The 144,179-nt window shown below is 24.4% G+C and overlaps 3 protein-coding genes across 3 annotated transcripts; 2 read left to right on the forward strand and 1 right to left on the reverse strand.

Annotated features, from left to right (window-relative positions):
* Positions 1 to 44,876: 44,876 nt before the first annotated feature.
* On the forward strand, positions 44,877 to 52,354 carry LOC145831922 (uncharacterized). Its single transcript, XM_082939275.1, has 7 exons — positions 44,877 to 44,963; positions 46,352 to 46,539; positions 47,432 to 47,522; positions 47,787 to 48,025; positions 49,697 to 49,856; positions 50,638 to 50,814; positions 52,195 to 52,354. The coding sequence occupies exons 1-7, from the start codon at positions 44,907 to 44,909 to the stop codon at positions 52,327 to 52,329; spliced, it is 1,047 nt and encodes a 348-aa protein (XP_082795401.1). The 5' UTR covers positions 44,877 to 44,906; the 3' UTR covers positions 52,330 to 52,354.
* Positions 52,355 to 57,152: 4,798 nt separating this feature from the next.
* LOC145832491 (disintegrin and metalloproteinase domain-containing protein 10-like) lies at positions 57,153 to 86,206 on the forward strand. Its single transcript, XM_082939809.1, has 20 exons — positions 57,153 to 57,286; positions 58,205 to 58,326; positions 61,313 to 61,511; positions 61,811 to 61,886; positions 62,307 to 62,410; positions 62,595 to 62,733; positions 62,979 to 63,141; positions 63,525 to 63,673; positions 66,963 to 67,134; positions 67,681 to 67,825; positions 68,635 to 68,818; positions 69,233 to 69,344; positions 69,700 to 69,807; positions 70,101 to 70,216; positions 70,473 to 70,590; positions 79,145 to 79,302; positions 79,722 to 79,797; positions 81,019 to 81,204; positions 82,032 to 82,222; positions 86,186 to 86,206. Exons 1-20 carry the CDS (start codon positions 57,153 to 57,155, stop codon positions 86,204 to 86,206), a joined length of 2,673 nt encoding a protein of 890 aa, XP_082795935.1.
* A 9,593-nt stretch (positions 86,207 to 95,799) lies between these two features.
* LOC145832492 (lipase member K-like) lies at positions 95,800 to 98,304 on the reverse strand. The gene is made up of 5 exons (XM_082939810.1): positions 98,086 to 98,304; positions 97,605 to 98,024; positions 97,133 to 97,244; positions 96,415 to 96,528; positions 95,800 to 96,035 (listed from the first exon to the last, which is right to left on the reverse strand). The coding sequence occupies exons 1-5, from the start codon at positions 98,302 to 98,304 to the stop codon at positions 95,800 to 95,802; spliced, it is 1,101 nt and encodes a 366-aa protein (XP_082795936.1).
* Between the last annotated feature and the right edge of the window lie 45,875 nt (positions 98,305 to 144,179).

Here is a 144,179-nt window from a genome sequence, read left to right on the forward strand (position 1 = left end):
AAATATATAGTTTTTCTAAATTTAGAAATATCTATTTCAGTTAGAAAAAACAAATGACTGAAATAAACACTACCTAAAATGTTTATAAATATTTAAAAAAAGTATTGTTACAAACTTTGTTTAAAGGACTTAATTTCAATAACAGAAACTTAAACATTATTATACTAAAAATACAGAAGATATGCCTCCTCTGAGTACACTCGAAATCTATAAGGTTAGTGAAAATAAAATACGAAGCAGGATTTTGATAAAAAACTAGCAAAATATTAAAAGTTAAATATTTTTTACAAGACTAGTAGTTATTTTACAAAAAATAATCAGTTTATTTATTTATTTAAACAGTTATTGCAATACTAAAATACGTAAACTGTGCTTCTAAATAACGTTAAACAAAATTTCTACGAGTGTAAGTATCTTAATTTGACAAACATATGTATACAAGTTAGTTTTTTACTAATCAAATAAATTACAAATAAAACAGTGTACTACTTATTTTTTAAACTTATTTTTCTTAGTTTGATTATTTAAAGCTATCAAATTATAATTAAATTGATTTTTTAAATGCAGAACAACAACATGACGTTGAAAAGAAATCTTGATAACCAGTGCAAAGAATGGCAGCGAAAAATTATTAGCAGGGACATCAGAACAGGAGATCTTGCAACTTCTCACACACATAAAGCAAAACTTGATAACAGAATCCAAGTACACCGAAGGTGTTTAGAGTCTGCAGTACTGAATGCAAGCGAACTAGAAAATGAAAAACAGGAGCTTAAACTGTTAATTGCAGAGCTTGAAAAGTTTAAAGTACGACTCGATGTTGAGCATGAACTTTTTCATGACAGCTATCGTATAAGAATGATTCGACAGGCTATTGACGATTCTGTTACAGATGATAAGGATCAACAAGGATTGACTCTTCAAAGGGTGCAGCAATTTCAAAAATTTCAAGCTAATGAGTCTCATGTTGGTAATCAGTGCGTGATATGTATCGGAGAAATTGAAATTGGTAGAAGTATGATGCGTCTCGACTGCGATGGTCAGCATACTTTCTGTCAACTTTGTATTGAAGGATGGTTTGCTGACCACAACACATGCCCAATATGTAGGCATAAGTTTTAGATAACTGTTTTTGTTCGACATCTCTACTATTGATCGGTTTATTAATAAAGTTAAAAAGTAAAACGTCTTCTTTATATTGAAACTGCTTTTTTTATAGTCACATAGTAAATGATAATTAGTTAATTCAAAGAGCATGTAGTACAAATACTGTAAAAGTTTGAATAACTTACATTTACTGTATTTTAAAGTACAAAAGTTTCAAAGTGCTGTCATATTTTTTCGCTAGATTAATAACTATTTTTCTTTGAAACTAAAACATAAAAATGATGTTTTTTTTACAACTCGATCCTACTTAGAAATTATAGTTCAGTATATCCGAAAGTTAATGAAAGCCGACTTATATTTAAGAGGACAAGTTAAATAAATCTCTCATTATTTAAAATTCTTATACATACTTAAATGTTTTAAGAACGTTAATAACCAATAAAAAACTATTCAGACTAAGAAAAAAATGTTTATTAGTAGAAGAATAGATTACTATGTATGCCTTTTAACTGTAAATGTTAATTGTCAATGTTAATTTAAATTAAAAACTTGCCTTTTTAATACCTTAAAGTATACTAAACAAGTAATGTAGGTATAAGGCTTATACCTACTATCTACCGGTACAACAAACATTAATCTTATGTAAATTAATATGAATAATAAAAAAATAAAATCATTTAGTTAATAATTTCTTAATTAAGTTAAAAAAGTATGTTGATTTTTACATGTGTTTGCATAAATTCAAGGTCAAGTGTTATCAAATTACAGGGTTGCAGTACATTACCATGAGCTAAACAAAATATTTTGGAAGTTTTAAATGTCTTAAGTTAAATTAAGTTAACTTTGGTCGATACCAGGTATTATGATTTATGTTTTTAGCTCTGGATGACAAATTAAGTTAAGTTTTTTTTATATAAAAAACAGACTTTTTAAAGGTTTAAAGAAATATCAGGTTTTTTTCAATATTTTAAACAAAATTTAGTTAGATAATTCCATTGATCGTTGTTTTGAAAGCAATTTCGTTGAAAAACTTGATTTTACATGTTTAAACGACTTAAGAGATAAAAATATATTAACTTTTTTTTAAAACTTTTTTAAAAATAGACTCTTAAAGTTGTTTTTCCTTGTAAAATTAAAAAAAAATTTTTCAGCTTCAGGAAATGTTGTTATTTTAATAGAAACAACTAGTAAAAACAAGAAAAAAAAACATAGAAAATACTTATGACTATAGAACTTTTTTTAAATACCAAATATAAAGTTTAAAAATAGTTAATTTTAAAATGTCGAGAAAATAATTTTTTAGTATAACAGTCTATTTGCATCACCCGTAAAAAACCTGTTGACCTTTATAATTTTGATTGCTTATATCTCAAAACTTCCTTAAACTTTTAAAAACTAAATAAAAAGCAGTTTAGTTGTTTATATAAAAGTTGACAACTTAATTTTTAAAAAGTGTTTTGACCCCTTCCTAATTATCGATATACTTTTTCTTCCCATATTTCTTCTTAAAAGCCAACACTTCCCACTTTGCGAAAACCTGTTGTAAGGTGGTCAAGTTCTGAAAATTAATAAAAAAATTCTAGTTTATACACCTAATTTAATAGTTTAAATTTAAATACTATTTTTTCAAAAGTTTAACAAATTGTGTATTTGATTACTTAAAAATTATTAGCAGGTGTATAATTTATGATCGGACGATGCCTTATTGAACGTATTTTAGATTTTTTAATGCAACGTCTTTTTAGAAGTAGCACAGGCTACATGTATCTAGTCTAAAAACGCTACTATTAAGCATGACATGTTTGTTATTATATAAAAAAAATTAAATAACTTTATAGTATGGAGACAGCTTAAAATATAAACTTCTATTTTTTAATTTGCTTATTTTTCACTGTACATAAAATAATTTGATTGCTGTTAACAGTTCAAAAAATTAAACAATTTTTAAATGATTTTAGTTTACTAAAAACTATCAGTTTAAAATAAATTGTTATATAAATGTATACTAACAGAATTACTACTAGATCTACAAACAATTTATTTTTGTCATTTAGTTCAATGTTCAGACCACAAACCTTCGTCCTGATTACGATATATCAGTCAGTCATATTTCATTTAAAAGCACGGCATATATGCAATAATATTTTAAAGCAGGAATTCAACACGGTAATGCGAATCATTTATAACAATCTAGCATTTAAAAATGAATAAACTTATGTTCAGTGATTTTATTTTAGACAGCTGTTATTTACACAACAATTTAAATACTTTATCTAAAGAGTATACGTTACATTTAGCTTTTTTAACTACGACTGATTTAATTGATTACTTACTGATAAAATACAGTTTCAAATATAAAAAAAAATTACATGTAATTTTGATAAATAAATAAAGCTAATGAATAATCAAAAATACTTAATGATGTTTAGTAATTTTATATTAGTTCTTATTATTATACGCGCTTTAAAAATACTTACAACCCTAATATTTTTGTAATGGTAACTTAATTGATACAGATTGAACACAGTACAGTTATTAAAGCTTAAGTAATATTAAAAAGAAAAAATTATTAAAACCAATACGACATTTAGTGAAATATCCAATAAAACTTAAGTTTTGAAAAAAAGTCAAACAAGCTATTAATACCCTGAAAAAATTAACCTGGCAAGCGTTGGTCTGTGACCAATTCAATTGTATCCTATATATTAAGAATTATTTTAATTTGCTTTTTGTACATTCTGTATAAGTGAATTTAGGTACAGATCATTGTTGAACTACACTTTTTAACTTAATTGACTTAATATTTGTTTTGAAATTCTACATTTGAAACCGTGAAAAAATCTATACTTCTCCACAAAAAAAATATCAGTTTTTTATCTAATACAAAGTTATCAGTACGTTTTCTTTAATTTATCTGAACAATCTTACTTATATACATAACAATTAAATCTAGAACTTATTTGAAACTCAGCACTATACCTTAATAAAAAAAAGTAGTTTTAACACCCTAAAATAGTTAAGTTGGTTTAGATCGGTACCGCCCCCTGGGGCGATCTTAGTAAATTTGCGGGGGAGGGGTAATGATTGGTAATGGGGCGAAATGGGACGCTTTTAAATTTTTTAAACATACTATAGATACTCTTGAGTTGCAGATGAAGAACAAAAAAAACTAAAACAAAAGAATCAAACTAATTAGTATACTTACAATTCTATTAGGTTTATGTTAATTTTAATTTAAAAGTGCTGTAAAAACTTAGTTATGTATTAAAAAACTTTTTGAAATTAGAGTTCTAAACTTATAACAGTTTAAAAAATTGACTGAATTAACAGTTCAGTTTACAATTAGAAATACCTTAAAAAGTTAATATTTCATATAAAACTTTGCTTATGTCATAAACTTGATTATTGTATCTTTGTTGCGAGGCTGAGCTAAGATATAGTTGTACGTTTTCAAAAATTTAATTTTTTAAACAGTTAAACTGCTTAGAAAAATTATTAACTGCAAATTTTTGAACGTTAAAAATAATAATTAATACCAAGCTATTTGTAAAACCGCTAAGATTAAACAAATCTGTTAATTTCATCACACTGGTACAAAATCGCTATTTTTTAAGATTTAAAAACTACGCTTGTTTGGTGTTTGCATTTTGAATACTTAATATCAAGTTTTGTAGTAGAGAAACATCATCAGTTTAACTTAACTTATAAAAGGAAACTTTTGTCTGAAACCAGGTAAATGAATTTGTTATATGAACTTTGTCCTAGCTAACAATATTTTTATTTTTCAATTTTTACAACTATATATTGTATAACTTTACTTACCATTGTAAAATTAATTTTCTTATTTGTAATACTGGTAGAATAAATTTTGAAAAAAATTGTTTAGTTTACACAAGATTGTACAACTTAATTTAATGATTAATAACTTATATAAAAATTTATATTTTATTGAATACTTTTACAGTTCTGCTGTACTTTCATTATTTAAAAAATTATTTTCTAAAAATATCTTCTTTAATAGCAAAAATATTTGTTTTTTTAGGTTATAACTGGAAAAAGAATAAAAAATAAAGGTAATTAAAAATAAAATAAAACCTATTTTTGATTGTGAAATGAGTTTTATATACAAGGTAGGTTGGAAACATAATTATTTTTATATAATAATTAAATTTTATTAATTTTTGTCATTTTAAGTATATTATAACATTTTACTAAAGTTTAAATTCAGTTTTAAATTTCATTTAATGTATATATATATTTATAAATCAATGTACCCAAAAAACCTAGAAACCTGGAATTTGACAATTTAGGCTTGGAATTAAAAAAAAACCTGGATTTTGAGAAATTTTGAAAAAATAAAACCTTCAACTTTAAACAAAAATAACTGTATAAAACATGGAAAACATGGAATTTGTAACAATACTTACATTTTAAGTAGTTGAATTTTTATTTGACAAATATATATATCATAAAGATAAAAAAAAATTGTCATCATCAATAATTGTTTTAATAAAAACCACATGTAAAGTAGCTTTACAATATCTTTTCAATGTTTTTATTGTATTTAACACAGTTTCTTACCATAAACTTAAATTTAAACTATAAATAGACCCAAAAATGTGTAGTTTTAAAAATGTGGAGGAAAATTTTGAAAACTTACAAACAATGTGCTAAAAAATTGGCAATCATGATATATTTTAATTTGTAACAGTGTTTAATTTAACTAATTTTTTAAGAAAAAAATTTCACTACCGTCTAGCAGGGTTGCTGCAAACCCTGGAACCCAAGTTTAGTTCAGTTGTTATAAAAAACATTTAAGTATAAATTTAAATTCTTATATTTTTAGAAAGCTTTAGTTTTAAACTAAGTTTACTAAAATTTAGAGTATATGTATATAAAAGTTTATTTGTTGCAATTAAATATAAAATCTGTATAAGAAAACTAATAAACGCATTATTTTTCTTTTTTTACAGTTTGCTTAGATGTGCTTATCAATAACCAAGTTTAAGTAATTATAGAAAAACCATATACAATTTAAACTCAGGTTTGTAAAAAAACCTGGAATGCTGGAAAAACTAGAAAAAACTTAGAATTTGACAACCCATGCTATATAAAAAGGAAAATCCTGGAAATAAAAAAAAAAAACTAGTATTTTAACCAAAACAAAATCACCTTTCAATGTCTTGGTTAAGAAGTTGAAATTAAATGTTATTGTATGTTTTCAAATATAATTAAAGCTTTTTAAAACTTTAAACAAATTCTAACACCAAAATTAAAATAGCTAAGTAAAAGACACCAGGGATTTCTCTTCAAAAAAAAGCAGAATTTCAAAAGCTATAAATTTACATTAGCTTACTTTGTACAAGTAACTTAGTTTTCTTGACTTTATTATTTAAAACAAAAATTTCTAATTACAAATTTGGTTTTTAAAATATGACCTTCATTTTTAATTAAATTTGCATTTTCAATGTCAACTTTTAGCATGTTATGGGTTTGCAACACAATCAGGTTACTTGGAAGAAATTTGGAATATTTTTTAAGTTTTGAAATTCTCAGGACTAATCAAATTAACTCATGTTTACTCAGGGTTTAATTTTTTATTTAATACAGAATAACTTAGAAATATTTAATTTTTTTTATTTAAATCTGGATTTTTTAAGGTTTTATTGGCCTCAGCTAATTTTTCTTATATCTTAAATGATATCTATAAAATTAAATTTCAATGTTTTATTGTTTTGAAACCAATTTTGTTGTAGAACTGGTAACATATTTATGCATTCTATGAAACAAAACATTTTTAAAGTCTTTTATCTCAAAGTTTTAAAATATTGACCATTATAAGTCTATCTCCTCCTTAAAGTTAAGAAAAGCTTACATTAGATGTTAAGAAAATGAAATTTTGAATATTAAAAACAGCTTAAAGAAAAACAAAATATCAACAGTTCAATAAATTGTGCTTAATTAAAAAAAAATAGTCAAATTTTTTTTTCTTATTAAATTATGGAAAAATAAATGAAATTTGTCTTTACTAGTTTCTCTAAATGCTATTTGTCTCTAAAAGTTTTTTAGAAACTAAAAAAACGAGACTTAGAAATTTTTAAACAATTGATTAAAAGCTGAATATTAAGACAGATTATTATAGTAGTATGTTTGGTCCTCACGTAAAGAACTTATTGAACTGATAATTTGTGATTGCTTATCTATCAAAATGTATTTTAGGTTATTTGAATGGTACAATAAACTGGCAAAATAGTTGTTTATGTGAAAATGTTCAAAAAAAAAAATTACTGTTCCTAAGAAATTATCAACTTAGTTTTTCCCCATACTAATTGTTTATTCCTGATAGCAAACCTTTTTAGCTTTATAAAGCCCTGTTGTAAAGTTATCTATTTCTAGAGATAAACTAAAGATTTCTTATGTCTTCATCAGATTTTATGATTTACATTTAGCAATCAGGATTTTAAAATATACTTAAATGTACAATTAAGCACTAAGTACTTATTTTCAGATGTAAAATTTCAATTGGACAATGCTTTTTTAAGTTGTTTATGTTTTATTTTATTTTTACTTCCTTTCCTGTTTAAGATTATCACAGACCTTAACAAAACAGTTGAAATACGCCTCTATTAGAAACAACAAAGTAATTTTATTAAAAAAAAAAGAAAATGCTACTATACGTTTATAATTAAAGTGTTTTATAAATAAATTTTGTTTGTAAGGTTATAATTCTTAAACTAAAAAAAACTTTGTTTTTCAATCTACTTAAGTTCTAACTAGAGAAAAAGATAAAAAATTATTTCAGTTAAAAAAAAAAAAATTTCTGAAAAAAGCTTTATAATTTTAGTAGAGTAAAAGTTTCACTATTTTTAAATATAAGTCTATATTTGTGTTGAGTTTTGTCATTGAATAAAAATACTAAAGTGTCCTTATTTTTTATAAATGTTCAAATAAATAGTTTATATGAATTTTTAAACTCCTTTAACATATTAATATTTTGTTGCTAACAGTGTTTAAACTACCAATAAACAATGTTGCCACAAAAAAAAAACCTGGAATTTTGGAAATAAAAATAAAACCTGAATAAAATCATAATTTTGAACAAAAATTACTAAAAAACCTTAATTTTTAAACAATTTGAAATTTTAACTAGCAAAATTTTGGCTTGACAAAAAAATATAATACAGATGAATTTTGTTTGTCATAATAAAAATGTTGTTCATTAAAAAACACAATTAAAACTGCTGTACAGTATCTTTTCAATGTTTTATACTCACACAGTTGTTTACTAAACTTAACTTTTAACTGAAAATAGGCCAAAAAACTAGCACTTTCAAAAACTTGGAAGAAATTCATAAAACCTGGAAGTAATTTCTCAAAAACTAGTGGCAACCCTGATAATCTAAAGTCTTAGGTTATGTACTATTAAATCAGTTGTAATTAAAATATAGAATTCGAGAAAAGCTTGGAAATAAATGCAGGTCGATCTGTGGCAACCCTGGTTAAAGGTTTTTTTTAACAAAAATTTACATTTTTTCTTCATAAAATAAAAAAATCAAAAGTTTAATCAAGTTTTTAAAGAAAAAATATAATAAAATATTATTTTTTATTCTAAAATGTTTAGTTTACTTAAGATTAAAATAGAATTTACTATAAATTATAATAATTGTTAAAATAAGCTTATTTATTGCAATTTTGTAACAATTTTCTATTTTAATAATAACTATTAGACACATTGTTAATTTCTTAAGTCTGCTTAGATGTGCTTATTAATAACTAAGTTTTAGTAATATAGAATAACCAGAGAGAGTTAGACTTAGGGTTGCCAAAAAACCTGAAATCCTAAAAAACTCGAAAAAAACTAGAAATTTTTGGCATCTTATGCTAAAATAATCTAAAAAAGCCTAGAACTTAAAAAATTGTAAATAAATTTAAATTTAAACAAAAATCATTAGAAAAATTGGAATTTTGAAAAAAATTCAAATGTGATTCAGTGAAATTCTGATTAGACACAAAAAAATTATTTAGAGAACCTTTTTTTCATCATAACTTTTTATTGTAAAACACATTTAAAGTAGCTTCAAATATATTTTCAACTTTGTTATTCTGTTTAAGACAGTTATTTTTTCTTAAGAGTTGTTTTATACTTGAAATTGACCCTAAAACTCGACGTTTAAAAACCTTTAAAAAAATTAAAAAACCCAGAAGATATTCTTTCAAACATTTAGCAATTTTAAATGAAATCAAGGGTTTAGCAACATAAAATTAATTACAAAACTTGTTTTTGAGATAAAGCACATGAAAAGTTTTTGGTTAAGTAGTATTTCATTCAAACAAAGTATTTTTTGATGTCATGGTAAAGTGGTTGAAATGAAATGTTTTTTTTTGTTACCAATCATAATTTAAGCCTTTAAAACTCTTAACCAAGTTAAACAACAAAATATATATAATAAAACAACAGATACGCAGTATTCTGCTTTAATATAAGCAGAACTTAAAAATTGTTGCTTCTTTTAAAATAAAATTTATTTATTAACACAAAATACTTAATGTGCAAATTAGTTCCTAAAAGTTCAAATTTTGTTTCAAACCATTCAAATTTTGTTTCATAAAAGTAAAGCACTGGTAGTTTATACTTTTTTCTTTTGAAAACTACTTTGAAAGCTTTTTCTGTACTAAAAAAAATTTAATGATATATAATGTTTAATATAATTATATAGCTGAAAATAAAGACTTAAATTAAACATTTTTTTTTTCATAAAGATATAAAACATTAGTCGTCAAGGTGTACACTGGTGCACACAAGAATTTCTTTTGGGGTACACAAAACTTATTTTGGTTCACATAAAATTTTCAGGTCACGTAAAAAAAAATATATAGTTTATTATTTTTATGCAATTAAATTTATTAATATGCTATTTACTACCCTGACCAGACATGGTGAAAAGCGCCACCTTTGAATAAAAGTAAAACAAATACTATTGAAATCCCCGGCAGTAGGATTTTTTAATCTAAAGGATAAATAATTTTTTACAAAATAGTTATATAGCTATTTTTTATCTTAAAACTGTTTTTTTTATTCTGAAGATATAAAATTATTTTCACAAAAATATTTTAAATTTCATTATTAAAACCTTTGATTTATATTAAAACCACAAATTTATACTTTGTAGTTATTTATTTTTAAAAATTAGGCCTACTATTTTTGTATTTTACAACTTTCATTTGTGGACAAAGCATGTACAACACAAAACTCTCTAAATAAACTTCACAAAAAATATTATAAATAAGATATTAAAGTGTTTCTCTAAGAATGTTGTTTGTTTGATTTATTAACAAGCATGTCAGAAAATTTAAGTTTTTGTATTTTAAAGAACTTATGTATTTAATTTTTTAATATAATGATGCAAAAAATTAATCAATAAAAATTAAATTTAAATAAAATATAAAGTTGCAATGAAAATTATTTTACACTGTAAAAACTGTTTTATTCTTTTTCAAAACTTTGAGCTAAAAATCACTGAAGAGGAATTTAATTTAAGTTAATAGAAGTTGTTAATAATAAAAAAATAAGATAATAGGTAAAAATAATATTGAAAACTGTTTACATTTTATAAAAAAGGGTTTAAAGTAATAGAGTACATTGTAAAATAAAACTTATTCTTATTTAACATAATAGTAAATTCATTACATCAAAAGTAATATAAATTAGTTTTTTATTAAATTTGATAAATTGTAATGTAAAAGAAAATGAATTAGCTATGGTTTCTTACTTTAGCTTCCTAGTTACTTTAGTGATAATACAGCTGTAACTAATTATTTCCGAATTTTACTATGCCTGGCCCTGACAACTCATTTTTCATCCTCTTTATTTGACCATTTTGTTAAAAAATGACCATTTTCGTACCTTCATAAACTTTAAGTATAAATAAACTTAATATTGTAAGAAGTGTTCCCTAGCAAATCTTAAAAAAAGATTTATCTCACGAAAATCCTTAAAAACTAACATGTGGTTAATATTTAATTTAGTTTTATATTTTTAAAATTTTATTGTTTAAGTTTTTTTCTACAATATAAATTCCTAGTACATTATCATAATTAAATTTAAAATATTATCAAGTAAATGATTAACATTTTGTTGTAAAAACTAATTTTAATGACTTCAAACAAGTACTGCTCTACAATTTTAAAATCAGATAGGTAATAATATTATCAGAGTTTTGTATACTCAGGTCTTAAGATAACTCAATCTAGTTTTAAGATTTTTAGGTTTGCCACACACTCAGAATATTCATAGTAGATCAAAATTTTTTATAATTATCAAAACGACTTAGGCCAATTTAATTATTCATTAAAGTATCAGTACAGCTGTGTATATTTTTTTAATCTCTCAGTAACTTTTTTTCTAGATATTATTCATATATAAGATTTAATTGTTCCAAGTTTAACTTTTTGATACAACAGTAATTATTTTTCTAAAACTGCATTTTTTTATTTTTATAATTAAGTTAAATATATTTGCTACTTTTAGAGTAGCCAAAAACACCAAAAAATTGTAAATTTAGGATTAAAAATAGAATTCGAAAAATTTTGAAATGCCCTCTAGTTTCAAACGAAATCACTAAAAAAAAATTGGGAGTTTTAAAGAATTTTTAGTTATGAAGTAACAAAACTCCCAAGTTGACACAAAAAATATGTAATATGTATATATATTTTTAAATTATAATAAAATATTATTCGAAAACACATTTAAAGTATCATAAAAGTATCTTTTCAATGCTGTTATACTGGTGGAATCAGTTTTTTACCTTAAACTTTATTTCTTCGTAAAAATAGACCAAAAACATGTACTTTTGAAAACCTGGAAAAAATTCAGATAACCTTAAAAACTTTTAAAAGATCTCTGGCAACCTTGTAATTTGTTAAAAAAACTGTGAAAACATTTTCAAATCTCCAGATGACTTAAAACAGCGCAAGGTCACTTAGAATAGTTTTTCTGACTCAAAAACAAAGAAAAAACAAACCTTATGTTTCAAAAATTCAGACTTATTTTAGTTTTATTTAGACATTCTTAGATATATATACTAAGTGTTTTGCTTATTTAATTTATTATATTTTTTATTACTTCATTTTTTATATAGCAGAAAATTATCAAATAAACGTTTTTACAGAGTTCTTTGATAATTAATGACACACATATGTTCCAAAAGTTTACGAAAATTTTTCAAATGACTTGAACGCCTGACTAATTATTAGGACACAAAAAATCTCTGCTAAGAAAAAAAGTTATGGAGTAGTATGTGAAGCAGCTAATTTTTATAAATAAGAGGTAAATTTATCTTAATAAAATTTAAAAGTAGTAATTTATTGTCAAAAGTTGTATTTTGTATTTAAGGCAAGCTTGGCGTAATTCAGTATAATTTTCAGTACCCAGGATAGCTTTTTAAGAGTTGTAACTGTATAGTTCTATCTATTTTGTAATAACAAATGTAAATTGTTTTTTAACTAGTGAAAACACATACACTACATAGATATTTATTTTTGAAATGGTGTTAACCAAGTTTAAAGCTCTATCTAATACTTACAGGTCAAAGTAATTTTTGGCCAGGGGTGTAGCGTGGAGAGGGAAACTGACGCCTGCGTGACACCTAAAAACAGGAAAGAAGAAAAAAAATAATGTTCTTTCTTTATCCTTTAAATATTTAGTTTCCCTACTGCTTAATTTGTTTGGTTTCCAACTATGTTTATGTAGTGTTAGAAAAGTTGAACGAATTTTTTGAATACTAAATATACTGATTCGGTGCGTAAACATCATTCTGTACCGGCTTTGATAAAAATCTCGATAACTTATTTTTTGAAACTCATAAACTTAAAAAGAATTGGCCTCAAAAAGAACACAGCTATTGTAGTGCACCGCAGAGGTATAACAGCTTGATTGACTCTTTCACAAAAAAAACCTGCTGACATTTTGTAAACAAACCCTTTAGCAAAACCTATCTTACGATGATCATAGTTCGAAAATAAACATATCTTCATAAAAAAAGTAATAAGTATTATTGACTAGTAATTAAATAAAAATAAACTAATTATTAGCATAAAAAGTTCACAAAATAAATAATATAGTAATAATAAAATTTAATGAACAACACATTAAAAAACAAAAAAACAACGAACAATATTTTTATTTTTTGTAATAATAAATAAAAAAAAACAGTAAATATAATGTTGATCTCACTATACAAAAACACTAATCTCAGTAAACTTAAAACTTGTAGTAAAAGTAGTTTCTTGATGCTTATAGTAACAAATAAAATAATTAAAAAAATGTAATTTTATCATCCGGTACAGCTAAAAAATTGAAAGAGTTTGGTCTGCTTTTTTATTTCAGTTATGTTTTTAGATATATTACCTTAGATTGTCTACCTTTAAAACTTAGTTTATTTTTATTTTATGTTTTTGTTTATTAAAAACAAAGTAAAGTTTAATAATTTTATTGGTTGCTAGAGAACCAAATCATTAGTAAGTTTGAACTAAATTAAAGTTTTTTTTAATAACTAAAAAAGCAGTTGGTAATTAAATCCATTATTACAGAAAACGGTTACTGAATTATGTTAAAAATATGTCTGTATAATTAAAGAAAAAAGTTAAGTAATAGTTAGATTTTATACAACTTGTAGAAAACATGTTTTTTATTTTTAATCAAGTAGTTTATAATTGAAACAATAATATATTTCAAACTATGTTATTACCTTCAGAATTTTATTTGTAAAAGTTTGACTTCTATAAACTGTTTTTGTTTTAAAATTTCAAATAAACTTGTTAAAAAAAAAACCTATACCTTTTAAGAAATTTTGAAAAAAAAAAAATTTTGTTAATTTGTTTTTTATAAACTTGTGTTGTTTCAGATTTTTAAAAAATTAGTTACATCTTATTAAACAATTAAGGTTCTCAGGACACTCAGGATAAGTTAAAGTGTTTAAACATTTAAATATGACTCAAAACAGCTCAGGATAACTACGGATATTTCAAAGTTTTCTTTTCACTCAGGCTGAATCAGGATATTTTTTTTGTATAAAAAAATCAGCATAGTATTAGAACTTTCAAAACTTCGGTACAGTTTGCTGTTAGGATTTGAAAGAGATTTAGTTGAGTCAGTTGAAATTATTATTGTTTTATGCCCAATTTTGTTAAAGAACTCAATCAAAAAAAATATCCATTTAAAGGTCTATTAAACTTCACAATGACTTAGAACTGCTTAAGGTCACTTAAGACTATTCTTAACTACCTTAGAACACTTATTTATTAAAAAGTGCCAACCTGATATCTTCAATTTAAATTGTTTTTTAGTTTTGTTTTAAAAAAGTAAATTTCAGTTTATAGACAATAAATAAAAGTTATCTTGGTTATCATTTAGATTTTTAATAAAAGAAGTTCGTTAAGTGAAACATTGTTTAATTTATACTATTCTTCTACAAATTTTTACATATCTTTAGTTTAACAAAGCTAAAAAAATATACGTATCCAAATAAAAAAAAGGCTCTTAAAACTAGATTTTTTTAAATATCTTCTAAATAAAAGTTTAAATTTTTCACCTTTGAACGTTATTTTTTTGGTAAAAAGGTGTATAGTTTTTTTGTAAAATTTCTTAACTTTTAAAGGTTGTTTGACAAATATAAGTTTACAAATTGTGAACTATCATATATATTTTGACTTACGTGTATTGAACGCTAAATCTGACGAAATTTGATTTGATTTTTAGTTTCAAAAATTTATTTTTATTCTAGATTAAAATTTTTACATAAAACAAATACTTCACCATTTATTTTCTTGTTTTGCAATTATTGAACTATCAAATAGATTTTGTTATATTTGTTATTTGCACCTATTCAAAGCAAAGTCTGACTAAACTTTGCATTTGTTTTCTTATTTGTATCAAGAATTGTTTTGATTTTTGAAAAATTAAATTACATATTTTACAGAAATATTTTTGCCACTAGGTGTAATTACCTGTAGTTTGATTTAAAAATTTCTTTCTCAGCTTGATTAAACTTTATTTGTAATTTTACTATTTATTCTAAAGAATGTTTAGCTGTTTTAAACAATTTTTTCATATAAGATATTATTATTTTCAGTAAAGTTTTCCTAGTTACTAACAAAATATTTTAGTTCAATATAAGAGTTATTGTTTATTAATATTTAACTTAAAATCAATTTTATGTGAGTTAATTATATTTGTGTAATTACAGAAAACTATTATCAAATAATAATTTAGAAAAATTAGCTATACTTGTTGAAATATGCTAAACTTTTAAATGAATTAGTATTTTTTAAAACAGTAACTACAATTTTTTATAAAATTAAGTTATTTTAACTTTATTACTTAAAATACGGCTTTTATATAGCTTATAACGAAATTTTTTTAGTTAGGGGAATTTTTTGATATCAGTAAATTTCGTGCATCTCCTAACAAAAATATTACGCTACGGTACTGGTAATTACTGTTAATTGCAAAATCTTATTTAAATAGTTTTTAATATCTTTTCTGTAATATGTTATTCTATTTAAATTGATTTCAAGTTTAATGTCCTGGACAAGACGTTAAAAGGTATCCGTGGTGTGCGACTTGATAACCGGAAGGTTTTTTCGTTCACCAGGTCCTACGACCAAATATTTTGAGCGTAATTCAAAAATAAAGAAGTTTAAATGTTTTATCAGTATTCCAACACACTTTAAATGGTTTAAATCTTCTCAGAAATGCTGAGGTTGACTTAAGTTTGTTGAAAATTTTCTTTTAAAACTCATGCTAAGTAGATTGTTTTTCTTAAATTTAAATCTTTTTGTTGAATACATATTATTTTTATTTCGTAGAAAAATATTTTTTCACTCTATGTTAAAAATTTCTGTTTTTACAATGATATTTTTAACTATGGGTAACTTGTTGACCTAAACACTTTTAGTTTATAGCTTTAAAAAAAAATATCCAGTATGATGTGACTAAATTTAGTAATTGAGAAAGTTTTATTCAATCAAAAACATCATTGCCACACATTTAAGGCTAACGCATGAAACTTTGAAGTTTTTAGATATATTTTTTCAAACTCAAACTGATAAGAACTTTTGTAAAATGCATGCTTGTTAAACATTTTTCTTAGATTTGAAACTATTTTTTTAATTAATCTTTTTTTTGTATATAAATTATATTTTAGTTTTATTAAGTTATTTTAGTTTTTGCTGCAAATATATAATTTTAGTTGTTTTTTTTTTCAATATTTTCTTCAAGTTTTGGTTCTTATTATTATTAGAAAATATTGTTTTTCACTTTAAAGAATATTAACCCTGGTATAAGTAAAACTTAATTATGGTTTAGTTGCAAAATGTTTTAATGACTTATTTAAAATTTTTTCATCTTATGTTTTAGAATTAGTAAGTGTTGTTTAGTAGGAATAAAAACATGTAGTAACCAGTGGCGGTGCACAATATTTTTTTAATCCCTAACTTAAGAATTATGTTGTAAGCAATAAAAAAATATTTTTTTAATTAATATAATTTCACTAACTATATAATATAAAACAAATTGACATTACTGATCTATAAGGTACTAATATATTACAATTTTTAATCATTTAAAAGTAAAAAGTAATTATCAGAACTACTAGTACTTGCACAACTTAAACTTACTAAATTTTTGCTTCTAATTACAGCAAACTTTATATATATAGAAAAAAATATATTTAATAAAACGAAAATATCTGTTCTATTAACTATAAAATATCAATCTCCTTAAAATACAATACAACAGTAATGACAGTACCTCATTGCACATTATATATATTAGACAAAAACATTTTTGAGTGAAAGAAAATAAAATGTTATAAATAGAACACATTGTTTACTCATTTAATGTAGGTTATATAATAATGTTAGAAAGCAAAATTGAATTCTAACAAAGTTAAAGCAAGATAAACTTAGCAACTTCCATATTTTAAATTTTAATTAAACACAAAACAAAAGTTGAGCCACTCTTAAATCAAAGGACTGTCCTGAGTTATTTAAAAACTGTGCTGAGTCATCATGATCATTTTAAATTCCTTTAATGAAGTATTTTTATTTCTTAAAAACTAACAATAACTGAGCTACTTAACAAAGTTTGTAGTAAAACAACTAGGAATGCAGTTTAATTAACTAGATCTCACTCATATCTATATAACAAGATTTCCTGAAAACTTTTAAAACTTTTAAGATTATTCTGACTCATTTTTATAAAAAAAACAAAGCTAGTTTGATTTAGCTTAGGTTAAAAAAAACTTTTAATGTTTTGAGTTATCTTTAGCTGTACTAAGTCATAATAAAACTTCAAAAACTTCATAATATCCAGAGTTACTTTAAATATGTGGAGTTGTAACAAGTTTACCAAATGATCTGATACAAAACAAAATGCTTAAAAGATGAGTTTTTAAAATAAAATTTTTACTGAATTATTTGAAAATGAACAAAAATTTTTTTTTTTCTTTACATAAATATCAATTTATTGAAAATTTTTTGGGAAAAGCAGTTTTCAAATGTTACAAACAGTTTGTAGAAAGCAGATAATTTAAAGATTATAAATTTATGTTAAAATTATATAAGTTTAATTCAAAATTATCAATTTTTTGATTAAATAAAACCTTTTAACTTATTCATGATTTGACATGACAAATTTTAAAATAGTTTGCTAAAAAAACTGATGAATTTTTAAGCTCTGATGGTTGTAAGAATTACAATCTTTGATTTGTTTATCATATAAGTAAATAAGAAACAACTTTTACTATAATTTAAGTTTACTGAAATTTAAATAAAACTTTTTGGTAATGAGGTATATACTGTAATCACAGTATAAATTGTTAACTAAGTTTTTGTTTTATTTTAATTATTACTACCTTATTTATTTATATATTTTTAAATTTTGCAAAATTAATTTTATTATTGGTACTACTCTTTTTTATTATTAGTTTATTTGTACTTTATTAGTAGTTTTTTTATTTAACTCTGTTTATCCTTGAATATTTATCATTATAGAATAGGTTTAGCTTAATAGTTCTTTAAAAAATATTCTATAACTATTATACTACTAGGGTGCACTACAAAAGCTGCGCACTTTTTGAATTTTAATTCTCATGAAGGTTATGATTTAAATAAAATTTTCATATTAAGTTTTTCATTAAATTCGGTACGTTATGATGTTGGCGCACCGAATTTGTATATTTTGTATTCGAATAATTTGTTTAAATTTTCGAACACTACGTAAACATAGTGTACTAAAACAAGCAGAGGAATTAAAAAACTATAGCATAAAGATAATCCATTTTTTATTTTAGGTAGCACACATGAGTTAGTGTCCCTTTTCACGCTACGTTTATGATAGTTTTCTATCATGTGTAAAATTAAGTATTTTGTTTAATTATACAAAACCAGGGTAAATCTTAAACTTTTGAATAAACTTTTTTTTTGTTTTTTTAACTAGAAAGATATTTTTAACTAAATTTAAAGCACAACTCTTTATAACTATTCAAATTAAAAATAGGCAAAAAAAATACAGTAATTTTTTAAACGAACTTCATAAAATACAAAAGAACTTTAAACATTTTTAATGATTTAAATTTGTTTTGGACAGTTGGTGATTAAAAGTTTTACAGTAACCTTTTCTTTGGAAATTTATTTGATTAAACTTCAATCTACAGATAAAAGATTTCTGTACCACGCGTTGATCGAAATTTGTGGCGATGTTTACCTTAAGCGTTTTCACCTTCCTCGAGTAAGACGAACATGGCTCTGTCTGCTTAAGGAAAAAAACCGATTCACTACTTTCCATGTGCAGAGTGGCAGTTTGTACTTTCATTCCACAGCCACTTGAGAGGCTCTCACGCAAAAAAACAATAGTACGCTGACAAGCCTAACTTTGAACAATATCCTCACTATTTCCTCAGTCAAACAAATTTAATACAATTTTGTGGGTAAGCAGCTTACTGTAATCAAGCACAAAACCAATTAAAACCGAAACAAAGAATTTCATTGTATTTCAAAATGGTCCCTTTTTTTCTTTTTTAGATGATACAATGTGTTTTTAACACGTATCACCAAAAGACAAGTTTTTCGAAAAAAGAATGACATCATAACAAATTATGACTATTATACTATTAACAGGTAGCCCGAAGGTCATTAAGAAGTTTTTTTGGTGCAAAAAAAAACGTTTTTATTTTTATTTTGTTTCTCGTAGGAAGAAAGAAAATACTAAAATATTTTAGAAATTGTTACAAAAGAATCTGTAATTGCAATGTTTCAACAGCATATTTAGAAATCAATCTTATTAGTCATTTGCCAACAACAAAAGCATTGTATACTATTTAAAGTCAATTAGTTCATGTAAACTTTGTTATGAGCTCGAAAACAATATGCAGTAAACAACTTTGATATAGCCTCCTATTGCATTACATGCACCTGAAAAATCGATTAAAATTTAGCAGTTATATTCAACGAAAAAATATATGTAAAATTTAAAAAATAATAGTTTTAAGTTTGAAGATGTAAAAAATGTTGTTTGAAAGTACTGAACTTTCCTTAACATAAACCACAGACTTTTTTTAATTAGTGAAAGAGTTTTTGAATGTAAATTATTAAAACATGCTGGCTTAAAGTACTGAACTTTCTTTGACATTAAGAAAAACGTTTTCAAAAGCAGTAAAACATTTGAGTAGATTGTAATTAGTACAGCGCTTTAACGGACGTTTTTACAAGTTTGAAACATCATTTCAGAAACACCTTATTTAAAATTAAAGCTTGTTTAAAGTTGTGAACGTCTATTTAAAGTTTCAGCAAGATGTAATTCAAATAACTTCAAGATCTGTTTTTAAAATATATAATAAGTGATCACTACTAAACTTAAACAATTAAGCAAAGTGTTAATTGTAGAAGCTAAGTTTGTAAGATGTTACAGTTTGGAAAGTATAAGTTTGAATACACACAAACTAGTTTTGAAAGTATGAAAGATGTTCAATACATTTAGCTATAATTAAGCAGTGTAGTAGCAAAAAAGAAAGCAGCTCCTAAGTTTTAATAAACAGCATATCAATTAAGAAAAATTGATTTACTGTCCTGGACAAAACGATAAAAGGTATCCGTCGTGTGCAACTCGATAACCAAAAGATTTTACGTGCTCCAGGTCTTAGGACCAAATATTTTGAGCGTTGAAATGTTAACTTTTTTGTCGTTAATTTTGTGATGCCTTGTCAACAGTGTAAATTTAATTAGGTTTTTTGAACGATAATAAAAGCGCTCAAAAAGTTTTGTCTAAGGACCTAGTGTACAAAGGAACTTTCGACTATCGAGTCGTACACCACATGCTTATAAAGTTTCTAACGAGATACTACACATAATTTTTTTTATTATTTAAATATTTAATTATTTTAAATTAAAACCATCAATTATACGAAATGAAAAACAATAAAACTAAAATGAAAAACTATTTTAGTAACATAAGAAATTAAAATGTCTTTCAATTAACTTTTAAAATGAGACAAACAATACTAATAGCAAGTATGTTGCACCAAATCAACCAAAAAAACCATTACCATTGTTGACCGACTTTGGTTATTGTGCTTGATCCGATCCGTTAGGACCCGGGTTCATAACGTTAGTGTAATTAAATCTGCTGGCGTTCATACTTGTTTCTTAGTGTCGCACATTACTTTTACAGCAGTCCGAGTCTCCTTGCTGCCCAAGTGAAATTTCTCTTTAATCCTTACATTTAACTGAGGGCGCGCCAAGTTTATTGTGACACATTTTTTAACACAATCTAACTTCTTAAATTCAGCCATCCAGCGGATATCTCATCATCTAGTTGAAAGCTAAAATACGAATAGTTCTCATTTCCTAGCAACAACACGTGGCTCAATCGTCATTGCCACCACTTAGGAACTCTCTAAAGGTTTTACAGTTCCATTAATCCGAGCAAAACTGATCTTTTAAATTGTCTCTCTCATTCCATGTCACCAATGATTCAAGCAACTTGTAGCGTTTACTACAGTGCGTTCCGTCGCTGCCTAAAATTACTTGTATGTTCTCCTTTGATTTATCTTTAGCACTCATAATAAGATCCTAGTTAGTCACAACGCTGATTAAAAACTTTGTTAATTAAAATTTAAAATTGCTAGACTTGTGAACAACGCCTATTTTGTTTAACAACTACGTTTATTTAAAAACTACTTTATGTTAATTATGCTTAAGTTAATTAAGCTTAGATAGTTTTAAGAGCTGCTTGTACTAAACTAAAACCTTGTTAATATGTCAAACAAAAGCTTATGATATTCAAACTTATGTAAAATCAAGAGATGTTTACAAAACTACCAAATTCTTTTAAATATACAATAACGAACAGTACGAGAATCATAATAAAGCTACAAAAATAATACAAAAAGAAACTCTCAAAATGAAAACAGAAGTTCTTTCTCGAATAGGCTGCATTAAAACTTAGTGTCGTTTCTCCACAACGATTCAAGAAGTAAACATAATGGATAAAAAACTGATTAAATACGACTCTCTAAGGCTAACTGCAGAAAAGTATTATATATTCACAGATTTACTCTACTTAGCATTTTTAATTGAAAAACAGTTTGCAAATAAGTATGAATCTTAATTCTTAAGCACGCTTTTAAAAGTTTTATTTCTGTATAAAATTCTAACTATTTTACAATTTGAATTTTGTTACAGTTTAATGTAAGGCAGGGTTTTAAAATTTTCATAAAAGGTCAACTCGGACAAAAATGAAAAAAAAACGAACCTAACCTTCTTTTAGATATTAAAACTAACCATTCATATTTGGTACAAATAACATTATATACTAATTATTAACTTTTTCTTAAAACATTTTGAAAGTTTGTTCAGTACTCAAATTGAAATGATGATTTGAAATGTTTATACCTTGTCCGTTCAAGATCAACATTTTGAAATTTTAATAACTTTTTTTAAAATATAGCTCAACAACAAATTATTAAAATTATTAATAAGTTGTTTAGTACTTTACCTTCAGAGCTTAGGATAACGTTGAGCTTTAAATTTTTTAGATAAATAAAAACTAAAATAACACACTCCTATAAACATCTTAGTTGAAATATATTTTTTTTAACAAATTTGATTTTCTTTGTTATAATCTCAAAAGCACTTATATTAGACAGTTCAAAGTTGAACACTTATTAAAACTTCAATTTTGAATTTTAAGATTCAAAAGTAGTGTTTAGTTCATTATAACTATTAAAAGGTATAGTGTAATTGTAATTGACCGAAATATTTACAATCTATTAAATATTTTGTAGTCAATTATAATTATCATAGGATCTTTTTATAATTTTGAATAATTTAGTCAACATTTTATGATTTTTAAATGTAGAAAAATCATTTTTTAAAATTTAGTAAGATTTTTATTTTTGATAATATTATCATTTAAGTTAAATTTAAATTCAAAATTTAAATAGACTTTTTAAATACTTCAGTAAAACTTGTTTTGATAACATTTTATTATTTTAATAATTAACTTTTATTTATATTTTGTGGATACTTACTCAAATAAGCGGTTTTTACCTCATAATTTTATTTCTTGTACTTCTAAACTTTTATCATGTGCTTATTAATTTTTACTTTTTTTGTTTTCAAGCGTTTTTTTTAAGGTAAAGAAACTTTTGTTTAATTACTCTTATTATAAATATTTGTTTTGTTATTAAAAATTGCTATTTAATCAGATATAAAAAGTTTTTAGATTTGTTAATGTCAATAAAAAAAGTTTGTTACAATATCTAAATCTTTATAAAAAATTTAACTTATAAAAATAAGTTTTGTTTCAGTATTTATTTTAGCTAGTTCACTATTTTTATTATCATGGATTGTAAAAAAGAAAAATATCACAAAAATAAGCTGAAAGTTTTTCAAAACAAATTAAATAAATAAGTGTTTTTTTTTAGTAAATCAATTTTTTTTTACAGCTTACTAGACTAAAGCATAAAAAACAAATATGGAAAATCTGTTTATCAAGCACTACATGGTTAGCTTTAAAATTTTCACATATTATGTTTGTATATAAAATAACTAAAAGTAAATCTATAGAAGAAATTTATACGTTGATATATTTTGCTTTCATTGTAAGCTTGAAAAATATTGTATTTTTCCTTAGTTTATAATCCTAACAATACGCTTTTTAACAACTTATGTTATAGACATATTTTTTTTAAAAATATACTAAATACGCGAAATGAATGTATTTTATTACTTATATTAATAAAAATGTAATTAAAACTGATAAACACTTTAAGCTTTTTTTTATTTAACTTAAAAGTTAAATTAAATTAAGTATATTTTATTATCAGAAGTTCATCATGAATTCTAAAGAAGAACTTGAGCACCAATACGAGTTATGGCAGTATACGATTGACAGTAGGCTGGTTAATAAAAAATCGTGGTATAAAATCTTGGACTTTGCTGAAGCAAATAGGAAAAACCTTGAAAGAAAAATTCAAAAAGTTATTAGTGATCTTAGCCTTGAAAAAAATGTGCATAAAGAAATTTTGAAAACATTAGAGGAACAACTTTATCAATCTAAAGTTGAACTAAACAAAAACTTTGACAATTTTTATAATCAGGTTCTTCAACAGTTCTTTGAAATTGTGCCAAGTATAAGGAATATGCTATTTTCACCCGAAATACCCATTTATGACTCCTATTTTGAACAACAACGAGGTCTGGCTATTCAGAGAATTCAGCAATTCGAAAGATTTCAAGCTGACGAGACATATGTTGGTGATCAGTGTGCGATATGCATGGAAGACATTGGAATCGGTAGAAATATGATGCGTGTTGATTGTGATGGTCAGCATAATTTCTGTCAAGTTTGTGTTGAACGATGGTTTGCTAACCATAACACATGCCCAATTTGTAGGCATAAGTTCTAAAAACTTTTATTTTTTTACAAAACTGATCGTAAATTTTGATAAATAAAGCTTTTAAAGTTAGACTTGTTGCTTTTTCTATAATAAATTATTAATATTTTTATATCGTTAAATTTACTAATTAGTTTTAAAAACTGTCTAGTTTGCAAAGAATTTTTTGAAACCTAGTTCAACTTAATTTTCTTCACCTTAAAATGTACCGGATTAATAATCTATATTTAAAAGTATTTTTACACTTAGCAAAAATTTCATTATATACTCTCTTTTACTTTTTTGAGTATATTTATTAAAAAATGATTCATACTTGTTGTAAGCATCAAGTCGAATATTAGATTAAGTACTTTATATTTAAATGTTTTCACACTAGTTATAAAACATTTAAACACATAATATTTTACGAAATATCTTTATTGTACAATTAAGCTTACATTAAGTATGCTCTAAAATTAAATAATTCACTGCGCAAAAGTTTTTTAACTTAAAGTACGTTAGTTTATCTTAAAAAATTCAATGCATTAAACATATTTAAGTTAGAGTTAATTTATTACCAAATAGGTCATCATCTTAACGCGCTATAACATTAAGCAGAGTTTTTCAGCCTAATTGTAATTCATTGAAATAAATAATATTTTTTATTATCTTTCTACATGTAAATACCTACTTACTTTACTTTCTAGCAAGCTCATTTATTTTAAGCATTTACGTCAATTATTTTTATCAAGATTGTTGGTTTATCTCAGTTACTTTTAATTGTGATAAATCTTAATTTCTAGTTTTTAGCTTTCAGGTCAAGGTTTCTTAATAATAGCTTTTTATTAAATTCAAAAAGTATTCGCGTCAACATTTTACGTTTTTTTAAATTCAAAAAAATATAAAGTATAAAACAAGCATACTTTATAAACAGTTCATAGAATTGGTAGAAAAACACAAACTTTGTCAATAAAAAGTAAATTGAATCCTATAGGGTTTTCATTAAATAAAAAAAACAACATCTTTGTCTTACGGCAGTTAAAACTTCTAAAAAAGCTTATTTTGAATTACTACTAATAATTAATTCTAGTAAAAATTAATCTTCTTTTTGCAAACTAAACACTAACTAGTTTACATAAAGTTAGTCTAATAAGTTAGATTATGTTTATAATATAAAAACATTTATTTACTTCAAAAACTGACAGATAAATAGAAAGTGCACTTAAAACTTCACATTTTTATCAACTTATATTGTGAAGATTTTAGGTTTCCTTCAAAAAAAGTAACATTAATGAAGCATAAAAAAAAAGAGTAATGTTACTTAAGAAAGGTTTAAATGATCGAACTTAAATCCATTGCTTAAATTAGTATTTGACGATTCATATAAATGTACTAAAAATTAGTACAACTAGATGAAAAATATGTTGGTTGGTTGTTATATTTTGCTTTATTTGTAGAAAGTATGTGTGTTAATTAAGTTTTGTAGATGCTGCTAAAAAAAAAATAATTAGAGTTTCGAGAAAAAAATAGTTTCATTTATTTTGTTAAAACTTGTACAACACTAGTTTTGAAATAATAAAAAAAGAAAACGATGAAAAGAAAACAAAATCAGGTAAAATATTACAGCTATATTTAGTGAAATTTTCAATACACTATTAAAAACCCCCTTTTATCATAAAATAAACAATAAATAACAAATTTCTTTACAAACCCCAGAATGCATAGAGTTATTATACAAATTTCCGTATATGGCACCTAAGTATTTTTTTATAATCTTCAAAACAAATAAAATATTATCAAAAGTGAGTGACATGTTCTCATAACCAACAAGCCTAAATTTAAAGTTAGCAACTCTTGCCTTTGCTGTTTTACTAAATATTTCCACTTTTTATCTAGAATCGCAAAAATATCAAACTTTTAAATTTCTAATTTAGACTGACATTTTTAGGTGTTAGTTTATAGTGATTGATTATTAAAATTTCTTCTACAAAAGTGTTTTAAATCCTGTAGGGTTCTCGCTATCTGTGTTCATATAGCAATTAATAAAAAATAGTAAGTTTTACTTACAGTAACTTTTAGTTCCAAACAGTAAGTTGTTATTAATTACTTAAAAATCATTCTACTTATAGCTAAAGTTCTTTGTTTTACACAAACAATACAGAATTTATAAAAGTACGGCTAATTTTATTAATAACATAAATCTAATAAATAGATCTTAAACAACAGTTTTTTATCTCCCATTATGATCTTTAGATAATTTTTAAAAACAAAGTTTCTCCGTCCATTTTAAATAAAGTGATATTTATTCCATTTAGTTTTTCAAGTTAATTTTGTAATATCTGGATCTGAGATATTTTTAATGTTTATTTAAACAAGTAAATATCTGTTTAAAAAAATTTTCATTAGTTATAACGTTTTCAATAAGTAATACTTTGACGACTTGTTCTTTGATATAAAAACAATTAAACTAATAGATTAACTAAAAATCATACTAATAATAATTTGTGGAGTTATGTAGTTTAAAAATAACTATATCGTACTTAAACCTCACTAAAAAGATACAATAATCATAATACTTATGCATAGTTTTAGATGAGGCTTAAACATAAACACAATTTTTTGTTGTAGTTCAAAGTACTAATTTATCATTTCTAAATTCTGTTGACTAATAACTATTGACGGATCTATATATAACAGTTCTATTCTATCGCTTACTTCCGTGTTGGTTACTGTTTCTCTACTTTTACCAGACACCATAAAGTTTTCGTGATCCACACCCGCCTCGCGGTCGGGTGTGGGATCCGGGTCACCATATTGTCGGCTCTATCGACCGGCTTGCTCTGATTGACCGGTTTGGTCCACGTGCAAAGAGTGAGGATCAACGGCTGGGTTTGTCACTGCCTCGCTCGTCGATGCCGTGAGTCTTTTTTGGATACCCTGCTCTTTTTACCGTTTACTACAGTGCGTTCCGCCGCTGCCTAAAATTACTTGTATGTTCTCCTTTGATTTATATTTAGCACTCATAATAAGATCTTAGTTAGTCACAACGCTGATTAAAAGCTTTGTTAATTAAATTTCAAAATTGCTAGATTTGTGAACAACGCCTATTTTGTTTAACAACTACGTTTATTTAAAAATTACTTTATGTTAAATTTGCTTAATTTAATTAAGTTTTGGTAGTTTTAAGAGCTGCTTGTACTAAACTAAAACCTTGTTCATATGTCATAACAAAAGTTTATGATATTCAAACTTATGTAAAATCAAGAGATGTTTACAAAACTACCAAATTGTTTTAAATATACTAAAACGAACACTACGAGAAACAGTATAAAGCTACAAAAATAATACAAAAAGAAACTTTCAAAATGAAAACAGAATGTGCTTTTCCGAGTGGCTGCAAACTGAGTGTCGTTTCGCCACAAAGATTCAAGAAGTAAACAAAATGGATAAAGCAACTGATTAATATAACGACTCACTAAGGCTAACCGCAGCAGAGTATTATATATTTACACATTTACTCCATTTAGCATTTTTAATTGAAAAACAGATTGCAAATTAGCATGAATTTTAATTCTTAAGCAAGCTTTTAAAAGTTCTATTTCTGTATAAAATTCTAATTATTTTACAATTTGAATTTTGTTACAGTTTAATGTAAGGCAGGGTTTTAAAATTTTCATAGTGGTCAACTCGGACAAAAATTGAAAAAAAAAACGAACCTAACCTTCTTTTAGATATTACAACTAACCATTCATATTTTGTACAAATAACATTATATACTAGTTATTAACTTTTTTTTAAACCATCTTGAAATTTTTTCAGTACTAAAATTAAACTGATGATTTAAAATATTTGTACCTTGCCCGTTTAAGATAAAAATTTTACTAACTGTTTTTAAAATATAGCTCAACAACAGTTTATAAAAATTATTAAAATTATTATTAAATTGTTTAGTACTTTACCTTCAGAGCTTAGGATAACATTGAGCTTTAATTTTTAAAAATAAATAAAAATTAAAATAACACAATTCTATAAACATCTTAGTTGAAATATATTTATTTTAACAAATTTGATTTTCTCTGCTACATAAGAGTCTTTATTATAATCTCAAAAGCACTTATATTAGACGGTTCAAAGTTGAATACTTATTAAAACCTCAATTTTGAATTTTAAGTTTTAAAAGTAGTGTTTAGTTCATTATAACTATTGAAAGGTATAGTGTAATTGTAATCGACCGAAATATTTACAATCTATTAAATATTTTGTAGTCAATTATAAGTATTATAGGATTTTTTTATAATTTTACATAAATTAGTCTACAATTTATGATTATTAAATGAAGATAAATAATTTTTTAAAATTTAGTAAGATTTTTATTTTTAATAATATTATCATTTAAGCTAAATTTAAATTCAAAATATAAATAGACTTTTTAAATACTTTAGTAAAATTTGTTTTGATAACATTTTATTATTTTAATAATTAACTTTTGTTTATATTTTGTGGATACTTATTCAAATAAGCGGTTTTTATCTCATAATATTATTTCTTGTACTTCTAAACATTAGTTTTTACTTTTTTTTTGTTTTTAAGCGTTTTTTTTAAGATAAGGAAACTTATGGTTTATTATTCTTATTATAAATTTTTGTTTTGTTATTAAAAATTGCTATTAAATCAGATATAAAAAGTTTTTAGATTTGTTAATGTCAATAAAAAAGTTTGTTACAATCTTTAAATCTTTATAAAAAGTTTAACTTATAAAAATAAGTTTTGTTTCAGTATTTATTTTAGCTAGTTCACTATTTTTATTATCATGGATTTAAAAAGTGAAATATATCACAATAATAAGCTGAAAATTTATCAAAACAAATTGAATAATGTTAGTGTTTTTGTTTAGTAAATCAATTTTTTTTAACAGCTTACTAGACTAAAGCATAAAAAACAAATATGGAAAATCTGTTCACCAAACACTACATGGTTAGTTTTAAATTTTTCTCATACTAAGTTTGTAAACAAAATAATTAAAAATAAAGTCTATATAAGAAATTTATAAGTTGATATATTTTTGCTTTCATTGTAAACTTGAAATGTATTGTACTTTTCCTTAGTTAATAGTCCAAGCAATACGCTTTTAAACAACATATAATATAGACATATTTTTGATAAATACACTTAATACATGCAAAATGAATGTATTTTATTACTTAAATTAATAAAAGTGTAATTAAAACTTATAAATACTTTAAGCATCTCAAATTTTTTTTATTTAACTTGAAAGTTAAATTAAATTAAGTATATTTTATTATCAGAAGTTCATCGTGAATTCTAAAGAAGAACTTGAGCACCAATACGAGTTATGGCAGTATACGATTGACGGTAGAATGGTAAATAAAAAATCGTGGTATAAAATCTTGGACTTTGCTGAAGCAAATAGGAAAAACCTTGAAAGAAAAATTCAAAAAGTTATTAGTGATCTTAGCCTAGAAAAAAATGTGCATAAAGAAATTTTGAAAACATTAGAGGAACAACTTTATCAATTTAAAGTTGAACTGAACAAAAACTTTGACAATTTTTATAATCAGGTTCTTCAACAGTTCTTTGAAATTGTGCCAAGTATAAGGAATATGATATTATCACCCGAAATACCCATTAACTACTACGATTTTAAACAACATCGAGGTCTGACTATTCAGAGAATTCAGCAGTTCGAAAAATTTCAAGCTGACGAGACATATGTTGGTGATCAGTGTGCGATATGCATGGAAGACATTGGAATTGGTAGAAATATGATGCGTCTTAATTGTGATGGTCAGCACTATTTCTGTCAAGTTTGTACTGAAAAATGGTTTGCTAACATGAGTACATGCCCCATTTGTAGGCACAAGTTTTAAAAACTTTTATTTATTTACAAAACTGATCGTATATTCTTATAAATTAAGCTTTTAAAGTTAGACTTGTTGCTTTTTCTATTATAAATTAATAATATTTTTATATCGTTAAATTTACTAATTAGTTTTAAAAACTGTCTAGTTTGCAGAGCCTTTTTTGAAACCTAGTTTAGCTTATTTTTCTACACCTTAAAGTATACTGGATTAATAATCTAAATTTAAAAGTATTTTTACAATTAGCAAAAATTTCATTATATACTCTATTTTATTTTTTGACTCTATTTAATAAATTTGTTTCATACTAGTTGTAAACATCTAGCCGAATATTAGATTAAGTACTCTATATACAAATGTTTTCACACTAGTTATAAAATATTTAATTACATAATACTTCACGAAATATCTTTATTGTACAATTTAGCTTACATTAAGTATGCCCGAAAAAATAAAAAACTGACTGCGCAAAAGTTTTTTATCTAAAAGTACGTTAGTTTATTTCAAAAATCTAACAATGCATCAAACATACTTAAGTTAGAGTTAATTTATTACCAAATAGGTCATCATCTTAACGCGCTGTAACATTAAGCAGAGTTTTTCTGCCTAATTGTAATTCATTAAAATATTTTTTTTTATTATCTTTCTACATGTAAATACCTACTTACTTTACTTTCTAGCTAGCTCATTTATTTTAAGCATTTACGTCAATTATTTTTACCAAGATTGTTGGTTTATCTCAGTTACTTTTAACTGTGATAAATCCTAATTTCTAGTTTTTAGCTTTCAGGTCAAAGTTTCTTAATAATAGCTTTTTTTTTAATTCAAAAAGTAATCGCGTCAACTTTTCACGTTTTTTTTAATTCAATAAAATATAAAGTATAAAATAAGCATACTTTTTAAACAGTACACAGGGGTTAGTAAAAAACACAAACTTTGTCAATAAAAAGTAAATTGAATCCTGTAGGATTTTCATTAAATGAAAAACAACATCTTTGTCTTACGGCAATTAAAACTTCTAAAAAAGCTTATTTTGAATTAATACTAATAATTAATTCTAGTTAAAATTAATCTTCTTTTTGCAAACTAAACACTAACTAGTTTACATAAAGTTAGTCTACTAAGTTAGATTATGTTTATAATATAAAAACATTTATTTATTTCAAAAACTGACAGATAAATAGAAAGTGCACTTAAAACTTCACATTTTTATCAACCTATATTGTGAAAATTTTAGGTTTCCTTCAATAAGAATAACATTAATGATTCTAAGAAAAAGAGTAACGTTACTTAAAAAAGGTTTAAATGATCGAACGTAAATCCATTGCTTAAATTAGTACTTGACGATTCATTTAAATGTATTAAAAATTAGCACAACTAGATGAAAAATATGTTGGTTGGTTTTTAGATTTTGCTTTATTTGTAGAAAGTAGTGTGTTAATTTAGTTTTGTAGATGCTGCTAAGAAAAAAAAAAAATTAAGTTTCGAGTAAAAAATAGTTTCATTTATTTTGTTAAAACTTATACAACACTAGTTTTGAAATAATAAAAAAAAAACGATGAAAACAAAACATCAGGTTAAAATTTACAGCTACATTGAGTGTAGTTTTCAATACACTATTTTAAATCCCCCTTTCCTTCATAAAATAAACAATAAATAACCAATTTCTTACTTACCCCAGAATGCATAGTGTTATTATATAAGTTTCCGTAAATGACACATAAGTATTTTTTTTTTTAAATCTTAAAAACAATTCAAATATTATCAAAAAAGAGTGACATGTTCTCAGAACCAACAAGCTAAAATTTAAAGTTAGCAGCTCTTGCCTTTGCTGCTTTACTAAATATTTCCACTTTTTAACTAGAATCGCAAAAAAGTGCAATATCAAACTTTTAAATTTCTACTTTAGACTGACATTTTTTCGTGTTAGCTTATAGTAATTGATTATTAAAAATGAATTTCGTCTACAAAAGTGTTATAAATCCTGTAGGGTTCTCCTCTGTTTTCATAAAGAAGTTGAAAAAAAAACCGTATATTTTACTTACAGTAACTTTTAGTTCCAAAAAGTAAGTTGTTATTAATTACTTAAAAACCATTCTACTAATAACTAGAGTTCTTTTTTTTACACAAAACAATACAGAAGTTATAAAAAGTACGGCTAATTTCATTAATAACACAAATCTAATAAAAAAACCATAATTAACAGTTTCTTATCTCCCACAATGATCTTTAGATAATTGTTAAAAACAAAGTTGCTCCGTCCATTTTAAATAAAAGGATATTTATTCCATTTAGTTTTTCAAGTTAATTTTGTAATATCTGGATCTGAGATATTTTTAATGTTTATCAAACAAACAAATATCTTTTAAAAATTTTTTTCACTACTTATAACCTTTTGAATAATTAATACTTTGACGATTTGTTGTTTTGATATAAAAAAGTTAAACTAATAAATTAACTAAAAATTATACTAATAGTATTTTGTGGAGTTATGAACTACTTGACAAATATTTCAAAGAACTATATTTCATTTCAACCTCACTAAAAAGATACAATAATCATAATACTTATGCATAGTTTTAAATGAAGCTTAAACATAAACAGATTTTTTTAAAATTGTAGATCAAAATACTAAATAATCATTTCTAAAATCTATAATAACTATTAAACTTTAAAATTAAAATGCTTTTAAATACACAACAAAGATTTTATAGCGCTTTTAAATTAAAAATAAAACAAACCTACTAAAACTGTAAGTGTATTAACTTAGTTTGATTTTATTGTTTTAATTTGTTGTTTTAAAAGTATAAATTTTAAACGTGTTTTTTCAGATAAAATTTATCAAGTGCCTGCATTTTCAAAAATAACACTTTTTTAAAATTTGAATAAATATTAAATCTTTTTAGAAGAATATCGAAATTTAAGGTTTGATAATAAAATTAAACAACAAAACATATGTTAAACCTCTAAGATTATTACAAATTTGTTTCTGATAATTTTTTTACTCTGCTATTTTGTCAATTGCATTGTTTTTAAATTTAAAAAGTACTGCGAATTGGTATTTGATTCAATACTTATTATCAAGTTTCGACTAAAAAAATCATCACTTCAATTTAAATATAAAAAGATGAACTTAAGTTTGAAACCAGTATAGTGATCTAACTATATGAGCTTTGTTTTAGCTAACAACATCACGTTTTATTTTACACTCTTGAATATAATCTAACTTTATTTGCTTTCGTAATATTTTATTATAAGCATACTTTATTTAGAAGAAAATAATTTTGAAACTAAAAATTATAAACTAAAAATATTTATTTATATAAGTATTTATAATTTATTATCAACTGTATAAGTACCATTGTGCTTTTATTATTAAAAATATTGACTATAAAAAGTAATGTTTTTTTTTTAAAGAAATAATTCTGCATTAATTAAAAAATATTTGTTTTTTTTATCTACTAAGTTCTAACTGAATAAAGAAAAAAACAGTTTACGTGGTCTAAAAGTAAAAAAAAATCTTTTTTAATCCTGAAAAAAGTTTTAAAATTTTAGTAGAGCAGAAGCTTGACTATTTAAAAATATAAGACTAATGACTATAATACTAGTGCTTAATGTTAACAATTTAAGGAAAATACAGTAGTTTTCTTAATTCTTTTAAGTCGGGATGATTAATTATTTTAAAATGTATACCTATCTATGGTAAAAGTGTTTAAATTTAGTAACTTTTTAAGGCAAAATTTCACTACATATAAACAATGTTGCCATAAAACCTGATATCCTGGAAAAACTTGGAGTTTGAAAATCTAGGCTAAAAACTTGAAAAAATCTGGACTTTTAAACAACTTTTGAAATTAAAAAAAAAATTATGTATTCACACGAAATATTTGTAATGTAGATAATAACTTTCGTCATCATCACCAAACCTTAAAGAAACACATTAAAAGTAACTTTTAGTATCTGTTCAATGTTGTTATACTACTTTTAACAGTTTATAACTTAATCTTAGCTTTAAATTAAAATTAGACCCAAAGTTTTTTACTTAAAAAAACCAAGAAAAAATTCTAAAATCTGGAAGAAGTTTCTCAAAAACAAGTTGCAACTTTGATAGTTTCAATTATTTGGTTATCTATTTTTTAATCGTTTTTACTTAAAACTAGTAGAAGAAAACTCAAAAAAACTCAAGAAATTTTTACAAATCGATCTGTGGCAACCTTGTTTAGTGGTTTTTTTTTTTACAAAAATTAACATTATAACTTAATGATATCAAAATGTATAAAGTTTAATTCAGTTGTTAAAAAAAGAATATTTTGATAAAATTTTAATTTATTATCTTATATTTTTAGTTAACTTTAGTTTAAAACAAACTTAATAAAAATTGTAGTAATTGTTGTATATAAGCTAATTTTTTTTGGAGATTTGAAGAATAAAGTACTTTTTTAAATGTAAACTAGTGGATGCATTAATTATTTTCTACAGTCTACTTAAATGTGCTTATTTTTCACTAATTTTCAGTAAATACAGAATAACCATAGACAATAAGACTTAAAGTTGCCAAAAAAACTTGCAATCCTGAAAACAAATAGGAAAAACTCAAACTTCGACAATTTGTGCTAAAGAAAACACGAAAAGTTTGGAAATTCGCTTTAAAAAATTAAGCAAAAATCACTTTAAAACCTTAAACTATATTTAGTTTTCTCATTTAAAGTATTGAAATTTTTATTTATCACAAAACATCTATCATTTATTTATTTATTTTCATTGTATTTTTGATGTCTTGGTCAAGTAGTTCAATTTAAACGATATTTTTTGTTACCAATCAAGCTTAAAGCTTTAAAAAATAAAAACAAAGTAAACAAAAAAGAAAATATTAAAATAAAAAACATACAGGATTCTGCTTTAAATAAGCAAAATTTATAAAGCTATGGCTCTTTAATAGATAAAGTGTTTATTTACATAAGTTGTTTTTTTTTTAATTAAGTTTAGTTTGCTTTAAATAAGTTTATAAAAATAAAATCGTCAGTTTTATTTACATTTACATCTTTAATATAAATTTTAAGCAAGTTCTCAGTGGCCACTCAGAATGTTTTTGAAGTTTTCAAAATCTCAGAATAGACCAAGTAAACTCAGGTTTAATTAAATAAGAATATGCAGTTGAAACGAAAATGTTGTAAACAAACTTTGTTCGTTTGAGTAATGTTTAAAAAAAATCTACAGCAAGATTATAGGTTAAAAAGCAAATTAATGTTTTCAGAATAACTTGATAAAACATTTCATCAATTAGAAATGTAAGGTTGAGTTTACAATAGTTTAACATTCTAAGAACAAACAGAAACTTTATTGGCTGCATATTTTATTAGGAAGTAAGTAATGCTTTAAACTTATACTTTTTCTACTAATTATATAAAACAAAATCTGTTATTTAAAAATTTTTTTATTAGTTTTAGTTTTTTATTACTGTTTTTGCAAAAATTGCTGTTTTAAAGGCTGAACAATTTTTGCTGTTCTACAGACTTAACATTTGGTGATATTGATATTAATTTAAAATAAAATAAACTTAACTAAAAAACAAAATTTATTTTAATCTTTTTTCAAACTTGTAAAAACGTATAAGTTACTCAACAAGGTATTAAATTGAAAATATCGTGACCAATAGATTTTGACATTTATACACTCAAACATATTTGCACACAAAGTATTTATTTTGAAAGTTAAGGAGAAACGTTTTTTGTTCAGAAAAATTTAAATGTTAATTTCTTTTTTTCACAAGAAACATATAGATATTATTTTACAATATTAATGATAAAAAAACTAATTCAGTGGCAAGCGATTTAAACTAAATATTTGAAACTATTTGTTTTTTTTTCGCAAAAAATGACGTTTACACAAATATTTAGTTTTTATACGAACAAAAATTTTTTCAATTAGTTTTAAATTATAACGATGTTAATTAATCGCTAATAGCTTGTTAAATGTTGCTTACCAGATTTATAGTTAGCAATTATATAACTATTTTTTTGTTTTAAAAAAATAATAGTTGTTAACCAACAAAATTTTTGTTTCGCAGCTAATGTGGGTCTGTAAACACAAAGAAATTTCTAAATATTGAGAGTGTATTTTTATTTAATTCAGTATAAAAAAGCTAGTATTATATTTCAATTTATTACGGCTTCATGTTATAACGGCTAAAGTATTCGGATTCGGATACGAATTGGGCTGGGTCGAAATTTCAAAATTTTTATTCAAAAGGTTCGGGTTCGGATTTAAGGATACGAATTTGGCCGAATCCTCGTTTAAAAATAAGACTCGAATACAGACCCGGCCGAATCAAAAACATTTGGATTCAGTAGGTCACTACTATTAGTATAATATGTAATGTATAATTTAGTGCTTAAAGACAGTATTTATATTATCAATTAGCAATTGAAAATAATTTATAAATGTACATTTAATTTTGTAGTATGGTAGTTAGAGTCTTAGCTATGTTTAGTTTAAATACTTAAACATTGTGGATTTTGTTATATTGGCAGAACTTATGAGTAGATAAAGTCTCCTCTGATTATAAAAGTTTTGAAATTAGAGCTTTGTTGTTCTGTTAGTATTTAGATTATTTGATAATCTTTAATTTATAATCAATATTTTCACATATTTTAATTTACTAAATGTACATAGAGAAGTTAAGTTGAAGAGCTATCAAGCTCGTTTTGCATATATTCTTTGCTAAGCAAATATTTTATTTTCGTTTCATCAATAAACGTCTTTTATTTTAAAAAATGTAAAATGTTAAAAAAAATTGAGATGATTACATTACAACTAAATTTTAAAGTAAAAAAATTACTTTTTTGTTGATACATTTTATGAATTAAAACATTAATATATTGAAAAAAGTTCTGTAAATAAAACTTAATTGGATACTATAAAATATTATGTACCTGTTTTTATCTAGTTTAATACTAGAAAATGAACGAGAGTTTATACTGGTTTTATTAATTAATGTTATATCTATTCTAAAATTTTATGGATAAATAGTATAATTTAAACGTTTTATAGTAAAGTACTAATGCATTAAAGCTGTTTATTTCTTTCATTGCTTTTTTTAATAACACAATACTTGGCTGAAAATTTACCAAAATATTTAATAAATTTATGTTAGCAAAATTTAATTTTACATAGATTTTACATTAAATAAATAAACCAAAATTCTGTGGATTCAACAGATATGCAGCAGAGTAGAACTGATTATTACAAGGTTAGCTACAAATGTTACACATGATATATTTATAAAAAAAAATACACAGAGTAAAACAATTGATAATCGTTTTTACTCTGATATGTTTTTGCGTACACTGTATAGCTTCAAAAGTACTAATTTTTTCACCTCAGCTTTTTAACACAAACAATATGTTTTTAAACAATTTATAAAAAAATTTATCAAAAAATTAAAATTTTTATCAAAATAAAAGCTTGATAAATGAAAAACGATTATATTTACTACTTATATTGAAAAAATATATATAATTTATTAATACCTCAAAAAAGTTAAAAGTTTCAAGAAGTTATTTAGTGTTTTTTTTTTTATTAAGAGGTAAACCTGGGGTTGAAAGAAAAACTTGAGCACCAATAAAAGTCATTGCAGTATATAATTGGCAATAGAGTGGTAAATAAAAAATCATGGTATAAAATTTTGGACTTTGCTGAAGCAAATAGGAAAAACCTTGAAACAAAAATTCAAAAAGTTCTAATGGATCTTAGCCTAGAAAAAAATGTGTATGAAGAAATTTTGAAAACTTTAAAGGAAAAACTTTATCAATTTAAAGTTGAACTGAGCAAAACCTTAGACAATTTTTATGATCAGTTTCTTCAACAGTTCTATAAAATTGTGCCAAGTATAAGGAATATGCTATTTTCACCCGTAATACCAATTAATGACTCCTATTTTGAACAACAACGAGGTCTGAATATTCAGAGAATTCAGCAATTCGAAAGATTTCAAGCTGACGAGACATATGTTGGTGATCAGTGTGCGATATGCATGGAAGACGTTGGAATTAGTAGAAATATGATAGGTTTTGATTTTGATGGTCAGCACAATTTCTGTCAAGTTTGTGTTGAAAAATGGTTCGCTAAAATGAATACATGCCCCATTTGTAGGCACAAGTTTTAAAAACTTTTATTTCTTCACTAAACTGATCGTTAAATTTGTTAGTAAAAAAGCTTTTGAAGTTAAATTTGTTGCTTTTTCTATTATAAATTAAAAATATTTTATATCGTGAAATTTACTAATTAGTTCTAAAAACTGTCTAGTTTGCAAAGCTTTTTTTGAAACCTAATCCTTACCCTTAATGAAACGTTATCCGCATTTATAAAACAAATTCCTAACATAATAAATCAACGCCTAATAAACGATCAAGCACAGAAGAAAATTTTCTAAAGACTAAAGATGAATATGAAAAAATAATGAAAAAATGCGGATACGACAACAAACTTAAACTTGAAAAACCTGAGCAACAACCTAATAATGAAAAACACAAAAGAAAAAGAAATGTAATCTGGTACAATCCTCCTTTTAGCAATTCTGTAAAAACTAATATTGGAAGAAAATTTATAAATCTAGTCAAAAAACACTTCAATAAACAAAATCCGCTAACAAAAATTTTCAACAAACATAATATGCGAATAAGTTATTCGTGTATGGCTAATTTAGAGAATATCATTGAGGCACACAACTAAAAAATATTAAATCAAAACTCAGGAATTCAAAGTCAATGTGGCTGTGCTGGTAGCTGTAAATATAATTTGAAAGGGGGTAATTGCCGTAAGAACATCGTCTATAAGGCCACAGTTAACTCTGGCGTTGAGACGAGGTGCTATGTCGGCTTGTGCTCGACTCAATTTAGATTCAGGCATGCCAATCATAAAAAATCTTTTAAAGTCTGTATATATGATAATGACACTGAACTTTCGAAGTATGTTTGTGGCTTAAAGCGCAGCGGCATTGACTTCGAAATATGCTGGGAAGTTATAAAAAGAGCACAGCCTATAGCCGACGGCAATAGCCCAATATTTAGACTGTGTTTAAAAGAAGCATCAGCCGTTGTATATGCACTGAAAGACAGATGCCTAAACAAAAGAAGCGAGTTTGTATCGTCTTGTAGACATATAAAAAAGTCGCTTTTAAAGTTTAACAAGTTTTAATTTCATCTTAAAACAACCCAAAATTCAATTTGCATCTTAATTTTATCTTTATCTCTTTCAGTTATCTGTCGTAATATATAGTTACTCACTGAATTTATATGAATTTTTGCTAGTTTATTGTCGATTGGTAAATTAATTTTTGCACAAGCCGTTTTGCATGATTTTTGATAGTTTCAAAATTACGTCATAATCTATTTATGCAAAATTTTTTAACTTTCATTATTGATTTTGTTTTGTGCTTTATTTTAAACTTTTTTTGAAGCTGATGAGTGAATAGTCACGAAACTCGAGTCCTTTGAGTTTTGCATCTTTAAATAAACCTTTTATATATATATATATATATATGTTAATGGGTTTTTTGTAGTTTTGGTAAATAATGATCGACAAATTTAATTAGATTTAAATATTTACTAAATTATATAATAAACAACAGCTTTATACAGCTATTTTGTTTATGAGATATTTTAACTCATATATTGTTCAGTAAAAATTTAGTTTATTAGACATATTTTACAAAAATTTAGAATTCAAAAGCTTCATAAATAATATAACGTAGCAAAAATGAAGGTTTTTGTTCAGTAATTTAATTTAGAAGAAATTCGCTGATTTTAGTTTTATTATTTATTTAAGAAATTGTGAATTTAAAAAAAAATACTAATTGCTTTTACAAGATATATTACAAGTATGTAATACAAAGGTTTATTAGAACAATGATTTTAACTGCTTGTGTGCGTGGCTTTATTTTACCTTAATTTAATATTTATTTAGGTTTAATTTTGCTAAAAAAGTATCTTTAGTAATGAATGCAGATATTTTATGTTTTGCTTTTTCTTGTTTAGTGCTATATTTTAGTCTGGTTAATTAATTTCGTATTTTTTTTGTATAGCAAAGTCTAACTCTACAGCCAAGTTTAGTATTTTACTTTAAATTTGTCTTGGTTACTATTTTCCATTTTATTTTATATTGTCTGTTGTTGTATTCAAAATTCAAGTTCTATTGTACATGGGATCTACGGAAAACAGTGTTAAAAAAAAATACAAAAATTACAAATCTTCTTTCACAAAATTAACCTAAGACATGCAACAAAATTTGGGTTTAAAAATGTTTCCATACTTTGTAAAATTTTTAATAGCAATTACTAAAACTTTTTCTAAATGCACAAATTCTGAATCCGATAACAAAACTAAAATCATCGTACTTAAAACGAAAATCACCGCACGAAAATCTTGATTATTTTTACGTCAAATAATTTTATAATTTTTAAGTTCTAATTCCGTGAAAAGTTTGATTTATTAACTTAAGCTTATATAAGGATTATTGAGATAGTTATATCTCATGTACGAAACAGCTGTATTAAACTGTTGTTTATTACATAGTTAAACATATAAATACGTATACAAATCGACTGAAAACTAATTGTCCTGCACTTGAATTTGTTTCTAGATTTAGACGATATTAACACAAACGTATAACTTTTATTAATAAAAGAAACTATTTTAACCTAAGAAAAATAAAATAGTTTAAAAGGACATAATAAAAACAACAGGACATTAACATGACGTTGAAAAAGGATCTGGAAAACTTATACCAAAAATGGCATCAAGTTATTGATACCGAAAATTTTTACTTTAATGGGGTAAACAACACTATTTATAGAGTGAAAGATAATTTTGAAGCAAAAATCAAAAATTATCGAGAAAGCTTAAAGGATGAAACAAAGGTTAACCATATTGCAAGTGTAAAGCAGGAACTCGACCTGCTTAGTTGATGAACTCCAATAATTTTTGGATTAATTAGAAGCAGAATTTGAATACTTTAGAGAAGAAGCTAGAAATTAATATCGTTGTTTATTCATCCAGGTCTTAGAAGTCACTAGACAACAACGAAATCTAACACCCGAAAGATTACAGCAATTTGAAACACCTGAAGCTGACGAGTCATTTGTTGGTGATGAGTGTGCGACATGCATGAGAGACATTGAAATTGGTAGAAATATGACCCGTCTCGACTGCGATGGTAAGCATACCTTCTGTCAAGTTTGTTTCGAAGAATGGTTTACTGACCACAACACATGCCCATTATGTAGGCATAAGCTTTAGATAATTGCCTTGGTTTAACATTTTGCTCGTTAAAACTGTTAATTAATAAATACTTTGAAATTAAATTTTTTGTGTATTTTTTTTTTAAATACTTTAATTACAAGGTAAAAATTAAAAATAAAAACTAATAAACTCTGAATATAATCTAGAAAATAGAAGTTTAAAAAAATGTTAAATATTTTAATTTTATTATCTCATTTAAATGTTTAATTAGTTTATGGCTGAATTAAGTTGTATCCTTCTCTAAAAACTCAATTATAACTAGTTAACAGACGAGACTAAATACGAGTTAGATAACTTTAGAAGTAAAAACATTAACGCAGACTTCTATAAAAAACACGAGTAACTTTTTTTCTTTTAACTAATTATTCTTTTTTTAGGCAAAATACTTTTCAGTTCTAAGTTTAATCATTTTTTAATGATTTACAGTAGTTTATTTGATATTTAATATAAATCAAAACAACTCTACGAAAAAAAAAAGATTTAAGTTACATATTTATAACTTGCTCAACTTAACTTTTAAGGGTTATAGCATTTTACACAAATTTATACAAATTAATATAGATAGGTTTATTATCATGTCTCACCACTTCGAACCCGATCATTTTTAACTCGATATAATCCGATCATTTCTAAACCGCCGGTTTAGTTATGGTCTACTATCAATGTTACCCCTTACCCTTCGTCAGTAAGCATTTCTTTCTGTCAGTTGGGTGAACCACGGTTGAAGATTGTAGCGGTGACTTAAACAAGTCAACCTTGCAAATTAGACCCTTCGTTCAAAACAGACCAGCTCCCATTTTTTCCAGTAGACAACAGGAAGAACCGGTCAAGTCCTCGACCTGAGTCGTGTAGTAGAAACTAAGTACTATTGTCAAGAGTATTAAGTGATAGAATCAAAGTCAAAAAATAAAAATGTACAATTTTTCAATGACCTGATTAGAAATAATTGAGTTGGATGTGATCAGGTTAGAAATTATTGCGGGTTATATATGATCGGTTCGTATAAACAAACATATTAACTAAGATAAAAATTTCATCTTCAAAAACTATTTAGAGTATATTTGGCTACTTAAAATAACTAAACACTAATTTTATTTGCATAAAAAGAGAAGTCTAGTTGAACAAGAATATGCAAGTGAAACGATAACATTGTTGTTCGTTCGAGTAATATTGGAAAATATCAACAGCAAGAATATAGGTTAAAAAGACAAATTAATGTTTCCAAAATAACTTGATTTAACATTTCATTAATTAGAAGTGTACGATTTAGTTAGCAATAGTTTAACATATTAACAGTCTTTAAACTTTTATTTTTAATATAATTGTTTAGAAATTTTCGTAAAACTAGCTAAACAGTAAAATTTTATTTATTAATCACCACAACAACCTTAGTTAACATACGAGGAAAAAAAAAAAAAAACTTAAGGTTTTTGTAAACATTTTTGACCATAAAAAAATTTTTAGTATTTTTCAAACATTTTTATAAATAGACTTAACATGTTTGATATTCAACAACTTTGGTAGAAAATTTTAAAATAAGTGAGCAGTAGGCTTATTTTTCAACTTACTTTAGGTTTTATTCTATTCTACTTCATCAAATTATATTACATCAAACTTCAGAAATTTATAATGTATCGTCGCAAAATGATACAAAAAACAAAAATAATAATTAAAATTTTTGCTATAGCAAAACAAAAGTTTATCAACTGTTTTTTTTTTAACTTTTTAAAATTTTATAAGCTTATAGTCAGAATTTGTGCGTAACTTCTTTTAGGGTATGGTAATTTAAGAGAACAGAAAAATTAAAACCAAAAGTATGAACTACGGACATTTCTAGTGTTCCAGTGAATATATTAGATAGAATTTTTCTAAATACAAAAATAAAATTTTTAATAGTTCTTAAGCAAAGCTTTTAAAACACTTATTGATCTAAGCTTTAACAAACAGGATTTTTTTGATTACCTTTTTTTATGCTTAAAACCTATAATTTGTTTACTAGCTTATATATTAATAAAAGTCTATAAGTTACAATTTTTTTTATTAATTTTATTTATTTATCATTAAATTTTGTAAAAGTTGCTACAAATAACCTTTAAGAGTTTTAGTTTAAAAAAATTTATGTTTTTAGTATTTCATAGAAACAAAAAGTAGTATACCACGTATTAATTTTAGTTAAATGTTATATAAATTTTTTTTAAATATTGAAGTAGCTGAATCTAACTTAAAATAATAAGAAGCTTAACGAATTAAACCCTTTACAAGGTTTGAACTTTTTGTATTTACTTATATTTTTAAATCACGTTCACATATAAAAATGTTTTAATATTTTAAAGTAATAAAACTACAAAGTTTGTACTTTAAGGTGGTGTTATAACTATTTATCCCTCGTTTTCTTTTAATATTTAGTTTAACTCTGTTCATTAAAAAGTTTATTTTGAATTTAGGGAACTGTTTTTTATAATTCAACTCATGTTAAATTTCAAAGTACAAAGTTTTAAAGTTTAAACACTTTTATCTGTACTACAGTATTTTATACTTTGTTATGTTAATTTTATATAAAAATAAACTAAACTTAACTTAAAAATCGTAATTCACTTTAATTTTTTTTTTGCGTTTTATATTTTTGTACAAAGATTTTATTATTATACATTCAAACATATTCGCAAACAAAATGTTTATTTTAAAAGTTTAAGTAAAAATGTTTTATACTCACAAAATTTTGAATTATAATATTTTTTATCATAAGATAGATGTAGATATAATTTTACAATATTATTGATAAAACAAGTAATTAAGTATCAGGCGATATAAATAAAATATTTGTAATTTTTGTTTTTCGTAGAAAATTACGTTTAGTTTCTATAAAACCAACAAGCTTTTTCAGTTAGTGATAAACTAAAGAGAGATTAAACCAAAAACTTGTTAAATACAACTTACCTGATTTATAGTTAGCATTTGTAAAACTATTTTAGTTGCTTTTTTTAAATGACAGTTGTTAAATAATATAATTTATATTTAGCAGCTAATGTTGATCTATAAATGCAATCAAATTTTTAAATTTTGAGAGAGTATTTTTATTTTTAACAGAATATAAAAAGACACTCAGCGCAAAAATCCAGATATACTTTACGATATTTTTATCAGTGAATAGGTAGCAATAAACAAATAAAAAAATTTACTTATATAGTAACAGTAGTTTTCATCATAAACAAATACTAATACATACAAAGTTAACTCCACAAAACTTTTTTAAATACTAATTACTAGAGCTTCTTAAATAATACAAATAAACATCAATTAAGTAAATAAAGTAACAATATAGTCAAATTATTTTTGTCTACAAAGAGTAAGTTTTCTATTTCAAATACATTTAGCTTCCAATTTGATTAAGACAAAAACTTTCCATTAACTTAGTCATCTTATGTATTTTTTCAAATTTAAATTTTCAGCGAAACAATGAAGTATACTTTAATTCAGTAAAAAATATTAAAAATTGTGCATGTACACAGTAACAGTTCAAACTACGATCACTGCTGCCAGTTAAGCGATCACACTCATCTACAAACAATTTCTCACATATTAGCTTGAAATCGCCCTAGGCAAATTTGAATAAAACTCACCGTTCGGCAACTTTATATTCATTACGTGGCTCTGCTAGCTGGTGATAAGTTGCTTTGTGTGAATTATACATGATGGGAAATTTAGTTAATTTCGTTGCTTTGTTGGTAGCTGTTGCGTTAATTCAAGTTAGTTTGTTTTAAATAGTTAACTTATAGAATAATAAAAGTTTTGCAGCATGACTTGATAGTAATTACTTTAGTTAGACAATAAATTAAATTTTGTTTTAAAACTAGGTAAACCTTATTTTCATTGAATTGTTTGTTTTGGCTGTTATGGATGACTAAAATAAACTTTTATTTATCCAGAAAAGTATGTTTAACTTCATTTTATTCTAGGAGTTTTAAATAATTTTTTTTACCTATGTGATTGTAAACTTTTAAGTCTTTCTTATATAATTCAAAATAAAAACTAACAAATTTAACATAGGCTAGTAATGATATTTAGACTTGTTAAATTTAGAAGTTTTGTCTAATAAAACTAAGATAAATAGCTATTAAAATTTGTATTATACTTAGAAATGAGTAGATATTAATTTATCTGGGTACTAGATAACTTTAACTAACATAACAAAACAATTATTTTAGTTACTAGCTTTCTTTAACTGATAAAATAAGTGCATAAAATTTTGTACAGTAAAGTTCTAAAATCTAAAATAAAGTTGATAATTTATATTATGCTAATTAAACTTTCAATGTATGGTACAACCTTTTATCTTAAACTTGTATTCATATACTGCTTTTTTTAAATATCTTTAACAACATTAAACAATCAAATATAAGTGTCATAGAAATTACTAAATATAATTTTTTATTTAATTTTGTTAGATAATGGACCACAAGGTACTCTAAACCATTTTTATCATTGAAAAGTAAAACAAGTTTATTCATAGTTTTAGTTTTAAAAAATTAGGTACAACAGTTTAAACTCAAACTTTTGTTTTTGTTTAACATCACGAACGGTCTTGTAAAACAATTAAAAAACATATATAGACTTTTTAGCTAGTTTGTCTCAAAGTATAATTTCAAGTGTTATTAGTAACAGCACAGAAACGTTTGCTACTAAACTTTACATTATCACATAAATCTTCTGTATTTAATATTAGCGAAAAATAAAAATAATTAGTCTGTTTAAAATTAACAACACAATTTAAATAAATTATATAAAGATAAAAGTTTTTGAAAAGCTAATCATTTTAAATTAAGTATAAACTAGTTTGCTAACATCAATTAAAAGCATTTTTTTAGATTTTGAAAGTTTTGACTAGAAATAAACATTATTATAGCAGAGAGATATAAACATTATAAGAAGATGAATTATAGTACTTTATTTTTAAACTTTCTAAAAAAATCCTATAAACTGTGTCTAGAGAAAATTGCACGTGTTTTTATCTTTTCAAAAAAGAGATCCAATTATAAAAAAGTTAACCAATTTAAGTGTAAAATCAAGCAATAAAGAAACACCTCCTAATAAAATTAAACTACTTTTTATTGAAACAATCTAATCACTTTAATAGCACGGACATGCAAAAGATCAGAAGAAGAAGTTTAAAAGCCAGACCATGAATCCGGTGAACATCACTGAATACGGATTGTTAGACGAAGATGTGGGAATCGTGGAGATCAACAGAAAGAGCTTCAAGAAGTTGATAAATCCCAGCCATGATGCGTGGATAGTTGTTGTGTACAAGCATGGACTCGAAGTGTTAGTTATTCGCTTATGTAAATTTAAAACAATATTTTTTTTAATCTGCATTGCTAACTATGTTATGCCTCATACTTTTGATTTACATATTTTTCTGTTGTAAAAAGACTCGAAGCGTGGGTCATTAGTTTTAACATTATTATAAGTATTGCTAAATTTGTTTTTTATAAGTGTTTTAAAGTTTTAAATTGAACTGAAACTATTGCATTTTGATTAAAATGCTATGTAAATTGTTCAAACAGTTTGTTAGAGAACTATTAATGAGTTTTTATTTTAAAGAAAATTTGAAAAAAATTACAAATAAAAATTTTTTTACCGTTTAGTTTTGTAGTGAACTTGTTTTGAACTTGAAATGTGGTTTTTTGCGGTAACTAATATGATTTTATGTGTATTTGCGGCTTGTAATAGTATGAGAGATAGATTAGAGTTTTAATATTTAATGTAGTTAGAGCGCATTGAAGTACTGCGAATTTTTTGTTAGTAATAGTAGCATCGTTGTTTTTTGTCTGTACAAATTGTGTTTGTTAGTGAAAAAAAAGTTTAGTTTGTAATAACTTGTTAAAACAATTAAAACTTCTTTATTAAAGTTAGTTCTGAAATTCGCCCTTAAAAACATTAGGTAAACATTTAATAAACAAAGTTTCAAGAATATTTTCTAAGTAATGATAAAAATTATTAATATTTTATTCATTTTGCTTAAAAGTATTGTTCAACACTAAACAAAACAATTATCTTTGTTTTATAGTTGGTACAAAGATTTTTTTTACTAGTTTATTAATTTTTTACAGCATGAAAATATACAAACTTAGCTAATCAAAATACTATTTACTTTTTGTAGTATTTAAACAGCTTTACTTACAATTAATTATGTAATAGCAATTAGCTTTCACAGTAAATGGAAAGAACACGCAAAAAGAGTTAAGGGAGGAGTTTTTTATGGAATGATCAATTTTGAAACTGAACAAGAGTTAATTGCAGAATGGGTAAGTATAAGTATTAAAATAAACACATAATTTTTTAAGTATCATTTATTTTTAACGACTTTATAAAGAATATTAATGTTTTTATAAAACCATGTTTAACTAAGCTACTTGAATAAATGAAATCAGTTTTCAATACTGCTATATTTGTTTATAACATTATGACAGGCATTATCTTAATAATTAAAATGATAACAACTTATCAACTAAAGCATTTATTTACCTTCTCCAATTAGACACTTTTTTCCAACCAAATCCACCCAACAGGACGCAGACCTGCACACAGACAGCGTCGGCCACGGCGTCGCTTTCGTGTTCAACCACGGATCGAAAACTTCCGCCAAATCCAAACAGTTCTACCCGAAACGAACGAGGAAACCCATCGAAGCGGAACGGATGGCGGCAGGGAGCTTCAAGGACCATTTTGAGAAGCTGAACTTCAGAGGGGGACCGGAGAAGTTCAACGAGTGGATACTGAAGGCTTACTACAAATCTAATCCTAGCAAGTTGGTTTTAATCTTCTATTAATTAAAGCTAGTATTAGTAAAACTATAAATTATCAATAAAAGTTTATCACCTTAATGGTTGTTTAATAAACTATCAACTAAAAGTTTAAGGCTTACTACACGTCTTCCTTAGGAAGTTGGTTTTGAGTAAATAGTAACTGTCCTAACTCGTTAAATTTGATATTCGTTAGTTATTAGAAAATAATTAGTAAAAGTTGTTAAGTTTTTAGTTGAAACTATAAAGATGAGTTGATACTGAAGACTAACAACAAGTCTTTACCAATTCAATTAAACTTTATTTATATTATTTGATACAAATGTTTGAGGTTATCATAACGAGTTGTTACAAATTTATAAGAAAAAATGCGTCTTACAATGTTTTTTTCTGTAAAACTTCTAAAAGGTCCTTTTAGTTTTTACTATAGTTCTTATCTAATTGTATGGTTTTTAAACATTAGTACAAGTGTTCACCTAGTAAGTCTATCCAATTAAACAAAAATCATCAGTTTAATGGATACTATAAGTCTTAGCCTATAAAGTCTGTTACATTAAAACTTCTACTGTTAATTTTAATACTTTAAGGTTTCCATAAGAAGGTCGTACGAACAAAAGCAATTAAAACAAATCGTTATAATATCTATATTGGTTGACTTCCTAAAAAATATTTGTTAGTTAACACTGTAAAATAACAGTGAATATTTTTAGTTAATGCAATTAGCGATAGATGGTAATTAAACTATTATTAATACGAAGTAAACAAAAGAGTTTAGTTATATCAATTAATATATTATATTACCTTTTGTATATAAACTGCAGTAAAAATTTAAATAAAATTAAAACTATATTTAGTAAAAAATTAAATTATCTGAACAATTACACTATATGTTTTCGAATTTAAAGATTTTTAGAATTATTTATTTAGACTTATTTTGGTTTTTGGTTTGTGTGACATCGTTTGCATACTTATGGAGCATAAACACTTCATATATTAATAAATATTCTTTCAATTACAAAATTTAAAACATAATACAAGAAATTTAGTTGACGTCATAAAAGCTATCAAAATCTACACAAAAAATTCACAGATTTATAATTAGTTTTGTATAAAAAACTCTCTTACTAAGCAGTTTCTATATAATTTATTACCGATTATTTATTAACTTATTCGTAGTTTTACAAGAATAGAATATTCGTTAGTCCTTTCATTGAAAATATTAAGTTAAAACTTTAATACAATAATAACTAATAAGCTTATTATTAGAAACAAGTTCATAGGTGCAGTTTGTTTTACTTTTTACTTGTGAGTTGTTTCTATATAAATTAATGCTCAATATTTGTCTATTTCAGATTTCTACATTGACATTGTAAGCCAAGTATCACAGTTTTCATATCATATCTGTAATATAGTTGAAATTTTCCACTACTAGGGTTTAACGTTGTAAAAATAGTTATTCGCCATTAGCAAAATCTCTACCTGTCAGGTTTCTAGTCATATGTTTGTAAAAGTCGCAAGAAGTAAAAGTTTTTTTGAAGACTTAACATTTTGTCAAATTTTCATTTTAGAACTAAATAATTACAAACTTTTTAACTAAATCAAAAATATTTTTTTAGTTACAAGTTAGTTGTAAACATGTTTCTGTTTGTAAATACTTAAAAACTTAAATTTCACAGGTTTCCAGTAATATGCGTGGTCGACGAGTCACAAGGGGGAATCCCCTTAACACTTCGCGCCATTTCATTTTACTTCGATTCGCACTTTGCGTTCAGCATTATCGACAAAAACCATCTGCATCACGTGCAAGGTATGCTGATGGAAATGCCAATACCTAAGGTTTGTTTGTTTTTGTTTGTTTTAATAAAGTGTATCTAAGTATTAGAGTTATTAGTTTTTGATTGTTTTGATAGGTTTTTAATCATTGTTAATAACTTAACTTACATTTTAAGGATTTAATTTTTTTTTAACTAATTGCTACTTTTCTGTGTTGTTACTTCTATTTTTTCTGTTTATTTAACTTGTACTAATTAGTGAACTACTTTGATTACTAAATCTACACTTCAACAGTTTCAAACCCAACCTTATTTAAATTTAACCTCTTTTTATTTTGTAGCTTTTTTTCTGTTTTCCTTCTATAAACTGATTTTCAATTTTAATACCTATGTTTTAGATTTTATTTTCTGTTTAAGTTGAAAGTGATTTGCTTTTAACAAAATCTCAACCTAATCTTTTGTTAAATATTCACTGTATCTACGCATTTACTAGATATTAAATAACTTTAATACTTTTGTTTAATGTCAGTAAAATTTGTATAAGTAAATATTTATTTAAATTTATAGTAAACTTTATTTGAAAATAGCTAAGAAAATATTGGTTGCTGCTAAAGTTCCATAATATAACTAAGCTATATTCTAAATTATAACATTAACAACTTATTTTTTAAGCATAAACTTCGGATAAATATTGTATTCTAAATATTCATTAGACTATTCATTAAAATATCGACACGATAAAGTCAAAAACTATTCAAGAAGTTTACCTTGCTGTAAAACAACACTAATTACAATTTAATTTCTGTATAAACAACGTTTTAACTTTTGTTATAACATTTAAACAGACTTACCCGTTCTACTTTATAATGTTGGGCAAGGAACCATCGCAGGAGGAGATGTCAAAGGGAAACTGGGGAATGCATTTCAACACGTTGCCTTACATTGAGCAGAAATACGGAAGTACTGAAGACTTCATGAGTATTCTGAAGTACTTATACACCATTAATGAGGATTACAGAACGGTATGTTTAGATATTTGTTTTTTTTTCTTATATTTATTTTCTTAATTACAACAATATTTTAGAAAACTGTCTTAAGCTAATATAAGTATGTGTTATAATAAATAAAAAAAAATTACATACCTTTCAACATAATTGAAAACAATTACCATTTAAACAATGCATCTATGAAGACTACAAGCAGACTGATAGTTTATAAATATTTGTGTCCCAAATAAAAACAAAACTATTGAAATTCTTTCCTTAAGAAGATATTTTTATTTGTTATACAAAAAAAGTTAAATGCCTTAGAACAAAAAACAAAACTCTATACTTTTATTTTCTTAAATAATACTTTATAGGGCCATTATGACATTTTATTTTAATTTTAATCAATATAATTTTTTTTCAAATACAGTATTAGAAGTACAGTTTCAACAAAGCTTTATTGGATCTTTATTGATTGTATCTATTTATTCTTTAATTTATTCCGGCAAAAGCGTTTACCAAGACATGAAAAAACCTTTTTATATACTTTTAAAAGTTGTACAAAAATTAGTTCAAAGGAAATTTGTGGTTGTATTTTAAGTTAATAAAAATTTACTGCTTTTAATTTTATTTTTAACACAATTTCTTTTATACAAAGTTACTGAAGTTCAACCTGACTTTAACTAACATTAAAATCCTGTTTTTTTAGCTCTCTTACATTCTACTTGTTTTAAAACTTCTTTGTTAAAATAAAGCTTAAAACCTCCTATTAAAAATTAAACAATTTCACACCAGGATGCTTTAAAGTTTCAAAGTAATTTAGTTGTTTACAGTAATAGTTTTAAAATTTAATTTTAAATTACAATACTAGAAAATTTATCAACGTTTTTATTTGAAACAGAACTAGTTAAAAACTTATTGTTTATAGATAACCCAGTTAAAAAACTTTTTTAAAACACTGTTATAAGAATAAAAATGTTATTAGTTTTAAAAGCCATTTAAATAAGTTGTTCATTGAAAGACAAAAAACACTCAAAAAGTTTGGTCTAAGACCTGGTGCACGAAAAAAACCTTTCGGTTATCGAGTCATGAACCAGAACAGTTTAACGTCATATCCAAGACTTTATAAAAAACAACAACACATGTTGTAAAACTTTATACTCATGAATTAAAAACTTCAAAACTTTTATTAGTTACGATTTTAAAACATAAAATAGTTTTTTTTATTATTTCTATTTGTAGTAACAGTAAAAACAATAAGTGACTCAAAATAAATATCATATTTACAAACAAACTGTAGATTTTACCTAAGTTATAATACCATAAAATTATAGCTCAAAGTAATATGAACAAAACATCACCATAAGTTATAAGTCAACAAAACAAATAAAATATAAACAATTGAAAAATACTCAGATGCTGCCTGGAAGAAACCGGGAAGAACCTATAAGCACAACTGAGATGAGAGAAGTGACAAGGATGCTGAACAAGAGAATAACCAAGATCGTGAGAGTGACGTCATCAAATAAACCCAGACACAGTGAACTGTAATTTTTTAAGACAACAAAAAAGTCTAAACTCAACATTATTATTATTTTTTTTAATTATTTAATTTGGTTATTACTAATTTGAGAAATATTGTCATTTATAAATTTATGTTTTATTATGTTTTTATTTAAAAACTTAACAGTTTTGAATTTTTGATTTATTATCTAATTTAGTCTTGATGTTTTGTTTGTAAACATAAATAAGGATGCTATTTCTTAACTTGTTTTGTTCTCCCAAATTAACTTTTTTTTTTAACATAAACAAAACTTAAGTAAGTAATTTACTATTAATAAAAAGTTTTATTTTTCTTTATAAGAAATTTGATGGTAAATACTAATAAAGTAAAACAGTTTTTAACTTATATGAGGTAAATTTTTGTACATTATTATTAAATAAATTCAATGTCAAAAAACTAATTTATTAAACATATATTTTTAGTATACAGTACGTAGTAAAATTTGTTGTTTACTTGTACTTAATAATTTTGCCTTAACTCTTTCATGTAAAGATTTGCTAGCATATTGCATTTACTATTACTTTTTTTTTTAACTTAAACAGGTAATAGCTATACAATTTTGCAACAAAATTTCACAAAAAAAACATTATAAAGTAAAAGAAACAAGTGTTTATTGATCACCAATATTAGTTATACAGCACTATGACAATTTACTTTGCTAAAAATAATTCAATGTTCAAAAGTAAGAATACTAGTTTTTTTATAAAATCGTAAATAAACAATAAAAAACAGAATCATTTAGAGACCCAAAAAAAGCTATTAAAGGCTAGAAAGACTGCACTATATCTACCAAAGTTGTGTATTTCAAAAATCTAACGGTTAAAAATGCTAACTACACTTAAAAAATTATGCGCGAGTTTATATAAACATTTTAACAAGACTATGACAACTTACGTGTTTAATTTTTAAGAGTTTTTATTTATTTTGACGTTTGTAACGCGTATTTTCTTAATGAATTAAGTTCGAAAGATTAATTTAGACTAAATTTAAACAAATCTACCTAAACAGGTTCAAAAAAAGTTATCACTGGCTACAAATATTGTTCCCTGATAGTATTTAGAAATATATAAGTTTTCATAAACTGGCTTTATATAACCGTTTGCAAAAGAATACTAAAATAAATTAAACCGATACATTTAGTTTGTGGGAGACTATTTTTATAAATTCTTCTTTTGAAGTTACAGATTTATGTTTAAAATGTTTTCAAATTTAACAATAACTTCAAGCTATAGTTTTTGGAATTGAAACTTATTTGTAAGATTTGACATTTTTTTATATTAGGTTTTTTTATTTTTTGAATATAATTGTTTGCATGTTTATTCATTAAACCTTAATCAATCGTTAACGATATTTTTTAGTTTTTATGTTTCCTAATAACATTAAAAGTTTGTTTTTAAGCATAACTAAGAAACTCCTAGACAAAGCACTTGAATTCGCTAACAACTACAAAACAGTCACAAAACAAGAAAAATCAGAGATAAATAATGCTGTAAATTCTATCTTATTAACTAAAAAAAGAAATATGAACACAACAGAGCACAAGTGAGAAGAACCACGAGCTCAATGATATTACAATGGGTAGTAAACCTGATGCTGAGGTAAGCAAATTAGTTTGGCTTTATATTCTACAATGACTGAAAAAATAATACCTGACCAAATATTTGCAATATATAGGATGACAGCTTAATAACTATAGGTAAGTCAAAAAGCAATTTAGAAGTAGAAAAAATAAAAAAAAGAGTTACACAAGTTTTAAAAATCAATAGAAATAAAAACGATAGTTGAAAACTCTGCATTTTAATTAAACTTCCTTGACCTAAACCTTAACGTAAAGCAGCATAGTTTTTACTCATACAAAAATCCAAACAATAAAATAAACTATGTAAATGCAAGTTATAATCACCCAGCAGCAATTCTCAAACAAGTAGCAGTATATTATTTGACAGCATAAAAAAGAATACAATGATGTTTTCAAACTGTCGGCTACAACTATGACATAAATTATACAAAATTAAACAGTTTAATGATTGTAAAAAAGAGAAAAAGAAAAAAAATACCTAGTTTAACCTTTGATATTGCTGTTCAGTAAAAATATGTAGGAAGTAAGTTATTCAAAATATTTAAGAAGCATTTAATCAAAGAAAAAACTTTAAACAAGTGTAAAAACAGAAACTACACAAAATTAAGCTACAGGTGCATGCCAAACATCGAAATTATTATAAAAAGCAGTAACAGAAAACTACAAACAAATCATACAACTGCAGAAACAAAAACAAAAGCCCACTAAAAGTTGACACATGCAGAGTCGAAAGTGTAATGTACAAAACATAAGTCAGAACAAAAAATTAAATTAAAACATATATTGGCCTTAGAGCAAATCAAACAAAGAAGAGAACTTAAGCACACAACACAACAATTAACTACAAACCTGGTAATATGAACTACAACCAGTATGTTAACTTAACAGAAATTTTAAAATTAATTTACAAACTAAAACAAGATTTAGCAGAAAACAAATTCAATTGGAAGATTCTGGAGAAATTGAACAAACCTAAAGTAGGCACAGTTATATGCAGGCTTTGCTTAAAAGAAACTCTTAAGATACTACAAGCAAGCAGCAACTGTATAAACAAAGGTCTGAACTGAACTTGTAGCTAGTTGCAGGCACAGGATTACATTTCTGTTGATGAATTGCAAATATAAAACTAGCTTAAAAAACAAATTTGTTAAAAACTAGGGTTTTGACTTTTGAACAATCTTTATTATATGTAACTTTTGCAGTTTTTGTATCAGCTAAACATTTCTTTAATCTTTTTTTAATTAATAGGCGTAATTTAAATTGATATATTGTATTTTACCTTTGCCAGTTAATATTTTCAATTTGATTTGTTTTATTTTGTTGAAATAATTTAGAAAGATACTAAAACTTAAAGTCAGTTTTGATTAAATCTAGTCCAATTCTGTAACCTTATAACATTAGTTGTCTATCTTGTAAAATCGAACTAAGACAACAAAATAAATGTTTTTACTTTTATTTCTGATTACTTAAGTTAATCTTAGCTTAAACAAAATCTATAATTTAAAAGTAATAAATGTTAATCTAACTAATTAAAACAATTCTCTTTCTCTTTTGTTACACTTACTTACTTTCTTTTTTCACGCAAGAAAATATATTTTGAACTTATAGTTTGCCTTAAAGGTGCTTGTCATTGTTTTGTTAAGGACTCAGGAATTGGTTTATTGTATATTAAATATTTTTTTGGAACAGCTGTAGCTTGATAAAATAAACTTTTTCACTTCAATATGATGTATGTTTTCTAATAAAGTAAAGCAAAAAAAAAGCTTGATTTAACAGCTACATTTTGCAAATTTTTTTTTCTGACATGAACGTATGTCAGTCATGCTTTAAAAAAGTAGCTGATTGTAATGAAAAAAGACATTTTAGTCAACTTTCCCTCATAGATTTTGTATATTCAATATTTACTAAAATGGGTTTTAAAAATTTCCTGCCAAAATATAATAGGATTTTTTCTAAATATTAGTGTTAATTGTTCATTAGTAAATGTTAAGAAAACTTTTTTAATTGTTTGTTTATGTGTTAGTTTTTTATTTTATTTGTTAAAAAAATTACCTTTCAGTCTTGAAAGATTTTAGTTAAATTCATCTAAAACATCTACTAACTTTTAGTTTTTGAGTATATTTACAGTTTTATTTTCTTACCATCAGATTTAAAAAAAATTAAATTTTACTTTTGTTTTCATTAATAACAATAGTAGTAAATCAAAATTTTTACAACTTTTCTAGTGGTTTTGTAAAGTTTCTAAAAAAGTTATTTATTTTAAACAAGTTAATTTAAAAATAAGTAAAACACTTGAAATAACTTAAAATTATAGAAGTATTAAATGGTTCTTTAATGCATAAGTAAGAATTTTTCAGAAATGTAGATAATCTTGTTTAAGTAAAAATGTGTATTTAAAGTTTGTTATTGTTATATACGGTTTTTTTTACAATTTAAATACTGTATTAAGACTCTGACTTTTTTTTAAGTTTTAACATTAATTTTATAAAGCTAGCAGTTCAAATTAATTAATAAAAATAGAGCCAAATTAAATGTTAGAAATTTAAACTAAAGTGTATAATAACTTACTAGTTCTTAATTTCTAGTACTTGGAACACAATTTAGAGTAACATAGAATTTTAAATTTAGAATTCTATAGAAACATTATTTTGTTTCAAATATTTTAATTTTCAAAGTATTTTAAAGTATTACTTTTATAAAAGCTACAATGTACAAAACTAATTACTATTTATATATAAGGAAGTGTTTAAATTTTAAGATTCACTCTTTCTAATTAGTTTTTATTATACCTTTGACAGACATATTTTAAATACTATACATATGTTGAACCATAATCCAGAAGAATGAAAAATGTTATACTTATAATTTTACTTTTGTTGTTTACATGTAAGTTTAGTAATTTTATTTAATATAAGTACTTAAATTATAATATTTTTTACATATAAATAATACTTAAGGTGAGTGCATAGAAAAAAAAAAGAATTATTTTGCTTTTTACCATCTTTCATCTAATGATAAGTTGAAAGTTAACACATCAGTTGATATAACTTGTACATTTAATATTAAATCTGTTGTTACAAAAGTTAAAATTATATCTACATTTTTTACTAACTACTAAAATAACTTTTCTATATTATTTTTACCTTTTAACTTATAAAGAATTATTTTTTTAATTGTCAACTAAGCATTTTTTCCGTAAAACCTACAAAATTAGGCTCATTCAGCCATGGCATGAAAAATGGTGTTAGAAACTATGAAACACTGCAGTACAACAAACAATACACACAAAATACCAATGGTAGAAGCAAGAGATCATTAAGTTTAACAAAACCTGTTTTAGATATCAAGTTTACTGCCCTTAACAGGTTACCTGCAACTTAATAAGCATTATATTAAAAAAACAAATATTAAGTATCGTTTAGCTTTTTTCTTTTTTTTTTTTTTTGAAATTATGAGGCTACTTATAAGTTATTTTAACAGACTTTTCATAAAAAATTAACTTTAAACATACTGTCTTTGTAGTTAAGTTAAACTTAAATTTTTTTAATGTTTTTATGTACTAAAGTGAAAAACTTATTTATATAATATAAGTAACTTTAAGATAACAAAATTCACTTAACTATATTAATTTGTTATTTGAAAGTGAAAGTTTCAAAACTGTATGAGTAAAACTTGAAGTAATGTATTAAATATTAAGGTTATTAAGTACTTTGTGCTAAGAGCTTCTCATTTAATTATATGCAGGTTTGCTACTTTACCTGGAATCCTGAAAAACCTGGAATTTGAAAATTTATAAAATAAAAAATCCTGAAATTTTGGAAATTCAAAAAAAAACTGGAATTTTAACAACTTTAATATGTTTAGTTGTAAAATTTCGATTTGACTAAGAAAATCTATCATATAATAAAAATATGTTGTAATCATCAAATTTTTTTTTATTGCAAAAAAAAATTAAAGTAGCTTTACAGTTTCTTTTCAATGTTTTTATACTACATAACACAGTTTCTTACCTTAAACTTAACTTCAAACTAAAAATATACCCAAAAATGTGTACTATTAAAAACCTATAAGAATTTTGGAAAATCTAAAAAAACCAGTGGCAACCCTGTATATGCTAAATATTTGTTAAATTAATCAGTTACTAATTAATATTTTTAATACTTTTAAAATATGCTTAAAAAACATGCTTTACATATTGAAGAACTGGCTTTAAACGAGTATTACATAGTTCTTGTATTTGTAGAGTAGATGCAGCTTACATTGCAAACGTATATATTTCACAGAAATTTTCATTTGAAACTAGCCAGAGATACATCAGCATTTAAAAGCAATATCATTATAGATGATGAACATAACAGTGCATTGGAACATGACTTAAGTCATTTGTACAGTGGAACTATACACGGTTAGTGATTTTTAAATTACATTTTAAAAAACAAAAATTAGTGAACTTTTGACTAACATTTATCTAAAAGTAATATTACTCTAGAAAATGAACATAGTAATGGTTTTAAATATTATTTAGGTTATTTTTACTGTGGAAGTTTATGTTCGATACTTTAAAGTAAAATATCTGCTTAAAATTAATTATATGTTTGTGCTTCTTATTTGTATTTTATTCAAGACTTGTGGTTTTAAATTTAAAACTTTTGTTAGACTAAGTTACAAAAAATTTTGCAATCTAAGTTTACTTAATCAAATAAAGATAAATATTTTGTTTTATATACTGAATATGTATTTTTATATTGAAACTTGCTCAGCTTTTTTGAAAACTCTATCATATTTAAAATTAAATTATAAAGAATAAAAACACATTATATAACCAATCAGTGTGTAAATGTAAAGTTTAACAACGGTTTGAAAAAGTATTAATAAAAAACTTATTAAATCCAACATATCTAAATTACACTACTATTATCATTAATGTACAATGCCGGATATTGCCATTTTTGTCTGATATCCAGATCCGGATTCTAATTTGAAAAAAATTCCGGATCCGGTTTCGGCAGGATCCTTATTTGTAAAAAAAATCCGGATCCTGTTCTGGCAGGATCCTAAATTGAAAAAAAAAGTCCGGATCCGGGTCCGGTTGGATCCTAACAGAGATCTGGCCGATTCGGATCTAGTTAGTAAAATAGAGCATACAGAAGAGTATTTTTTCAAAATCAAACCCTGAGTAAATTAAAAAGAGTCATTTTCATCACAAAATACATTCGAAAATTAGACACCTACCGCGATTGGCTCATTTTCGTTTTCACACGTGACTAATTTACATTTGTTTTCATTTACACTATGAAACAAACATTTTAGAATTGCAACTCTTTACCTATGTTGTAAAATTAAACACTTTACTACCAAATTGTCAACCTTAAGGCTAACTGTTCTACTGATTATTAGATTAAAGTAATTTTAGATTCAGGCTAGTTTATACCCACTCTAGCTAGTTTTTTTGACTTAAACAGTGGCAACCCTGCTAGTCTGAAAATTTTTGGGAATCTTTGAAAATCTAAGACTGCCTCAGGCTAGTTTAGTTTACTATAAAAACTCAGACTAGTTTTAAGATTTTTTTAAAAACTCATGCTAGTTTTCTTTTAAATTTTGAATGAGTTTGAGCTGATCCAGTTTTCAATATTTTGTGAACTGTTTCAAAGTTTTGTGAACTTTTTTTTCTAGTTAGTTTTGTTAATAAACTTGATTTTATTTGATTTTAGATTGGTAAGGCTATAGGGGGGTTCACCTTGATTTTTACAAATTGATTTTATTTCATAGATTTTAGTCTTAGCTACCAGATACGTTTTACAGCTCAACAAAATTCAAACTAGTTTTCGAGATACAAGGGATCAAAGCCGACCAGCTCAATAGATTCCTTATAGAAGGTGCAAACTAAAAAGACGTAAAAAAACCATTTATTAAAAATCTATCTCCTCCTACAATTTTTAAGCAATCTTGTTCAAATTTTTACAGTTAATTCTTTACTAAATTTTAAATCATTTAAGTGTAGGAAATTTTTTTATTTTGAGATAAAGTCCCCTTTTTTCAAAAAAAAAGTGTTTTTTTTAATTTTAGACCTTAAATATGTAAATTTCAATTATTTGAAGTTCCAACACTCAAAAGCTTTTAAACTGTGTAAGGAATATTTTTTGAAAATTTGAGTTAACTAGCTTAAAAAACTTAAGAGGAAAAAGATTTTTAGTGAAATGGATATTTCCGCATTTTTAGCTCGCTCCTTCGATTAGGTCCCTATGGAACTCTCCGGCTTTGACCGTTTATATCTCAAAAACTATTTTGGATTTTGTAAAGCTATAAAAAGCACCTTGTAGCTAAGATAGTATTCTATTTAATAAGATCAACTTGTAAAAAACAGTGTTCAACCCCCCTATAGCTTCAATTGTAAACATTACTTAAAATGTTCAACCTTGTGGCTAGCTGTTCTACTGATTATTAGCTTAAAGTAATTATTTTCTTGTTTTTCCAAAACCTCATTCTGACTTAGGAAAGTTTATAATAACTCAGGTTAGTTTTTTTGAATCAAAGAGTGGCAACCCTGATATTAGCTAAAATAAGGAGATATTCTGGTTGCCAAAAATCATGGAAAGGTTATAAGTTTAGGAAAAAATAAATTTTAGTGTTTTTTATCTTTCTTTTAATTTGAAGTTTTTTTTATTGTTCTTTACATTTCAAGTTTTTCTTTTGTTCTTTCAATTTTAAGAAAATTTAAATGTAAATATTGTTTGGAAATTTAGCAAACATACCAGCTACTATATTTAACTGTTAATCTTAACTAGACCTTAATAACATATCATAAACTTTCTTATTGTTTAATTATTTTAGCAGCACATTAATACTTTTAGTCTAAATTTTTTTTAAACTATAATTTTTCAAAATTCAAAAGTATATAGTTAGATATAACACATAAACATAAACTTCACACAATTATACTAAGTTAGTAGTTAGTTATATAAAATTGCATTATCGCACACAGTAGTCTTTATGCTACTTACATTACAAATGACTTAGAGCATTAAGAATCCGGTTCCAGATCCGGCCGAATTTTAATTTGAAAAAAATGTCCGGGTTCGGTTCCGGCCGGATTCTAATTTGAAAACAAAGTCCGGATCTGGTTCCGGCCGGATTCTAATTTAAAAAAAACCGGATCCGGGTCCAGCCGGACCCGAAACTGTTGGTCCGGTACATCACTAACTAAAATATATATAAAGAAAGTTGTTAAAGTTTGCCAATAACACTACCTGTTTATTATTATGAAATCGCTATTGTACTCAATATATGATAATATTTAATTTTATATTCAAAATTTAAAATATGACATTTTTATATACTTGTTGCCTTTTTAGTGATCGTCAATTGTCATTGTATTAAAAACTGTAATTCAGGTGTCAAAAATTCTTACGTTCACGGCAGCATTATAGAAGGTGTATTCACTGGATGGGTCCATCACCCTCAAGAAGGCACTTTTTATTTAGACGAGATCCACGATTTTCACGGGGGATCAACGAAGGGAAAATCCCCATTAAGTGGTTACCAGGGACACTCCGTCATCTACCATCACGATGACGTCATAATGCCTGAAGGGTTAGTTGATTTAGAATAAAGTTTTTTTTTATTCTTTTAAATTTAAAAAAAAAATTTTCTTTATAAAGCTGAGATTGAACATTAAAAACAAAACTAAAAATCTTGATAAATTATTTGTTGTTATTTTGCAATAGATAAACACTAATTTTAGATTTTTTCTATTCACGTGCAAAGTGTTATTTGTTTTTAAGAAGTTCAAATTTAAAAGACTGATAAAAACTAATTCTAGAAGTATATTCAGAACAGAACTTTGTTTTTTCTTTACTAAGTAACTTACTATTACTGTTTTTTTTTTCAAGATACACGAAAAGCGCGGCTCTTAAAGCATCAAGTTGCACTGCTGATGACCTTCGAATTGAAAGGACAATTGCCTCGGTTAGTTGAGTTATGTTTTTCGTAAAAGATTACTTTTTTTTATAATTTTTCACAAGCTTTATACTTCTTTCTGATACTATTTATACTTTAAAGAAACCTTTGAGGTTATAAAAGAGATAATTTTAAACGGTTAGTAATTAAAATTTTTTATTGTTTTATTAAAGTAAATATCGGTATCCTTTGAAAATAAATTAAGTTTTCTTCTTAACAACTGTTCACCAAAGTTTGTAGTTATCATTGTTATTAGTGTACAGTATTAGTTATTAATAAGTTGACTTGTATTAGATCATTATGTATTGTAATTACTATTTAATACTTTTTAACGTCGAACTGATTGCTTTTATACCTTTTTAAACAATTTTATTATATCAAGTTTTTTTGAAACTGTTGTTTTATCATATTTTAATATTTTAAACGTAGCAAACATCAGAATTAGAGCCAATTAATAAAAGAAACAAAAGGTCAGTAGACAACGACAAAAATACCTGTTCCATATATATTCAAACAGACTGGGTGCTCTATCAGTTAGTTTTTTTTCTTATAGATTGTAGGTTAAAGTTTAAAAAAAAACTATTTCAATGATATAATAAAGCAACAGAAGGAAGTAAGTATAAATGACCGAAAAAAATCTTTCTTGTTATAAATATAAACTTAATACTGATGTTAAAGGAAACAAAACATGTTGATTAAAAAAAAAATCTTTAATAGGGAGTATAAAGGACTGAAGAACCCAGTTGAGTACATTACCAGCAAAGTTAGTTCTCACGTGCATGCACTCAACAAGATTTACGGAAAAACTGATTTTGAAGGAATTACTGGTATCAGATTTGAAATCGCCAGACTGCAGGTAAGATTAAATGATTACATAGTAAACCAACTTTAATGCTTGTTAACAGAATATATTTCAGTTTTATTATTAACATTTATTATAGCTTATATTACCTTAGCTATGTAAATAAGCAATATGTCTAAACTATTGTTCTCATAACTGTAACCAAAAAAATATTATTCGAAATATATTCAATAAACAAATAACAACGTCAAAGTCTTCTATATCAACAACAACTTTAAAAGTAGTTTAATATTACCCAGATACACAAAGAAAGCACACCAGAGAACGCAGGAGAGTTTGAGACTGCGCAGAAATATTTAGACTACGTGTCTGAAGGTAATTATGATGATTACTGCCTCGCATACACTTTTACTTCCAGAGATTTCACACCGACCATCGGGCTTGCTTGGACTGCCGAACCCGGTAATGAGTTTTGTTATGTTGTTTTCAGCACAACTTTTTTACTTGATTGTGATGTCTCGATTATTATTTTATTTAATTATATAAATATAAATGATGTCTCGACGTTTAATTTTATTTAATTAAAAAAATAAAATGTCAAACTTAAAATTTGCTACAATATGTAATTTTTCATGAGAATTCTTGTGACAGTTATATTTCGATGATTTTATGGACGACTTGAATGTTTTTTTTTATTTAATTAAAATTGAGTTTAGTAGTTTAACCAGGTCGTTAAAACTATAATTGTCTAAAGGTCTACAAAACTAATTTAGAATGATACGAATTTCTATACGTTCCACAATAAATAAATAAATTAAAAAATCTAACATTATTTCTTTAAACAGGAAACCCTGCTGGAATATGTCAGAAGCACAGTTACGGGGAGAGCTTGAACGGAGGCATTCTTTCTTTCAAACGCGAAGGAAATATTTTGCCTTCTGCCGTCAGTCAATTAGCGTTCGCTCACGAAGTAGGACACAGTTTCGGATCACATGTAAGTTTTAACGCAAACCTTTTAAAACAAAAAATAAACATAAAAAAATATTTTATCGAGACATGAAAGATATACAGTCGTCTGTAATGTAACCGTTCTAGTTTAAAAAAATGTCTTTTGAGCTCTCTAGTTATTTATCTACACATATATTAAACGTTATAAGTAGTGATCAACCGAGTCCAAAAACTTTGGATTCGGCCGAATACGAATCCGAGTCTTATTTTCAAGTTAGGATTCAGCCGAGTCCGAATCTTATTTCCAAATTCGGATTCGGCCGAGTCCAAACCCGAATCTCTATTTTTAAATTTAGATTCGGCCGAATCCGAGACTTTAATTGGTTATAAATCCTTAATGTCCTAGAGTTTCACAGACTGATAACCATCAAGGCTAGTTTGCCTGATAGCTTCAAGCTTTCTTTTCTTTGGAGATTCGGCTGCAGTGCAACTTCTATCTTTGTCTAAAGATTCACTTTGAGATGTTTTGAAATTTGGCTGTGTTGAATTTTTATATTCTCGTGCATGAAAGAGGTAGTATATGACTTAGACTTGCTACTTCCTCTTTTTATCTTAGCTCCGCAGATATTGCATACTGCGATGAAGTTACCTTTCTAACTTATAGTAAAATATTGCCAGACCTTTAGAGACATTATTAATACTGTAAAACAAAAGTAACTAAAGAAATATATTATGATAGTATTATAAAAACTAAAATTCATTATGTCTTAGTTTTAAATAGTAATTTAATTTCTTTGTTGGGTAAACTTTATTTTAATAAAGCTGTTAATATAGGTCGTAATAGTTTTGTCCTTAAATTATGTTTTCATTTAAACAAAACATTTTATGGATACAAAAAAAAATGTATATTAAACTACTATGCAAAACATGATACTACAAAATACAAACCAATATATATTTTAATAATTATTAAGCTAATGCTATTAAAAAGCTCAAGCTTTATTTGACTAGTGTATCAAATTTATTTCATACAATTTACCATTTAATTACATTGTATTTTAGCATTTGTATGTTTTTACATTCTTAACGAAACAAAAATAGTAATAATTAAATATAAGCACAATAAAAAAGAGCTAAAAATTTGCAGAAAACCTGCTTTAGTATAACTATTTGTTTTTTTATTTTAACGATTAAATTTATTTATTTTTCCTGGCATAAATGTTTAAAACTAAGTAAAAAACTTTAAATATAAAAAATACATTTCTAAAACCTACTAACAGAATTTCCAAAATTGAATAATTAACAAAATAAGCTTTATAAAGTTGTGAGAATATATATAAATACATTTATCATTAACAAACTACCAACTACATTTTCATTATTCTTTAGGTCAAAAAATCTGCCCTGAGTAACCTTAAACTGTCCTGAGTAACCTCGAGATTTTCAAGTCCTTAAAAGCAAATTAACATACTTCGACACCAATAAAATCCAAGTTTAAAAAAAAAATGGTTACAAAACAAAGTATTGCAACTAATTCAACTAAATTTCATTCAAGATAAAATTTTGAAAGTCTTAAAACTATTATGAGTGATTTATTACAAATTTAAACTACCCTGAGTTTATCAGAACAAAAATTGTGATGATGCTAAAAAAAGATACCTGTATTATAGACTTCATTGTGTCAAATTAAAATTTTGTTACTTAATATCTGAAAATTGTTAAAACTCCATAATTTTTAGTGAATTTCGTTCAATATTTTAGTTTTTTTTTTTTAATTTCACAAATTCAAGATTTTTCTAGGTTTTTTAGTCTAAATTGTCAAATTTCAGAGTTTCAGTTTTTTTTTTGGAACCCTGTAAAGAGAACTATATAACTTTAATTTATTTTAGAGTTAGTTTTTATACCGATTTCATACTCCAACATGATATACCTTTTGTGGACCAACATCAAAAGTCTCACTTGGGTTTGGTTGATTGTCTGTGAAAAGATTGACAACCTGACCTTTTTTCCCATGTTTTTTTTTTGCAGACAGAGTGACTTCTTAGCACGTTTATGCTTAGGACCCTCGGCGGGCAGTTTGGTATTTGTAGTATTTAATTTAGACATAAAAATAAAATTATTTTACACTAACTTATTATAATGCATCAGTGAATTTTATCTATCAATACCAAAAACTATTCTAAACTACTTTATATAAATTTCGCATTATAGTTTCTATTATACAAAAGAACAACGCAACAATTTTATAAAACTTCTTACTCAAAAAATATAAGCTGCTTTCAAAACTTTTTTAAATCACTAGGCTAATGTATTTTAATGAAATGTTGCATTATTGATTTTAAGCCCTATTTCTTATAACAGCAGCAAGCTCTAAATATTCTCTTTATATTTAGAGTTCATTAATGAAAGTAGTTGCAGCAGTTCATTATTGCAAATTAATTAAAGCTTCATTTTTAACGGATTTTTTACTTTTAGAACTTTGTTTAAATAATAAATATTAAAATGTTTGAAGTTATAACATATGTATCATTCATTAAAATTATCAGCTATATAAATAATAAAATATTAACAAAAAACATATAGATCAAAGTATTCAAGCATCTGCTTTAATGTTACATATATGAGTTGCATTTCGAGCAAACATAAAAACCTAAACATATGATGATAAATAAAAATAGTTATCGAAAAATCTGAGATAAAATGCCTTAATTGTTTACTTAATCTTATTTTAGAGTCTAATAAAAATGTTATATCATAGTTTTTATACTGTGTGAAAAAGTCTAAATCAAAATTGATAATGCATTTATAAGTGAGAAAGCCCATTTTTTATCCACTCAAGCGTGAAATCATTAACTAGTTATACATTTCATTCAACTTTCGACAAATAATTTAGTAAAGTTTAAAAGTTTAAAGTGGTCTACCGAGTCTAAAACTTCGGATTCGACCGAGTCCGAATCCTATTTTGAAATTAGGTTTCGGCCTAATCCGAATCCGTGTCTTATTTTAAAATTTAGGATTCGGCCGAATCCGAGTCCAAAAAAGGCCAGGTTCGTCCAAATCCGAGTCCGAATCTTGGATTCGGTAGATCACTACTTATAATTCAAATGAGTATCAATAAGAACATGTATGACAAATCAAAACTATGAAATCCGAACTTCTTTAATTTTTATGGAATGAATGATTGCAATGAAATTGTTCTGAAAAAAACTATTAAAACTTTCTTAAATTAATTCAACGTTGTGACTAGTTACTATATCATTTAAACTACTATTTAAGCCAATAACTAAACAATAATTTTTTCTTATTTTAAGTTATACTTTTATAATAAACAACAGCACGATGAAACTGAGGAATGCCTTCCTGGAGACTACGGAAATCCTGATGGTAATTTTCTGATGTATTACACTGAAAGTAAAGCGGACAAACCGAACAACTTCAAATTTTCACAATGCAGTATCAGAAGCATGTCGAGGATACTCAGGGAAAGGAAAGACTGGTGCTTCACAGGTATAATGTTCAGTTTGAAATTTTTTATTAATCTAATTTTTTTACATAACTTTTACTGCTAAATGTTACATGTTTATTATGTTGGTGATCAGAGAAAGAAAAGATTGGTGTTTCACAGGTAAAAAGTGTTGTTATATATTATTTCAATTTGTTTGATTCGTAGCAGTCGAGTATTTTATAAGTTTAGTTTTGAGTGTATGCACTTTAAACTTGTTCGCTTAAAATTATAACTTTTGTTGATTAAAAGTAAAACTGTTGTTTTATTTTTAGTGCAATAACTCACACGTTGTTTTATGTTAACAAGTAGATGATTTCAGACTGAACAGTTAATCTAAAAAACGGCATTTTTATTGCAATTTACTCATTAGGCTCAATTAAATACTGTTTTTAAATAATTGTAAGTAAGATCTAACAAACACAAATACTCTACTTTAAAGTAATGTAATAACCAATGTAATCTAATACAACTAAAACTCAAGTAAACGGTTTATTGATGAATCATCCAACTCCTGTTTGTTAGACTTAAACATGTTTTTGTTTACACAGAATCAAACCATCCAAGATGTGGTAACGGTATTGTAGAAGAAGGTGAGGAATGTGATTGCGGATACCCCGAAGATTGCAGTGAAAAATGCTGCATTCCGGCTGGTCAGTATGGAGAGTGCACATTAAGAAGAGGGATGACTTGCAGGTAATAATGTGATATTTGTCTATAATCTAAAAACTTTCACTTGTAAGCTAAACATTTTCTGATTACTTCTTAAAATAGTTGTAGCACTGCTGAGTATGAAATATTAAGTCAAAAGCTTAACGGGAGGTTTTCTATAGACAAGTATAAAACTTAGCTTGCCTTCAGTGCTTTTTAAAAATGGATTCAACTGTGAATGTCTTATTGCACGGTCGGAAAGCTGCGGCCCGCAAGACAGTTTCTGGTTAAAACATACCTTTTTATGGTAAAAGCTTTAAATTATGCTATCAATTTTTAACTGCCCATTACTATTGCTTATTTTATCTCATTTTTATTTAAATTAGTATTTTATGTTGATTACTAATATTTTAAGATTAACTGCTACCCGCAAAAGACTTTTTTGTATTGTGCGGGCTGCAAAAAAAAATTCTCTAAAAAAGTTGGACCGCGACTTGTAAAAGGCTGCCGACCTTTACCTTGTTGTATGCGAATTTTGAAATTAAAGATGAAATTTTAAACATTACTAAAAAATTATTAAATCAAAATAAAACGTTGAAATTGTTACAGAATTTAGATTTCGTCGAAGTTGACTTTTTACAAAAAATAGAAATACATACGTCATAATTGCTTAAGTACATTAAAAACTTTATTTAGTTTACTACTTAATTTTTACATATATCTTCAGCTTTGTTCAACTTATACAGAACGAAATGTCTAGTTTCCAATGGAATAAGAAAAAAAAGATTTAAGCATGTTCATTTTTACTATCTACATAATTAATTATAAATATTAACCTAACTATCGTTCCACAGTCCTTCGCAAGGGCCATGTTGCAGCGAAACGTGCGAGTTTCACCAGCAAGGAACAACGTGCAGCGAAACGACGGATTGCAAGTTTGAGCAGAAATGCAACGGTTTCAACGCGACTTGCCCATTGGCTGAATGGAAACCTGATTATACAGAGTGCAAGTACTCGACTAAACTGTGCAAGCAAGGCGTTAGTTTGTGTTTTTATTTTATGATATTATTTTATGGTGTAGGCTGAAATTTTTCGAAATTGTATTCTTAATTTTTTTCGGTTGCATTACTAAGATCATTAAGATAAAATTAGCATTTATGACTTTATTTTAATTTTTTTTTATCCAGTAAATAACTAAAGTGAAATAGCAAACGAAACATTTTGCATCACCAATGTAGGCTCCAGATAAAAACACATATATTATACTGTTTTAGAAAAAAAACTGTATGTACTATAAAAATTCTTGTAAGAACGCATATACAAACTATTTATCGACAGTTATTCTGTTAGCAATAGACTTGAGGTATCTATATAAAACATTGAAATAATTTGTAACCTACTACTTAAAAGTCTTATGCTTAAATATCAATCCTAAATTTACAACAAACGCAGAAATGCAGCCTGAGCAGATGTTCGCTTCACGAAGATTATGAAGAATGTGAATGTCAATCTGCTTTTAATTCAAATAAAACTTCATTGTGCCACACATGCTGCAAGAAAATTGGTATGAAATTGTTAAACAGTTTATATAAAAACGATGAGTACATGTTTAAAATCATTTATATATAATATAAATTTATATATGTATATAGATATATATTATGTGTAACTTTTGTTAGTAAATATATTTTACAGACGAAAAGTCTTGTAAAAACAAAAAATAAGTGTATACTTTACTTTTTGTTTTCTAGCTTTAAAGTATGCTTTTGAGTGAAGTTTTAGTAAAGTAAAGTAAAGTTTTAGAAGTTTTAAGTTTTCTTTTCAAAACTAAGTACTCTTAGAATTTTGTAAAATGAACTAAATATACTTTAAATTCCAAACGCTACTTATATTAAAATTAAAACATAAAAATTAAATAGGAGCACCTCAATCAACTTGCAAGAGCATAATAGAACTAAACATGCCGAAAATATTATCAGATAAACTAGTTGTGAAATTACCGGGAAGCTCCTGCGATAATCAACAAGGTTTGTTAAACTCTATTATACATGTTACTTGTTGTTTCCATATCCTGTTTTAGACAATTTGTGTTTGTTGAAAAAACAGTAAACCACGATGAGTCTGTGGAACAACTCTGTATTTCTGAACAAATTGTTTAGTTTACTAATTGAAAGATAATTTTAGTTTAATTTTGTTATTTTTTATTTGCAAAAGACTATATATATATATATATTTATATTTATTATTTAGTTACTATACAACATGTAGGAACTTTGTAAAAAAATTTACATCATTCATTTACTCTTTATAATTTTTATAGGCTACTGCGATGTTAATTCAGTCTGCAGAAAGTATGAAACTGAAGGTCCTTTTGCAAAATACGTTAATGTTGTGTTCAAATCTGAAACATACAATAATATCAACGGATGGATAAGTGTTAGTTTTATTATTTAATGATTGTTGTAAAAAAGTTTTAATGGTAAATAATTAACTTTATAAGTTTATTAACGTTTTATAAATAAAAATGTTATTACTTTGCTTTTACAATACCTTTTTTATTTTAATAAAAAAAAATATGTTTTGAATTAGTTAACTATCATATGCTTCTCCTTTAAAACTTCTTTTTTCTCAACATATATATTTGATTTCAATGATTTAATTTACAAGTGTGAATTAACATGTTTACAAACAGGAATACTGGTGCGTGTTTACAATTTTATTACTGGCATCAATATTTGTGGTGGTTGGAATCACGTGGTTTTTCAACAAGGAAACTCCTGGATACAATCCAAAAATACCTGAAATTCCAAGTAAGTACCGTACCAAGTACTAGTATACTCAATTTATAGTAAAATAAAAACATTATTAACTAGTATTATTGTTATGTACTGTCTATCTTTTCAAAGATGGTTGAAAAACTTTTGTACATGTTTAATCTGAATATGTTAAATTTTTGTATAATATACACTTTTGTATGTGTAGAAACGACTTTATTAACTAAAAGTTCATACACTAAAAATAAACTCTGAATACTTTTTAACATTTTAATTGATAACTAATTTACTTGTTAAATATAAAATAAAGTATTTTTTACAGTGCATACAAAAGATGATGACAAACTAGAAACGGTAATGGAAAAAGTTAATAAAGCATTTTCTTACACTAAGAAGTGTGTAAAATTAAATTTTGGAAAAAAGTATAACCTAGTCAGTAATGGCAACATGGACTCTACGAATTTTTAAAATAATTTTGTTTCACTACAGTATAAATAAAACCAATTAGGTCTACACGAATTTAGAGGTTCAATGCGTTCTATTTACAAGTAAAATAAGCTCAATTAAAAAATAAAAAACAAAAAGATCGTGTGTGCAAAAATTCTTAATAGTTATATAACTTTTTTCAAATAGTAATGTAAATATCACATTTTATATTTGGTAAAGTACTTCACACTACATAAAATTTTAAATTTAAGTACTTAGTTGTTTTCTATCAACTGTTGTATTTTTTTCGGTATAAATAAATTTTTTTAATTTTTTATTTTTATTCATTTTTGTTCCAAAATTTTGTTTGAAAATGTTTTTAGTCTATTTTTTGTAATTCATAACAATTCTTTGTTTTTTTTTTCTCTGCGGTTTTCTTTAGCTTAACATTTATATATACAATGGTCAGCATTAACTTGTACAGCGTTAATAAAAAGTCCATTTTGTCACTTAAGCAGTTCAACTCAGTACAGGGATCGGCAAACTGCGGCCCGCAAACAGTTTTTTATCAAAAAGCAAACGTTTTTAAAAAAAATTTAAAGTAAAGCTTTAGTGATTAGAACTTACGCTTTGACTTTTATATAGTACTAACGGTATACTATTGCTTAGTAGTAACTACATTATTTAGCAAGTATTTTATTTAAAATAGTATTTTCAAATTGATTATCAGAATGGTTATAAAGTAAATGCGCCCCTAAAAGACTTTTTTTTTTCAAAATAATGCATCCCACGAGAATTTTTTTTAACGAGAACTTGCCCTCGACTAATACAAGGCTGCCTACCCCTAGTTTAGTAATTACTTGAAAAATATTTAGAGTAAATCGTTGTAAAAAAGTTAAAGCATCACAATACTTAAAAGTTTTTAAGGAACTAACACGTTCGCTTGGTTTGTCTGTTTTTTTTTTGATACACAATTTTGTATTACAGTTTTTGCTTGTTTAAGCATAAAAAAAATGTTCCATTCTAAATAGTTAAGACCTAAAAGTTCTTGATACCGTAAAAATTAAAGCGTCTATAAATAAGTATAAATATAATAAATAAGTAAAAAATATTAAATAAATTAATAGTAGACAAGTTATAACTACAAATAAAAAAATTTAACAAAACTTAACAAACTACTTCAATTTAACTTAGTGCAAAAACGTTGGTAATCTTGTTTAGTACACTGGAACTATAGTCAATAAAGTTTATAATAACAAACGCGCATTAGTAGTTAATACAGAAATCATTTTTATTGCAGTTATATTAAAATGCTAACAAATTTAGATAAATTGTTTTTATTTCACTATAATTTGACAACTAAATATAATTACTTAGCTTGAGCCATTGCATTTTAAATTTCATAATAAATTTCATATCTTTTGGCTAATATGGTTAAATATTGATCAACATTCAAAAATGAAACTTTATTTAATAACTTTGAAAATTATTTATTTTTACAAGCTTGTGTTGCATTTACTTCGAACGCAATTAGTTAAACGAAAATGATTATGCGCATTTTTGTGTTTTTCTGAAAAATGCAGTTTTATAGAATTTTTCACCAAAACAGAAATTAAGAACATTTTGTTTAACTTTTATTTACAACATTTCATTCGTTTAATACAAAGTAGGCACGTTAAGTGACTACGTTTGATAAAAAGCAACAAAGTTTGAACAAAAAACTTCTACGTTGAAGTTTTATAGACCCTTGGCATACAAAACACAATTTAGTTAACGCATATAGCTTATACTATTAAAATTAGTGTCAAAGCGAACCTTTCTTCAACTAAAGTATGATTAAAGCTGGGCTCTTTTATAAATCCTGTGTAAAGTCAAGACATTTTAATTAAGTAAAAGACTAAGTTACAAGTCAATTATCTATATTTATAATAGGTAACTTTTTAATGAGGAGGTCAAATTTACGCTTAAAAATATTACGGAGACTCAAAACAAATTGTAAAAAATTTGTTGCTATCTACGTAACTTTTAAAAAGCTTAATAAAATTAAACAAAAAAGTATCCAAAATTAAATTGAAATAAAATAATCATTTGTGTCAGTGCTGTGTACTAAAACCAGAATTGAAAGCATACTCGAGCACATTTGAAAATATATTTTATTGAAAATCCTAGTTGTTATCATTTACATTTAAAAATTCTAACAATAAATATACAGAAATTTAAATGAAATTTTATTTATTTCGTAAGAACTGACAAATAGAGCATGACAGAAGTATACTAGCAACAACTACAGTTAGAAAAAATGCTTTTAGCACTGCATAGATCAAAAAAAAAAATTTTGGTAAACTACTATCGATAAAAAAGAAAAATATCTTATCATCTACAAAAGTATCAGGAAATGAAAAACAATAATAATGGTTAAAAAGTTCATTTTAACGCTGCATAGATGCACAAAATCAGTGTATATAAAAATTTCAAGTAAAAAAAATTGTCAACTATTTATATATTTCATAAGAACTGATAAATAAAGTATGACAGAAGTATAGTAGCAACAACTGCAGTTAAAAAATGTTTTAAGCATTCCATAGATCAAAAAAAAAAGTTAGAAAACAACTATCGAGAAAAAAAAACATTATTACCTAAAAATATTTCCTGAAATTAAAAACTTAAAAAACAATTAAAAATTTCTTTCTGACGTTGCGTATATGCACAAAATCAGTCTATAAAAATATTTGTTGTATAAAAAAATTGTCAACTGTTTATTTATTCAATAATCACTGCTAAGTAACTCATGTTATAAAAGTATTTATAACTATGGTCGGATAGATAAGTTTTTCTTCACAAAGCTCCACGAAACCGTGCATTGGAAAGCTGCCTAAGAAAGTTTATATATACATCAAACTTTTATACAATCGATTATTAATGAATCAACTCTAAAAAGTTAAAAACAATTACAATCAAATTTCTATTAAATCTAAGATCAGCAAAGATTAAAGTTCCTGAAATTTTAATTTAATTTACTTTAAGAAGCTTATACATACATGAGAAGTAGAAAACTTAAATACTACAATATAAACTTACCGTTTCCCGGGCCAAACACGGGCTTTGTGACGTAATGAAAATGGCTTTCATTACTTCCACTACCGTCCGTGACGAAACCTTGTTGTAATGTTATTATCATTTTAAAACCATTTTATAAAAAAATTAAACTTGTGTCCGGTTTATTAATTTTTTGCTAAAGATATTTCCGCCAAAAGCAGTTAAATTTAAAACAAGTCTTATTAAGTTAATAATTTTGAACTAAAATAAATTTTTACGTTAAATAACAAGTTAAAGATGAAATCAACAAACTAATAACCTTATACTCAAGAAGTTTTTGAATTTTTAAAACTTAATAAAACATTTAACGATTATTATAAATCAATACCTTGGCAGAATTCTTCTATTGTACTGTGATCGTTTTTTTCGAAACGCCTAGTGAAAGAAAACTGTGTTTTTCGTTTCCAACGATCTTGTTCGTGTGAATCGTTGTAATGGCCGTTGATTTGTACAAGAATGTGCGTCATAATTTTTATACTAATCTATAAATTTTAAAAATTGTATGTTTTTGAAGAGTTGTAAGTTGATGTAATATATATAATTATTTGAATGCTTTATATTTGATTGAAGTGCTTTAAAGCTGCCGTTACAAACAAAAAACAACACAGCATGGTTCTTTTATAATGTTCTTTGTACTACCATATTACTTTTACCAAAATTTAAAAAAAAACTAACGTCTAAGTTATCTAAAGTCTTATGAAGTTGTCTATTAAAGAAGTTGCTTAATTGCTTCTAGTTGAAACATGAAAATTGTTTATAGTTTTATCCTAATGGTCCTATAATGTATTTTTTGTTAAATTACAGTGTTTTTCTCAAATAACAAAACTTATAAAAATAAAACAACAAAGCCTAAACTGTTAAATGTAAAGATAACTTAAAGCTGAAAATTTAAACTAACCAAAAATAGGTAACTAAACACTTAAACTTAAAGTCTAAAAACCACACTAAGATACTAGTTAACTGATGTTAAAGAAAAACAACTTCTGATTTATCAAAGTCTAAAACCAAATTGTTAACCATATTTAAATTAAAGCATTAAGCCTAACTGAATAATACTTTTTATAGCTACTTTTTATAAACTAGGCAAAATTAATGAATTATAAATCATAATTTAAAGTTAAGATTTGTTATAGCAGCTATAAAAAACATTGGGCATAAAACATTGCATCAGACATTACTATTTGCATCTGCTCTTCTTTTGCTCTGACTATTAATTTTGTCTTGCTCCTAGTTTTCTATCAATCTTAATTCTATCAAGATGCATTAACCAGAAATAGATTCTTGTTTATTGACTTTTCATTGTATTTAAAACAATGGAAGTGCAAGTAAGAATTAGTTTTATTAAGTAACGTCATAATTCGAATAATAATTTATAATTTACTAATTGAAAACTTGTCAACTGTTTATAAATACATGTGTAAAAATAACAGATATACAATTTTTATTATATCAAAACTGTAAAAAAAAGAATTTAAGAAAATTCCAGGTTTTTTTGACAATTTCATAAAATTACAGGTTAGTTCATAACTTTTGTAAAAAATTCTAGGTTTTACAAAATTTCTCAAACTCCAGGTTTTTTTTGCCTAGATTGTTAAGTTCTATATTTTCCAAGTTTTTTGGCCACTCTGGCTTGTAAAAAAAAGTAAAGATATCTAGTTTATTAATATTATCAAAAAAAGTTGTGGTAAAAGTTAAGGTAAATAAAACCTAGGTTTCTAATTAAATTAAAATATATAATCCTAATATACTAATTTTTATAAAATTAAAATTTTTAGAACGTTTTCCTATGAAATTTTTTTGAAACTACAACTTGCTACAAAATTTTAAAAACCCCAGCTCAGATTATACCTAAAAGTAAAATAGTTTCATAATAAAAGTCTAAAGTATACAAAGTTTTACCAAGGCAAATAGTGCATATCTAAATCTGGTTCTAAGTTTTTAAAATCATATATTACTGTTTTTAAACTTAGTATAATAATTTCTAAAGCTAACTGAAATTATATCTAACATGTATAAATAATACAAAATGATTTTTTCTTAACTCAGATTAAAAACAGTATAATGTAAAACTTTCTTAATGGTACTATAAAAATTAAAAGTTGTATAGGCAGGCTTATTAATTTATATATAAAAATAGAAACACTTTTCAAACAATGCAAACTTGAACAGTTTATTTATATTTCCCAATATATTTTCCACAATCACCAACTTAATAAAAAAATTTATTATAAATTGCTAAATCTAGCACTTTTTATACGGAAACTACTGATTAAATTTATTTATTGCTTTAGCTACTGCCTCATGATAGCTAAAACTTGCACCTATTGAGCCAAATTACCTGTTTTAGAAACACTGTTTTGTATTTGTGCATTTAATCTCAACCAGCAATGGTTTTATGATGATTAAAAATTTATTAACAGAAACTATTTTTAAAATGTAAATTCATTATTTTTAAACAGTGCATTCTTATATATAAAATATTTAATTTACTTTAGGTAACTGCTTAAGTTTAATCATTCAAAAAAAAAAAGTACAACAATTATTTTTAACTTTAAAAAAAAAAACTTAATCAGTCATAAATGTACACAATTTTATCATCTTTATACTAAAAGAAGTTAAGACTTTGCAAAAAAAAATTAAGTAATAAAAAACTACTTTCTGTAAAATTTATGTCATCAAGTCTAAGTAAGGTTATAAAGTATTCTATTGAGTTATTTTTCTTATTGTGCTTTTATGTTGTAATAACTGCATTAAAAAAAACCACTGGTTTAACCTTTATAAGTTTTGAAAGTTGAATAACTTAACTGACAGAAGCATACCATACTATTCTTCAAAATATTTAAATATTTTTATTTTTCTAGTGACTTAAGATTTTTACAAATTTTGTTAAACTGGCATTAACTATAAGTTTAATATCAGCAAACTTTTTAAACTAAATTAAGAATATTTTACAGTAAAAAACATCAAAGACTGGCATATTTATAAATTTACATATAAGTAGTTTTTTAGTAAATATTACTTTTGTTAGATAATCTTTATTCAAATTGTTAGTTTATATGATTTTTTCTAAGGCTTAGAATTCTATTCATTCGATATTATTTTTCTACTTTAGGAATCTTAATAAATTAAAACAGTAGTAATACATTTTCTGGCTATTTTATTTATCTCACGTTTTAAATTTAATCATGGTTTTTAAGAAAAATTCAACTAACTTTATTTATTAAATTTATAAATTAAAAGAACAATCACCTTTGAACTACAACATATAAACTAAACATAACGTTAAAGGTTTTCGGTAACTTTTTTTTATAATATCTTTTTTTTTTAAATAAATTATTATAATCGTTAGTGCAAATACTTTACATAATATTAGAAATAAAATTTATCAGTTATAATATTTAAAGCTAAAAACTACATTTGTTTACTACTTATTTAGAATAATTTAACTCTATCTACTACTTCTATATCACTGATATCTTAATTATCCAATTAGCTTCTAGTACGTGTCTTTAAAATAAGATTCTTATCAAATATCCCAAGCCAGGGTTTTTTTCTAAAAGCGCGTTTTATAAATTATACAACTCAACTAAAAGCACGTGTCCTTTATATTAATAGTTACAGCTTACTAATAATTTTATTATGTATTAATTTTATTTCTCGGAGAAAAAGGGTTTGATTATTTATTTTTATTGCTATATTTTTATTTCAAAATATCTTATGTTTTAGGTATTAAAAATAAACTTTTAATTATTTCATTTTCTAACACATTTAAATTTAGATTTTTTAACCCTTTAAATCATGATGTACAGTTTATTGCAATTAGTATATTGAAGATGTTTTTAGTTTTAATAATATTTTAATTTTTTTCATTTAAAATTAAACAGAAAAGTTCAGATAATGTTGTATTTAACATATTGTATATTTATTCACTTATATTAAGTTTTTTTTTTAATGTATAGATATTTATAACAAATAAGTGTTCTCTCTAGTACATTATTTTAAATTTACATTTTCTGTTTTTATGTAAAAAAATTGTGACATTTTTAAACAATTTTTTAACTTAGTAATTTTAATGTTTTTTTTTTTTAATTATTATGTTTAAATATGATTTTGAAATTAGTTTTAGACCATGAGATTTTTTCTATACCTGTTTTAAACATTTACACTTCAATTTTAATTTCAAATTCTATTAGTGGAAAGTAAAAATCATTTTAACTTTTTGTTTTTTGACAGATAAAAAATAATTTTTACTCTAAGAGACTTAATATAAACTTTATTGCTAAGTTTTAAAGAAGATTTGGCAAAGTTTAATTATATATTTTGAAAAAAAGAGATCTTAATATAATTTTTCTGTTTTTTTACTAAGGTATTATTAGAATTGACTTAAAGTATTTAAGAATTAGACTTACACTTAGTTTTCATTTACTGAATTTGGTGTTAAGTAAAATGGGCAGAATTTCACTTTAATATTACTATATAACTTTATTAAATTATATTAACTTTATATATAGAAGTATAGTTTTATGTGGTTTTAGATAACTTTTTTTAATAAGTTTGCAATCTAAATAATTTGTTATAGTATAAACGTGTTAGATTATTTTAGAATTTTACATTAAGTACCCTTAGAATTTTGAAAAAAGTAAAACATATTCTAATGTTAAGATGTACATGATTTTAGTAGATTCCTTCTAACCTAATAAGAGTATACATGTTTTTAAAACATATTTCTGCATATAAATTTAGATTTAAAAAATTGGATTTGTAATTACTGGAACTAATCAGATAAAAATATAAGCACAATGAAGTCTACCCACTATATTCTTAAAATTTTTGAGCAAAGTAAAACGAATATTAAGATTCTTTAAATAATAAAAACTGGTACATAGTTTTAGTAGAATTGTTTTAACCTACATAGAATACATATGTGTGTCAAATGATATTATGTAAAAATAAATAAAACAAAATAAATTATTAATCACTGCTTTTCATCAGACAAAATATATAAGCACAATGAAGTCCACTAATTACATTCTTTTACTTTTAGTTTTAGTCTGTTTGTGTCATGCAGCTAAAAGAGATCCGTTTGAGGTGTTGGACATTCCATTTGGATCTTCTGACAAGGTGGTAAGAAAAGCTCGCAGGGACAAGTCAAAATTGTACCATCCGGATAAGAACAACTCACCAGAAGCTGTTGAAAAATTGCAGGAAATTACAGAAGCATATGAGGTAAATAGATAAAACTTTTAGAGCTTAAAAGTATATAATGATTGTAAAACAAATACAACAAAAGATTTCTTGTTTTAAGTTTAGTCTAACAACAGAAAATGTTATAACTATTTTAAAGTATGTGTTTTTGTTATTGTGTGACTAAAACATTTTGAAAATTATCTAAAGCTATAAACAGGAACTATTTATTGTTTATGTTTATACTTTTAAAATTATAATAAAAACAAATGGCTAAAGTTGTAACATATAAATTCTATAAGTTCTACTTAAACAAGTAGACATGTATAAATGTTCCTTTATTTTCAAAAATCAGAAATGCTATTTTGGTATAAGTAATTAAATAAGATATAAATAAAACAAAACAACCAGCTTAAAATTTTAAATCAACTTTTTAGTAAACATGCTAATTTTAACTTTAGAAAATTATGAATAAAGACTATGATGATTGGGAAGAAAGTAAAAAAAGTAAAGAAGAATATTATTATGAAAATTATAGTGAGTTGAGTTATATAAAATAATTTTTTACTAAATTTAGTTTAGGTTTTCCTAATTTATTTATTTAAAACTTAAGTAAAACTCAAAATGACTCAGACCAAATAAAAATCTTTAATGGGCTTAAAACCTCAAGTTTTTAAAAACTTCATTGAAGAACCAGTTTAATTTAGATCAGGATTTTACAAACTCTTTTTTACTAAAGGTACCCTTTAAAGAAATTATAAATGTATGGCCTCTTCAAACTAGAGTTCTCAAAAATCTACCATAAAAAACGCCTAAGACTTTTTCTTTGTTTGGTCATAATCATCAACTCCATAATATTGAGTGAAAATTCCAAATTATGACCTCATGGCCCCCTGTTGCCCGTTTACTAATCATGACCTCTATTGGCCCACTTTGGGAAACTCTTGCTTAGATATAGTTTTTAACTGCAGGCTAGCTCTATAAATAGTTTTTTTAGTTATTGATTTTTTACTTTTAAAAATAATTATCTATCAATTTTCTATTACCCTTTTAATAATTTAAGTTCGAGTAAAAATACCATTTCAATTTTCAGCAACTAATATAATGTTTTAATGTTTTTTATTACCTCTGGCTACCTCAGTATAGTTTTATATAAGTCAGGCTATTTTAAGTTAATAATGCTTGCTTTAAAGACCAAAAACATTACTTTTTACAATAAAACCATCAAATACAGATATTTTGTGGAATATTTTCAATGAGTTATATTTTTAAGAGCTCTTAATCAACTTGAATAATTACCAGCTTTTGATTACAAGCAATTACAGCAGCTTTTTATACTGTAACAAATTATGACATCCAATGAATAATATAAATAATCAATAATTTTTTCTGAAGTTACTTAAAAGTAATGTGGGTATCAAAGTTCTTAGACTTTTAATACCTTAATACTCTAAAAAAGTAATTTTAAACTAATTTATCATATTTAATTTAACTATCAACTAATTTGAACGAAACTTAGTTTTCAACAATTTTTGAATAATTTAATATCCTAAAATACTTCCTTAGATTTATTGTTATCAAAACCTAAAAGAATGTAGTTCAAATACATACATACTACAAAATCCTTAAACTGTGTTCATCACTTTATACGATGATGATAGCTAAAAGTGATTGATTATCAAAAATTATATAACTGTTTAAACAGAATTGATAACTATAACGTTATTTTTTAACAAACCATTTTCTATATTTAAACAGTGTTCATCACTTTATACGATAAGGAATACAATGCGCACATTTTCCGTCACATTTTAAAATCTTCGTCACACCAAGACACTCCCCACGTATTCCTCTTCACTGATCATCCGACATTTTTGAGCAAAGTGGACAGAAATAACTTGAAGGTCACATGGCAAAAGTTTTCATCTGCTTTAGATGAACGAGGTCAGTTTGTAGAATTTATTTACAAATGCTCTTTTATTATCCCAAATTATTTAAATAGCTTTTTTTTAATGATTTGTAGCTACTTTGATAACCAAATTTTGAACTAATTGTTAAAAATTTCCTTAGAAATCTGCAAAAACCCCTTAAGTTATTTTTACTTCTTTGCGTTTATCAGTTAAGCCATATTGAGGAATTGTTGTTTTATATAAAAACTATATCTTTAAAGCTTATACTAAAACTTTTTAAACTTTACAATCAAATTAAAAATACAGTTTTAATTATCAAAAGAAGTAGTTACAAGTGATGAGCAATATTTTAATTTTTGTAACAAATTTATTTAAAACTAGCCATCTTCATAAATTTATTTTAAAGATGCTATGTATGTATTATTAAAATTGTTTGAAGTTTTAAGAACAAAAACTTATAACTTGAAACTATCTTTCAGTTTTCAGTATGAAAGGCAATAGTTGTATACATTCTACTTCATATCTATACTTGTTTAAAGACAAGTAAAGTAGTTTATAATTAAAAAAAGAGATGTTAAACTAACTAAAAAATTAACAGTTTTTCTTTCTTTTTCTATAAACTTTTTAAAAGTATCCAAAACTATGTATTTTTTAAACAGAAAACAATTATTTTATTTTAAAAACGTCTCGAATTTAGTTAAAATAAGTATAAAATAGTTTTTATTAGTTATTAGAAATTATTCTTATTAAAATTTTCTTAAATAGTTTTTAGTAATTTATAAAAATTTTGATTACTGTATAGTGTACACTTATATATTGTGATAGTAATTTTTTTTAGGTTAAACTTTATAGTTTTTTAAGGAATTGTGCATGGTTGGATTGATGCTCGATGGGTTGAGTGGTTCAGAGAAGGTCTTAATATACAAGTCAGCTACAAGCCTTCAGTTATTGTGGTTTTTCAAAGAAAACACAAAGTTTTGCGTCTTGATCGCTGGGTTTTCGTAAACTTGTTGGATTTACTGGCTGATTGGAGTAAACCTCGTCTTAAAAAAGTTTGTGTTTTATTTTATTAAACTTGTGATAAACTATCACAGTTGGTTTTGAGATTTTAAGTTAATATGATTAAATTGTTGAAAGCTAAGGCATTACTTTAACAAACTATTAACAGCTAAAAGATATCTACAATATACTAGAAAGTAAATATTCAATTCTAAACCAGTAAGTTTAAGACTAGCTCTGAATTAAGTTAAACCATTAATAAAACTTACTTAACATAAAAAACAACTGACTTTTAATAAATTTAAATTTATAAAAATCTTACTCAACACATATTTCCGACTTAAGTACTACTAGATTAAGAAATCATTTAAGTTTATGTTTGTTTGCATTTAGTTTTCTGTAAAAACAGTAACATTTTTTCAACAAAAATGTAACAGTTAGCTAAAGCTCGTTGAGCTATTTAATTACGCTGTTCCCTTAAGATTTGTTAAAACATATGCCTATTTTATTTTAGACTGGTTATTTTATAATCACAAATTTAATACGTCAGTATACATATCTTCCTTGATTATACTTTTGTTTTTTTGTAGCTATTTTAGAATGAGATTAAAAGTCATGGTGTTAGTAGTTTTTGTTTACTGAAAAAGTAAATTTTAAATTCAAGGAAAGAACTAAATATGTAAATTAGTTTTCATGCTCTATTACATATTTGGAATATTTAATTTGATACTAAGCACCAGGGGCGTGTTTTGACTGGTTTCCTTTTTCCTGTTAACCCGCTGAAAAAAAAGGAAAAGAAAAAAGAAAAAAAGATTCTTTGAATATCAATAAAAACGTTGTTTATTGATTTTGTTTTGGTTATTAAATAGACTTTGAATAATGAATGTTGAATTAGTAAAACTGAAAGATTAAAAAGTTTCCTTAATAAAAAATGCTTGTTTTTGCCCAGCTGAAATAGATTTCAAAAAAAACTTTAATTGTGACGTCATAATAGGTAAAAATTTTAAAGTAGCATTTTTTTTCTAGGAAACTTTTTACTTAAATACTCTTAGTTCCCATTATAAATTGTTAATTAGTGTAAATGACTGTTGATTAAGTATTGTTTTTGCACTAGGAAGTACAATTTTACTTTAAAAATGTGCAACATAATCACTAAAGTTTTCTTTTATTTAATTTATTGTATATAATAATGTTATGTAAAGCTTTTTTGTTATGTTGTCATATAATAATGTTGTGTTTGGTTCAATTCAGATAGTTTCAAAACCATCTTTAGACAACTAAACCACCTGGCAAGTTATAATTTTATCATATTTTTATATGGTATTTTAATATTTTCTTTAAGTTTTTTTTATTTTTATATAGGGTGGCCACAAAATTAATTCTTGATTTTTTGAAATTTTCAACTCAAAGAGATTTCAAAACCATCATTAGAATCCCTGCACCATCAGGCAAACACTTAAATAATATATAAAGTTATTTTAGTTTCGTTGTATAAGTCTAAATATTTTATTCAGTGAAATTTCAATTTTTTAAGATTAAATTACTTAAAGATAAAAATTTTTATTATAAATAGATATATTAATGTAAAGAGTTTAAAATTTATAAAAGAAAATTTGTAAGAATTCCATCTAAACTAACATTTAAATCAAAATTGAAATTCTCTTTAAATTTTATTTAAGTGTTATGAACTTACAATATATAAAAGTTTACTCTAGTTTTAATTATTTTAAAATATTCTTTCCTGATAAAAAAGTTAATTTTTTTTTTTGAGTAAGATAGTTATGTCTGTAATATTTTTGTTTTAGATAACAGGTTTGAATTTTGGTATATAATTTGTAATTTCATAACTTTTTTCTGGTTCTTTTAGTTTTAATGTATCTAAATTTATTACAGTATGATAAATAAAAAAGTATAATGTTGTTCTATTACTACTTTTCTGTATATTTTTTTATTTCTATGCAAAAAAAAACATTTTAAAAACAGAGTTTTTCGGCTAAATATTGCGTACTTACCAGGCAGTGCATACCTAAGAAATGCGTATTTTAGCGGCAAATTAAGAACAAAAAAAATGTGAATCCTCTTTGAAAAAAGTCTCGATACGCTACTGCTAAGCACTTCACGTAGTAGATAGTACTAATAAAACATTTACTTTATCGAAACGATTCTCTATAATAGTATTTATTTGAAAACATAGTTGCATTTTAATTTAACTAGACTGTTTATTAAAAGTGTTGAAGTAAGAAGAACTATTATTATAACGAGCTGTTGATCAAACAAAATTTATTTTTTCAGACCTTTTTTGAACAATGTTGGGATACAGTTATTGCTTCTGTGATTCGATTTGATGTTTTAATTGCTTTTGCTGTGTTGATATCGGCGTTTTTAGTTTCAATGGCAAAACTGTAAGTTTAAATTGAGTTTAAACTATTTAATAACTTTAAATTGCTTGTTGAAATGTGGAAAAAAAAACAGTTTTAGTTAAGTTTAAAACATATGTATTTAAGAAGTAGGTGTCAAATGTGCACGAGCGGAGAAAATTGCATAAGGGGACCAAGTTGCACGAAGATAATTTTGCACGAAGACAAATTTGCACGAAGGGACTAAACTTCACAAAACAAAATTGCACAAAAACAGTTTTGCAAGAGCAAAAATTTTGCACGGATTGAGTTTCATATACAGACTTATTTTTTAATTTTTCATTAACTAAAATTTTTACTTTTTTTTTCTAATTTAGTTTTATTTCGATTTTTACTATCACATTTACCCCTAACCCTTATTGTCGGTCGGTCTCCGTGCAAAATTGTAACTCGTGCAAAGTTAACCCTTGGTGTAAAACTTTCTTTGTGAATTTTTTTTTTCCTACGTGTAACTTTGTCCACTCTTGCAAACCCGTCTTCGTGCAAAAGTCTTTTCGTATATATAAAGTTTACCCTTCGTGCATTTAAGTCTTCGTCGTGCAGTTTTGCCCGTTCCCTATTTAAGTCTTACTTATAAAAGTCTGCTTATCTAATTAAATTAAAATTCAAATCAATTATTTTTTACAAAAACTAAAAAAATAATGTTTTTTTTTAAGTTTTTCTTTTTATCAAGTTATCTTTATAATGATAATGTTAACAGGTTTAATAAAAGATATAATGAGAACAAACTATATAAAAAGTATGATAAAGAGGAATTACTGAGTGTTATACATTTGATTGACGACACTGAAGATCCTTACTGTCAGGATTTTATTAGTCTCATGAATTCCATGACAAGGTATTTAAAGAAAATGTTTATAAAATATTCATAACTTTATATAATCTTTTTCTTAAGAAAAATTAGAAAGCATATCTTTATTATTAATCCGATACTTAATAAAATGCGAAACTCTACACTACAAGTTATACTCATAGCTTTTTGCTGTGTTTAATTTTATTTTTATAACTTAAATATAAGTGATTATTTAACACAGTTATTAAAAATATTGTCTCCTAATCTTCAATTTTATTTTTTGGAAAGAAGTCTTTAATGTTTTATACTAAACTTTTGAAGAATGTGTATATATGCGTGCGTTCAATTCTAATACTTGTTTATTATCGGTTTATTGAATATTTTTATGTCTATGTTGTGTAACGCTTTTGTAAAGTTTATGGAAATATTAAAAAAAAACAGTAACCACACACGTACTTATTAAAATGCTTTAACTTGTAAAGTAGTTTAAACTAACCAAAACAGTACATATAGCAGTGAAAGATGTAGTTTTACGACTCCACTAGGTAATATCTATAACTACTTTGTTGTTCTGTATTATCCAAGTTTAATCCTTTAATAGAATATACGGAAAAAAAAAAATATGCTAGGATGTTACTTTTACTTTTTGTTACAAAAATCTAAGATTTAAAAACAGATTTCATACGTCTAACAATTGCCTTTTATTTCATTTTAAAATAAAATTGGCTTTAATGATAAAATTATTTTTTATATTCAAAAGTATATTAGTAAGTACAAACGTTATAAATTAACAAAATATTTTACAGAAAAGTACAGTTGAAGCCTAGAATACTTGACTGGACCAAAGAATATAATAAAAAAATATGCAATCTGGTCTACACAGCATATAATGAAGAAAATCTAAGTTAGCTTTTACTTTAATATCTTTTATAGAGTTACTTTTAAGAACTAATTTTATTTGTACCATAGTTTATAACAAAATCAACCATAAAACTTGTATGTTTTGTGCTTTAAAACTTAAATTGTATGTAGCTCTAAACTTGTAAAAGCTATCTCTTATACATATTTTATTAGTTTAAAGAAAATTAATAACGTGCAAGTGTTAGTACAAACGAATATTTTATTAGACAATGAAAATTTGAATGGAACGATTGTTGTTTATGAAAAGCCAATTACCGATTGGTATAGCTTGTTCAGACCTCAAAATCACTTAAGCGGAATATTTTTAAATGAAAATAACTCATTTGAAGAACTTCCAAAAGAATTCCAATTAAGCGAGAAAAGCTGTTACACAAACGACTTAACTTTGGTTTCCTGCAATAGAATTCATTCAAATGACCGTATAAGTAGCTCAGGCAAGGATAGCTGTTATAGATTTATGGTCCATTCTTTCTTAGAACGTGTTGTTAAAGGAACGGAAAAAAGATACAAGTTTCAACGTACTGTTTGTTAGTACATGTAACAGGATTTGTTGAATTGAAAATAAAATCAATACTACTGTTTAATTTAAAAAATGTTTTTTAGGTTTTTAAGACAATATAAACTATTTTCGTTTGACTTGACTGTTTGTATTTGGATAAATAGGTAAATTTATGTGAAAGAAACTGCTATTTTTTTTTTGTTTTGAGTAAATATAAGTTTGTAGAAAGTTATTTTATTCTTACAGATCGCCTTTATCACTTTTAAAGTTTTTATAAAACTTGGTTAAAATTTTTGCACTAACTGCGTTCTGTACAATATTTCATGATTACGTCATTATGAATTTTTCTGAGTAATTTGTGTATTAATGTTTTTCATTTAGAACTTACAAGCTTATGATTGAAGCGATAAGCTATACAAAACAGTTGTTCTGTTTACTTTTGACGTTATTTTTTGCAATAAATTATTAAAACCCTTTAAATTGAATTAACAAAAAAGTTTTAATCTATTTCAATTTTATAATTTTATAGTACATATATATTTCTTTGTTACAGTTAGTAATTTGTTGTAAAAACAAGGTAAGATTGACTGTTATTTAAACTATGCTTTTTCAAATTTAGATATTACATTGTAACGACATAATTTGAAAAAATTAAATAAGACTTATAAGTAACTTGATTAAATAACTACCTCGCTGAAGAATGTGTATGGTTTGCCAAAACATCTGTAAAAAAAATAAAATACTAAACTTCAATATAGTTTGAAAGAAAAGATAATCATAAGTATGCAAAATAAATAACACTGTTCGTTATTTTCGTTAAATAAAAAATCTGTAATAATTTAAAGTTAAAAACTTCATATTTTTTTTGTTTCCTTTATTTTTCATGTGTCAAAATTTTATACAGTATAGCTTATTAAAAAGTACAACAGTTTTGTAAAACTACTTTAAGGTTTTTTTTTTTTTGATATAAAATTAAACGAAATTGCATTTTTAAAACAGCGTTTTTAAGGTTAAAAATGTGTACCATAACGACAGGTCGTACCTAACAAAAGCGTACGTAGTTTGTGGGTTACTTTATATTAAACTTATCTGAATATTTGTGTATGTTTAATTAATGATTCTTTAGTATAACAATACTTAGAAAAAATATGGTAAAAACAATAGAATTACATTTGAAAATTAGTTTATTTTACAATAGGAAGAAGCTTAACTTGATTACATAATTCGATTAATTATATTGTTTATATAACACTCACCTCTAAACGGCTGAGTAAGTATAACATTTGAAAATTACTTTTTAAATATAATTGGTAGAAGTTAAAAAATTCTTGAACTGCATAACAAAATATACAATATAAAAGTTTAAAGAAAATCAAAAGTTGTATGTTTTTTTAGTTTGTTTTGTGTCATTATTTGCTTCGATTCGATACTTATATATAAAGTTTTGGACTTAAGTTTTGTAGAAAATGCTTTGTGTTCTTCTTTAAAATCACTATTTAAGATTAGACTTAGTGTTTATACTTGTTTATTAAAATATTATGGTTGTAAACTGCATTTTTCATGGCTTCAATTAAAAAAAATTACAAACAAAAGCTATTTATTGATTCAAATATTTTTCAAGTTGTAATAGGTTTACAAAAAAAGCTACTTTAAAGTTTATCTAATTCTGAAGAAACAGTACCAGAACTTTTAGATTAAAAATATTGATTTTGGCTAGGCCACTTATGAACTAAATAAATCATAGAATAGATAGTTTATAATTAAAGCTTTTAAAAGCCAAACCCACTTAAAGCATGTTTGAACTTTTTTTTTAGACTACTTAAAAAACTCAAGCTTGTGTAATATTATTTTTAACGACCGCTTTAATTGAGTTTATTATTTCAAACAAATGCATTATTCTTTTGTTTTTTATTTTTTCGATAGATCTAACTCACACAAGCTCAAAAGTATGTTTTTTTGAGTTTTGTAAATAAATTAATAATAGCTTAAGCTAAATTAAGATGACCTATTCGCTTTAAAAAGTCGTAATTAGATTATGAATGATTAAACGCAGAATAAAAATCACAAGTACCACAACGTTTTTGTTTAGTTATTTTTTTAACTGAACAAATAACAACATTTTTAAAAATCAAACAATATTTTGCAAAAGCAATTTGAAACAATTAGTTTTAGCTATAAATGCAAGCAGTGACGTTCAGAACAAAAACTAAACTTGAATTAAACACCGCATATAAAAAAAAAAGTTGCGTTATAATTAAAAAAGCCAATACTATGAAAGTGTGATGAAAGTTACAGAAGTTAAATTTCGTTATTCAATGCTAAAAATTGTTCCGTTATTGTAACTAATTAAGAACCATTGCATAAAAATTATTATGGAAATGATTTCCATTTCTGTAAATGACAGTAGTAAGTTATTAGTAATACCTAGGTGTAAAACTGATTTACATCATTTTATATTTATAGTTGCCCTGATAGTTTAATAAATAATTTTACGAGTATTGAAACGAGTCGTAAAAGTTAAAAGTTAGTTCAAACTCTTTGTAAATTGAAATAATTAGCAAGCATATTATATCCGCGTACTTGGACTAAAACAGTATTTTAGCCGAAGGCGATCAACGATAACAGTTTTGGCTGAGACATTAAGTAGCATAACCTTCGCATATAAAATTAATTCAGGTAAAAATTAGTTTTTATAGAACTACTTTAATAGATTTATTTCCTGCATTTATCTAAAACTACATTAAAAAATCTGAGTTTTTTTTAAAAACGTTTTTTGAACAGTACTATTACTTAAAAAATATGATAATTCTAAAATTTTAATTAATGTATTGCTGATTTTTATTTAAATAGTTTGTTTATATTACTCCTTACAGACGCAAAAAAAAGTATCAAAGATAGTAGTATATAATTCCAATGGCTTTTACAAACCTAAGTTTTTTTCTAGTGAGTTTAAAACTTTTATGAACATCATTTTTTATTTTTTCTTGATTAAATTTTTACTTAAAAAATACCCTATATCCTTATAATCATCAGTTTAATATAAAAAGTTATACCTGATTAACATTTGTAAATTTGTTTTGATGACGTATGGTATGCCTAGTAGTTTCGACAATATGGGTTATAGTGTATCTAAAAAGATGAGTATTAATCAATAGAGATATTTAGTCAAAAAAAGTAAAATACAACAAATTCTTTTGTAGTTTTATGTTTCAACTATAACACAATTAAATAGTAACAATAAGCTAGTATTTAGTTTTATCAGTTCTTTTTAACATCAAGTAGCGTATATGCGGTCCTTGTAAAAAATGTAATAATATAAATTTTTATAAAGTTTTGTAATTTTGTTTTAGAATAAGTTAATATATTTTATAAATTTTATATTTCGTACAAAACAACTCTATTTCAAATTTTTACTCATCCTTTTAGATTTTTATTTTTTCTTATAAATGTGTAAACTTTTAAAATAAGTTTATTGGACAGAACTATTTTTTCAATTTAAATATTTCACTAATATACTTAATACTAATACTAGTTTGCTTTAGCAATAAGCTTTTCTATCATTCTTCCACCTTATTTAGAACATAATAACTAGTTAAAGACTGAAAAAAAAATTATATGCTACACAATTTGTGCTTTATCCAGTTAGGTTTCAAGCTGTGGTAGAATTTGTAATTTTTAATTTTGCAAAAAAAAACTGTGGGGTATGTAAGGGTAATTTTTGTGTTTTTCAAAATTATTAAAACTTAAAATTTTAGTCAATCCAAGCATGATTGTAGCTCCTTAAAAAAAGCTAAAATTAGATTAAAGTGTTTTTCAAAAACCTCAGGCTAGTATCTAAATTTTATTTGTATATTTTTTCTACTATTAAATAACTTATTAATTTTCAATACCATTTTATATCATTTTTACTTTGATTTCGATAACTATTGACGCTTTAATTACGTAATTTTTTAGCTTTTTTTGCTTAACAATTTGTAATACGAACGCAGGATATCTCATGTTAATTTGTTAAACTTATGCTAAAACACTTGCCCTAAAGAGTGGTAACTTTGAATCGGACAAAAAGTATTTTTAGTTCAAGTATCATAAAGTTACTATAATTATTCACTAAGTAAAACTAATCAGAAAATGAATACTTTTTTGAAGTAATTTAAGACAATCATAGAAATCAATTAAAGCTATGACAACTAAGAACAACTTTTATACTACTTATTTAATCAAACATTTTTAAATATTTATATTTTAAAACACAAGTTTATTTTTATAAAAAGGTTTACTATTTCCTATTATCTATCTACTCCAAATCATGTTAATTAGAATTTAAGTCTATTAAAAAAAAAAACAACTTCTTTGTTATTTTCACTAGTTAAAATATTTGATTTTTCGTTTCAAGTATCTTTTTGTAAGTTTTAGGTAAACAGAACTTATTACATTTTTGTCTAGGGTGCTTATATTATTTTTAAAAATTCACAAAACTTAAGTTTGGTTAAAAATTTCTAAACTCAGATTAGGCTTGAAAAATAAGACTATACTAAGAAATAAGAAATATGAAGCGTCTCGACTGCGATGGTAAGCAAATCTTTTGTAAAGCTTGGATTGAATGACAACTTGCTGATCACAATACGTACCCAATTTGTATGTACAATAGGAATGGTTTTTTATTAAAAATATTTTGTTAACGTATGATAAAAGATAGTTTCTATGTTTTTAATTATCGTTAAAGAATTGTGTTAACATTTTTAATACTTTTATCATTAAAGTAAAAATAAAGCTAACGTTGAATTTTAGCTTGACTCTGAGTGTAATTTGAGTGTTTTATAAACTTAATTAAAAACTTTGTGTTTGTAAATTAAAATATATTTAATTATGTCTATTGAATATAAATTATAACTATATTCTTTTTGAACAAAATTTAATTTTTTATTAGAATATATTTAATTATTGAAATATAGTGTATTATTTATGGTGTTTCATAAATTTTTTGCTGTTACAATAAATTTTCAAACTTTTGCTACCTCTTTAGATCAACATGTTTGATTCTGGTTGCAATCTATGAATGATTCGGGGTAAAATACATGCATCGGAGTAAAAGTACGTATTGCTTATAGATCAGAAAAAGTAGGGAAGTATTTCTCACTAAAGGATTCAATAAGTCGCTTGTATCAAAGTTGTATTGTCTATAAATCTACGTGTCCAGGTGATCTGAACAACCAGTATATTGGTGAGACAGAAAGACAAATTTTCGTAAGAATTAAAGAACATGTGACTCCAACCAACAGTGCGGTATTTAAACATATTGAAAATTGTATATTTTGTACTAATTGTAAAAATATTTATAATTTTTTGAAGTTATTAAAACGTGCAGTTCGTATAATGAATTATTATCTTCAGAAGCTCTACTAATTAAAAAACTCCAGCCAAATTTAAGTAATCAGTTTGGTCCTGATAAAGGATCAAGAGTAAGTATTAATATATTTAAATAATCCATTTTGTCTTAATTGTTTATAAAAATCCATTTTTGTTACTTGTCGTTTTAATAAGTTGTGTTTTCTACAAATTAAATGGTTTCACTCTATTTATTTTGTGTTTGTTTAACTAGGGAGTGTATAGCATTTTGATAAGGGAATTTGGATATTCCGAAAGCGCTTAAGTTTTTAATAAAATTTATAATAAAAAAAATTGTTTGTCTGGTTAGTAAAATGGTACTTAATTACATTAAAAGGTCTAAGTATATCTGAAATCTATGAATGATGCTCTTTACATACTACCTTGAAGTTAGTCCCAATACTCAAGGTGTGAATCCGTTTTGAATACTTCACAAAGTTCACAGGAGTTTAAATGCGACGCAGTAGGAGAAGGTTACGATTTCTCTAAAGAATGACATGATGAGTGTTAAAAAAGAAGTTCGTCGTTATCATATATACAACAAGCTAGTTAGTTTCTTAGAGTTGACTGGGAAAAAAGAAAAGCTCTTAAAAGAAGTTGTATATAAGATAGTGTATTTTATCGTAGTGAGGAAAAAGAACATATTTGCAATAAGTTGAAAACGCTTTTTTTTCCACTGCAAAAAAATTATCTAGATAAATTAATGTTAATTAATTAGTTACAATATTCAATAAAAAAAAACTATAAGAATTAACTTTCAAAGAGTTATATCGAGTAATTTGAGTTTACGCTCGGTCTCTAAGTAAGATTTTATTAAAATACCAGATTATGAGTATAAAAATAAATGAGATGGATCTAAGTTATCTTTTTTTTTTTTTTTTGTCAAGTTTATTTCTTTAATGCACATTATAATGTCTATGATATAAATTTATGATTCTGTTAATAAAATAATGATTAACATTCGTAGTTTTTTGGATCTAAACTGAACTAGCGTTTTATTAATGTAAAGTTGCATTTCTAAAAATTTGAAATAATAAACTTTAATTGACCAAAAATTTGTGTGTATGTTTACTAGTTTGTTCTTTTATTAAGTTGGTTTAATAAAGTAAGTTCACAAAATTTGTCATCGTAAGTTTAAATGTATGTAAAGCTAGCTAAATAGTTAATTCGACATTGAAAATACTATAAACAATGTTTTAATCACTTTAACATGATCAATAAATCTTTAAAACGTGAGGAAATATTTCTATTTATTGCATAGAAACAAACTAGCTTAAAGCGGTATATGTATATAGTACAAAGTTGTAGTTCTGTTAATAAGTTTACAAGACTGTAAGTAAAGTATTTTAAGAGTAAGAGTTTTTAACAACCAAAAATTTATCTTGTAACAAAAAAAAATCTCTTGTAAATTTTGTTTAAAACACCATAATCACAAAAAGATTAATTTTATTGTACTTAAATAATTCTAAGTAATAATTATTAACAAAAAAATAATTTTTAGTGAAGAGTAAAAACTCTCATTATAACAATGTGTTCAGTAATAAGGGAACCGGCTTAATTGTATAAACACTTTTACTACAATATTGATTTATAAAATTTCCCTGCTTTTTTTAAACAACTGTGTGTCAATTTCTTCCTATTTTAAAAACAAATTGAAAACTTTAATTTTCTAAATTCGTAAATTATATATAACACACTCTTACTGTTTTAAAAACAAAAGTTTAAGTCATTCACATTAAGTTGTGAAAAAAAATTAGCACTAGTTGTCCTATGAAGTTTTGAAGAAAGAACAAATAATTATAACTAACAAGCCATATACACGAAACTATTAGCTTTGTGATTTATTAAAAAAAAATTAAGGCTGAATTTTTATGACCACAATTCTAAAAAGTATTTCAGTAAAACATATTGTTGAAATAAAATTGTTATGAAAGCAGTAAAACTATTTTAACTACAAAAATTTTAAATGAAAATTAATTTATAAACATAGAATTTTTTTTTCCGAAAAAACGAAGTACTATTTTTTTCCATCAATAAACTTCGGTTAGGAACTTACTTATGTAAGAATGTCGCTAATTTGTACATTGTAGAAGTAATAAAATTTTAAAAAAATAGAAATTAAAACAAGTAATACTAAGCTTATTTTGTGAAGTAGGTGTCGTAAAAACCTGTTGGATCCTTGACAACAAACAGAAGTCTCTAGCCCGTGATGTTTTTTCAGCATGAAAAATAAAATAAAGGCTTTTTTTTTATTACTAGTTTTTTATTAACGTGGTAAGTTAAATATCAAGTTTACTTTGGCAACTTATGGTTTACGTGTCTACTTTAGTTAACATTTAAGATTTATCATACGCTTAAGTCATTTTGCATGTTGTGCAATACTCAGCTTATAAGCGTAATAATAATATTTAATTCTAATATACTGCGTAAGAGTAAAATAATGTAACCGTGAAAATGTTATTTTTTACAGTTTAGACTCTAGATACTAGCATTACGTATTTCCTCACAGTAACATGCTAAGAGTAATTTCGTTTTGATAAAAGCAATAAAATTATTGCGCTTTTTTAAAATATTACTACAATAGTTAGTTTATAAATTTAGTCAAATTGATTTTTACTGGGTCACTGCTAAAATGCAATTATTTAAAGAAAAAGTAATTGTAATTTTAATGATATAATGTTGTTAGAAATATACTATATTAACTTTTAAAAGGTTGTTTTAACCAAATCTTGAATAAGTGTTGTATTAGTATATATTTTTAATAAAGTTATTTGTGTTTTAGAACTAGATTAGAAACAAAAACAATTTGGTTAACTTTATTTGTTGACTTCTACTGATATTAACGTCATCAGTTAACAGTTTAATTGATAATTAACTGCTTGGATGTTTACACTTCAGCACAAATTTACACATTAAGTTTAAGAATAATTTATTAAAAAATAATATTAGAATATTGAAAAAAAATACGATTTTTTTGTTCTCAGTTCCCTTCTTATGATTATCTTATTTGACTGGTAATATGTTTATAGACCTTGTGATAAGCAGTTTTTGCGTAAATAAAATCAGCATGGTTATATCCGTTTATCTGAAAAAAAAACAACAAATAAAAAAAATGTAAAAACCACAACATTTAAAAAAAAAACTAATATTATTTAATATTAATAAGATAGTAGTTACTGTAGTAATATATTAAAACAGTAAACATATCTTTAGGTTTCTTTTAAAATATTGAAGATTAAAATAGAAATGTAACCGTTAAAATAAAAAGTTACTTGTTTCTTATAACTTAGCGAGCAAAAGAAAAATCTTTGTACCTAAATTGAAAGTTTGTTCCTTTTTTTTATTACAAAATATTTCTGCTAGTAATGTAGTTAGTTTACTCATACGTTAAACACTTTTAGTTATGCTTTTATGTATTCATAAAACTTTTGGACTTCTTAAATCAATAAAAGTTATAAAATAAACACTGATAAAATATTTATTGTACAAAGCCTAAACAAGAATAGGATAAACTTTTTTTATATTTTAGTACAATAAAACAAAATTTAACTTCTTTTAGCAATATTGTAAAAACCGTGATAAAAAGCGAGTCTAGTTTTATACAAAACGAAAACCTCAACTAACTTTGAAGTATTTTACTTTCTCATCGTCATATTTCAAAATCATCCTTATTTGTCTCTTACAGTCATGACCTATGACCATAGCGTCTCTTGTTCCACAGAAGAAGTAACTGGGAATATCGAACGATGAAAGATCATACAAGGGAGGTTCAGTCTGGTTGTAATGCTCCATATTCGTTATGTTGTTCCCGAAATCATAGTATCTGATACCCATTTCTTCTCTTCTCACCTCTGATATAAAATTTGATTATTTAAAGACTTTTAATGAATTCACAGAAACGTTAGGCCATAACAATAATAATAATAACAAAATTATAGTCATTATAAGTAATTTTACTTTGATTCATTTTTGTTTTAGTCAGTTATTTGAACTAAACATAAGTAAAATAAGTGACTAATTTATAATTATAACCTATAAAATTTTTAAATTGTTAGTTAAAAAATTAGTTTAAATGTTTAATGTTTACTTCACTTTATTTAGTAAACTTAAAGTGGTTTTCATATATTTTACTAGCTAAACTTATACCTCAAACAGTTTTATTTTTGAAGTTTTGAAAGTAATAACAAAACTATTATCTTTAACAAAAAAAAGCATAACACTTTGAATTACTTTCAACACTTTTCATTTGCACCCAGTGTCTGATATTTTGCATAGAGGTTCCGCTTTGATCACGTTTAAAGTAGATGTAAAACCTCTTTGGGTCTAGACCAAATCTGCTATCTCCTGGGTAAAAGTTATATATATATATAAATATATGTATGTATTAAGGAATATATCTGTACTTTGCTATATAATAATACAAAAGTTTTTGTACTTAACAATATTTAATAGTTACGTCATAAAATACAAAATCTTTTTTAATATTAAATAGCAAAGAACAGTTCATTTCAAACCTACAGCTGAAGATTTAAAACAATTTTATTGTTTTTATGAAACATATGTACTGGTATTTTTAAACTGAATTGGTTTCAATAAACTGTAAAATAGTATATTTAAATATACATATATATATACATAGATTATTCAATTTTATATACATTTTTTTTATTTTTTATAATTTGAGTATGTTTTTACTTGATATAACTGTTTTACTATAAAGTATTTTTTTTTCTAAAATAACTATTTAATAACTGAGCATAATTTTAGATACTTCAAAAAATAACATGCAATAAACTACTCTAAATTTGTTAGCGTTTAACAATTACTAAGTATTTTACAAAGCATGGGTTATGATAATAAATTTCAGATTTCTATTCTAAAAAACAAGTTTTCATTTATTGAATTCTTTCAAACTATAGTAGTTTATTAATATCTGTGTATGTTTTACCTGCAAACTGTTTTACTTTTGAGTCGCAATCTGACGGAATGACCTTACAATACAAGTTCTTTCCAGTAGCTATCAAATCATCACGGGGTAAAACTTCGTATTGGTATATAGCCTAAAAGTTAGTAAAGTGTTTTTCTTACTGTTTCTTTTTTTGTTATCAATAGCTTAGTTAAAGACTTTAAGTTTAAAAAAAAAGTTTTGTACAATAAAAACCTTTCATGAGTATTTTATAAAAGATTACTTTATTTAACAATCTAAAGCATAGTTTTCGAAACTCATTTTCAAAATTTTAGTAAAAAATAGATTGTGCCCCTTTATTAAAAATCGTCCCTTAGCTATTTAACTACCCATTTAATTTATACATATAATACACATTGATAGCAAAAATTGACCTTAGTAGCGCAATGGTGCTCATTTTGGTAAGCCCCAAGCATTTTAGTTCTGTGTTTAGTTATAAAAATAAAATACTTACAGTAAGCGCTAAAAACATTCCATGTGTTTCATTAAAGTATTCGCTGTAATTTGAGTTCATTCTAGAAACAGAAGCTGCAGGGGCAAGGGCAAAGAACTTGTTAATTTTTCTGCTGAAATTGTGGCCCAATTGCGCCACTGCTGAGAAAAGGACCACGCTGCCTTGAGAGTGGCCCACATAATTGACCTTCTTGCGTCCAGTCACCTTTTTAATGCGTTCTAGCATCGCAGGCAAGTCGTACTTTCCCATTTCGTCGAAGCTAAACGCCCAAAATTTTTCCGGATCAGTTATTTCCGTAGGACATTTGTAAACATATGACCATAACCAAGTCCGTTCCCATCCACATGTTGTTTTTGCATACTGAGTGTGATTACGAGAATAGTAATTGCCTCTCGAATTCCCCAACCAAACGTCATACCCCTTTCAAATTATTAAAGTTTAGTTTTTACTTTATTTACAATATTATTGTGTTGTTTTTTACCTTATCCCACAGTATCCATGCCAACGACTTGTTGCGCTCGTTGAGCAGCCAAACGTCAGAACTCTGAAGCAGCCCGTGCATCAGCAATACCGGGTACCGGCGCTTGCTGTCGTTGCGCGGCAACCTGTGCATGGTGATGATGTAATTGTCTTCCGTGATGACGTCATCGTGCACTTCGAAGGGGATTCCCTTGGATGAGGCGAGCTGGCAGGCGGTCATGTCGGCTTCTTTTGTGGAGTTGTTAGGGTCTAGTTTGCATTTAAGTTTCAAGGAAAAAGTTGTTTGCGAAAACAGAAAAATAATAAAACAGAAAAGTTTCATTCTTTTTTCATTAAGTATTTTGATATAAGCTAGTATACCTTTTAGAATTTTTATTATTAAGACTTTATCGTGTTGTTAAAAAGCTAATTATCATCGTAGTTAGTAAGTTTACATAAAGTTTACATTTTAGATATTTTATTTATTTATTTTTTATTGTAAATAAATTATTTGTTGTTAATAAAGATGAACTTTATTTTTGACAAAAGATATAAAAACACTTTTGAACTAAGATAGTTATACTTAGTACGCTTTTTTTTACATTAAAAATTTGAGGAACAAAAAAAGGAATATAGAGTTGCTGACTTAATAATATATTTTAATGCAAACTTATATTCAGAAATTCTGATTTATTTTCAAATTTTCACGATGAATTAGAGTTTAAGTAAAAAATAGTTTTTCTTTTTTGATAGCTGCTAATAATAGAGTAAAAGTTAATACCTAACATGTTAAAGTTTTTTAACAAAACAAATTAACAAGGTAAGTATACAAAAAAAAAAAAAAATTTATATTTATAAAAACTAAATTTTAAACCAACTTAGTTTTAACTTTAACAGATTCATATTGCAACTAGTCTGTATCAAAACCTTTTTAAATCGATTTTTATATAGCTATAAAAACTTATTTAACAATGAATGAATATCGTAAGATAATATCGTTATTTCTATTTTATGCAAACCAGTATTCTTTAATCCGAATGAAGCAAACCAAAACGATAGATCACATTACTGTGCTAATCTATTATAAAGATATATTGTTTTAGTTTTTTTTTCTAATTAGAAAGCAATAAAACAAACGCGTATAATAAAGAAATAAATGTTAATGTTTTTCACGTTACTGCAGCTTTTAATGTTTATCATTATATTTTTTTCTAAGTAGCACAATGAAAAATTAACTTTTTAAATGTTTTATTAAAGTAGAATACTAAAATAAAAATATAAGAATTAATGTAATATCAAATCAAAATAACGATAAGCAAAACTAGAGTAAGACAAAATAAACTTTAAAACTTTTGTTAGAAAAAAAAATAATTTAAAGATAACTCAACATAATAATGCAACACAGTGTAATAATTGAAAAAGCCTTGTGTGATGAAATAATGCTATTTAAGTAAAATGGGATCAAAAGTTTTTATACAAAAAGTTTCTTAGTATATAGCAAAAATTAGTTTCTAGCTCACATAGAAATTAAAAATTTACTGTATTAAAATCACAGTTTTATAATGTTCGTTTTTGTATAAAAAAAACAATTTTATTTAGTCTTTTGGTATCTTGAACAAACCACACGACCAACAGCAACAGCTTCCAAGACAATAACTAAAAAAAAATTTTAGGCTGATAATTTAGGATGTTTAACAGTGTGATATTTTGATTAAATATCATAAAAAAACGTTATATAGTTGGTTAGTAATTTTAAGTATTTGAAATTAATTATTAACTAGTAATAAGTAAAATCTTTACGAAAATTCTAGAAGTTAAATTTAGACTTCACTGATGACAGCCAAAAAAACAAAAGTTGAAGCAAAAAGTGCTAGAAGTACCTTTTTAAGAACAAAACTGTAGTGGTTAGAATTTTTTTATAAAAGTCAAGTATAGTTCTACTTAAAAGAACGTTGTAATAAGACTAAATATTAATGCTACAAAATTTTTGTTTTGTATGTATGTTAAGATAAGCTTAGTAAAAAATACTACTAAATGAATTTCTCTATTCCAATAACATGATTTTCGTTTTAATATTGATTTTCTTTTTTTAATAAATTTTTACATTCATTACCTTTTTTGAAAATATAAAATCTTGAGTACAATTATAAAAACTAATATTTATTTGACATCATAGCCTATGCTTTCTTACTTAACAAAATATTAATTTTTCCTAGTAATTTATTGTTGTTATTTAAAACGCTTTGAAACTAACTTGTTGGATATAATATTTCAATGAGAATAATTTTTTTATAACCAAAAATCTTTAAAGTTTCAATTAACATCAATATTAAATAGCAAACTTTAGTTAAACACAGGTAATATTGTTTTCTTAAACTCTAAGAAATACTTCCGAGTCATATTTTTATTTCTAGTTTTTTTTTTCTTCTGAGTATTAATATAATTAACTGTTTGAACTAATTCTAAACTTTATATTTTTTTGTACTATTATTAATTTTTGACTTACACAAACATCTTTCCAATATTTTTTGACTATTTTGACCCTTGTTAATGCCTTTTAACTAAATGTTATAATATAACTATGGTAACGATATTTTTTACAGAACATAATAAGTTTTACTATTTTATACTATAGTTTATGTATCAAAAAAATTTTTGTGCATTTTAGAAAAATTTAAGACTCTCTGTATATAAATGTTTTAGTTTTCGATCATTAATATTTCATCTATATTGTTATACGTAAGGTTCTTTAACTGTGTTCTACTAAACTTAAAACTTTAAAAACTAGTCATATTAATAAAGTAAAAATAAGCCGACTTGTGACTGTCTGAATATTATTCAATATATTTCAAAAAGCTTGTTAGAGCTTTTTTATCGCATTTTTATGATATGAAAAGTTTAGTAAACCTTGTCTAAGTTTTAATAGCAATTTGTTAAATTTGAATATTTCTAAAAATTGAAATAGAATTATAGTTTGTAAATTCTTTACATTTACTAATTTTTTTTAAATCTAATGCTGATTCAGGCTGACTATTCTGCTTCGGATTGTGACTTCGATTAAATACAGTAAAAACTTTTAAAATCGCCATGTATAATTAAGTATTTTTAACATCTCAATAATTTAACAAACTAAAAACTTTAATGATAAATATTCTATAATTGTAACTATATAGTGCAAGATAGCGTTAAATAAAATCAGTTGTAGCTAAGAAAGGTAGGAGTAACATTTAAGGTGTGAAACTGTTTTAGCATAAAAGATGTTCTATTCAATTTAAGTAAAATTTTAGTTCTGAATAAGGTTTTATGATGTATCTTAATATTAATTTTAAGAGTATTTTGTGTAGGTAGGTAAATTAAGATAAGTTTAATTTTTTTTTTTTGAAAAACCTAAACTAGTTTAATTTTTTTGCATCATTTAGATTTAATAGTATATTTTCTTAATAAATCTTTTTTAAATTTTTGTTTTCTTAAAATTTTACATTTAACTTGATATGCATTTCTATCGTTTTGTTTTTAGAGTTAAAACAACTGTGTTCTTAAGTCCTTTAGACTCCCTTTTAGAGTATAATTTGTTTTGTTCAAAGCAATTTGTTTTGTTTACTTTAAGATCAGTTATTAGTTTATATAAATATACATAATTTATATAGAAGAGTCGACTTCACAAACGATAACATATCGTAAAGCTAAATATTTAAATCATCAGCTAGTACGGTTTGAAATATGAGTGGGCTCAGTGGCAATTGTTTAAGTTTATTTAACCGCATTATTATCTAAATATATATGTACATATGTATCTAGAAAATAAGGTGACTAACTAAACTTAATCATTTTCTACATACAGAGCCCACTTAAAAGGCTTTTAAATAGTTTATTAGGAAATTGAAATTAAAAAAATTCTAGAACATAACACTTCTTAAAAACATATAACACTTTATACGTGAATAAAAATAAAACCTCTAAGATTAATGTTTATCTACTGCAAAATAAAAAAACAACATACTAAACAAATTATCAAAATTTTTAATTTAGTTTTTACTGATCAATTCCAATTTCGTTGAAAATGATAAATTTGTCTATAAATAGTTATACCATATTTACAATCCGCTTTTCAGGCACTAGACGTCATCCTGTGATAGATCACGGACCGTCCCTGGTAGCCGTTCAATGGGTATTTTCCTTTTGTCGAGCCTCTGTGAAACTCGTGGATCTCGTCCAAATAAAAAGTCCCTATTTGAGGGTGATGTACCCATCCGTTGAATACACCTTCTATAAAGCTGCAGTGAACGTAAGAGTTGTTTACTCCTGAAATATAAGATTGATTAACTTCATTATGATGCTAAATTTGCATTTTACTACTATTTATTACAAATCTGAATAAATAGTTAATTTTAAATAAATTAAACAAGAAAACTAAATTTATTTACAATGAAACAACAAAGACATAAAAACATAAGATGATAACAAATTTAACTACATCTTTAGCTAGTACTGTTATTCTAGTGTAACAACTTCTTAATTTTATAGCTGAAGTTATAACTGTTTTTACAGCTATGGTAAACCAAAGTAAAAGTTTTAATAGGGAAAAATAATTAAATAAGTAAAAATAAAAAACTTATGTTTAAATACCTACACTGAGTAATAAAATAAATTTAACTGTAAAAATATTGTAAATTTTAAACAGCTGCAAGTTTGGCAAGCTAAAAAAACCTTAGCATAAAATACAACTTAAAACATAATTATATAAAAACGTTTGTATTTTTTACAGTTTCGTATCAATATAAAACGTAAATTAAATGATAAAGTTAAGAAAATTTTTAATTTGCCAAACTAGCTTGCAAATAAAAGAAGGTACAAAGAGTATATATCAAAACTTAAAACTAGTTTTAAAATTAAAATACCATTGAAACAAATAACGTAAGTCTGCCAATGCTAAAAACAGCATGTTTTGTAATTTATTGTTTTTATTTTAATAAATTTTATTTAAAAATACAATAATTCAAAAAAAAAGTCAAAAAAAGACACATATGTACTTGTAAAATTTCGGTGAAAAAATCCTAAAATTTTTTTTTTAACTATATGTAGAAATCTACTATTAGTTGGAAAAAAAATAGTTTTTTTTTAATAAAATTAAATTACTATATTTAATATAAAGAAAAGTATTATTAAAATAAACATAACATTGTCAAGTTTAAAGAAAATAGAAGAAGTGTAAACTTTATTTTAACTGTATAAAGAGTATAAACTTAGTAATACACCTTTTTTTAGTAACTAAATATTTTAAACAAAATATTGTTTTAAGTAAAACTGTAAAAAAATAATTTTAACCGTAAATTAATATATCTATAACTCTATTTGTCTAATAGACTCTAATTGTCTAAAAATATTTCAAACACAAATAACTTGAAAATATTTAACTCAGTGTTAAAAATGAAAATAAAAACAGTTTAAGAGGAAGTATTAGCTTTATGAAGCATATAACTAAATAAAAATTTACTTTAACTGGTAAGTTATCACAGTTTATTCAAAAAAAACCAAAACAATCTTTAATTCAGTTGCCTTCAACTATAAAGACTTCATTTAAAAGTATAACTTGTTTTTTCATCAGATGAGCTTTTTCATGGCTAATCAAATTACTTTTTGTGTGAGTTTTGTGATTACAATGACTGCAAGCAAACTTTGGTTCATAGTGGAATACCATGTGTTGATTTAACTGGCGTTTTGTTTTGAAAAATCTACCTTTCTGACAAATAGAACATTTGAAAGGCCTAACATTACTGTGAGTTGATTGATGTTGAACGAAATTACTTTTTTGAGCAAATTTTTTATCACAAATTTGACAAGCAAATGGTTTTTCTCCTGTATGAATTCTGTAATGCTGAGTTAAGTTACACTTTTGGTTAAATACCTTCAAGCAAACATCGCATTTGAATGCTTTCGATTCTTCATGAATTTTCATGTGTTGCTTGAGGCTATTTTTGCTTGAATAGCTTTTGTCACAAACTTGACATTTGAAAAATTTTTCTGTAAACATTGATTTAGTTATCCTTATACTTAAACAGCTTTTTTCCTGTACATAAGTTATTTAAAAAATATAACAAATTTCATTTAATTGTTTCCTTAAAAGTGTATTTTACTAAATTAAACTGAATTGAAATAATTTTATAATGTAATTAAAGTTTTAAAAATAAAGTAAGAAATAATCTTATTTCAATTTAAATTCAGTTTATTTTAGTAAAATACAATTTTTGATAAGACTTACTACGAAAGATCTCAAATAAATTTAAGACAAAATGTAATGTGTTTCCTTATACTTTAGTATGTTAAATTAATACTTTTGTTCAATTTATAAAATATGAAAAGAATAATTGTAAATCAAAGAAGAAATTTTAAAATGCTACACTGTAATAATGTGTAATAGTAAGTTATTTAGTAATAGTAAGTTATTTATAATTTATTTATAAACTATTTTATAAACATTTTGCTTACAAAAATTTTTTTGTTACCTTAACATTAGAAAAACTTAATTTAATTATTTAACTAACTTTATGTTTACAAATAGTTTTACCAACATTTTACAATTTTAAAACTTAGACTAAGACTTAGCTCAGTAGAAAAAACCGTACAACAAAAAACATACTTTTGTTGCGCTTATTTAAGATATTGTTTTCAGTTGTGTTTACATTGTCATGTTTTTTGTTCAATTTTAACGTATTTCACACAATTATTAAGCAGATTGTTTTTATTAATACCAACAGTATTAGATTCTGCTATAAAAGTTTTTTTTGTAGACTATAACATCATAAGATAATCATTAATAAACTTTTACCGAGTGATAATTAACTAACTAAAAAGGTAAAATTTTAATACCATAATTTTCCTTTTTGCTACGTTTACAATTAAAGTTTATTTTTTTGTTACTAAGAAAAAAATTATAGAAATATCTTAAACCACTATCAATTGTTTTAGAACTTGTTTTATAGTTGTTAAACTATAACGTTTTCCAATAGTTATATGATACTAGGTTTAATTTTGAAACGTTTAAAAACTCACTTAGAACTTTATAGAGACTCTAGTGCTAGAAAAAAGTTATACTAATTAACATTTGATATATACAAAAAAATATCATATTGTGAACAAAAATTTCAACAAACTTTTTTTTGAAGTAAAAGTTTTTTTTTTAAATTTTACAGTTTCAGTAGATGAAATTTCAACTTGATCTGGTTTTTCTTCATTGTTGTTTTGATAATTAGTAAAGTTGCAACTATAAAATTATAATTAAATTTTAGAATATAGGCGTTTAATATTATAATATACTTATACAGTTTCTTAGAACTTTATTAGTTTAAATAAAGTTTAAAACTTACAATGAAGCTGTTCTTTGCATGTCTTTTTCCAACATACTGACTTTGTTTGTGAGATTTTTGTTTGAAATAATTAGTTGTGTCTTCTCAATTTTTAGTTTTTCTACTTGAGTTTTGAAATAACTTCTTTTAGATTGTAACTTATCAACTATTTGTTTTAAATATATCAGCAACGCATATGCCTGATTTGACGCATCTTAAAATATTTAAACAAAATCAAGTTAAATATTATTATTGGAAATGCTGCAGAAATTTTATTAATTGTTTTTATTGACTGATCTTTGTCATAATAAAACTTTAAATAATCTTATACTCTAAATTAAAGTTTTTTAAATCAATAAAAACGATAGTTTTATAACAAATAAACCGATAAGTAATAATTTAATGAAAAGAAACGAATAAAACTAATTAATAAATAATGATTACGTTAAGTTCCATTCCAAGTACGCTGGTTACTACACAATACATTTGTGTAAATAATATATATTTTGTATACATAATGACAAGAATACTTTTACTGTAAAATTATAATAAAAACTTTGAAACAATAATAGCTTTAAAACAAAAAGAAACAAATGACTTTTTTAGTTTTAATATTTTTCCTTTATTTAAATAGTTTTGGTTGGTAATATGAATACTTTTATTTAATTAGCTAAAAAAATTTTAATTTTAGATAATTATTCTCATGTTTCTTTTTTTTTCTATTTACACATTTATACTAACCTTTATCTGTAAAAAGTTCCTTACTAACAACTTAATTTTGATAACAAAACTGCAACGTACTACTAACTATTTAACTCTGTATAAAAAAATATTTTTTTTTCAACAAAACAACACTATTTAGAATTAAGAAAAAAAAAAGAAAACATATTTACAATACAATACGTTTTTGTACTTTGATTTATGCCAAAATAATATCTTCATTATCATAAATACTAGAATTTCATTATTGTATTACAAATAAATTTAGTTAATGAACAAAATAACGAAAACTAATGTATGAAAGAAACTATGGAATGTATGAAACTTAGCTTATGTTAGAAAGAGAAATTAAGTATTTAGTTTTGGTTGTTTTAATAGTAAAAAGTTAGAACAAGTAAAAAGTTAAGCTGTTGTGGTAAACTAAATATAAGTTTAGGCAAAAATATTTTTAAGATGCATTTATATTTATCTTTTTATTTTGTTGTTCACTTTTAATAATACATACAGCAAAAAATAATAATGAAAACATCATTTTGCTCGAAAAGAATAAAATCATAGTGTAATAAATAATCTTTACATCTACTGTTCAAAACAAACAAATACAAAGATGAATATATTTAACTAATATACGGTTAAAACAGAAACTTTAGTAGTCCAGTTATATCTACCAATAAAACTTATTTCGAAATGAAATGTTTTATTAATACTCTACAAAATGCCATATTTTTGTGTCTGAATAATTCTAATTAAAACATTATTTTTCAGTAGTACACGCATTACAGACACTAAAAAAGGAAAACATTTTTTATGTACCTAAATAAGTTTACAAGTTGGTCAATTACTAAAATAAATATTAAACATAAAATTTTCTGACTGTATAAAATGTAAAAGTATAAAAATTAACCAAAGTCATTACTGTTAACTAATTCATTAAATTATACGATATTGTAGGCAAAATTTTTTGAACGTTTTCCAATTTTTAAATGAACATGAAATAATAACGCAACTACTATTATTTACTTTAGATTATTTAACTCTGTATTCGACTTTGTATAACAATTCAACTTAAGTGACGACAAAAATGAATGTAAACAGCATGCTATAAAGTAGTAGACTTAAACAATTAAATTAAAGTTGAGAAAAAGAACTTTGAGCTAAGAACTAAGAACCTAAATTTTATTTTTAATAAATAAAAAGTATAATGTCGTAACAAATAAACCAACGAAAAATATTTTAATACAAAGAAACGAACAAAATGAATTACTAAACGAGGCATTACGTTAAGTTTGAAGTACGCTGGTTACTACACAATACTTTTTTGTTAATATACTTTTTTCTATATTCATAATATCATGAACACTTTTTATTGTAAAAAAATATTTATAACAATATTTTTTTTTTAACAAAAAAGAAACAAATGACTTTGTTTTTGATTTTAGTGTTTTTTTTTTGCATTTAAATATTTTTGTTCGATAGTATAATAACTTTTATTAAATAAATCTCAATAACTTTAAATTTTTGATAATTAATCTGGTGTTTTTCTTTTTATTTGTACAATTTTACTAACCTTCATCTGTGATAAGTGCCTGAACTACGAACTCCATTTTAAATATAGAGCTGCAACTTACTACTATTTATTAAAATCTGTATAAAAATAAATTTTCAGTTAATTTAAACAATAAATAACACAATTTAAAAAAAAAGTTACAAATGCTAGCATATTTTTTTTTTACTTTAATTTTTTTTTATATGTGCAAAAATAATAACTTCATTATCACAAATACTAGAACTTTGTTATTATATTACTGATAAACTAAATCAATAAACAAAATAACGAAAATTGATATATTAAAGATACTACAAACGTGTCAAAAACAGAAACTGAGTATTTAGTTTTGATTGTTTTAATAGTATTAAATTGAAAGAAGTAAAACTTTAAGCTGTTGTAGTAAACTAAGTAAAACTTTAAGCACAAAAAAAGTTTTAAGATGCACTGCTTTTCCTCTTTTTATTTCGTAGTTTACTTTAAATTATAAAAATTTCAAATAATAATAATAAAAATATCATTTTGCATAAAAAAAAAAATGAGTGTAATAAACAAATCTTATAACTACTGTTCAAGTAAACAAATTTTAAGTTAAATATATCTAACTTTTTTACGGTTAAAACAGTAAATTGAGTAGTTCATCTACCAAAAAAAAATTCAAAAACTTATTTCTTGAATAATACTGTACAAAATGACATATTTTGGTTTCAAACAATTCTAAAACATTATTTTTCAGTAGTATACGCATTACAGACACTAAAAAGAAGAAAACTAGTTTTTTATTATAACTAAATAAGTAAAAAAGTTTGTCAACTACTAAAAGAACAAAAAAAATTCAAACATAAACTTTTTACGACTAATAAACTTTTTTACAAAAATTAACCGTAATTCATTAACTTATACGATGTTTTGGGCAAACTTTAAATACGTTTTGTTTTTTTTGTAAATGATTATGAAACAATAACGAAACTTAAACTTACTTTAGAAAATTTAACTCTGTATTTGACTTTGTAAAACTAGTCAACTTAAGTAACGATAAAACTGAATATAAACAGCATGATAACAAAGTAGTAGACATAAATATCTAAATTAAAGTTAAACAGAACCATGAAGTTTGAGTTTAAGTTTTACAAATACAAGGGTTAGAATGTATGTTTAAATTATTTTTTTTCGTGAATTTTTTCATGAACTTTCAAGTTTCCTTTTTTGTGAGTTTTAAAATCACAATGACTGCAAACAAATTTTGGTTCATAATGATAAACCATGTGTTGGTTCAAATTACTCTTTGTTTTGAAACATCTACCTTCTGGACAAATACTGCATTTAAAAGATCTAACTTCACTGTGAGTTGCTTGATGTTCAACTAAGGTAATTTTTTGAGCAAAATTTTTATTACAAATTTGACATGCAAAAGGTTTTTCTCCTGTATGAATTCTATAATGAACTTTAAGTTTTGACTTGCTTACGAAAACTTTCGAGCAAATATCGCACTTAAATGCTTTTGATTCGTCATGAATTTTAATGTGCTGATTAAGACTATATTTGCTTGAATAGCTTCTATGGCATACTTGACATTTGAAAAATTTGTCTGGTTAAATTAATTCAGTCAATATTTTATTATAGTGATTATCAATACTTTTACTCAACTTAAATTACAATAAATTAAGGAAAATAAATTTACTTTCAAAAGTTTAGATTAAGAAAACAATTAATAGAATTTTCGAAATCTTATAAAATTAAAAACATTTTAGAGCAATGAAAGAAACATGAAAGTTGCGAAATGTTCAGAAAATAGTAGAAAAAAAAAGAAATTTTTATATATTAACATACTAGAAAAGTTTTTCAAGCTGTACATAATTTAATTTCATATAGTAGTATGTGTAGTAAAGCAAAATCTTGTTCGATAACTAAAACTAAATAGTATGCTTTAATTTTAGGAACTAACTGTAAGTTACACAACACTTTTAGCTAGGCCACTTACTTTTTTAAATTTGAACTTTACAATATGACTTAGAAAAATTATAAATTAGACCTACAATTATAACTTAAAATACCTACTTTGATTTTGCTTCTTTGAAACTTTCTTTCCGGTTGGATTTATGTTCATATCATTTTGTTTAGCTTTTACGTCTTCTACACAGTCATTAAACTGAATATTTTTATCAGTATTAACATTGTTCAGACCTATAATGACAAAACAATTTATTACAAACTAGAATATTACATAGGAATATTTTTTTATGTGTAAAGCAAAAAAAGAGCTCAACTAATATTGATTTTTAAATGTCAAGGTTATAAAGTGTCAGAACTATAGTTTAAATAATATGAATAATTATTAATAGTGGAGTTATTCAACACTGATGTAAAATTACTTAATTCATACTATTTAGTTATGGTTTTCAAATGTTTTATAGACCTCATAACTAGCTTTTTTAAAAAAAGTACAAAATTAGGAGTTTAAGATTTATTATTAAGAATCATACTATTGAAAATTTTGAAGAAGGCTTAAACATATAGTTAAAAGTACTGAATATAAGTATTAATTTTATCAAATAAATATAGTACTAAAGTGATTTATAACAAAGACTATGAATTTTCAATTTTTATACATTAAACATTTTAAAGATAGGGAGTTTAGTTAGTTTTAGGAGTGTAGTTTTTTTTTATGAAGGAAAAACAACTGCTTATTTAGTATAGCAATTTTTACATTAGGTTAAGATACTTTTACCTGTAGTTACTTATTTGAACTTATTAAAGATTCTGAACAACAATTGATATTGTTATCATACAGTACTACTAATTTTTAATTTAATTACCTTCACTTTGCTTATTGACAATGTTTTTATGAGATGTAACATTTTCTACAACTATATTTTCTTCAACTTTCAATTTTTTTGAGACAACTTTTACTTTTGCAGTTCTATTAGTTTCAGCAGTATCTAAGTAAAAAACTACATATGAAAGTATAAAAAACTAAAAAAAAACTAATAAAATATACTTAAAATTAGTTAAATAGAACTTATTAATATTTGCATATTAAAAAGTGTATTTACATATTGACCATTTAAGTCATGTAAAACGTTTAGTGTTCTTATTTTTGGTCGAAGAATATACTTACAACTTTATGTATAGACTTATAAAATTGGCTTCGTAAAGTAGGCTATATGGCCCCCATATGTCCTGTTTGGAAATTTAGTGGGCCATAAGCTGCAAATAGGCCAAAAGGCAGGAAGGCATGACTAGTAAAGGGGCCACGAGGGTGCCTTAGAGGCCCTAATTTGAAAACTACCCTAGATATTCTTGATGATAATGGTTGAGAGCAATATAAAGTTCTTAGGCGTATGATAGGTTGGTTTTAAAACTTACACTAGACCAGGGCTTAAGGCGGTCCTAAGCTGTAAAGTGGCAAATGGCGGTAATTTAAAAAGTATGCTAGATATTTCGGATTGATAATGAACAACAAAATAGGCTTATCTAAATTAATTTTTTGAAAGAAGTTAGGATAAAATTTTAAATAAGTTCAAATGAATTTTATGTTATTAAAAAAAATATTTGGGAAATCTTGCTTTAACAAAATATAATACGCATATTAAAACAGTTTTTATACAATTTTAAACTTACTGTTTTGTGAAGAAGAAGGCTTATCAATATTTTCTACAGTTTCTTCATCATTAGATGTAACCTCAGTTTGATAAAATTTTACTTCATTGTTGTAACTATTCTCACTAAATTTGTTAGTTAAAGTATTTGAAATCAATTGAAAAAAAAATTCTTTTTAACTAGTAACTTACTTATATACATGGGTATTATCATAACAACATAAAATATATAACAAACCTAAAAATTTTCCTTTGAACGTCTTTTTCTAACATATTGACTTTATTTGTGAGATATTTGTTTAAAACAATTAGTTGTTTCTTCTCAACTTTAAGTTTCTCAACTTTAGTTTTAAAAAAATCTTTATCAATTTGTAACTTATCAACTATTTCTTTCAAATTTGTTAATAATACGTTTGCTGTGTTTGAAATATCTAAAAGAAAATATTAAATTAAAGTTTTTCTATAATAAATAAAAAAAATTGTTAAATAATTTCTGTTTACTGTTTTGCTTTTTTTCTTACAAATTTCTTATCTTTTTATACTAAAATAATAATATGTGCAATTTTACTAACCTTCATCTGTAAGAACTAACTGATTTATGAACTCCATTATAATGACAAATTTGGAATTTACTATTACTATAATCTGTATTACTTAACAATTTCTAGTAAATCAAAACAAGAAAACTGGTTTTTACAATAAAAAACAAATTCATAAAAATACTTTACAATATCAACTAAGTATCTACATCTTTAGTTAGCATTGTGAATATATTGTAAATTTGTTACTATGTACAAGCTGAACTTATACTTTTTCATAACTTTGGTCAACATAAATCATAAATGGCCCAACAACAATGAAATAAAACATTCATGTACTAATATTTGAGTCTAAAACAAGCTTTCTACAGTACAATTTGAAAACTTAATTTTTTATTTGTACAATCTTACTAACCTTCATCTGTAAAAAGTGCCTGACCTATGAACTCCTTTACAATAACAAAACTGCAATTTACAGTTAATTACTTAAATATGTATAAAAAATTAATTTTTAGTTGATTTAAACAATGAAACAACACTACTTAAAATTTTGAAAAAATGTTTTTAAATAATATTTACAATTTATGCAAGCTTCGTTTTTGTAGTTTGAAACTTTTTATATGTGCAAAAATAATAACTTTAATACCATAAATACTAGTTTTTGTTATCGTATTACAGATTAATTAAACTAATAAACAAAATAACGAAAATTTATTAACAAAAGACAATTAGAATGTATGAAACTTAGCTTATGTTAGAAAGAGAAACTGAGTATTTAGCTTTGATTGTTTTAATAGTAGAAAGTTAGAACAAGTAAAAAATTAAGCTGTTGTGGTAAACTAGATATAAATTTAAGCATAAAGTATTTTTAAGATCCACTTCTAAAGTTCTAATTCTCTTTTTAATTTGTAGTTCATTTTTAATTATACATACAACAAAAAATAATAATGAAAATATTACTTAGCTCAAGAAAAAAAAAAAAAACTGAATGTAATATATAAAGATTATATCTAATGTTCAGTATAATCATGTATTAAGGTAAATATATTGAACTTATTTACGATTAAAATAGTAACTTGAGTACTTCATTTATATCTACTAATGAAACTTATTTTAGAAAGAAGTTTTTTATTAACATTATACAAAAAGCCATATTTGTTTAAATCTAATTTAAGTAATTCTAACTAAAACATTATTTTTCAGTAGTATACACATTACATACAACAATTTTCTTTTTGTTACATCTAAATAAGTTTAAATTACTCAATTACTACAAATTGGTCAATTATTAAAAAAAAACATTTTTCAATAACAAATATAACAATAATTAATAAATTAATAAATATAACAAATAATAACAATAATTTTCAAACATAATTCTAACTAAAACATTATTTTTCAGTAGTATACACATTACATACAACAATTTTCTTTTTGTTACATCTAAATAAGTTTAAATTACTCAATTACTACAAATTGGTCAATTATTAAAAAAAAACATTTAAACGTAATTTTTTTTTCAAGTGTAAAAAAGGTATAAACTAAAAAAGTAACCATAAGTCATTTCTAATAACTAAATCAACAAATTATACGATATAATAAGCAAATTTTTTTTAACCTTTTTTTTCAAATTGATGTAAGTTAATAATGCAACTATTATTTACTTTAAAATGTTTAACTCTGTGTTTGACTTTGTAAAACAATTTAACTTAAGTGACGATAAAACAGCATGCTATTAAATAAGTAGACTTAATATATAACTTGAAGCTGAGATACAGAAGACATAACTATGAAGTTTTAGTTTAAGCTTTAATTTAGTTGCTTACAAATTCAAGGGTTATACTGTATATCTAAATAGTTTTCTTAACATGAATTTTTTCATGAACTTTCAAATTCCATTTTGTGTGAGTTTTATATTCACAATGACTGCAAGCAAATTTTGGTTCATAATGATATACCATGTGGTTGATCATACCGACTTTAGTTTTGAAGTATCTACCTTGTGGACAAATACTGCATTTGAAAGATCTAACATCACTGTGAGTTGCTTGATGTTGAACTAAGGTAATTTTTTGAGCAAACTTTTTATTACAAATTTGACAAGCAAAAGGTTTTTCTCCTGTGTGAATTCTATAATGTTTTTTAAGTTGTGAATTACATTGGAAAACTTTCAAGCAAACATCACATTTAAATGCTTTTGATTCGTCATGAATTTGCATGTGTTGGATGAGACTATATTTGCTTGAATAACTTCTATGGCATACTTGACATTTGAAAAACTTCTCTGTTTAAATTGATACAGTATTTACTATACTATAAAATATAATTCTTTACTCAACTTGCATAACAAGAAACTTAAGAAAAAAAGGCTTAGTTATAGAAAATAAGCTTTAAAAACAAATAATACAGATTTTTAGAATTCTTTTGAAGTATATACATTTAAGAGCAATTAAGGATGCAAAATGTTCAGAAATAGTAAAAAAACCAATTTTTACTTATTAACATACCAGAACTATTTTTCAAGCTGTTCATAAATTACTTTTATACAGTAGCAAATGTAATAAAAACAATATTTTGTTCGATAACTAAATACTAAATTATATGCTTTAATTTTACAAACTAACTGTAAGTTACACAACACTTCTAGCTTGGCAACTTACTTTTTTTAATTAGAACTTTAGATTATGACTTAGCATAATTAGAAAATATATCTACACTCAAAATTTAAAATACCTACTTTGATTTTGGTTATTTGAGAGATTCTTTCCGATTGGATTTATGTTCTTATCACTTATTTCAGCTTTTACGTCTTCTACACAATCATTAAATTGAATATTTTTATTAGTATGAACATTTTTCAAATCTGTAATGACAAAACAGTTTATTGCAAAATAGAATATTATAAGCGAATATTTTTTATGTCTAAAGCTAACAAAGAATTTAAGTAATATTGATGAATGAATGGCAAAGTTATAAAGTGTCAGAGTTATAGTTTAAATAATTTAAGTACTTATTAAGAGTAAAATGATTCAACACTGATATAAAACTACTTAAATTATACCATTCAGCTATGTTTTTAAAAAGATTTTAAGGACCTCTAAAGTAGCTTTTTTTTAAATTACAAAACTAGGTGTTCAATATTTATTTATGAGAAACCATACTATTGAAAATTTAAAAGGAAACTAACACATATAATTAAAAGTATTGAACTTTAATATTAAATTTACCAGAAAAGAAACGTAAAAAAGAGATTAATAATAAAGATTATGAACTTTCAAGTTTTTCATTCTTAAACATTTAATAATTAGAAGCTTATTAAAGTGTGTATGTTTTATGTGTTAAAAAAATGTTTCTTGTAGTCTAGTTATTTTTACATTAGGTTAAAACACTTATATTCGTAAGTGTAAATTGTTAAAAAATCTGAATAACAAATGATACTGTTATCATACAGTACTACTAATTTGTAATTTCATTACCTTCACGTTGTTTATTGACCTTGTTTTTATGTGATGTAACATTTTCCAAAACTTTATTTTCTTCAACTTTCAATTTTTTTGAGACAACTTTTATTTTATCAATTCTAATAGTATCAGCAGTATCTAAGTTAAAAACTAGGTATAACAATAAACATATCTAAAAATAAATTACTATTATAACATACTTACAATTAGTTAAATAGAACTTATTAACATTTGCACATTAAAAAATTATAAGTATATATAGACCATTTAAATCATGTAAAACGTTAAGTATTTTTTCTATACTTACAATTTTGTAAAGACTTTATAACACGGTTTCCTAAAGTTGGCTTTATGACCCCCATGGGTCCTGTTAGGAAATTTAGGGGGCCATAAGCTGCAAAGAGGCCTAATGGTAGGAGGGCATTACTAGCAAAGGAGCAACAGGAGTGTCTAGAGGCCTTAATTTGAAAATCACATTAGACATTCTTAAGGTGATGGCTGAGAGCAAATAAAAGGTCTTATTTTAGAGTAGTTTTGAAACTTACATTAGACATTCTTAAGGTGATGGCTGAGAGCAAATAAAAGGTCTTATTTTAGAGTAGTTTTGAAACTTTAACTAGACCAAGTTTAATGCGGTCCTAAGCTGCAAAGGGGGCCTAAGGTAATAATTTAAATATTATGCTGTATATTCTCTGGATTGATGTTAAATAGCAAAAAAGGCTTATTTAAATTAGTTTTTTGAGAGAAGTGGTGATATTTTTTATATTTTATTAATTTAAAGGAAATTTTTGTTATTGAGAAAAAATATTTAGGTAATCCTGCTTTAAAAATAATAAGCATTTTGAAAGAATTTTTATACAATTTTAAACTCACTTTTTTGTGAAGAAGAAGGTTTATCAATATTTTGTACAGTTTCTTCATCATTGGATGTAACCTCAGTTTGATCAAATTTTACTTTATTGTTGTATCTATTCTCACTAAATTTGTTAGTTAAAATTTTTTAAATCAATTGAACTGAATAATGTCTTTTTAATCAATAACTTACTTATATACATGGGTATTATCATATAAACATAGTAAATATACATAACAAACCTAAAAACTTTCCTTTGAACGTCTTTTTCAAACATACTGACTTTATTTGTGAGATATTTATTTAAAACAATTAGTTGGTTTTTCTCATTTTCTAGTTTCTCAACTTTAGTTTTAAAAAATGTTTTTTCAATTTGTAACTTATCAACTATTTCTTTTAAATTTTTTAATAATGCGTTTGCTGTGTTTGAAATATCTAAAAGAAAATATTAAATTAATGTTTTTCTATAATATAAAAAAGTGTTTGTTAAAAAACTTTTGTTTACTGTTTTATACTTGTTTTCATACAAACTTCTTATCTTTTTACACTAAAATAATAATTTCAACAATTTTACTAACCTTCATCTGTTAGAAGTGACTGATTTATGAACTCCATTATAATGATAAATTTACAATTTACTATTACTATGAACCTGTATTACTTAACAATTTCTAGTAAATCAAAAAATGAAAACTATGATTTACAATAAAAAACAAAGTCATAAAAATACTTTACAATATCAACTATATATCTACATCTTAAGTTAGCATTGTGGTCATAGTGTAGTTTTTTTTTTATGTAATAGCTGAGTTTATACTTTTTTTATAGCTTTGGTCAACATAAATCATAAATGAACTAATAATAATGAAGTAAAACATTCATGTGCTAATATTTGAGTCTAAGTATTAAAATTGCTAATGTAAAAGAAACTATCAAAACTAAATTTAACAATATTTATGGTAATCAACAAAAAATCATCAGCATAAAAATTAATTTAAACCATATTTTCGTTTTAGTGCTTGCATTGTGTTATAATTTAATATCAATACAACACATAAGTCTTAAATAAAGTTAAGACAAAATTTATATTATGTTCATTAGCTTGCGTACAAAGTGAAATATATGAAATGTTAATTAATGTTTACAAATATTGTATAAACTACGCAAGCATTGAAAAAAATATAATGAATCCTTAATGTTAAAAATATCAAGTAAAGTACTCAGTCAATTATTTCAAATGAGTACTTATTTTTTATTAAAAAATGAAAAATAGTTTCAGTAAGGAATTATGTTAAGCAAATTTGCATATTCATTTAAATAATGTTTAGATAGTTAACATTTTGTCTAGTATGTGTGAAAATTTAATATCAATAGTGAATATAAAAACTAAAACGTCTAATTTTTTGTCAATATTATTTAAATTAGTAAGCCACTAACAACACTTCAGCTCTAATAACATCTATATAACATATAGTTCAAATGATAAAGAAATTAAGCGAAAATATTGAATAAAATTATAGTTTAAACATACTGTAAATCTTAAGCAAATTTTTAAAAATATACAGTAATTTATTTTTTGGAAAATAGAAAGTTGAGTAACTAAATATACACTTGGCTAATTGGCATACGCAGTAAAATAATATAAATGATCAATTCATATAATATATAAGCAAACTTATTGTGAGTAGTGAATATAAAAACTAACATATAAAATTTTTTTACAAAGAAATCATTTAATTTAATAAGCTACTATCGATACTTCAGTTCTGAATATTTTAAAAACTAAATAAAAATATAAGTTTTATATAAGTTGTAAAAAGTGAAAACTTCATAAACTGGTTATAAAAAGTCATTATTGATTATTAATTAAACATATTTGTAAACATAATTGTAAAAAAGGAAAAGCTTTTTTTAGGTGAAAGTGTCAAAAAATAATGCAATTACCTTCTAATAGAGTATTTGACATTGTAAAAAATAAAATTAGGCTTGGATGCTACAAAACAAATCTACTCTAGTTTAAAACCTAAAGTTGTGAAAAATTACTTAATGTTTCAGTATAAAATTTTGTTTAGTTGTTAACAAAAAGCTACAGAGCAAGTTTAAACTTTTTCCTTTCAAGAGTTTCTTCCTTTTCAAGAGAAGTTTTATATTACTTTTTGTATGAGTTTTTAAACCACAATGACTGCAAGTAAATTTTTGTTCATAATGAAACACCATGTGATTGATTAAACCGGCTTTAGTTTTAATAAATCTACTTTCTGGACAAATAGAATATTTAAAAGAACTAATTTCACTGTGAGTTGCTTGATTTCAAACTAAGTTACTTTTTTCAGCATTTTTTTTTACAAACTTCACAAGCAAAAGGTTTTTCTCATGTATGAGTTCTATAATGGATTTTAAGTAGTGACTTACTCACATAATTTTTCAAGCAAAATTTATATTTAAATGATTTTGATACATCATGGATTTTTATGTGTAGATTAAGACTCTTACTATTTGAACATTTTTTGTCACAAATAATACAACTGAACAACTTTTCTGTAAAAACGTAGTGATTAAAACTAATACTATAATATAAAAAAGATTTTCTAAATAACATAAAAAATAAAGCCAAATATAAAAAGTATAAATAAAATATTTAAACTCATACAAAATATAATTTGATTAATAAAGTACTTTAAAAAATGTATGCAATAGCAAAAATAATTCATTATATTGTACAATATTAAACTCAAGCATCAAAACCTGAGCCACTTAAACAGGACACATAAGAAGAAAACTAAACGTAAAATAAATTCAAAGTCAACAATATAATTTAAAGAATAAACATTAACAAAAATTAGGCAAAGTTAAATTTATAAAAAAAAATTTTTTTGTTATATTGTTTATTGTATAGTTTGTATTATATAGGTGCTTAAAAAAAGTATAATTTTATCAAATAATATGAAAAAAATTGTTGGAGTATCTAAAATTTTGAGGAACAGACTAGTATTAAATACAAAAATCTTGATACCAAACTTTAGAAAAAATCTTATTGACTAAACAATAGCCCGAAAGTTTATGTAATAAGTATAGTATATTGAAATTAAGAAAACATATTATTCTATTACAACAAGAAACGAAAAAGTTTTACAAATTTTTAAGCTTTCTTTTTGAATAAACAAATTTACATTAGGATATTGGAAATACTTGTTTTTTTTTCTGAAAAACAGTTTAAATCATTTATATTAGAAAAAATCAAAAAACATATTAAGTTGTTTTCAGAAATTTATTTTCATTAATTTTAGTATAGTAAACTAGTGTCTTATTTTAAGTATAGTTAACATATTATGTACAAAATATTTATGTTTTTTAGGAAAGGGCAAAATGTTGATATTTAATTTTATGTTTAGAAATAAATATTAACGAAATTTTGTAACAGCAATATGTTATTTTATAGTAAAAAATTAAATTACTTATAAACTGTACTTATAATCAAAACAATCTCGATACTTAATTTTTAATGACTTAAATTTTTTTATTAAGCAACTTAACTCAAATATCTTAAAGTATAAATTTAACCAATACATAATTTAGAAAAGGGATATAATGTTTTAAAGCAACTCACTAGAAAACTTCAAAGAGCAACCAAATGTATCATTTAATTTCTGCAATTTTTCATCTTGAGTTTGAAACTTATTAAAATCTAAAAAAAAAAATTATTTATTTTGTTCATTTAAAAACTTTAACTGTTTTACAACTTGGTCAAAATACTATTTTTAGTCTTAATTGTGATAATCTTCTCAGTTTTATTTATTTCACAAAAATCATTTTCTTCAACTCTCAAGTCTTTCACACCACCATAAGTCTCATTGTTTTTATCATTGATAATACTACTCGTTTCTGTATTAACATTGTTTTTTACATATTTAAATTTGACATAGCAGCTATTTATTCATTAGACTACATCATTTTTTCATTATTTTTTCAACTAATAAGTTGGTATTATCAGGGTATTTTCAAAACTTTTTCTAGGTTTTTCAAATTTCTTCCAGGTTTTTTAAATTACACACTTCTGGGTCTATTTATAGTTTAGAGTTAATTTAAAGGTAAAAATCAATGTCAAATAAAATAATAATATTGAAAAGATACTGTAAAGGGTATACTATTAAAATCCACCTGCATTCAAAATCCATTCGACTTTTCTATAAGTTTTCTTTATTTATTTAACTTTTTTTTTTTGCATTTTTTTATCTATTTTTATTGTTACTGTTACCCCTAACCTTAACCCTCGATCCATAAGCAGTTCTCGAATTTAACTGGGTGGATTTTGATCGCGGGTGGATTTTAACGTGTCCTGCTGATAAGCTACTTTATATATATTTTTCAATAAAAAAAAAATTGATGATGACAAATGTTTTTTAATTAAACAAAAGATTTTTGAGTGAAATTAAAATTTTACTACTGAACATGTGAAAATTGTTAAAGTTCCAGGTTTTTTTAGTGATTTTGTTCAAAATTCCAGGTTTTCTAAATTTTTTTTTAATTACTCAAAATCCAGGTTTTTTTGCCTAAATTGTCAAATTCCAAGTTTTTCAAAGTTTTTCCAGGTTTCCAGATAAAATGGCAAACCTTTATTATACAACAAATTTGTAGACAATAGACGACATACAAATTCAACTTTTATTTATTTAAGTTGTTTATTATATATGTTTTAAAATGTTACAGCTATAATTTGTATAAATTTTTTGTAAAATTATTGTAATCAGTAATTAATATTTTGCATTTTTTTTTAATATAAATTTTATTTCTCTTCAGTTCAATTTTATTTTCAATAAAGACAAAAGTTTACTTCGCTAGTGAGATTTTTGTTTGAAATAATCAGTTACTTATTTTCAATTGTTAACTTTTTTAATTGATTCAGAAATTGAGTATTTTTAGCTTGCAAATCTTCAATTATTTCTTTTACATTTATTAAAAGCAGATTTGCTTGGTTGAACACATCTAAAAATGAATATTTTTGAAAATATAAAGATAATGTTTAACTGAAAAAACGATTTTAAAACACTAAAAACATAGAAGAGTAATTTTAAATCTAAAAATGTTATGGATAATAAACTGTTTATTTTAAAAAATGTTTTCTTGAATTTATACATTCATATACTTATAGTTATGATTATTAATAAAGTAAATCTAACTTACCATTATTTGCAAGTATTGCTTTAAATGTAGATTCCATTATGTATTTCATTAGCTTAACTAAAGTATCTAAACAAAAGTCAAATAATGTAAGAAAACAACATGAGTCACAACATATAAATTTTAGAAAGTCTTTGAAATATTTACATAAACATAAGCTTTCAACAGTTCTACAAATAAATTTAAAAACAAAACTTTAAACAACCTTTTTTTTTTTCAAACTACTAATACTTATATATTAACGTGCTAACAACTAAAACTAAGTATCTATATTGTTGCAATAGTGGAAAGTTTTTAGCTACTAACAATAGCTAGACAAAGACTTTAAAGTTTCAAGACATTTATTATACAAAATAAAATATGAAATTTTGTGTTTTACAGTAGGTTAAAAAAATTTCCTAAGATAAAATAACTAGCAATATTCAGAAAAGAAAAATGAACTAAAAAATATCTTCAAATAACAAAACTTGTATAAATAAAACAAACATTAAAATAAATATTGTAAATCTGTCAACAGTGAAAACTGTACTATAATTAAAACTTATTCAAAATTAAGTATGAACTAAAAGTTCTAAAGAAGAACAATTTTGTATTTAAAATAAGATAATTCCATCTAAACAAAATTTCACCACTACATGTATAGTAATATTTTAGCAATAAAAAAAATTATAAAAGTTAATATTATCCAAACTACAAAAATATGAGTTACTTAAATGTTATTTATTCATAAACTTTTATTTTAGAACAACAAAACGAGAAAAACACATAGTACAAACAAAACTGTTCACTAACTATATAAACTTGTATAAACTGGATACAATATGTAGATTTTGTAAAATTTTATACTAACACTGACGTTTTTAAACTATAAGTTTTTGGGTATAAAATTCTTAAAAATTTATGTAAAACAGATTTATACTTAATTACCAACATAAAACATTACTAGCAAATAAAACAAAAAAAAAAAGGTTTGTCATGTGTATAAATTTTTTAATTGCTAAGTTTCAAAAACAAAATTTAACTTAGATTGCCTTTTTAAATCAACATAAACTGCAGCATAACAATGTGTAACTAAATAGCAAAACAAAAATTTCAAGTTTATGAACCTTAATTTTAATCAACATGTAAAAAATTCATAATAAATCTTTGCAACTTAATAAGTATAATAAAGTATTTCAAAATGTAATAACTGAATTTACAAGAGACACATCATGTTTACAAAAAAGTTAAAAAAAATAAGCTAATAAACTAGTATATTTTCACTATGCAATGTTGCAATTTTTTACAAACTATTACTGTAAAAAGTAATACAACGTTCATTACAGTAAAGTTAGCTGGAATAAATTATGATAGGCTATAAAGTAGCTAACATACAATATTTATTTACAATACAGCAAACAGAAATAAAAATGAATACCTGTACTTCAGTGGCTTACAAATATAACAACATGTTTTCTAGGCTCAAAATTTTTCATGCTTTTTTAAATCTTGTCTAAAGTAAAAAATTATAATCACAATAATTTTAAGCAAATTTGGGATCTTTATGGAGCTGCATATGTTGCCTTAACTGGCGTTTTTCCCTGAATTCTAGACATTTAGTGCATTTAAAATATTTAACTTCACTGTGAGTTGCTTGATGATAAACCAATTTAGCAATATTTTCAAACTTTTTATCACAAATGTGGCAATGAAATGTTTTTTCTCCTGTTTTTAATGCTTTTTAATATTATTTTGTTTTAATACAATGTTTATATGACCACTACTTTTAGTTGTTTCTGACTCATCATAAATTTGTGTGTGTTGATTGATACCTTTTTGATATGTACTTGAATTTCTAGTTTTTTACAGTGAATTGCTTGATGTTCAACAAAAATTGATTTCAATGCAAATTTTCGGTTACATATTTTAAAATAAAAATATTTTTTTACTGAATGACTTGTACAATGCTAACCTAAACTTGATTTTCTGTCAAAACACCTCAAGCAAACATCACATTTGAATGGTTTTGATTCATCATGGAAATTCATGTGTTTATTAAATCTACATTTGCTTGAATATATTTTACTGCAATATTGACATCTGTAAGTAGCATTTCTAAATGGTTGTTTTTGAAAACATATAAAGTTATAGAATAGTAAGCTTGATGAGTATCAATAGACATGTTACAAAGGGTTCTAAGATTAAGTTTGTACACTAAATAAAGTTTTAATTACAATCATGAAATAGTTAAACAAAATTACGTTACAATTAAAATTTTTATAAGTGTTTTATTTAATATTATATAGAAAGTAATTACCTCTAAAATATTTTTTATCAACAGAAGCTTGACATGATCTATGTTGATTTTTGTTTTATTTCTTGTTACTTTGCTGTATTTAAAATAAAGTTGATAAACTATTATTTAATTTTTGTGAAACTAAGTTACTTTAATGCATAAAAAACCTATTTTAAAAAGAATTTAAAGTAGTATTAGTTTAATAGATATATAAACATATATAGTGTAAAATATAGTTTGAGTAAAATAAAACTTAAATTTTAAAACTTGAGCTATAAAATTACAATATGCATTAACTTTCTGATAATGTAAAAACTAATTTTCTAAGAACCGTTTAAAAAATCGTTTTGCAAATATTTTACTTCATTTGACAGATCTTTTTGAAGTTTCCAATTAATCCTTTTTAATTTTCAATTCCTAAACTTGAGATTCTAAGAATCTTTTTTCAGCTTTTAATTCTTTATATAATTCTTAAAAGTTTTCATATACAATATAGTTTCCTTTATAACATTAAAAAAACAGTTTTTGTTAACACAAGTTATAAAAACTTTTAATTAATTAGTCTCTAAGACTAATTTGTAATACTTATCTTTTAATGTCTCATACATTTTTTAAATTATAAATTACTAAGAGGTGATCATATGTACACAACAACAACTAATTTTGTTCATTACTAATTTCTTCAAGTACAATTCTGATGATTTCAAATATATTTTTTAAATGTACTCTTTAAGTATTAAAATAGAGTATATAATTGAAGTTTAGTTTCTTTTTTTGATATAAAATTAATTTATAATAAATCTATACAGTTTATAATTAATTTTAATGATATTATACTAGTAAGAGCTAATTGAAAAATGTTAAAGCCGGCTATTAATTAAAAAAAATATATGCATGTGTAACAAACACTTTACTACTTTTTAAAATTTTTGTGCACAATCTAAAAATTTATTTGTACTTTTATAAAGCTTTAAGTTGATACAATTTAAATTAGTTACAATTAAGAGAAACTTGACAATTATAATACATTTAATATAAGTGATGTAAAAGTAAAGTACACATGACAACATTTTTCATTTTCATTACATAAATAATAGTAAGTAAAGTCTAACTTTAAAGTTTTGAGTAATAATAATTAACATATGTATTCGTTCAGAAATATTTACAACATTACACATCATTACAATAAACAAATTACAAACTGTTCTTAGAAATCTTAAAAAGTAATAAATAAAATAATGCCAAGTAGTTTAAAAAGCATAGTTAAATTTATGCAAATTTATACAAATTCTTTAATAACAGAATTCAAAAGATTAAGCTTAAATACTATTTGCAATAAAGTAAATCTTTATTTGTGTGTATATGTGGTACATATCAAACTTTTGTTTAAAGCAACATAGGTAAATAAACTTTATATGTTTTTTTCATAAAATTCAAAAAACAGCAAATTTAAAAAATAGTTTTCAACAATATATGTAAATCAAAATTCTCAGTTGCTTTAAAACATGTAAACAAAGCTAAACTGTTTTACAACCTAAGTAATTTAGTTCTCCTAGCTGATGATATTCTTATATATAAAGATGATCAATATCATAATCTGAAAATAATTTATCTTCATTTGTTAGAAACATCACATGTACAGTTTCAATCACTATTTAAATTAAATTAAAAGTAAAAATTAACATGTTTGAAGTTAAGATAAACTTTAGTACTTAATTTACAAAAAAAAATACATAATAACTTCATTAAATATTAAACATTATATAAAGTAAAAAAAATTATTAAAATCAGAAAGCAACATTACAAAGCAGCTTAGCAACTTTTATTGACATATAGACAGAATTTTCATCTTTTAATGCAGAATACAAGCTTTAATATAATGAAAATTAACAATTGTAAATTGTTTTTAAGGTGTTTCGTTGTCATACAAATTTATATACTTTTAAATATGTAAAAACATGCTTTTAATACTATTTAAGTTTTAAAAACCAGTATGAATATATATTTTTTGTAAAAGCATACTTTAAAACCATAATACTACCATTTTTGTAAAGAATATATGCAGAAATTATATTTCATATTACTAACTAATGCAACAGTTAAATGACAATCTATTAAACTTAAATCTAAATTTAAAACTGTAAAAAATTCATAGTTTAAATTATAATAATAAGAAAAAGTTATTCATATGTTATGCTTTTAGCCTGGAATTTAAGAAAACATGTAATTTTTTTTAATTATCACTGATACATTCTGAATCTTAAACTTATCTGAACTATACATTTATTTTTAGATGACAAAGTGCAGTTCTAAGAAGTAACCTTATTTTTACAAAACTTACTGGTGACATAATATCAAAAGTTGTAAGTGTTCTTGTAAAATAGTTTACATAAAATATTTTTATTATCTTCCTGATGATTAAGCTGCCTCAATTCTTTAAATGATTAAACACATATTTATTATCCAAACAAAGTGCTTTATCTTAAAACAGAAAACTTTATTTTGTTTGTATAACTACTTAAACGTAAGTTTAAGTTTACACATTTCTTACCAAAATTTTAAAGTCATTCTTTAGTTTCAGTAAGTTTTTCACTGCTACATTACAATGATAAATAAAAAAAAAACCATCCAGTATAAAGAATTTTTGGCCCCGAGACTAAGGTCCGAGTTCCGACCCCACCAGTAGTTTGTAGTAATTATATAAATTGAATATTAAAAGTTAAAACAGAAGTAAAAATATGTTCTATTGAGAAGATAAAAGTAGCTTTGATCTGATTAGCTAAAAAAAACCACACCTTTTTGAATCCACACCATTAAATATGCAGTGTTCAAAAACAAACTAATTCGCCCTTTAGATTGTGTTGGTGTTTACTTTGATTTTCGCATACTTTTAAGACTATGATTTAAACAGGTAACAAATAAAGATTAACTATATAAAATTATCAATTGAAAAATGTATTTTAATTTTATTATATAACTAAATGTTAAACACACAAAGCAGAGTAAAATAATAATAGAGATAGTTACAAAATCCTGTTTTTGAACATCTTAACTAAATCTAGTCAAAAAAAGCTAACTAAATAAAATCATAATAATTATCTTTGACTTTTATAGTCTAAATTAAAATTATATGCAGTAACGGGGGTAGGTTAAAAATTTACCGAGGCATTTTTGCACAAAAAGAAAATTTTGAATGAAGAAACTTTTGCATGAATGGTCAGTTTTGCACGAGAGTAAATAAAAATAAAAACATAGAAAAAAACAAAAAAGTCATAATATTAGAATTCACCGACCAATGGTAAGAGCTAAGGATAACAGTGAAATAAAAAGAATGGAAAAATATAAGTATAAATAAAACAAACAATAAGAAATAAAATTATCGAACAAGAGAAAGGGGTAACAGTAATAGTCAAAATAAAAAAGAAATTAAGAAGAATAAAATATACTTATATTGATCCAAGGGTAACAGTTAGGGTAAAACTAATCGTAGAAAAATAATATAAATATTTAAACCAGCGTATGAGTGTTTTCGTACAAAAGTGTTCCTTCATGCATAGTTGACACCTTACCCAAACAAACATAACATATCTAAAAGTCAGGGGTTTAACTAATAAACCATTAGGTTTTCTACTGCTTTAATTTCATAATGGATTAATTAGTATTATTAATGTAAATATTATGCAAATGCATTATTTGGTTTTTGTAAAAATTAAAAAAGTTTTATTGATTTATGATCTTAGATTTAAACTTTGTTTCACTTTTACTTAAATTTATTTTTTAAATATTATTAGATAAAAGATATAAACTTATATAGCTTCGAATTTTTTAATAGATAAACAAAAATAACCCCTAGTAGGTTGATTTAAATATAAAGTTCATAAGACTCTTCTACTTATTAAGTTTAAGTCATAACGTAAAGTTTGCTAATTTATAGTTTCGAACGTACTTCAGTGGTAAACTTTATTGTTTTCAATTTTTAGAAAAATTTGAATATAAGATAGTACTTGAAAGGAAACGTATTATTTTTGTAGTTGCTATGTTTATTTAAAAAAACAATGTAAACCACTTATAGTGTACTTTGACAAAAAAATGAGTTTAAACGTTTATAAAGTTGAGTAAAGAAGTACACTCATTGTGTTGAATTGCTTAGCATTTATTGTAATACCATATTTTAATTCCATATCATAAATTAAAACGCGTTTTAGTTTGTTGCAAGGAATTATTACTTCATTTTCAACCGAAGTGACGTGAAATTTGTAATAAATGTTTTTATACACGTGAAAGGGTATTTCAACAACACACAAAATAAACTTGCTACAATATGAATCGAAAGCTTCACTGGTACTTTTTAAAACGCCTCTGAAAACAAACAACTTGTTCTTAAAACAAAATTTTATATTTTCGTTTGCAAACCATGTTAGAAATGTGGTCGCAAACCTCGACGGTGTTCGAAGCTCCAACTTTGGTCGTTCCACCAGCAACTGAAATTCTTCCTTTAAATACTGCGCACAACGCGAATTTTTTCGCTTCATTTATCGAGCCGACTCCACGCGTTAGTTTTTGTGTCAAACTCAACGTAAGAATCAGTTCTGCTTTCATAATCTATGAATCCTCCAATGCAGTAAATCTTGTCAATGATCGAACGTTTGAAATCGTCGTAATCTTTTTAGCTATAACGTCCTAAGTGTTTGTGGCGAATACAGTACCACGTCGAGTTTGTGACCAACACAGTTACCATAAGTAGCTATAAAGCTATAAATCTTAGTAAAAAAATTGCTTTTTTGGAAGGTGGTAATAAATTGGCTTTTAGCCCTTAAATAATTACGATAAGTGTGGTTTTACACTATAAGCTTATGGAAAAAAATATTGCCGTTTTGATAAAAAAATTGCTTTTAGAATAAATAAAACCCCCTTTTTTAAAAGCTTTAAAATTTTTAAATTCTGGTGACTCAAACATTTAGCTCATCTAGTAATAGCTTCTTGCTCTAAAGTAACCTTTAATAAAGAGTAAAACAGCATAAATAATTAGTAAACTGAAATTAAATGTATGAAAATGAAATTTTCAGTCAAAATAAGTTTAAAACTAACTTAAATTTTAGCTTTAAGCTTGTTGAATGATAAAAGTAAAATTATTACAATCAGTTCTTTCCTTAAAAAAATATTTAGAAATCTTATTAAAAACTGTCATTAAAAAGGTTAAGTTGATAATAATCTTGTTTGTTAGTTTAAGATAATTAAAATAATTTCATTGTTTGAATAAAATAAGGAGTAGAGTTTGAGACTGATATTTATTCACCATATAGAAAAAATCAAACAGCTCAATTCATAGTATATTAGTTAAAAAAATATCTATTTCTTTTGATAGAAAGTATTTTATCATTTCATTTTATACATATTATATCTTAAAAATTAACTTTATAAATTCAAACTAAAATTTCCAGAATATCGTTCTATAAGTAAACATAGCAATGTGAAAAAGCAAATTTTTTAACTCTTTTTTGCACTTAGACATTTTTTTACGTTTTTCATTTAATTTACTTAAATTAAAACAAACTTTATGCTGGTTGGACATGTTAATTGTTTTATTCAATAAAACAAGTTTACAAATCAATAAAACAGTTAAGCAAATATTTAAAATTTATACCTACATACATATACAAAATTTTTCTAGACAATATTTGAAATACATGGTGCTCTTAAGTATTATGATTATACTAAACATTTTATTGTAGTGAATTTACTAATTCTTTGCTTATATTTATTTTTGAGTTATTTATTGCATTTTTTTGGTTGCTCTTGTAGAAAGGGAAAAGTAAAATTTAAATGATGTAAAAATCAAAATTTAGGGTAGGTGACAGTGTGGGCGGAGCCCATGGTAGACTATAGTTTCCATGGTCAATATTGGCAGTAATAGGTTAAAAAAAGTGCTTTCCATTTTTTTTTGTATGTATAAATAGTTGTTAAGTTTTTTGGTTATTTTTTACTTATTATTATTGTTTTTAAATTTAGCTCAAAGTATTAGTCACAAGCAAATGGTGCGCAGCCCATGACTGAAAGGTCCTTCTGCACACCAATCCATTGACCTTAGTTGTGAGCCTCAAATGTTTTCTTTTTTTAATAAATTTTAAGTTATAAATTGAAAATGTGCTTTTTCTCTGGTTGCTAATGGACTTATATTTAAGACAAAGTTTGTATGAAGTTTGCGAAGTTGAATTTTTGGTAGATATATTAGTTTAAGATTATAAAATACTAACTGTTTCAAAAGGATAATCTTTAAAGGATCTGTTTTGATACAGAAGTGGTAAATTTGTTTTTTAAATTCTACCTGTAGATACAATATTGCACATTTTAGTTTTTATAATCAAAGTTAAATGTGTTTAGTGTATACAAGGTTCTCTCTAGCCCAGACTTTTAAAATACCTAATCTCAAAAAACGGAGGAGAAGATAAATTTTTAGTGAAATAATCAATTTTTGCAGTTTTAGTCTGCAACTCCTGTAAGGAACCTATTTTTGCCTCTTACTTTGACTGGCTATATCTCAAAAATTATTTTGAATTTTTGAAAGCTGTAAAAAGCATTTTGTAGCTTAGTAAAAATATATAAAATAAGATCAAATTGTGAAAAAAAGTGTTTTATGATTATATGCCCCATGCCCTTAAATTATTTTCAAAATAATTACAAAAATCACTTCTTGATTTTTTAATGTAATTTTGAAACATTTGCAACTGTTTTGTTCGGTTTGTTGTTTTATATGGTGATTGGAAAATATTGATTAAAACATTAGATTTAATTTTGCATAGTGTTGGACTAGTTGTTATATTTTTATATATACAATTTACTTTGATGATTTTAAAAAAAGTTCCAGACTAAAAATAAGTTTGATCTGTTTTAGGAGGCTACTAACACTTTGTCATATTATATTGGTTTTCTATATTTGTGCTCCTGCACTTAATTTTACACTGTTTTTTGAAATACTTTTCAATTTGATTATAAACAGGGTTGCCACTATACCTGGAAACCTGGAATAACCTGGAATTGGACAATTTAGGCAAAAACAACCTGGAAAAACCTGGAATTTGAGAAATTTTGAAAAAAAACTGGAAAAACCTGGAATTTTGATCAAAAAACCTGGAAAAACCTGGAATTTTTCATAATTTTGATATATTCAGTAGTAAAATTTCAGTTTGACACAAGAAATCTATCATATAAGTAAATTTTATTTGTCATCATCAAAATTTTTTTTATTAAAATACACATTTAGAGTAACTTTACAGTTTTTTTTCAAAGTTTTTATACTATTTAACACAGTTTCTTATATAAAAATTTACTTAAAACTAAAAGTGTGTACTTTTAAAAATCTGGAAGAAATTTGGAAAACCTGGAAAAAAAGTTTAAAAACAAGTGGCAACCCTGTATAAGGTACATCACACTTTATAAAACTTTCTCAAAAATTTTTAAAAGAAAACTTATTTAGTTCCCCATTTTACCTTGAATTTTAAACTAAAAATTTAAACAAGTTCTTTATAAAATGAACTATTATATACTGATAATATGTTTAAATATTTTTCATATTTTTGTTTAATAAAAAACCCATTATATCAAGTAGCTGTATAGTATCTTTTCATTATTTTTTACCTTTAGTTTAATTTTATACTTAAAAAAACAACTAAACTTGTACTTAAAAACTAAAATGTAGAACGAAATCAGATAACCAGGAAGAATTTTTTTTTAAATCACTGGCTACCCTGTTTATTAAAAATATTTTAACAAGTGGTATGGAATGTAAAACAGACCCAACTAATGAATTATTATAGAAATTATGTAAAACATAAAGATAAACTTTTGACAGAGTGTTAAAAAAATCTAGAATCCTGGAAAAACCTTGAATATTCAAAACAAATTACTAGAAAACCTGTAATTGTTAACAATTTTTACATATTAAGTAGTAAAATTTTGGTTTGACATGAAGAATTTCTCATAATTTTTTTTTTAAACACATTTGAAGTAGCTTAACTGTATCTTTTTAATGTTGTTATACTACTTAACACAGTTTTTAACCTTAACTTTAGTCTAAAACTAGACTGTGTACTTTCAATATCTGTACTCAGAACGGATATCAAATATGTCAATATTCAGCTTCCCTGTTAAATTTGTTAATGAATTACATGTTGTTTTTTGTTGTTCTACTTGTTTAAATTCTTTAAAAAAAAAACTAAATTTTTTTAAAGAAAAAATAATTGATACATTAAAAGCAAGCAGGTTGATTTAAAACAAATGTTATGCTATGAAATGTTACAATTTGTTTAAATTCTTAAAATATTTTTTTTAATCTTGATTGTTACATCAAATGCAAGCAGGTTTATATGAAATAAATTTTGATAAAAGAGAAATGCATGAGCATGAATGTTTTGTTTTAATTTTTATAACTGCATGCATATTTTCAGCAGATATTTGTATAGTTTGATAAATTTCTAGATGCTTTTTAGTTTGTTCACTTATTTTTCTAAGTAAAAGTTATAGAATATAATAAACATAACAATAAACTGTACAGACATAAACAAAACCTATAAATAGTATGGACAGATTATATATGTAATTTATTTATTTTTACAAAATAATTGATGGGTTTTAAATATTACCGAAATACTAAAAGTTTTACTCTAATGCACCATGCTATAAGTAGCCAGCATTTAATAAATGGTAATTTTAATTAATTTGAGCTAAAAACATTTTATAAAAACATAGCTATTATTTAAAGTTATTTTTTGTACATTTGTAAAACTGCGTTAGTTGAATGCGCCTTCTGTAATATTATATTTAATATTTCTGGTGTTATTAATTATGAGTGTTCATTCGACATATATGAATTTTTATTTATTAAAAGTTTATTAAATGTGAATCAAACCTCACCCTACAGAAACTTTGAAGTATTCTAAAAATATTTTTGTAAGTTAATTATGTAACAGTGTTGTAATTGTTGCTTAATTTGTTAACACAAAATTAATTAAACTTAGAATATAAAAACTAAATTCCAAAAAGTAAGTTAAATTTAAATTAACTAAATTATAAGTATACTTGGAAAAGGAGCAAAGATCATTTTTTAAACTTACTGATTTTTTTTTGGCCTCTAAGACTTTTTCACAAAAGTTTTTGTAGTATGACTTTTTTTAATTTTAAGATTTCTTAAGATTTAAGAGAATTTAAGTAGATTTCTGAAATTATAATTACTATTAAGTTACAATCAATTATTTGTAGTGGAGGCTTAAAAACAAATCTACTTCAGGCTCCCTCATCATTCACAATAGATGTAATACATGTTAAAACTCGAGCTAAGATGCTTGAGGCACTACTGGGCATAAGCAGCTGCTTGCTTAAATGTTTGATGATAAAGTACAAGCTGCTCGTTTGAGGCGTACCGAGTGCACAGCTGTAATAAAACATGACCTTTGGCCCATGTGCAAGGATTACTTAAAAAGAAAATTGGAGATGACTTATAATTTCCTTTTTGTTGACAAGGCTACTGTTAAGGCTGGCGAAATCAGCTATTTTGGTAAGCATCCAAAAGTTGTAACTATTTTTTATATACCAAATTTATTAACATTATGTAATATTGGTTCTGCTTGTAAAGAGTTATTTTTTTTAGAATTTAATTAAGTTCTTCTAGTTATTTAGTAGAAAGGTTTTAATTTCATATTTAATTTTTCAGTTTTTAATTTATAAATTTGTAATAATATTATATATAATTATTATTTATTTGTAATCATTTTGAAAATTATTTTTAGAGTCTTTTGTAATATGAATGGGTTTAACCAAGTAACAGTTTTTTTTTACAAAAAACGCTTGTTATTATAAATTGTAAATTTACCCAAAATTAAAAAGCAGTAAAAGTTGTTTAAAGCAAATTAAGTAAAACAAGCTACAAAAATTATACATATAAATTGTAACGCTTTTCTTATGAAATAATTTTAGAAAATAGTCAATTCTAGTTCTGTTGATCATCTCGAACATTTAAACATTATTATCAAAATCTCTTTAATCACAAGTTCAAAAATTATATGAATAAATTGTATATAGCTTGACTTTTATTTTTGACTTTGGTTGGTCTACTTGAATGCCCTTGTTCATGCACTTTTCATAACCAGTGTATATATATTAAAGGGAGCATAACTACTTTTTATATTCTGTAGGTTGATATGCAAAATACTACCAATGAAAGTGGTTGGATAGAAACCTCAAATTAGCTTCTTTGTCCGAAATTAAAAAGTTCAATTCAAAAAACAGCAGACCCACATTAGATGCTTCAACTACCCAATAATATAATTCAATAGGTTTGAAACTTGTTTTTTTAGAATATGTTTTAATGCTAAAAGCATTTTTAAAAGGTTAAGCTGAAATTTTAAACTCTGTAAAATTTTTTAAATTACCTTTATACATGTCTTGTAATTTAAGATAACATTATGTATTATTATGAACAAGTTGTTGTGTTTCCTAGAGGTTTTGCAATCTTTATTAAGATTTAAGTGTAAAATCACAAACTTCAGAGCTAGGTATGCTTGATATATTGAAATAGTTTGTTCTTAGTGTTTTATTTCATCTGAGTTTTTAGGAAATGAAAACTTTTTAGAGATGTTTTTTATTTATTAGTTTAGTACATATTTGTAGTTTTATCACTCACAGTTTTTTTTCTAAAAAGTTAAACTTAATTTATTTTTAAACAAAGAACATGTTCCTCTATTGTTTTATCATTTTATTAGAATTATAGTTTTATCAATCACTGATTTGTGTAAAAGTCTTAACAATTAGATAAAGTATTGTTTTTTAACTTAAAATGTGCTTAAAATCTCCTGTTTAATTCTATTTTTTTGTTGTATTAAACTATAAGAGTGTGTTAATCTACTTTAAATTGAACAAAAAGATATATTTTACTGTTTTTGTTTTCTACATGTTAATAACAAATCAAACATATAACATTTTAACGAATATTTTTATATAATTTTATGTTGAAAAGGTAAAATTTTCAAAGGAAAGTTCCTTCTTGTGTGAATTTTCTTTTAACTTTGATGCTACTTTAAGCTTTTTTAAAGAAGTAGGTGACTCTAAAAAAAAGTAACTGTTTAAAGCAATTTAGTTTTGATTGCATTAAAAGTTTCTTTACTTTTTAAGTCAACTTAAATATCGACAAAAAGGTTATTATTTAGTGTTTTTTTATACTTATTTTTATTAAACTGCATTTAAATAAGTTTATGTTTAAAAATTGGTTTCAAAATGTTTTGTTTTAATTGATTTTCATATTTATGTAGAACAAACAAAATTACTCAAGCTTGCAATATAAAATGCATTGGAAAGCTTAGTTATTTAAAACTTATTTGAAAGTTGTATTGTAGTAAGTTATTTGAAACATGTAGTTTAATTTTTTTAATCTCAGAAAAAAAAAACTTCTAAAACGGAATTCATATATACTATATGATCAAAAATGTTGTGTAGTAAATTTTAAATTAATTAGATTAAGGGAACATAGCTTATTGTTAATTATTGTATATAAGTAAGCTCATGTAATGTTTTAAAACATTTAATATTAAATTTGTTTTTTTTTAAATCTCTGTTTTTTGTTACATCATTGGTAATATATGAATGCTTTAAACTAATTATTTTCTTTACCTTGTACATTGGAGGTTAAGTGTGTAATCTTTCAATTAATGTTGTAGTTTTTGATATTCAATTTTATATGAGTGTAAAAAGTATTTTAAGCCATATCTTCCCATCGATTTTATTTATTTTTAAAAGTATGGATAAAAGTTAGTTTTTTTATTACACACTGAAAGTTTTTAATTCAATTTTTAAAACTATAATTTTAAGCTCTACATTTTGATTAAAATTTAACTATTATGAATACCAGTGTAGATACTATTCTTAATCAACTTTTTTACATTTCAAAGTATATTTACTGATGTTGTTTGATCTTTTTTTCATTTTCACTTAGCTAATGACATAAAACTATTAGAACAAGAATGTAAATAGCATATATATTTTTTAAATAATTTTAATAAATACCAATGTAAGTAATTTTTAAAATAGCTTTAATCCATATGTTTTCTCATTTTTATGATGAACATAAAGGATTATAAGACCAGCTTCAAATTAAAAATAAAGCTTATATGTATCTTTCATTAATAAATAGATTTTACTGTTTTTAGGGTGTATTCACACTTTTAGTTTTGCTAAGTTACAAATAATAAACTGTTTCTTAACTTTTTCAGTTTATATATTGACATTAACTTTTTCTTTGATTTTTATTTGTAAAAAAGCTTTAGTTTTTATTATTCTTTTTAAAGCGTTTTTTGTAGATTAATTTATACCATTTGAATTTTTTTTCAAATCTAAAAAGTAATCAATAAAAAATAACCGTTAATCGGAAATTCTATTTTCTATGATTCAGTTTTAATAAGTACCAATAAAAGTATCTATTTTCTTTTTCAATAGCTTTAATCCTTATATTTTTCATTTTTATGATGAACAAAAAATTTTATAAGACCAGCTTAAATTTAAATAAAAATTCTTCTATGTATACTGTTGTTGTTAAATATATTTTACAGTCTATAGGGTTAATTTACAATTTTTTTAAAAGTTAACCATTTAAAACTTTTACATGACTTTCACATGTTATAAAAATGTTAATTATGAAAAAGCCTTATTTTTTTTACTGAGAGCTTATAAATGTTAAAGGTAATGTAAAATAGTTTAGGTATTGATAAAAATGTAAACATTAAATGCAATATTTATTACAAATAAGGTAAGAAGTTTTTAATAAAGAAACAAAAGTATTTAGGGAATTTTTTGTTTTTAAAAGCATAAGTATTGATTACTTATATAAATTTAGTTTTAAAATATCGCTAAAACTGCAAACTAGCGAATGGTTTTTATTGATTAGACCATTTATTGTTAATGTAGTTTTTGCATTGTATCATAATATTTTTTAATATATTTCGTTCAAGTATATTAAATAGAAGTTAATGAATTAAAAATAACTACATTTAAAAAAGTTTTTAAGTTTAATTTACTTAGCAAAAAATAGAAAAAATACTATTAACACAATTTCTTAAAATGCAAACTTAAGCAGCAGTGCAAACTCATAACTTGCACATTTAACCGAATGTGCGAACTCACAAAATTCTCCATTTAAAAATAATTATTAGTTCTATAAACAAAAAATTATAATTTTTGAAAGTAGCTTTTCAAACACCTAAAAAACAGTATAGGAATTTGCTCTGGTCTGATGCAAAGGCTTTAGTTTAAGTATTTAGTCATGAAAAAGTTTACTTTCATAAACTTTAAATCTGTGAGAAAAGCACTATACTATAACTTTTTAATAGTAAACTAAGCATTCATTGATATTCAAAGTAAGTCAAACTTAGCTCTTGTGAGATACCAAACGGTTAAAATATTTTGTATGTCAAGTTTTCATTGAAAATTATATAAGGGCAAAAATAGCTATAAAATTCTGGCAACTGTGGTGACCAACACCACCGAATAAGTAAACTTTTCCTTTTAAGCAAACCATTTCCGAATTTCTTTTTTTGTGAGTAATCTGTGATAAAGTAATTACGTTAGATAGGCTATATATATTAATAGTAAATGAATTGTAACAACATGAACGGCACTTTTACTTTTATCACCAATAATTACGAATTTGAAGTTGTTACGAACAATAGCCATCTTCTTAGTTTTTTTTTAACTTCCTTTTATATTTCAAAACACTTATTATGCTTAATCAAACATCCCATTCGACTCACAGCATGATTTAATGTGTCCACTGTGCACTGATAAAAACGGTAGACGTACCTTACGCAAAACATTTCTGTATATATGCAACGCTCATTAGCTTTAAGGAAAATGAGAGATTTCATGTTTAATTAGTGATGGTTTTAGTAAAAGGTACAATGGTCATGTCTAACATGACAGCAGTTAAGATTAAAAAAAAGCGTAGACCATTTAAAATAGTCATATTTATGTCAGACACAAGCATAGTTTTGTGTTTTTGGTTTCATACTTGATTTTGAGTATTTCTTATTACTGTATATTTAATAAATAAACAAAAAACATCGGCGAAAGTCTGCAAAGCAGAAGCCTGGAGTCTGGACTTTCGTTTGCCGTGAGACAAGCTCAAGTCTATTAAAACGGTTAATTATGCCGATTCGATTATCAGACCACAAGTTTCGGTAGACTGAGACCGGTTTTGTCCTTATTAGGACTCATCAGTCAGTTAACCATATTAAATAAAGGAGTAAAAAATTCTAAAAATACTCTCTTGTTTGAAAATTTATATTAACAAATCTAGTTTTGTGCAATACGGACTAAGTCGGCTGCAATTGTAAAATTTTTGAGTTGTTCAAAATCAAAACGTTATGTGGTAAAGAAATATTAAAGCAGTATATTACTAAAACTTAAATCCGTTTCCCTAGAAAATTTTTATTTTTACCCGTATCCCTAACTAGCATTACCAAAAAAAATCAAGTTAAATAAAGTTTGTTCTATAATTTTAAATATAAAATAAATATAGTAAAATATCGGCAAACTAGATCAGCCTTAGAGTTGTAGCAAACCTATTTAGGCTGGGTTGGCTGCAGGTTTTGGGTTTTTTTTATAATATTGTTCAACTAAGATAAGGTTATTCTAATTTAATTTCATTATATAATTCCTTTCCTTTTTCAATTTATTACGAGTGATAGTATAATTTTTTTATAATAAAAACTTAAACATTTGTAATATTAGATAAACAATGTCAACCTAAAATAAATATTCATTTCTAATAAAGATATACTCACATGCTTTTAATTAAAATAAATGTTTTCAAGTGGTTTACTTTTGGTTGCATGGAAAATTAATAATGCTCGAAACTCTAACAAAGGTGTACAAAATAATTTTGAAACTTCGATTAGATATTTTGATTATAAGACCATTCAAATTCCGAAATTTCAATTTCAAAAATAAAATTTAAAAGCAACAACTCAAAAAGTATAATATATTGAAAAAAAAAACGCTTGTAGCATTTATAAATACCTCTAAAATGTTTTCTTTTTGAAAATTATAAAAAGAAGTAAAATACGTTTCAAAATAAGAACCTCCCAGCAAATAATAAAACTCTATTGTAATATATTTTCTAACTACTTTTTACTATAGTAATCGTTATAATTAGACCTTAAACCGTTTTTTTAAATGTGTTACGCTCTTTGAGTTATCGCTTTTTAAATTTGTTATTTTAATTGTTGTGTAACCAAATGTTATGGAAATTTTTAAAAGCTTACACTATTAGCTTTGGAGTTTCTTAAGAAACGCAGAAAGAAAATTAAATCATCAATTTTTGTTTCAAAAAAAAAAAACTTAATAAAATATAAATTTCGGAATCCTTTGACTGTTATACTGCTTTTCAATTGTTGATTATTGTTTTGTTAATGATAAATAAAACTAGTAAGTGTCGGAGTGAAAAACTAATTAAAATTGAAAAGTATATCAATTTTTTATGTTTTTAATAAATTTAGGTAAACAATAAAAACGCTATAAGTAATTGTGTTTTGAGTTTTGCTTACTCTCTCGTATTTTTAAAGGAAATTTTATTGAAAAATAATTTAAGCCGGAGTTTGTTTTTATAACTAGATCTTTGTTTAAATAAATATAGCTAAATTTAATTGAATTGTATTTGAACCTTTATTTAGTTTTAAGATTTGCGTATTTATTTTTGAATTTTTTTATGGCTGTTGTTATTATATGATTTATTTTTAGATATATATTTAATCAAGTTATTTTTGTTTTGACTAATTTTATGAAGAAATATGTTTTTGCTATACAAAATTATTTTGTTTTGTCCTAGATATTACAAGCAACTTTAAAATGTAATTAGTTAGTCGTAAAACTAAGATTGTTAGAAAGACAGAAAAAAAATACAAAATAATAAAGTACCAAATAAAAGTTTCAATATTGCTGATAAGATTGTTTTATTTACAAGTTTGTATGATGAATAAAGAAACCTCAGACTCACAATAAAATAAAAATACTTTGGTTAAAAGGGCGAACTTGTTTGTTTATAGTTTTATTATTACATTGAATAGCTCAAATTTATTTATAAACAAGTTTAAAAACAAGTTAAAAAAAAGTTTCATACTCTAACTTTTGTAACATAAACATTTTCAATGTATTACATGTGGCAATAAAATAACACAATATTGTGTCTTACGTTAGTTTTCATCTACTGGCCAACTTAAATTCTTATTTGATGTTAATTGTAAGTCATAGGTCTGAACAACCTAAACAGTACATGGGTTTTCTTTAACTGTATATATCATAAAATAAACCAACAAAATTAAAATATAGTTGCCAAATAATCTTGAATCCTACAAAAACTTGGAAATACCTGGAATTTAACTCAGGCTTTAAAAACTCTCAAAAATCTGGAAGTTGAGAATTTTTTAAAACTTGGAATTTGAACAAATATCAATAGTTAACCTGATTTTTAAACATTTTCTACTTTTGAATTACAGAACCCCAATTTTTCACTAAAATATGTATATCAGGGTTGCCACACACTCAGGGAACTCAGGGAATCTCAGGGAATTTTCAAACTGTAGAAAATCTCAGGGAAACTCAGGGAAACTCAGGGAATTTTGGCATTTTTCTTTTAACTCAGGGAAACTCAGGGAAGTTTTGATTTTTTCTCTAAATTTCAGGGAAGTTTTTGAAAATCTCAGAAAATTTTTTTTCTAGATCTAGAATGAGGTTTAGTTAATCCAGTTTCAATATTTTGTTCAAAAGTAGTAATTTTTATTATTTAAGTGGTTATTTAGAATTTTTTTAGCCTTGCGGCTAGTTCTTCAATATTCTTAGTATTAACATTGTAGTTTTTTTAAGTTTTAAATTTATATTTACTTAAGTAAAATCAAACAGTTTAGAGAAATGAAAGTTGTTGTTAACTATTTATTGAAAAGTTCTAATAAACTTTTTATTTTTAGTTACTTATGTAGTTTAAAAAACACTATGTTGTACTATTAGTTCTTATTTTTTAAATAATAAAGTTATTTGTTATTTGTTTACAATCACTTGTTTTCAGTAAAAAAAATAAAAATTCATGTGAAATTATTATTATAGTATAATTAAATTTTGTCAATTAAAATGTCAAACAAATTTAACTTTATTCTTTTATGTAGAAAGTTAACTAACAAGTTTACACAAAGTTGTGCAAAAATTTAGTTTTTAATTTTTAATTGGTTTAAACCTTTTAAGATTGAGTTTTTGAAAACAGTTTTTTTCATAAATTTAATGCAGAAGCATACACATACAACCTTCCTTTTATTATTAAAGAATAAAAATGAGAATGAGGTATTAATAATTTGTGTTAGAAGAGAAATTTTTTTTTTTAAGATTTGAAAAGTACTCAGGGAAACTCAGGGAAATTTAAGGTTACTCAGGGAAGATTTTTTGGCTCAAAGAGTGGCAACCCTGGTATATATTTATAGGTTGATTGTGATTTAATTAAAAACTCATTTCAAGTAGCTTTACAGTAACTTTCCAGTGCGTTTATACTAAATTAGACCAACCGAGAGATCTTTTTATGCACCAAAGACAGGGTTGCCACACACTTAGGGAATTCAGGGAATTTTTAAGTTATAGAAAATCTCAGGAAACTTAGGGAATTTAGATTCATTTTTTTTGATTAAGGGAATGTCATGGCAGTTTTGGTTTTTTCTAAAAATTTCAGGGACTAGTTTTAAATTAAAAGTAGACCCAAATACTTGTACTTTTGAAAACCTAAAAGGTATTTGTTATAAATCCTGTTAAAATAACTTACAAACTTTCAATACTTTTTTAAAACATGCTGATTGTTAATTATTACTAATATCATAATAGTTCTGTTTAAATAGTAAGACCTGATGGAATAGGTGTCCTAATAATGTCATTAAAAATTATGTTAGTTGAACATTGAAACCGAGCAGTCAACATATATTTATAAAACGAGCATAAAGCTAATTTTATAGGCAAATTTATAAATTTTTCAAAAAACATAAAACTTTAATGTCAATTATTTTTGTTATCTTAAAAGCTATGTAAAACTTTTTATTTTAGAGAATGCACCTTTGTCTTTAAATTAAAAAAAAAATTGGTTTGGGGTTTGAATTATTTCATGGGGTCCCCCCAAAAATAAAGGGTTGTTTTTTTTTTTCATTATTATGGTATTAAAACGAAAAATAAATATTTTTTATTTTCTTTTTTCTTCTATTTCCCTTAGTTTGCATGTTATTTAAACTCTTAGATGTTTATTTTATAAATAATGTAAATATCTTTTAAGATTTGGATCCAAAGCAATATGATGTATATTACACTATCATTTGCCTTGGCCATTTCCTAGATAAAAAATTGGTAAAAGGAAAAAAAAAACAATTAATAAGAATGTGAATTACAACAAAATTAATAAAATAATTTTAGTTTAATTAAATTTGTTGTAATTCACATTCTTATTAATTGTTTTTTTCCTTTTATCAATTTTTTATCTAGGAAATGGTCAAGGCAAATGATAGTGTAATATACATCATATTGCTTTGGGGCCAAATCATAAAAGATATTAACATTATTTATAAAATAAACATCTAAGAGTTTAAATAACATGCAAACCAAGGGAAATAGAAGAAAAAAAAAATAAAAATTTTTGGTTTTAATACCATAATAATAAAAAAAAAAAACTTTATTTTTGGAGGGACCCTATGAAATAATTCAAACCCCAAACCAAATTTTTTTTTATAATTTAAAGACAAAGGTGCGTTCTCTAAAATAAAAAAAAAAATTAGATAGCTTTTAAGATAAGAAAAATAATTGACATTTAAAGTTTTATGTTTTTTGAAAAATTTATAAATTTGCCTATAAAATTAACTTTATGCTCATATTTATAAAAAATAGTAAACTGTTAATACTTTATAGAAAGTTGAAATTTTATTTTAAAATATTGTAGCCTACAGATTTAGGTACCTTTAATGTTCAACTCAACTTGTACTAAATAATGATACTTATGGCTACTTTATATAAAACTAGGCATGACAATCGTAAACACTAATAAATATATAAAGAACATCAAAATTATAAAACACTTTAAATGTGGTCAAAACCTTTACACAAGGTTTAATCTAGCAAGAATATACTTTAAGAATGTATAAAACAAAATAAGATTTAACTACTTAAAATGTAAAAAAAAATACTTATAAAAATAATACTAATAAAAAAATACTTTATAAAACACAAGAAAACAATATAAATGTCTATTGTTCATTATCACGTTTACTGCAGCTGGCTGTGGCTAGAACCTCCCCGTCTGCCTGTTGTATCAGCTTATATAAACATTCCATGACTCAATTTTGCATTAGGGTTTCCGGTATGCACTTTATTTTATCCTTTTGTCAACTGTATTAAACTTGCATCAGTATAAAACTTGACATTTCAAGCTTTCTCTTAATGCTTGAATGAACTTTTAGCTCAAAACTTCAAACCAAATCTAAACAGTAATCATGTTTAACTTGATATCCTGATAAAATATTTTTACTCACACTAGTCTCCTGCTTAAATGTAGTCTATAAAATGATTTAGTAGATATTATAACCATTAAAGCATGCAAATTTCAGGGTTGCCAAAAAGCCTGGATTCCTTGAAAAACCTGGAATTTGACAATATAGGCTACAAAAAAAGGAAGAAATTTTGAACAATAACCAATAAAAAAAAAATTATGTTTAACAACTTTTACATGCAAGTATTAAAATTATACTTCGAAACAAAATAATCTATTATATAGTTAATTTTTTTTTCGTTATTATAAAAAAATTAAAAAACAAAAACATTTAAAGTAGCTTTAAGATATCTTTTTAATGTACTATTCAACACAATTTTGTACCTTAACTTCAATTTTAACTATAAATAGACCCTACAACTTTAAATTTAAGAACTTGGAGAAAATTAACCAAAAACATGTGGTAACCCTGAGATTGACACATAATGTTCAATATAGAATTTTTTTTTCTTAATATTGTTATATTTTATATAAAGAATTAGCACAATATGTAAATCAATTCATTCATCAATTCAAGTTTTACAAATAAAACATAGGTCTGTGATCATACTTCAATCACGGACCTATTGTTGTTGCAACTTATTATAGATTTTGTGGGTGTAATTAAAGTTTTGTTGGTTAAAAGATCCACTAATAATATGTTTTAGATAAAAAAGTTTATGTGGAAGATCCAGAAGTTTATATAGAACAGGGTTTCCAAAAATACTTTTTCAAAAGACCCCCTAAACAGGTATTAAAAAAGCTATGGCCCACTCCAACAGAATTACTCATAAAATATTTTAAAAACACTTAAAACCTTTTTTTTTGCTCTTTAGCATAAAGTCCAGAATATCTATTGTAAGTTTCAAAACTACCATTGAAAACACTTAAGAACTTTTTTTTTATATGCTCTTCATCATCAAGTCTAAAATAATTTGTGTAAGTTTCAAAAGTACTATTGAAAAAACCTATTTTTTTTCTTCATCATCAACTCCACAATATCTAGTGCAAATTTTAAATTATGAC

This window comes from Thalia democratica, chromosome 3 (genome assembly GCF_965202585.1).
Source record: "Thalia democratica chromosome 3, ktThaDemo2.hap1.1, whole genome shotgun sequence".
In the NCBI taxonomy this organism is placed as follows: Eukaryota; Metazoa; Chordata; class Thaliacea; order Salpida; family Salpidae; genus Thalia; species Thalia democratica.

Coding starts and splice junctions, on each gene's coding strand:
- LOC145831922 (XM_082939275.1), top strand. CDS start 44,907: ATGATGGGAAATTTAGTTAATTTCGTTGCTTTGTTGGTAGCTGTTGCG. Junction 48,026..49,696: donor TACAAATCTAATCCTAGCAA/GTTGGTTTTAAT, acceptor TAAATTTCACAG/GTTTCCAGTAATATGCGTGG. Junction 50,815..52,194: donor TTAATGAGGATTACAGAACG/GTATGTTTAGAT, acceptor AAAAATACTCAG/ATGCTGCCTGGAAGAAACCG.
- LOC145832491 (XM_082939809.1), top strand. CDS start 57,153: ATGAAAAATGGTGTTAGAAACTATGAAACACTGCAGTACAACAAACAA. Junction 70,591..79,144: donor AAAAATACCTGAAATTCCAA/GTAAGTACCGTA, acceptor TGTGTCATGCAG/CTAAAAGAGATCCGTTTGAG. Junction 79,798..81,018: donor ATATTATTATGAAAATTATA/GTGAGTTGAGTT, acceptor ATATTTAAACAG/TGTTCATCACTTTATACGAT.
- LOC145832492 (XM_082939810.1), bottom strand. CDS start 98,304: ATGACCGCCTGCCAGCTCGCCTCATCCAAGGGAATCCCCTTCGAAGTG. Junction 98,025..98,085: donor CATGGATACTGTGGGATAAG/GTAAAAAACAAC, acceptor ATAATTTGAAAG/GGGTATGACGTTTGGTTGGG. Junction 97,245..97,604: donor GAATGTTTTTAGCGCTTACT/GTAAGTATTTTA, acceptor ACTAACTTTTAG/GCTATATACCAATACGAAGT.